The sequence below is a fragment of the Hippocampus zosterae genome, chromosome 13, assembly GCF_025434085.1.
Source record: "Hippocampus zosterae strain Florida chromosome 13, ASM2543408v3, whole genome shotgun sequence".
Classification (NCBI taxonomy): domain Eukaryota; kingdom Metazoa; phylum Chordata; class Actinopteri; order Syngnathiformes; family Syngnathidae; genus Hippocampus; species Hippocampus zosterae.
In genome coordinates, this window is record NC_067463.1 from 13,976,400 (window position 1) to 14,112,201 (window position 135,802).

Below are 135,802 nucleotides of genomic sequence, written 5' to 3' on the forward strand. Positions count from 1 at the left end.
AACATTTTACTTAAAATAAAAAAAATACTTATTCATTCGCTATATAAATACTTATTAAAATATGTATTCAACTATGTTTCTTAAAATTGCTTAAGATAACAAATAATCTTGAAAGATATGCCCTGTCATCTGATCAAAGTTCATGTCAGTGGTATACAGGTCAAAGAAATTCTTATCAAATGTATGTATCTCAATAACCAATCACCTGTGCTGTGTAACTTGTAGAAAGGAGTTACTCCTGTTCTCTGCAAAGTGCTTTGGTGACACAGAAAGACATCCATACATCCATCCACCCACCAACTCTATTATCTGAACCATTTATCCTCACGACTGTTGCTGGAGCCTATCCCAGCTGTCTTCGGGCAATAGCTGGGGGACACCCTGAATTTGTTGACAGCCAATCGCATGGAACACAGAGATGAACAACCATCTGCGTTCACACTCACACTTAGGGACAATTTAGAGTGTTTAGTCAGTCTGCCATGCATGTTTTTGGAACATGGGAAGAAACCGGAGTACCCGGAGAAAACCCACACAGGCAAACTCCACACAGGAATGCCAAAGCCGGAATCGAACCCTGCACTTCTGTACTGTGTGTTGGACGTGCAAACCATCCACCGTGACACCACAGAAAGATGTAGCAATGTAAATTTTTCCTCATAACGTTACGTTTTTAAATTTTTTTTTACATGATTTCATGGTGACTCCAAAATTGTTTACATTGCATTTAAAACGCTCATTTGAAAATAAGGACTAAATTCCACTGAGTTGCCTCAGTTTGCGCACTACAGTATTAAAACATAAAACATTAGTCATCATCTTAACCCACCCACCGCCCTAAAAAATGAAGTATGTGTATTTAATAACAGTATTTGGTTTTATTTCTTTAAAAAAAATCGGCCTTGATGGACAGTACCTAATTATCATTTCTGAAGGGCTCCTTGCTGTTCAAAATACTGTCACCTATATTTCAGTGATTTTTCCTTGAACATTACAAAACAATGTTATCTGTACTATGTTAGACAATTCGCGTATCATATGGCAGCCTTGCATTTCTCATCAGTATTTGCATTAAGTAATTGATTAATATGATCCAAAATTCCTCACAAATTGGTTATTTATGAGATTACAATCAAAGCAATGTTTATGCCATATCCGTTGTTCAATTAGCTTTGCTGTCTAACAAACCCGGTCGTCAAATTTCATTCTTTATTGAGCTTCGCAGTGTGAGCAGATTATTTGAAGATTTTAATCATTTTATCCACTAGATGCCAGTATTGGGCTGACTCAAAGCCTCTTCACCACTGGCCACTTCAAAATCGCAGATCAGAGGAGCAGCAATTACGTCATTCTGACGGAACGGACGTTCCGCGTAGATTTGATAACACGAAATTTGTGTGCGTCTTTTTCTTCTCTTTTGCCGTTGCCACTTCCATGTGCAGCTTTTCAATTATTAATTGCCAAATTAATGACATTTTACATTTTACAACTGTACTTCGATCATTCAAATTCTACATTTTTTTGGGTCTCACGTTCAACATTCCTTCCATTTTAATCAATTGCACAATTAGAGAAAAACACGCAAGCACGGGTAGAACATGCACACAACACAGAAAGGCCGAAGCTTCGAACTCCGAACGTCAGAACTGTGTGGCAGATGTGCAAACTACTGTGCTGACAAGGAGCTAGAAATTGACCAAAAAATTGGGAGTAGGAAAGAATGACAGTGTACAAAAGTTATATAAAGAACCACATTTATTCAGATATATTTACAACTTTCCACAACCCAGTTATTCACAAAAAAGAGAAAGAGGACAGAACAAAATTTAGGTAACAGTATTTTAACTTAGAGCCAGAAATATGCAGAAATTTACAATATATTTGGCACTGAGTGGTAAGAAAGAGTGTGATCAGTCAACAGCAACAATCATTTTATGTTTTGGGTGAGTCAAAACATGAGAGTGCAAAACACCGGAAAGCCTCGCAGTATTTAAATAATGCTGGTGATGGCGTGTGTGCCTTACTTTTAAATGCTATTTGTGTTTCAGATATAAATAAATTTCGAAGTGCAAAAATCAGCATATTACACAACACAAGCTTTAAAAAATATCCCAATTTCCTGCAAAAACTAATACGGTAAGCCCAATGAGCATTTTTTTTCTTATCAGTTACACACATTTGATCACAAACCAAAACACATGAAAAATAAATTAGCTATGGCAAAGAGAGCAGTTATGCATGGATGACGTCACTGGCTGACGAGAGCAGCAGAAGATGCTGCTGATAAAAAAGACCCAGTCCCTCTATCGAGATCCACAAATGAACTAAAATGAAGAAACAAAAACAGCAGTTGATCTGCCCAATACGCATCATTATTCCTCCTTGAGGATTAAAGTGCTTGAGATTTGACTTTTGATGATGAGCCATTTTTGTGCTTCTTTCAGAGGTTTTTTATTAAACAGCTCGAAAATGGTAGAGCCTTCATTATATATCTTTATCTACACACCTCAAAACTACTTAATAGGTCTCCAGACCGCCCCTGAACGGTGACATTTTGCCCCTAAAATTTATGAAGGCGTATGTCTCCCCCCCCGCCCCCCCCATCTACTTGTGCATGTGCAACCAGTAAAATTGCAGATTGATTTCTTTCATTCATTTTTTTTCGTTGGTGGCAAATATATGCCACTTCAGATCATTGATATTGTGAAAATGAGCGGAAATGGGAATATTTAAGTCATTTGACACCGTGTGCGCCTAAAATTTCTACTTCAGCCTTGTAGTGCTTAGAGTTAAAAATAACAAAACATCTTGAGCAAGATACCGAATGTCACAGTCTGAAAAGGTGTTGCCACAAATAAATCTCAAGTTCATTTTTGTTCATTTGACCACCCATCATTTCACAAAGTGCTAACCAGCCAAACGCACCATGAACTAGCCATTCATTTTACAAAAAAATGTGTAATACTTAAATGTTCTACGGATAGGCGAGCCAATGTCCCACCAGTAGACAAAAGGCATGCAGTGCTTGCTCAGAACAGACATACCTTTGTACACGAATCATTAAAAACTGCACAGCTATAAGGTTGTGTGTGTCCACTCCCAATACAAAGTCTTATTTATGAGAATGCAACATGGCAGCCTCCTCTGGTGTTGTTTGAAAACTACTGTACGTCACCAACATAATGGACGCCCACTGCATTGAACTGCTCGGCACAATGCACTCACAATACATTTCAGAGTTTGGGTGTCATCCAAAAATAGGTCCACAAATTGACTCTACATGTACTATTTACACAAAAATGAGTCCCTTCATATTGGACACCAAAGTTGATTAACGTGTCTCCCTTCATTGCTGGTGTACAGTCTGAAGAGTCCTGTAAGAGACACGTTTTTTTTCAAGATGCGGATGAAAAGCATTCAATTAGGGGAAGGGATGAGGCTCCAATTGCAAGGAAGGCCCACACTCAGCTGAATTGGACAATTGTGAAAAAACGCTGTTGTCAGTGGGGGAGGCTCTCCACGCTTTCCGATATACTGTATACCGGGCCCCAGTACTAATGTGGTCCTGTGGGAGAATTTTCAAAAACTGCAGTATCGATAGTCCCTACATCTAATCCTTTAACGGTTTTGGAGAAATTACTCAAATCAATTACATTAATTTTTGATTGATTTCGGCAATATGAACTTTATTTTTCACGCTCTATCTGATGTTGGTTCTGACAATAAATTTAACAGAGGTGGGAATTCTGTTAGTACTGACGGAAGGTCCATCAGTCCGTCACTGAAAAAAGCAGTGTGAGCTCTAGTATTTTTGTTTTGCCGTTTCTCAAAAAACAAACAAACAAAAAAATGCTGATAAGAATACCATCAAGCAGTCGGATAAGAATAAGCAGTCTCGTCAAGAGTAGTAGTATCGATAACATCTTGTAGATACTCATCTTTAGCCACAAGTTATTATGACAAATATAGTTAAGGATCGACTGGATCTTGGTTCATACCGCCAAACATTATTTTGAGCCGAAAATGTGGTATTTTTGATTGGCTGTTACACATCCTACATCCACTCGGGACTCGAATTTTGAATCACGAATGGTCAGTAACTCTTAAAAACTAAATGGAGAACCTCACCTACTGCGCCATAATTCAGTCACATTCGTGCATTTTGCTGAGTGTGCGGCGGCCCCAAGGCTTACCTGGTGCATCCTTCTTTCCTCTGGAGATTATATGGCAGCCTTAGGTGAACAAACTGCAAAAAATACTGCGCATTAGAAGCATTGCAAAACATATTCAGAAAAAAAAACCTTTGTGTACATCCCATCCCTCCGAAAATCAATGATTACAGATAAAAACAGCTACATTTTTAGTGTGATGAATGTAACATGAAGTAGTGTTCCAATGTTTTTTTCCACTGTCTGGCATACAAATTTTGTGTTTCCACAGTTTTCAGCAAGGCAGCAAAAGACGACTCCCCCAGCTTCCATCCCCTCCTTGATTTGGAAGGTTAAAGGGAAGAGCTGGCACACGACAGTATATGTTCTTCTGTTCACTAACTGAACCGAACCATGAGAGACAAAATACCATGCCACAGCAATACAATATGTATTAACCCATATAAGAGTAGTAGTCGTGGTCGTTTGACAGAAAATAAGTAAAGAAACATACCAACTTTCTCTGACTGCTTCAATGTCGCTCACCAGGTTCTGTGCCAGGCAGATGCCAAATATCTAAATATATATAAAATAAACACACACACAACATAATTGAAATGATTACAATTTTCCACCGCCACCTGCCCAAAGAAAAAAAAAGTTCAGTCATTCACTCTCACCTGTAATAATGCAATCCCAATAAATATGCCTGCCACCTCTGTCAAGTTGTCTTGAAGCCACTTCTCAAATTGGGGGACACACCCTTTAATGTAGATGAATGTCCTCTGCTCTGAGGCCTGAAAGGCGCAAAGTTTCAGGGGGAACCCAAGTTTACTGTCTGTTTCCGTTTGCATTAGGGTCACGGTGTATATTGCAGTTTCAGGGATGCACATTTGGAACTGCCGTATGAACATTGACTCTCTGAAGCTTTTCGAAATGAATTATTGTTGCACTATTGTCACTAGGTTTGTTTACGCCCACTGCATTCAGCATATTGTTGTCCAGCAAGAACCGGTTAATGGCGCCTTGTACAGGATTTTCTTCACGTTTAAAATGAAAGAAACCAAACCCAGCCTTTCCTCACATTATGATCCGAGTGAGGGAGAGAGGCCAAAGTTAATGATGGGGGAGGGGTTTCAAATCCCACCGCATTGCTGCAGCATGAGTAATACCACATCGGTACCGATGGGGACACAGCTGCTAGATTTTGAGGAGTGAACAGAAATGTCCTGAAAGGAGCACATTGTTCCCTGGGTGGAGAACCTAATGACCTCATGCATCAGTAGCAAAAGAAGTGAAACAACAGTCACAAATCAGATTGATACTGCTTTCATGTCAGAAAGCACCACTGTACTTTTAGACCACATTCTCCGAGGAGCTAAAGATTTTCTACGAGTTACTCACGGCTTTTGCTCGGATATCATATCCACATTGAGTGTTGATGACGTCCTCCTAAAATGAAGGAAAAAAGGTGAATTAACGACCAGTTTAAGTGTACATTGGCGTGTATTGCATTTTTTAACACATCTTGAATATGTAAAAATCACTGGGAGTGGAAACACTACAAAGCTGAAGGAAATTAATGTAATCAATAAATTAAAAAAAAAAAGTAAAAAAATATGATGCATGTGTCTGCATTTCATATTTCTACCACCAGAATTCCGTATTTTGTTTTCCGGTTAATGCAATTGTGCTCTATTTTCATGTAGTCAAAAGCGCATCTATGCCATTTGACTGACATAACGTTTGGTTTTGGACTCTTGCTGCAAAACTGACTTTCCCAATGAATGTTGAGTCATGTTATTGAACCTATGAAGCAATGTTGAACTCCACCACTTCTAATTGTTTAAAAATGTTTTCCATAACCTAATGTTAAGTGAATGTATTTGCTCCAGGGTCAAACTGTCGCATTACAAAGCTAATCAATACTCAGTAACTTTACGGACAGCGATTGAACAAACATGTTAACATTCCGAGTTTCTTTCTCAGAATGTTTTTCTCTCTCTTGCAACTAAATACAACAAGAATATAATCAATTGTAGTCATCCTTTAATAATTGCAGACAAAGGCATGGGGGGAAAAAAAGAAGGCATTTCGAGAAGAATACTGTCAACTGGTGCCATTGTAAAGGTAATGTTGGAACTAAGTGCCTGTCTGTCAGCAGGCAGCACACACACATCTTGTGCTTTGTGGTTGTTTTATCGGTCCGTGCGGTTTGAATAATTGTATATTCAACATGGTTAGTTGGGGAGGAAAATACATGTTTGTAGGCTTCTTAGTGGGAGTCTCACAAGATTGTTGGAAATCAAGCCAGACAGTACTGATGATGCTAAATCGGTGTCTGATTTTGTTCTGTTGAACTCCAAAGTGTACCAATTTTTGGATGTTCAACCTTGGACATTCATCTTAAAAGAAAAAACAAAAAAGCTGCCAATTCAACCTCATGTGCAGCAATATCTCCTGGAGCAGCAAGTCTTGTTTCTTTGCCAGCTGATAGCATCTGCAAAATTCCTTGAGGTTTCGAAATAAAATAAACATTGGTTGCCAAGTCTGTTTTACTAAAGTACTGTGCTCCTCAGCAACACATTGCAAAATGCCTTGAAAATTCCCTTCCGACTGTGCTGAGCCAGCACAGTGTTGAGTGACTAAACATAGAGAGGCCTGGATGTCCTGTTGGACGGCAGCCTGAATAGTTGACAACCACAGCCTGCTTCAGAAGGACACAGATAACCAAACTCTCGGTCACAGGGAGGAGCTTGACAATTTCCCCTTAAAAGTACTGTACAAGCAGTCTAAATATTTCTGCATGCCGGACCTTGACCTACGCAAGACTGTACTTCCAGCCCTGAATGTACGGAATGTATGCAAGATTGTTTTCGACTGAATGGGCAGGAACTGCGTGGGAAGGAGCAAGACACCGAGAGGGGGAAGACATACCGCCGGGTCTTTGGTGCAACAGGAAAAAGGCACACCACATTTCTCGCGGCTTGGGTTTGAATCAGTGCAGTTGAAATAGATGTTCAAATTCCAGTCGTCAGCTCCAAAAGCACCGCAACACTCCCACTGCAACAAGGTCAAATGGGCAACGTAACTTTCAGAGTTATTTTCAATAAATCCTGCAGTCCAGATTAAATCCAATACAAAATCTTCTTGGATTAAAAAGAAGCGCTGAAGCTCACATATTCTTGGGTGAAGTCTATTAGGTTCTGCAGATCAATGTCATCCCGGTAGGCCCGAATGTTATTGTTGATGAAAAAGTTGAGCTGGTCCTTGATCCAGTCTTTGAAGACAAAGGCCAGAACTCCTGCCGTCAGCTCCAGGAAGAAGATGATACCCAGAAACACTGAGAACTGAACACATATCATCACAATCAGAAAACAGTGTTATACAACAAGCTACACTTTAATACTTGTCCATGATTTGTTGCATGAAGACACCTACAAATTTGAGCAGGAAAGAGTTTTCTCGCAGTGCTCCGATGCAACCCGCAAATCCCAGAATGAACATTACACCACCAACCACGAGGAAGAGCCACACTGGATCGAAGCCCCCCAGGTCTGTGATAGATGAGATGTTGGAAAGAACACCCTGGTTTGGGAGTAAAAAAAAATGTGTGAGGAGATATTAGAACACAAAATTAAACAAGGAGAGAGAGAGAGAAAAGCACCGTCTGAGCTTGTTGTCAACACGCTACCAGTAATCAAAAGTTACTACAAGCAGAAAGTGACTCAGGCTCGGCGGGTTGACTGCTTCTGACCTGGGATCCTAGTTGCTAAAAGTGGGGTCAAGTATCATTCAGATCGAGAACAGAGTCTATATTCAAGGTCACCTAATACTGACACAATAAATTCTGGTCTAATCGGATTTGATCGAGATATGAGTACCGGTTTTTGAAGATATAATATTGGAAGACAATTGGTAACTAGTTGATGCAGAGTCTGATTTTTGACACAAAAACATTCTAATAACCAATTAAAAGAAAATGCCTACAGTAAGTCCTCGTGTTTCATGGTGAACGTGGACCAGAAACCCACGCGTTCATCTTTTCTTTTTCGTTGAAATAGGCTGAAGGTTTCTTTTTTACCAGACAGCTCTGTGAGGCTCCAGCACGCCTGCGACCCTCGTGAGGATGAGTGGTTCGGATAATCAATGGATGCATACAACTTCTTCTTTTGGCCCCTTCATACTTACAATATAAAAAAACTAGTAATAAAGATATGAATTACTAGAAGAATATTTTACTGTTTATTGTCTATGTTAAATTGCGCCATGTACAGCACTTTGTATGCAGCGATGGCTGTTTGAAAGTGCTCTATAAATACAGTAGAGATGAGTTGAGTTCTACAATACTTTGTCCTTTAGTATACGTTTATCTTTACAAAAAAAGAGAACAATCAGCAAGAATCTTGAATCTTTTTTGGGGCATTTTTATGGAGTGTTTGAACAGAATTATATTTGTCCTATGTTGTACTGCAATGTGTTTTTAAAAAATGCCCCCCCAAAAAATCCCCAGCCCAAAATTGGCCCAATAAAGCATCTAGATATTTTTTCCCCTGCTGAATTTTTAAATTCCAACACTAACTGAAAGTTCTCATAATTCAGACACTTTTTTTGTTGTGCAATAAGGTTGGTCTTTAGGTGGCCATAAACCAAAACTAGCGACTGAATCTTTCAATGTGAATAATAAGAAACTATTAATCCATAGAAACCAACCTTCTCACTCCATGCCCACAATCCGATGCCAAGGAATGCCACGCCAAGGAACTGGATGGGACAAGAGATAAGAAAAAGATTCTTCTTCTTCTGTGAAGAATCTTAAAACTTAAAAAAACTCATTTCAGTTTGCAGCATCAGCATGTGACTCCCACATTGGAAAATATCTTAAACAGCTCGAATGAATCATGATTGACTGACTAAGGGGAAGCATTAGCTCAAACTACCACTTAACAGCTTAAAAACCAAAGAACACTTTCCAGGACATGTAACTTGTGGCCAACAGAAACTAAAATACGTTCTGGTGGTAAATTCCAAAACTTCCAACGATCAGAAATTATGTAATTTATGTTAAACAGTATATTATGGTGGAAACCTTTTTCTCTGTTGTTGTTGACAGAACATTTTATAATGTTGTTCCTCAGTGTTATTTGATTAGGTGACATTTATTTAACTTAGTGACCAACACCAGTTACACATCTTTACAAGACATCATCGACAGTTTGTTGTCAAATTGTCAGACGTAGTATATCGCCATGAAATAACGTATGAAAGTGATTCACTTTTCTGTGTAGTTTTCAAGCCAACATCATCAATATGATCATACGGTACCTACACTATCATTATATATATTTATATATATACTGTATTTCATCTCATTATAACGACTGTATGGAATTTGATCAATCTAAGCCTCATGTCAAAGGGTTATGTGTCATTGTCACTAAAATGTGACGCAAACGGTGGCCTAATGGTGTTGCCTCCTTAGCAACAATTAATAGCGAGGACATTTAAATGACAACAAACTGCTATGTTGCCTAAACGGGCTGCCATCATATGCAAAACAGGAAGTAAATGTTCAAGTTTTGGAAATGGAAAATGACAATTCTCTTCTGAATCACTGCGCTGTAGTGAATATAAAATATGTATTACGAAAAAAATACAAAAGGCCAAATTAAGGGGGTAGGATGCAAGTCATCTGACATGAAAAAAAAGCCATACACCACTCTGTTTAACTACCATTGTCAATTTGTTGCAGAGTTAGGCACGTGTGTACTAAATGCCCAACCATATGGTTAAATTACGTAAGAGACCTATGACAAGGAAGATGAGTCTGGTGACATGAAAAAGGGTTGTGTTCAAGCCTCCAGCCATCTAATTTATGTTCTTCACATCACCTTCGTCAATAAGGGTCTCTTGAGTTTCTGGTTTTTATTTTCCTTTCCAAGCTAGATCACCTGGAAGGCTATAGAAAATTCTATAAATCCTTAGGAAAGGGAGAGAAAATGAGGATAAGCGGCACCATGGAAAAGCAAATTGCAACCGATAATCCCACAATATAATGACTAATCCTCGATATATGTAGAGAACAAAAATCTGCAGTGCAGTGAAGCTGTGAGAAGCAAAGCTTGATACATGCGACCGTCATAATATTAATAATAATAATAATAGTAAAGACAAAGACTAACCGAAATTTATTTCAGATGCTCTGGATTTTTTGCGATTTAAGAGGTCGGCTACATGTTAAAAAAAAACGTTTGTTGAATTTTTATTATCCATTGTCGTTTTTGACACCAAAACTTGAGAGGCTGCTTTCGGGCAGTGCAATTCGAACAAATCGGGAATCTTAAAAACTGTACTTTTTAATGAAACGAGGAGTCTGGCAGCTACGATAATTAATGAAAACAAGTGACCCTCGCAGAAAAATGAAACTACCCTTAACACGTAGTGTTAGTGGATGGATGTAAACATGGTCGTTGGCTGTCTCGCAACAGCGCATTAAAACAAAAGCCATCCGATGCCTGATGGAGGCAGCAAGTGCACCCAAGCAGGAAGCTTTGTTGCTGCGATGAACTCGCGACACTCATATCAAGAATGGCAGACTGCACGTCAAGTAAGAATGTGTTTCTAGGCCTGAAGACACATTGCAGCAAGCAGAGCACTTACCCAGAATATGATGTTGAATCCGAAAATGAAATACTTGATACAGCAGCTGACGTCGTGAGCCTTGAAATGCTTCCCCGACATCATTTTGGATGCTTTGTTCCGCCGTCTTTTCTCCCTAGAAATCACATCGATGGTCCTCCGGCAAAAAAAAAGTCGCTTAAGGAAACACCCGTTTATTTTGTTTTAACGTCGACGAGCACAGCTGTTCCAGCGTCTAATTCGAAACATCATCCCGTTAGCCGCTGACAGAACGCGCAGAGAGGAGCATTCACACCTCCGACTCTTGACACGTATCACTTATCACAAAAACGTGAGTCCCTGAAGGTTGGCGGCCAGGAAAATCCACAGGATTCAAGCAGATTAAATTTGACTGGTTTTCTATTTGACCAACTATCTGGACATGGGGAGTTTGATTGACGGGCGTGGAAACAAATGAGGCATCGCAATGTTCACTGGGGGCGGGACTTCCTAAACTTAGTCTCCTCGGTCAATTTTTCTTAGTGGATAATCCAGTACGTGACTCAAGGAGAAATAAGAGTTAAAACATTCACATCAAGCCACATGAAATAATTACCTCTATGAATCCAAATGAGTTTAAGAAATTTAAACAAAATGGTGATCGCAATCTGCGAACCACTTTCACGTTGGTTATTTTATTGTATTCTTGTGGGGCCAAAGAGTAACCTGTTTTCTTAAAATACATTTAATTACATTACATTTATACTATACTGTACCTGTATCAAGATGAGAAATCTGCACTAGAAAACAGTCCCCTGGCTGGGTTTGGTGATTTCGGAGAAATATTAATTGGGAAAACTCTGCCCCATAGTGGACAAAAGTGTCATTCAATAACGAATGACGATCCAAGCAGAGGCTGTAGCAGTCATTGACTCCATTTATTGGATAAAATAAAGTACCAATATTATAATCTATTACAAATATTTGTTTACAAAACAGGATAAATTATGAAAATAAATAAATCTGTGCTGCGGTCTGAAGAAGAGAAAAAAACAACATACACAAAAATTAATGTCAAATTACACAACTTACTGTGTCACGATTATATGAAAAACAGCTCTCCAATATTACTTAAATTATCTTCTTCACAATGTGCATTGCAATTCATTCAAAACTATATAATCATGTATTCTTCAGATCCACGATGTGACATTGCTCACATTGGCAGTCGTGTATATCTGGAGGATACGGCAAAAATACAGTTGTATTTGGCGATACAAATGTACTTGTACAATAACAAAACCGCTCATTTTTCACATTTTGGAGTTGAAACATCACTGTGTATTATCAAGATGACAGTTTCTGTGGCAATTCAAATGACCCTTCATGTGTGCATGTCAGCAATCTTGAGGCCATTTTCTTAGATGAAATACAATCATTTGAGGTGCTTTTTTTCTTAAACCTTTTTGGCACCCATGTTTCCCTTTTCAAATTTCTTACATCTTATTTTTGGTTTAAAAAACATTCAAGTTGGACATAAAAAACCTGCCCAATCATTTTATGAACTGTAATTTAATAACTAAATCAGTTGGTGCCTGAGAGCAATTTGCCAACTCTGCTTCCCTTAAGTGGAAACAAATACCCACAGCCTACATAGCACACAGTATATACTGCACCATGTTTACAGGAGAGTTTAGCACTTTCATTTTCTTCTGCAAAACATTATCCATCTTGATTTAGGCTTTGCACAGAATTCTCAAACATTTTCATAGCTTATAGTATAACATTTTGTTTCTGGACAGAATAAACAAACCTCAAAGAATAGGACATGTTAAATACAAAACACTTCCATCAAATACACTGTGAAACAGCAATAGAGCATTTGAAAGACACTTACTGATTAATTGAAATGAAATAGCGATACTTGACCTGAAATGTTGTGAGAGTGATTTGGTGTTTGTCCATTACTAAATGCGAACCATTTTGATGTCAATCTTCATTTTTTGGTTATATGGCTCTTCATTCGTTAATATACAAAGACATCATTGGTTTATTTTAGAGGAGGAGTATGTTTCCAGTCAAGCACATCATCATGCTGGTATTAAAGACATCATTGGAAGAGTTGCACTGAACTCTGAGCAGCTGGTTTTGTATGATGCAATTATCACAGTTGTTGCATCCAGTACGTTATTGTCTGAAATGCTGGTATCATAACAGCCAGCGGGGCACCTATTGATGCAGGAGGTTGTCAAGGCAATCTAATACTTTACATTGAGGGTTTCTGACTTATCATACATACCATGTGCAAAACATTTAATAAAGCAGAAAATGCATAACACTTCAAATAACATATCACATGCTCCTCTGGTCAAGCTTCGTGGCACGTTTAAAACACTGACATAATAAGCCACCGGGAATGTCCCCAAGTCACATTGCTTGTGGCACATTTTGTTCTTTTGACAGTGCTGCAGAGGTACTGCTGGTAATGACGACCACCTCTGTGATCCAATCCAAAAAGCTTCATGGAGGCCACCGGTCTGATGATGAATCTTGTTGGGACACGGCCCGGTGAGAAATGCCAAAGTGCAGCCCGCTGAGCAATCGTTGATCACCTTAAGTCACCTTGATAGCTGATTTCTTGTGCACAAAGAGGAATGAAACGTAGGGGACGCCAATGAAGGCCCATTTCTCGTTGGGCCAGAACATAATGACTGGACCTCGCTCCGGGGCCTCGCTCGCAACGTCAAAGTAGGCAAAGCAGACGCATCCCAAGTAGGAAGCCAGGCAAATGAGTATGTGCCTGCAAGAATGACATTTGTGAATGAACCAGAGAGAAGTACAAGAACAGACTCGCTTGTAAATTGAAGGGAATAAAAATCTCACTATTTTATCCTGTTTACGATTACAGGGAGGTAGCTTTGGGCAAGTAGTGGGGTATATCTCAAAATGTTTATCACAGAACTGAGGCACGGAGACAAGCAACGATTGAAGGATTATAATAGTTTGGGATTTTTCCAGTAGCAGTTTTTTTCCCCCTCATTTTGATTTTTGAATGTAACGTTTTAATTTTTGGAGCAAGTTTTGATCAGTTTTTCTTATTAAGAGGCTTCTTTTTTAAAATTAACTTTAATATTTTCGTTTCTTATTATCCTTTTTAAAAATCTGTGTTAAAGTTAAAATTGTTGTGTAATAAAATAAAGTACCATAAGCTACAACTCTCAAATGACTGTTTGACCCTTTATCTTCTGTAGTCAGAGAGAGGCTGCACAAGTAGAGCATGCAAACCCAGAACTGTTTTGCTTTGCTGCAACATTGAACAAGACATGGGTATACCCTGTACCGGACACCAGCTAATCGCAGGTCACGTGTACACAAACCAATTGCACACAGAGCGAGGTAGGTGACTCAAACATAACTGTAAGATAGTGCAAGGTGTGTGGCTACTAGTTTTCATAAGTGGGCCACCGGTTTTGCAGCAAATCAAATTTTTAATCACTAGTGCCTCGCATTGCAACAATGCAGATGTATGTAACAATCAATCAAAACTGGACCTTTTTTAACCTCCCAAGTGGACTACAGGACAGTGTATAGTATGTAATGCCTCAAAACCCAATACCGTGGTTGCAGTTTTTCTGTTGCGGTGTGTCAGTGGCATGTGCTGTGCTCATTTGCATGGGGTGCAGCGAAGAGTCACCACCTGTTATTTTATTGCGACAGTCTACTACGGTCGCTTTCATTGTGCAGTGGGTCTTAACATCCATGTTTATAGAAAATGAGAGGAGTACCGGTACTTGGAGAAAATATAGTACGGGTACAACATGCAAACTCCACACCAAAATTCTAATCAAAACGTCAGAACCATGATGCACACAAGACCACTATGACAGTGTGCTGCTTTTTTACAGACACATTTAGTCCAAAATCTATTCTACAGAATCAAGACAGTGTTTCAGTTAATTTACGTCCATCTCGAGTAACAAGCGCAAACAATATGGACCTGTTGTATATAAAAATGCTTTTATTGTGTGCAAAGAAAAAATGTTAGGATTAAATGTTTGATTACAGAATAGAGCTTGGATTTCGAAGCACCCAAATGCATAGAGTGCTACTTGTTTGGCTTTCTTGTGTGCTGTGATGTGAGCTTACCAAGCACAGTGTAGATAGGGAAAGTTGACAGATGACCACATTTCACAGAAAATCCTGTCACTGAGCCAGCAGAGCAGAGCTAGAGCCCACCAGATCCCTGAGATCAGACCCAGCTTGAACACACGTGGGTTTTCACACCTGTGACACATAAACAGTGTTGAGCAGCACAGCTACGACTGGTACTCGACATCAAAAACGGCTGTCACAAAGTCCCGCTTACATGAGTATAACAAAAAATAATTTGAATCAGAAAATTGGTTTGGATCTGACTGAATCGACTCATTCTATTTTAAAATGTACCATCCTTGGATTGTATTCCATCCTGTGTATCAAATAATATTTTATGAAAGATGCAAAACGGTTTGACGGTGCTTATGTTTTGTTTTGTTGTTTTTAAACTTTAATGCAATTGAGTAGTTCGGGCTTGGAAGAGCTTTTACGTGTTGTTAAATATGAAAAAAAAAAAAACGAGCTACGGTAGTTTCATATTAAATAAAATCCTAATCCCAATGAGTAGTTCCACTTGAAAATGTACCCGTCTTGATTCGTATTGATATGCGTATTGAATTGACTTTTATTGGAGAGATGCACAGCCCTAATCCCATCCTAATCTTTCAGCACTAGCATCTCTGATAGCATAATTCCTAAATATCCATTTCATTTTTGACTGCTCCAAATCTGTTATGGCTACAAAGTGACAAAATGTTCAAAAAAATAAATATTGCCATGTGTAACAAGGCAAAAGAATAATTATACATAAACATCATATTTAACAAAAATGTGATTTATTAATCAATGTGCGTTATCTTCTGGAAATCTGTGCTGGATGTGGCTGCTAAATATAGTGTGGGACGAATAAAGGATATCTTATCTTATCTTAAATATGATTACTTTATTATGCTAATTAGCTATGCTAGAGCTAAATTGTTGCTGTGCACTCAACATTCAAAACTGATATAGGTGACAGGTGTGGGTAGGTATATTGTATAGGGATACAATGATGGGCCCTAAATGAATAAGAATCGAGACTACTACTGTACGACATGCAGCAGTTTTATCAGAACAGGATAGCATTCCAAAAAAAAGAAGAGCAAAAAAAGTCGCAGAAGGCTTTTGTTGAAAGAATAATTTTCCTACACTAGAAAATGGCATTACAACGGCCTGTACGCTCACTAATAGGCCCCTACCTAATGGACAGAACATGAATGCAATCCCCGTTAAGTGTGCCTGCACTTTTCCAAAACATTTTCTGTGGGGTTCATACGACCTGCTAGGTTATTGCCCCAAATAAGTGCCTTGATTTTGACGTAAGCAGTCACTTGCACTTTGCAAATAAGATATCCTTTATTTGTCCCACACTGGGTAAATTTACAGCCTCCAGCAGCAAGAATGTAGGTAGAAAGAAGAAAGAAGAAAAAAACAACAACAAACACCGTTCAATTAAGTGCAATACTGTATAAACAAAAAATGGATAAATCGCAGTGCTATTTACAATTGTCTTATAATAGTGCCTCTTTTTCAATGCAAATCACAAGGTTTTGTTCAAACCAGTCAGATGTGGGTGGTGTGTTTCAGACAAAACTAAGCTTTGTGTTCCCGCTTGAAAAATCTCCCGGATGGTTCTCAGGCCTGTGTTACACGACTCCATAAATCGAGAGCAAAACTGCTAGCTAACGGCTCTCTTCTCAGATAGCATTTTTTATCTTCCATATTTAGAAGAGCAGCAAGCCAGATCCTTTGATCTATAGTTCTTTGTTTATTTTTCTTGCTCCCAATCAGTGACCCTGAGACGGATTAATCCACGATGCCGTTGATACAAAACTATTCTTAGTTGTGTCCTTAACTACGCACGCGCACACACGTAAGCACACTGCTGGCTGAACCGTGCAGTCACTAGCACACTTTCATGCTCACAGACAAGCACACACACACTTTTTTTTAAACACTCGGGGGTCAAACGTGCAACCACCACCAGCTGTGCCTTTCGTCGACTTGTTAACAAATTCCTAATTGCCACTGGCCAGCACTAAATATTTAATTGGGTGGCTCACTTGCACAAGATAGGACCACCCTTAAAAGAGATTAATTTCAGCGTCACAAAAAAAAAACAGGTGATATAAAGAGTCAATAACTCTTGAATCTGTAAGATCTTTTGGCAAAAGCTTACACTAGCACAGACATTTTATGAATACTCCTGTTTAAAATTGTGGGGGGGGGGGGGGAATTGCACGATTTGTCTGATCTCATACACTCTATTCTTTTTCTTTCATCCAAAATGTTTACGTTATTTGGACTGGCTATTTTTTAAAACAGATAACCACCTCCATATTTAGTTTTATCCAGTGACTGTCAATGAGACTAATCATGGATTTTGAACTTTTTACTGTGTATTTTGTGACTGCCTTGAGTTTTTATGCATACAGGCACCTTAAGCTGCACCAAACTCCTTTTACTCTATGTTGAAAAATGACAATGAATCTTGATTTTAAATGTGGTTTCAAATTCAGGAAATTACACACATTGCAACATGAAAAATATTTGAAAAAACTTTTTGACAAGGAGAGCATAAAGTATCAGATACAGTATGTCTTTTTCATAATTATAAATCAATCGATTATTTTAAGAGTTTTGGCAGATTGCAGAGGCTACTCCGGGGCAAGAGGAAATACTGAAAAATAGCTGGCTTGTGATACTTCCTCCCAAAGGGAAATGTCTTCTATTATGTCACAAGGACAACTTCTGCCAAAAGAGATGCTGCTGACTATCTTGGCTTTTAGGACATGTCAACCGCCGCAAGCACTTCCTTCCAAGAGAGCCAATGTGCCAGATGCATTAGTTCTTACTCGTGTGTCTGTAATATAGTGACTATCAGCTATGACAGAAGCATGCAAGATAAGAAATAGCAACAGGACTTGTTTGAAGGAGGGGGGCTGCTGGTGAAAGTCAAGAACGTGAGACAGTTGGACGCAAAGATAAGTGGTGAAAGGGCTGACATGTCTATCTTGGGTGGAGTTTCAATAAAAAGCCAGAGGGGGAAAAATGGGAAGTGACAGGGAGAGTTCACGAATGCTCCACTGACAACATATACAGTAGTCCTCAAAACCATCACAAACTTTCGCTCAGTGAGCATCTGACTGCTTGATTTAACATTTATGTGTGTGTGATGCCACCACAAAAAGGTAGTAGATGAAAATAACCGTAGACTCATTCATCCTTCATTCATCTTCCGAGCCGCTTGATCCTCACTAGGGTCGCGGGGGGTGCTGGAGCCTATCCCAGCTGTCTTCGGGCAGTAGGCGGGGGACACCCTGAATCGGTTGCCAGCCAATCGCAGGGCACACAGAAACAAACAACCATTCGCACTCACACTCACACCTAGGGACAATGTAGAGTGTTCAATCAGCCTGCCATGCATGTTTTTGGAATGTGGGAGGAAACCGGAGCACCCGGAGAAAACCCACGCAGGCCCGGGGAGAACATGCAAACTCCACACAGGGAGGCCGGAGCTGGAATCGAACCCGGTACCTCTGCACTGTGAAGCCGACGTGCTAACCACTGGACTACCGGGCCGCCTAACCGTAGACTGAATATGAATATTATATCACAGTGCCTATGGGCTCATCAAACCCAAAAAAAACAAGTGAGCCGTGAGTAACCTGGCAAGCCACGCCCACTAAGAAAGTGGGTCTAGTGACCAAGCCCTTCAACGTGGCTTTCCACGACTTCCACAAATCGCATTTATGACGTCACCTCGGATCTTTTCTGATTGGTTCCTCGGAACTGTTAGTTTTCTCAGGTTTGACCCAGCTCTGATGTGTGCTTGATGTGACTACCCACCAGACTCAATTGCTAGTAGAGTCCGGATATCCAGGCTAAGCCGTGGCGGCCGTTACCTGAGCGCTTCAGCACTGTGATGTCATTTTTTGTCGACGGCAAGTGGCACTGCAAGGTAACACGGCCGCTCTCTGACATGCACAAAAACAGGTGGATTTTTCTTTTGAAATCATATTGCACAAACGCAATATTAATCGGAATTCCATGGCTAGACTAGTGGGGGCGCATGGAACATATTATTGTAATAATTTTTTTGAGTTGACTTTCCCTTTAACGGTATCTTATTCTAAGACACAAAGCTCTACATCTTTGTCAAAGCAATTTTTGTTCTTTTAAATGTGATTTTAATTCTTCGTAGAATTATCATATGACTGAAGTTATTGCGGTCACAATTAGTCATTTTGCAGTGGAATGGAATGTTCTCTACATAAAATATTATGTTTATTGCCCTCACAGTTAGTCATGTCACAGTGGAATGGAATGTTGTTGACATAATGTTTTTTTTTTTTTTTTTGGTGTCCCTGTGGATGTGACGCAACTGAGGGGAAATTAGTCGTACTGAAAAAGGTAAGCAAACAACAACATATTACGAACTTAGCAAAGGCCAACGTCAGATGGAATAGGGCAACAGGAATTCTCCTCTAACAAAAACAAGCCACCTCCGTAGATGACTGGTACCGACAATAATGTCAAGAATTATCAGGTTGAACAATAGAAAACTTGGTGTCGTAAGAGTAGCCATGGTGAGTGAGGCCGACAGTGAAAGGAAACAACTCCAAATTGCAGTCCCAGTACAGAAGGTCCAAAGGGAGTAGTTAATGTACTGCTGACTGCATGCTGACATTTGCCCCTTGACAATACACAAACATACAGTACACATGCATACACGCACACACACACACACACACACTTTCTGATGGAACTACGGTCATTGGCAGAAATGTGTTGCATCTACAGCCTCCAAGTGTTTACAAGTTGGTCAAATTTTAAAATCAAGACAATTTATTTCTGCCACCACTTCAGGGTTATTGGGTGAAATTTTGTAATACTGTATATTGCTTTCACAGAGAACGAGTTTCAGTGTTCACGTTTGTTTTCAAAATCTTCCACTTCATAGGTTTGTGTTTTCAAAACCCAAATGATGTTGATGGTGTGTATACATACAAAAGAAAACACATGTTAAACTGTCCCACAGGGTGAGGGGTACACCCTCCACAGGTCACCAGTCAACCACAGACTGACAGCAGTGAGTGGGGGGTGTCAATTGGCAAAAGGCACCCTGGCAACTTCTCAGAAAAAAATGTCCTTTCATTAAGACTTTTCCACAGTAGATGTGAGGCAAGAGGCTGCACGAGGAACAGCCCTGCATGATTTCATTCAGGCTTCCTGAGGGAGGCAGGGTGTTCTTCTAAGTGGCCGTGAGAAAGTGCCAGCTGCCAGCAAAACTTCAATACGAATCAGTTGGGGACTCACAATAATTATCAATTTTGAACAGCTTGCACTGCAAAGTAAAAGTGTTCCAAATTATGTGTTTTTGTCTCCACCTATGTTGGGTATTTCTTTTTGTTGTGTTCTTGTTTTGGCAGGTTCACAATTCACATCACCTTCAAAGCATTTGCAGAAGTGTTACATGCACTCATTATTGCTTCAATGGAGAGATCCCAAAGGAAATTTCATTGGCTTTTTAATGAGGAAATATGATTCTGTAAAACTCTAGTTTGCAACCGAGCAATTAATTTTAGTCTGAAACACTTCCTTGAACTTTAGTTCACCTTCGGTATACACTGCACTATAAACAGGATGGCAAGCAGTGCTTGAGTTGTGCCAGTCATATTTATGACATTGTTCTTGTTTATTACGACGCAAGGGACCACTAGGGCAGTAATGCTTTTTTTTCATTTTTATTTTTTAAATGACACTAGAGTACTGGCTTTCCTCAGCTCAGTTTGACACCGCTTTGTTTGCTGCTTGGTTTTCAACGTCAAAATAATACAGCAAAAAACACGAGCAAATCAGTCAGAATGTGACGCTAACAAACAAAAACAATGGAGAAGGGCAAAAGGTCTGCTGTGTTGAACTTCTCAGCGTGTGGCTGTTGCACACGATAAGGAGACACGTTTTATTCGAGAGGAGATTCAGGTCAGTAAGTTGAGAAACTATTCTTGTGATGCGATGACATATAAAATCAATACAGGGTGAATCTGTATCACTACACCAGTGCCATACAGCTTCGAGGGCATGATAAGAGCATTGTTCTCTGAAAGCAATTCATGACTCAAATATGCATTTAACACTAGTATCTCAAAGACCAGTGGACAACTGACCTTTTAAGCTCGGTGATGAGCAGCACGGTGCATGGAATGCCCAGGGTCATAAGCGACAAGGAGTTTACAACCGGTTTAACAAAGGCCAACCCTGTCGTGATCCCTGACAGGATACCGATGACCACTTTGAACCTCGACCTAGGGCAAAGAGCAAATCAAATTTAGATAAACGAGCTTTTATCGCACTTGAGAAGTATACAGTTAAGCGTAGGATGTCAAGTGGCTCAAAATCTTTCTACAGCGAACTGAAATTCAATAAAATGGAGCTTCATGGCAAATAAGAGCAACCACAATGGCTGTGTGACAATGGAAAGAGAAGTGAGGACATGTGATGCAGCGTTTACTGGTGTCAGCTATCTTAGACCGGCCTATAATTAAACTGAAGGTGTGACAGCAGTGGACATGTCTTGTGACAGAATAGTGAGCATACGCCATAAACTGTTCTGCTCAATACGTATTTAAGATCTGGAATTCAATCTAAATTTTTCACAAAAAAACAGATCACTCATTTCATAACTTCGGGAGTAACAACACAACTAAATATCCCATTAAAGACTCAAGAAGTCATGAATGTATCATCATCCATAATGATTGTCATACCGATCTCTTCTGAACATCCTGGGCAAGTATCTTTTGGGGAACCACATGGCAATGGCGCACATGAGTACCCATAAGATGGCCAACTCATCCAGCATCTGGCCAAGGAAGCTCAGGGTAGCATGGAAGTATGTTGATCCAATACCTATTGTGGGAAATGTGAAGAGAGGTACTCATTGGAAACGTCAAAAGGTGCCGCTAAGATTGAATTTGGATGTGATGTGTATTGGAAGAACTGCCCCTGTCCAAACAGTCCCTATTGTCTCTTCTCGAGATAGATTGGAGATACCGACCATCTGATGTGTGAGGACCATTACAAAAAAAGATTGTATTTAATATACAAACCCAATTTCACTGAGGTTGGGACATTGTGTAAAATATAAATAAAACACAATACAATGATTTGCTAATCATGTTTATATTTCATTGAATACACGACAGAGAAAGTTATTTAATGCTCAAACTTTTTTTTGTAGCAAATAATATTAACTTAGAATTTTATTGCTCCAACATGTTCCAAAAAAGCTGGGACAGGTGGCAGAAAAGACTGACAAAACTGAGGAATGCTCATCAAACACCTTATTGGAACATTCCACAGGTGAACAGTCTAACTGGACACATGTGGGTGCCATGACTGCTTCCCTGAATTGCTCGGTTATTCACAAGCAAGGATGGGGCAAGGTTCCTCGAGGGATTCATCCATCCATTTACCAATCTACTTTATCCTCACAAGGGCCGAGGGGGTGCTGGGCAAGGGACACCCTGAACTGGTTGCAAGTCAATCGCAGGGCACACAGAGACGTACAACCATCCGCGCTCACACTCACACGTAGGGACAATTTTAGTGTGTTCAATCAGCCTGTTATGCATTATTTTGGAATGGGGGCAGAGGGAGGGAGTACCCGGAAATAACCTACGCAGGCCTGGGGAGAACATGCAAACTCCACACAGGAAGGCCGGAACCGGGATCAAACCCACAACCTCGGTACTGTCAGGTCAATGCGCTCACCACTGGACCACCGGGCCGCCCCTCCAGGAATTAATAATAATAATAATAATAATAGCATTTTCTATAGAACACACACACACACACACACACACACACACATGCATGCATGCATACAGTGTATACATGTGTGTAGATAGATAGATAGATAGAGAACGAATCCCTCGAGTGAAATAATAGAATATTCTTGGCAGACACAATCTGTTTGAAACATGAACCTGCTGTAGAATGCACACACAAATCTTTTTGGTTCACGCTACCACTTTCTGACCTGAGTGAAAATACCCTGAGGGAAATGCAAGGAGGGGGGGTTACTGTCGGTTAAAATCAACACTGAGGGAACAAGGCACCGTAATTCCTCTAGAGCCTTGTTAAATACAGAGGCACCATTTAAGACTGAAGACCATTGAGTCAAATCAAATGAAGTCGGAGCTGGCTTCATTCAACCAATAAATAAGCCTAGTCATTATATAAATGTTGAGGATAGCTTCAAGATACAGCTAATGAGACTATGAGGGTGATTATAGAACTGGATATTCAGAACTTATTCAGAGTACTTCTCAACCAATGTGCACACATCTCTGTCCAGGCTGCTCGGTGTCACGTGTTTAAAGAGGCAACAATTTTCTTTCCAATAATATGTTTTGTGCACCCCCAAAAGGCTAAACAGAGCATTCTGATTAATAGTGTGTTTGTGGAATCTGAATTAAGCAGATAAATCCACCTGTTTTTAGCCATCTCTGGGGGTGGCCACTTCGCCACTTGCCGTTGACTGAAAATGAATCACAGTGCCTCAAGGCTCAGCCAATGATCAATCATCGCTCATATATTTTCAGGGTTTGGTGATGTGACATTTGGAAGCTGAGCCATTAGGCACAAACACAATATCAATCATGATACTGTGTTTAGTCAAGTGGGGCTGCATTGAGTATTATTGTAAAGAAAACTTTTGACTTAACTTCCCCTTTAGGCAGCAAAAAGTAAGCAGCAACAATGTGTTTTTCATGCACCGTGTGGAGAACTCCATATTTTATTGGTTTTACATCTCATTTCCAATATGTGCTTCTTGACCTCTATGAATAATGTTGTAAAATTACGTTACTTTCAAATCAGATGTATATATTTGTATGACTTAAATATTTACCTTTACACACAATCGTTTCCTTTCACTTGGAATAAGCTTTTCGTATTTATTAAAAAACCATAGCAACCTAATAACTATTATACTTACACTATTGTGTAACCTTTTATAATGACTTCAAGTCTGAAAGTAAACTTTATATTTAACGTGCATATTTAAATTTAATTTCTATATTACAGAAGTACAGTAGGTTTATTTTACTGCAGTGACCGAGTTGACTGTTGGCACAGAAAATGGGTCATCATCACTCAGTAAAGATCACGTCACAGAAGCCAACTTACCCACCACGACCAAGAGGGTCCAAATGAGGTAAATCCCACTGTTGAAATGTGTTGCATATTGGCGAAACAAGCACATTAATATGGGCGGCAAAACAAAAAACAAAATGTTGCTGATCTGAAATGACAAACAAAAGGAAACCCATGAGAAAAAAAACACGCAGGCAGATGTTTTCCAACGTGCGAGGGCTCCACACTGACATGTAACTTGATGCTGCAGCCCAAACGGTAAACATCAAGTCTCGAAAGCCGCAGCAGTTCGATACAAAGAAAAAAACAAACTAGGAATATGACAGCTGCTCGTGGCAAGCCGCGCTGCGTTAATAAGGAAAATAATAAAAATAAAAACTTTCAAAAGAAACGTACGGTTATAACGAAAAGTGCACACTGACCGTGTTGTAAAATTCAGCGATGCCCGGGTAAATAAGGTAATTGCCTTCACACCAATCCACATCGGAACTCCCAGCCTGCAAGTGGTCCCAGAAAATCAGATTAACGTTACTCATGTCCGGACTAGTTGCGCTCGAGGGAGAGACAACGCTGTTGTCGTCCCGCCACGCAAAAACAAAAACGTGAGATGAATATGTAAGATCTCGTCTTTGGTATCAAGGAAATTCATACAAAACGGCGAGCACAAGGACATCAAATGATGCTAAGATTTTCTATACTGCCTCATATCTTGCGCCTGTACTGTGACTTGACAAAGATTACTGTTCTATTCAACGTCACGGTCAACGTCATCGCGCTGACGCTCTATTTTCAGCCGAAGAGTATTTGTTTTTGGTTAGAGGATTCAGTCCCAAACACTTTTTTTATATTTTCGGGAAGGGGAAACACCATTATCTGACAAATGCAAATAGTTACGAGAAGATCAACCGATCGTCAGATAACAATAATATTTAGTATGATGTTTACCATTCTATGCCGTTAAATATTATTAAAAATGAATATAAATACAGTAATAGGTCAATATTATTCATGACAATTGCGTTTGTTTGTACTGTAGTAGGCAATTTCATTGCAGATGAATAATACACGCACACATGCTGATGACTGTCTCCACCAGGGTTTCAACTATCAAACCAAAACGGAAAGGTGGTAAAGGTGAAAGTAACTTTCTTGGCTTTGCGCAACTCTATGGACAAACAAGCTCTGCTCAGGAAAGTTGAGTTGTTCCCGAAGCCTAGTTGAAACATCAATTATTGAATCGAATTAATTTACTGCTTTTCAGACACACTCCTAATGAGTGCATGCACCGCACATTTATATAGCAAACGATTTTTAGTTTTTTCATTTTGTGCCATAGGTTAGCACCAAGATGTTTATTCGTAAACTAGCGTAACGTGAGATATCGCGAGAACATTTCACAGCTATGTGAGATCCCGGAGCGGATATCCGGTCTCTTTTTCGTGGCGGACCGTCGTTGGGCCGGTTTGGCAAAATGAAGGTACATCGTTTAATCAAGCCTATACTTTTGTAGAAATCAAATTTTCCTGAAATACTGTCGTATATGTAAAGCAGTTATTTTAAAAAAGGAAGCGGTCCCCAAAGCTGTGGCAATAGTATGCTCTTCACTGAGGATGTGCTTTGATTGTAGCGTGAGCTGAAATAGTCGAGTGTTGAAACATGGCGGCTCACATACAGAAATGTACACGGAGTCGAAGTCACTCGGGCACTATGGCTATTCTTAAATGTGTGTATTGGCACGATGTATATGTTTTACATTAAGGTCCTCGCTGAAGTCTTGGTAAACGCAAGATTTTATGTCTAGAAAGTAATTTCGTGCATGACTAGCTTTAGCTTCATGACTTACTAGCTGCATCGCTAGTAATGGGCCTGCGTGGCCGTAGTTTCCTGAATAGAATGTTTATGGTCGCGACGTTAGCCAAGTGGCAACCAATGTATTTATTCTGGACCTAAACTTGGAATGTTCGTTTGTTGTTAATCTGACGTGGACACTCGCCAAGTTGTCATTGGCATGTAGAGCTAGACGTTAATGGCCACGCATGCTCTGTTTTGCAGCTAAACATCTCGTTCCCCGCCACTGGCTGCCAAAAGCTGATTGAAGTGGACGATGAACGCAAGCTGCGAACCTTCTATGAGAAGCGCATGGCCACAGAGGTGGCTGCTGACCCCCTTGGAGATGAATGGAAGGTAAATTGTGATTTTTTAGTTTGCCAAAATGTAATTTGGAAGTCTTACAGATGTCAATGTGGCACACTCGTGGAATCTTTCTGACTGACCTGTAGTCGTTAAGATGGGACAGGGTGATGCTAAAGGAACCGTGGAGAACTCACCGGATATGACCAGGCCTAAACAGTGGCTTGTTGCAACTGTCGTTCTCTCACATATCTTGTCTGCCAAATAAATGTATATGAACACAGTAATTTATTTTTATGATGGACATAGAATCTGAGGGGGTTACTGCTGTTTTTGTAAGCATCAAAAGCTGTGCACCTCATCACTTCATTACACTCACTTCTCTATTCTCAGGGTTACGTGGTGCGCATCAGTGGAGGCAATGACAAGCAGGGCTTCCCCATGAAACAAGGTGTTCTGACTCACGGCCGCGTGCGCCTGCTGCTCAGCAAAGGCCACTCCTGCTACCGTCCTCGCAGGACTGGCGAGCGCAAGCGCAAGTCTGTCCGCGGTTGCATTGTGGACGCCAACCTCAGTGTTCTCAACTTGGTTATTGTCAAGAAAGGTAAAATTTAAAGAGCGTGTCATCTTATGTTTGTGCACACCGTCTGAAAGCTCGAGGTTTAGTAGGAAGTCAAAGACAATATTTCTGAACGTTGCCTGCCACTCAGCCTTTTGGCCATCAGAAAAGAAATGAGTAGTTATCTCAGCTCATTGATGCTGTTCTTCCCATACGGACGAATGCCAATGTTTGAAGTCTCGTTAACCAAAAGAGTCGACGCAATTGAATCGGTTATCTTGAGTTGAAATTTGGCCTATAGTGATGAATGAGCATTTCAGAAGAATGTGACGTAATTTCGCCAGTGTTGTTCAACTCCCCATGTGACAAAGATGTCCAGCTCTGGAGTCCTCTCACTCTTCCTTATTTATGCCATTTCGCTACATTTCTCCAAAATTGTCATTCTGTTTTGTTTTAAACATTTACACTTTATCACTCATATCATACTGTGATGACATTGTTCACTATTATTCCAAGATGGGATTGGCCAAATAGAGGCTTGCCATCTGCTGCTGGGCAAGTACGGTCACTTGGTTGAGTCTTTGGAAGAATGCTCATGGCACACAAATGGATTCTTTTTTGACTGCACCGGTCATTAAGGTGGGACAGTGTGTTGCCAGAGGAATTGTTGAGGACTCACCGGATACGACCAGACCAAACTGTGGCTGGTTGAAACTGCAGTTCTCGCACATTCACTGCTATATTGTTCACAGAGAACACTATTCTTGAAGAACACAATTCACCAACGTATCTTTTTCCAACCGTCCTCAGGCGAGAAGGACATCCCTGGGCTGACCGACAGCACTGTCCCCCGCCGCCTTGGCCCCAAAAGGGCCAGCAAGATTCGCAAGCTCTTCAACCTGGCCAAGGAGGATGATGTCAGACAATATGTTGTGAGGAGACCCCTGAATAAGGAAGGTTAGTCTCCAGGTGTTGGTAGTAAATCTTACCTTGATCATTAAATGCGACGAGCTGTTCCTTCCAAATTGGTTCACATTGCTGGAAAGGGGTTCAGTGTTAATGAATACAGTGTGCAATTTTTTAATGTGTTGGAAAGTTGTTTGTCATTAACTTGGAATTAGAAGCACATATTTGTATTGGTGGGCAAGTGTCCGATCTAAATTGACACAATGCAATTTGTAATTGGGGATATAAATTAAGTGACTGGCTATGCTCATGTTTCTTCGTGTTCTCTATGTCATAGCATCAAAGGGCATGTTTCTTGAGCCCATTAACACTGTATTGTCCAATAAGCCATTTCAATCATTTGTTATAGAAAAACACAATGACTGACCATTTTAATTTTTTTGGGGTGGGGGCTGATATTTACCAAATGTGGCTATGGGCAGGTTTCAGCCCCCACGCCAGTAATATATTGCTTAGCTAAAATGGATTGTGTGCCTGTTTGCCAGTCTCATTTGCTGTAACATGCATGCTAAGGGCCAGTCAATGTTGTTTTCAGGGAAGAAGCAAAGATCGAAGGCCCCCAGGATCCAGAGACTGGTGACCCCTCGTGTGCTGCAGCACAAACGCCGCCGCATTTCCCTGAAGAGGAAGCGTACCCAGAAGAACAAGGAGGAGGCATCTGAGTATGCCAAGCTGTTGGCTAAGAGGATGAAGGTAATCTTGAGGGCATGTTTCATTTCGTTTTAGTTCAAATAAACATGCATTTAGTTGAGTGCAATGCTCCCACTAGACATTCATGCCAAATTCAACATTTCTGGCTGTTTTAGAGCGCACACACATCTCAATAAACCGCTCAGCCGGTAAGAACTGTGTGCTTAAATAGCCATTTACAGCCAGTGTCAATCATATGCACATGCTGTACTTTTATCTAGCCTGGCAAGCCACAACCACTAAGAAAGACCCACTTTCTTAGTGGAGACCAAGGCCGAGCCTCGTTTCAAAACTAGCCGTCCAATCAAATTTGTTCACGTGTCCTTCAAGAGCAATGTCACTTTTGGCAGTGGAAATCTATCCTCATATCATTCAAAATGGAGCCTGCGACAGTCTAATTGTTTTCTTCTACCATTCGACTCCGTTTTAAATGAGCAGAAACGCATAAATCATTACAACTGCAGCAGCTGATGGAACTGAAAGCATTTATTTCAAAAATTGTCTTGCCGACACAAGTTGCTTTTATTAAGTCACCGTGGCTCTTCGCTGGTAGGTTCCTTCAAACTTTGTTTGCCCGGTCTCAGAAATGCACTTTTGATGCAACTCCCACCAGACTCAGCGCTGTCTTGGCGATGAATCAGAATTTCCAGGCTAATTTTTATTGCTGAATTATAAGTGTCCTGTGATTAAGAGCTGTTTTAGTGCTTTACGTTGTAACACTTTGTATAAAATGTATTATTTTGAAACCTTGCACTGACATGAGTTTTCATCACCTTACCAGGAAGCCAAAGAGAAGCGCCAGGAACAGATCGCCAAGAGGCGCCGCCTTTCTTCTCTCAGGGCATCTACATCCAAGTCGGAGTCCAGCCAAAAGTGAACTCTAAGTCAAATAAAATAATGTTTGGTCTACATTCAGCTCTTTTGTCCATTTCAAACCACAGCCTCACTAGTAAAACTCATAGTTCCAACCAGTTGATGGAAATAAATGCTTACAACTTTTTGATGATAGAAGGCGGCCCGGTAGTCCAGTGGTTAGCACGTTGATTTCACAGTGCAGAGGTACCGGGTTCGATTCCAGCTCCGGCCTCCCTGTGTGGAGTTTGCATGTTCTCCCCGGGCCTGCGTGGGTTTTCTCCGGGTGCTCCGGTTTCCTCCCACATTCCAAAAACATGCATGGCAGGCTGTGATTGGACGCTCTAAATTGTCCCTAGGTGCGAGTGTGAGCGCGAATGGTTGTTCGTCTCTGTGTGCCCTGCGATTGGCTGGCAACCGATTCAGGGTGTCCCCCGCCTAGTGCCCGAAGACAGCTGGGATAGGCTCCAGCACCCCTAGTGAGGATCAAGCGGCTCGGAAGATGAATGAGTCCAGGATCTTGGCGCAGGTCCGTTGGCCATGGGACCTGTTAGGCTGCTCTCAACATCTGGCGCACACCCATTTTGAATTAAAGCCTAAATGTTTGCCGTTAATTTCATACAATTATGCACATCTGTAGTCGGGTCAAATTAAAGTGTGGTTTATTGGTGCAGCTCTGGAATACATTTGAATGAGTCGGCTTAATCTTCAAGTGCTTTTATTTACACGTACTAGTACACAGACCACTCAGTGAAACCCGTCAATGCTGCCCACTTCTTTCCCTAGTGGGGTTGATCAGCTCTCAAACACTAAGATACTGGCGGGTCTTCTTGCTCGCCAGTTGGAATTTGGTTGCGGAATATTCTTGATATCCTTGTGTGTAGAGTTGGATTTGTCTCTGATGCCACTCCACTGAGGCACACACTTGAATCCTGTTTGGAGCTGCTCTGTTGGATGACTCTAAAGTTGTACATTTGTGTAAAGTAGAAGAAGGCTGACACAATCTGCTGCTGTACATGTAGCGGGAGCTGCTCCAGGCTCCATGCTAAGGCCAGCCAGCTGCTATGCAGAATGCGAAGCTGACCTGAAGATGGTGAAAAAGCCTCCATGATCTGCAAATATAGGACAGTGGTGACAAATCCTGCATTTGTGTAAGAGCTAGATCGAAAAGGTTTTATTTAACTTTAATGTCAATGATCAAAGTAGTGTGCTGGTGGAGCCACAGTAAGGTGGTTCCCTCCTTCGCTGAAGAAGCATGCATTTCTGAAGTTAAATGTGAACAATATGCCTCCCGATGTGCTTGGCAGAAACACCGTTCAATTGAGGCTCAGCCGTTTGGAGAATGAATTGAGCAAACTAAAGGGACTAATGTATTTGAAGTTGGCAGTAGTGTAGAATTTACTGCCACATGCTGACATGTTTCTGAATACATTATTGATACTCAAGTTATGTAGATTTTTTTTTATAACTTGGATCAAGAACATGTTAAATTGACAAAAAGATGAAACTTTAAATAACATTAATTTAAGTAGGTATTATCCAAAGATGCGCATAAAATAATATAGGGCGTTTAACCATAAACATGGGCAAAAAGTTTCTCAAAGGGCCACAAATAGGTACATTTATTTGTGGGCTTTTGAGAAACTTTCTGCCCAGTAGCAGGCAGTGCTATTCTGCGCTACTACAACCGCAATACTGTACTTAGCATATACTGTTAAATTGTGACCAGCACTCAGACCACGGTGTTAGTGTTTATTGAGGCATAATTTTTGATTCACTTGTGCCAAATATGCCTCTCCATCAAGTCCTGTATGTTTTTTGACAGTAGACCAACTTGAGTAAAGACCTGAGAGGAGTGAATCTTGGCTGCAGCCAGCCGGATGGTTCTCCTGCACAGCGTAATGGAAAGTGTCACCAGTCGCACCGAGTACTTTCTCTCGAACGTGGCTACCTCAGAACCTTCTGCTAAACCATCCTCTTCTTCTATAAATTCGGCATAAATGTCATTTCTAGTTTAGAAACAAGCCATGATACAGTATATGTGCTTCCTCCCCCCCTCGGCCACCTACTTTTTTCTTCCTCTGTAGGCGGTAGCATGCGGTCCACCAGTGCCTCAGATACGTTCAGTGCAGAAGCTAGTCCCTTGGTGGACACGCTGACAGCCTTTCCCACCAGTGACTGGTCTTCTGGCTTCTGCACCCTCGCCATGACACATGTGACTGCGTGCTGCGCGCAGTCCACAGTTCCATGGGCCGCAATACTCACCACATCCTGAATCTCCTGCACCTTACTTCGGACACCAGCCACAAGCTAGGAGACAAGCATCAAAGCAGGAGAGCTGCTTTTGAACACATTCGTAAGAGGTGGGAGTAAGTTACATGGGACAATATCACTTAAGATGCTGTTGGTGTCCTCAGCAATAATGAAAATGTAGCATTGAATGCATAGCCAACATTAAGCCCATGTTTTGACCGGCTAGTGCTAAGATCAAGTGTGATGTTCATGTAGTCACCTGGTCTGCGGGTGTGTGCAGCACGGGGAACGTTTCTTCCAACCAGTCTAGACTTTTACACGCAATGCCATTGGCAAGGGAAACTGCGGAAATGCATGGAGCAGTGAGGTTAGTGAGAAAGCATCAACCACTTGCATAGATTTCCAATTTATCTTCCAACTGAAAACATAGACAAAACTTGTGTATTTACATCGTGCGTTCACAACAAGTGCAGCTGTAACAAAGTGCTTTCCAGAACACTTAATGTTCCTGGCTGAATTTGGTGTACAGTGAAGGTGGAAATATATATATTTTTCTTCTCCAAGTACTAATATGCACGTTTGTAAAAGAGGGGAACTATTTGTTAGTTTTTTGGTCTGTAAAAAATATTTTTATTTTTGTACGAAACGAATATACTTCAATTTGTACCATCTTTCCTTTTACTTATGGAAAAGATTTACACACCTTGAGGCTGCAGTTTAGTGATGACAGGTGACACTTTGTGAAAAGCCGCCGAACTCAACATGGTCACGCTGTTCTCCAGACCCTCACACACACACTTCAGGCTGGCATTTTTCCTTTTGGTGTCCCCGTAAAACACTGACAGGCTGGCGCAGGCAGAACGTACCAGGGGCAGCTGGGCCACTCTGGCAGCAGCGGTCTGCGGCACAAGAGATAATACATAACGCTTCAACTACAATTTAAAACAGCCACAGGGCCACTTATGTCCCATTTGGACCACGACAATCCCACAGGTGCGGCATACGAAGGGTTAATGTAGTAAATTGAGCTCACCTGCTTGGTTAGCGACATGTGGGCGAACTAAACACACAGAAAGAACATTAGAACATGACAGGACGTTTGGATTTTCAAGATTTAACAAAACGGAAATAGATCGCGAACTCGCCGTATTCGCAACACCATTTAAGGGAAAGTTTCGGGAGTCACGTTTCGGCGGCTGGCCAATTAACGCCAACTTGTGTCTCAGTGAACAAATCTCGCGAGATTTACACATAGCGGTTGTGATTTTGTGTCTGACCTCTCATGACCTCAGTTACACCTCGCTTTGTCAGAAAGTCGACATGTACAGTAAATGCGGGTCAATTGGAGACGATTTACAGCAGGGATGCACAAACCTTTTTGGTTTATTTTACTGTATTGATTTGCAATTAACCAATTACTTAATGAAATAAATGAAAAAATAAAAGTAGTTGAATAAATAAATATAATATAGTGAGCTAATCTGAAGAAAAACAACAAAATGAATGCAATAAATCTTACTTCTCAATGGAGTATTTGGTGGGGAGGATTAATAAAGGAAGCGGGCTGTATGATGCCTGCAACCACACATTACCCATTTTTAGTAAGATACTTTTTTACTTTTACTTTGCTTTCAAATCTAAACATTTTGTGCGTATATCTTTTAATTATGTGAAGCACATTGCATAACCTTGTGTACCTTGTGTTACCAATTGATTCAGTAATGACATCACATTAGTAAAAGATATTACAGAACAAGTAGTGCAACCTCACATTTATTATGTAACCCGTCAAAATTTCCATCAAAAATGAAAACACAAAAATGTATTCCTATTTAGAAAAATGGAGAGAGACATCTATTTACAAATGATGATGATGATGAATATCATTACTTCCACAATTCTCAAAAATCGTAGAAGAAAAAATATTTCCACATAGATTTAAGTGACAACCAATATGTCTAGAGAAAAATAGACCACCTCGCTGATTCAAAAAGCAAAGGACAATATATATATAAAACTTTGCCACTGTAATAATATATGTGTGTGTGTGTGGGGGGGGGGTGGCCTGTTTAGTTTTTGTTTTTCTTCAGGTACACTGTGTCCCGTGTGCATAAACAATACAGATGCACAAACCTCCATGCAGATTTAGTAATGGAAATCCATTTTGGATGGTAAAAACATCACGTTTTCCTTCTGAAGATATCTGTTTTGGCCCCCGTGCACACTCTGATCCACGTGCGTTGTACCCGCGTGGTGCTGATGCTGGAGTATGTTGATTGATGCGGCAGCATCATCGCAACGTGCTCGTTCAGAGGATGTTTCGATGTGTCGGTATGCGTCAGAGGGGAAGGCGGGGGTGCAGCTTCTTGCTCTTTTGTGTAGCATGCGGGGAGATCGTGGGGTGGGGTGTGGGGGCTAAGTCACAAGGTTTGGGACTGTTGCATGGAAGCCGAACCACACGCACGAGAAACACGTGCAGTGGGCGGGCCTCGGTGGACAAGCTGCACGTGGCTTTGACGAGCACACAGACTGACTTCAGTCTGTTGCCGCATCTGCAGGAGACAACGTCAGCATGGCTGTGGAGATGGAGCCCTCGGAGTAAGAACAATTTTGAACTCATACTTCATTGCTAAATGAAGCCACTTAATTAGTAACACATTTAAATTTTTAATGCATTATTCAGAAGTGTTATTAGCACTATGTTGATGTTCCATTTCAGCTGCAGCCACACATTTTCTTGATTCATGAATACCAGACTCATTTGGTTCATTAATTATACTGTATGTGGTGAATGATTTTGCATACTGAATGTATGTTATTTTACATGCATGTGCCTGTGGAACGAAAGCACCGTCCTCTTTAGATATGCGTTTGATGGACCATAATTACATTTCATTTGCTTCCTTTGGGGAAAAGTGCTCTTGCGGTTTTTCTTACGAGGGGTTAAAGCGGTTTAATGAGCACCGTTGGCTTCAGAGAGAACATCAGCATCACTAGCTGGCAACATGTGATCCACGTGTAAGAATGCACAGGGGGTGCAAGTCTCAAGATACAATCTATATTGCTCTTCCATTTATCATTTAAAAAGTATTATTATTATTATTATTATTATTATTATTATTATTATTATTATTATTGTTGTTGGTCTTGTTTTTGTTGTTTGACCACATGCACATCGAAAACAAGTTCTGTATTCAATATATCCTGCCTTGACATGTAACGATAAAAATGTTCGGCTATGATGGAGACAGTTGATACTATTTTAGCAATGTGCTTATTGTTGCGGATGGATGCAGCGGGAACTGATCGGTGGTGTTCTGTTTTTTGTTTTGTTTTAGATTTTTTCTTTTACATCAGTGAAACCTGAAAACCAAACTAATGAACATATTGTTAAATTAATAACATTAATAATGGACAACATTATCTTTTTAAAACGAGAATATTTGAATCAGCACATGTATTGAATATGATTTTATTGTGAACATAAATTAATGAACGTGAACATATCAACAACAAAACAAGCACAAAGTATGACTGAAAAACATGCAAGTATCAAGACTATATAATAATCACAATAATGACAATGTACCATACACTGAACACTCAAAGCGCACCCAATGGTGACTTCATTCATGCACTCGCACATTCACACTCTCCTGGTGGTCAAAGAGGTATGAAGCTACAGCTGCTCTGGGGCAGGCTGGAGGAAGCGTGGACGCTAGTGTACGCCTAAAGGCCCCTCTGACCAACACCAAACATTCACGCCGAATACCATTGTGAGCGGCGGTTGAAGTGTCTTGCCCAAGGACACAACGAGACATGACTCGACCAGAGCGAGATTCGAATAGTGGACCCTCGGGTTACTGGATGACACACTCTTACTCTGAATACGACGCGGCCCATGGGGTCAACTTGAAGTTTCGACATGGATTTTGTCTCTTCTTTTCTCTCTGCAGTGTCATTCGCCTGATAATGCAATACCTAAAGGAAAACAACCTCTACAGAACCTTGACCACGTTACAGGAAGAAACAACTGTCTCGCTCAACACTGTGGAGAGCATCGACAGCTTCATCGCAGACATCCAACAAGGCCACTGGGACTCGGTTTTGCTCGCAATTGAATCTCTCAAATTGCCCGACAACACACTTATTGACCTCTACGAACAGGTGACTTGGGCTTTTCCTTAGCCTTTTGTGATATCGATAGTCAGTCAAAAATAACAATTGAACCACAACCTTTCACTCTGTAACTCATTGATATCATGTCGAAATATAAGGTTTACGGTGCTAAATTGCATTGTGACATAAATGCAATGGATGTGTTAATGTTTGGTTTTAATATATATTATCCAAGATTTATTCACTTAATGATATGTTTAAATGATTGTGGTGTTTGCTGTTGAGAACTGTTTGGCATCAGTAATAGTCCCAACATGTTAAACGGCTCTCAATAGGATGCAGAGCAGTTCTACAGCATGGCAAATCAATCTTTTCTCCAATAATTAATATGATGCTAAATCAATCCATCTCCAGTAGTCTCCAATGAAGTACCTAGTTCTCAGTCCTGGATTTAAAAACAGGCAGGCAAGGGACATGGTGCAAGAATATCATGTGAGTTACTTTCTGGGGCTGCTGTAACTTCTTTGAAAATGTTGGTAGTAAAATTATTATTATTAGTATTATCCACAGCTATACTGATGACCTTGTAGCTAATTTGTTCGAAACTTTGACTCATTAGTAACAATAGTTTTTACCCTTTCGAATCCAAATTTTGACCCACCGTGCTGGGTCAAATCCTCAACCCAATGCTAGCTTAAGAGTGTGTAGTGATGATGTTGTATAATCTCCTACAAAAATTGCCCCAACAGGTTGTAATGGAGCTGATTGAAATGAGGGAGGTGGGCGCTGCCCGCTCACTCCTCAGACAAACCGACCCGATGATTATGTTGAAGCAAACTCAGCCTGAGAGGTACACCCACCTGGAACACCTGCTCACACTCTCCTACTTTGACCCACGTGAGGTGAGACGGAATCAAGATTCTTGCAATGAAACAGGTCAAAATTGTTTGGATAAAATGACACCATGGTCCCCCTTCCACTGCAGGCGTACCCAAAAGGCAGCAGCAAGGAAAAGCGACGTCGGGCCATCGCAGCGGAGCTGGTGAGGGAGGTCAGTGTGGTGCCTCCATCACGCCTCATGGGCCTCCTGGAACAAGTCGGTGTAAGTTTCCAAAATCATTATCTGACACTACGGTACAATTAATACACGCTATGTGCAAAAAGTTAGGCAAAGTTGGCTTATGGGTAACCTATCACGATGAGCCTCAAATGCACTATAATCTTTCCAGGAAAGCTTAATTTGACCTTGTCTTAACTTTTGAATGCACATTGTCAACTGTAATGAAACTTTTTGCGCAACTCTCAAATGGTAAAATTCACAGGTGCTTTTCCTTTCTGGACTCTTCCAGTCTCTATGCATTATTATTATTATGATGATTAGTATTTTTTGCCTGCTGCCGATGACATTTGATGACATGTGATGCCCTAATACATGGGTGGGAAAACTACGGCCCGCGTTGCGAAGTTGCAGAACAGTGGGGCGGGGGTCTTTTCGACCACCTAGGACCTCTGTATCACAACCCATCTGCAGCAATGCACAGACTAAAATAGGTCATCAACAACAATGTTGTCATTTTAAAAAAGTATATTAATACAGTACCCTCATGCTTTTGTTCTGTTGATGTTTGATATGGACTGTCAACAAATGCAGTTTTTTTTAATGTACCAAAGCTCGTGCTGACCCGGCCCTTCTGTCAAATTTTAAAAGTCAATGCGGCCCCCGAGCCAAAAAGTTTGCCCACCCATGCCCTAATATCAGTAGCCACTTCCCTCTAAGAACATCCTGTTTGAAGCCTCGCAATGTCGAGGTTCTGTTCAAAAATTCTTAGCGGTCATCTTGGTGTCATAATGTCAAACTCTGAACCGCATGACCCATTTCAGCCAGAAAAGGTATCAGTCTATTCATGGATCAAAGACCTTTTGTACATTTAGCCATTCGGCTCCTTGTTAGAGAACAGCAAGATTTGCAAAAAGTCCTGAAGCCTTTCATGCCCCCTCTTACCTGATGCCATGAGAAGCTGTCCGCTCTAGTAACTGCGGTCCCTGAAAGGGTTAAAAACTGAACAAGTAGAAATGTGCGTTGAAATATTTCAGTATTCAATTCAATATCCCTATTTTTTGTTTGCTTCACAATTTGAGCCTAACACAACCAATATTTCATTTGCTACACTCAACAATTGGATGATGTTGCTGTTTTTAGTCACTCAGGCTGAACTCCCCGGAGAGCCTCTCACCCGATATGACCATTGAGAGCCCAAGCCCAAAGGACACACATGCAGAGAAAGAGACTTATCCAACCCAACTGTACCGTCACATTAAGGTAAACAACATCGTACATACGTATACTCGACATGTCCATTCGATTCAGATACAGTAAAAATGGGTCTTCCAACTGTAAAGCCATGATGTGTACTTTGGAAATGAATATGCAGTTTGGACGTCGGTCCCACGTGGAATGTGCCCGTTTCTCGCCCGATGGCAAGTATTTAATCTCCGGCTCGGTGGATGGCCTCATTGAAGTATGGAACTTTCACACAGGCAACATAAGCAAGGTAAACGACAAGGTGACGCTGTAGGTTAGATGCTGTACATGAAAAACATATACACACAATCTTTCCTCTTTTCTGTGTGTGTGTTTGATTCAGGATTTAAAGTACCAGGCCCAAGACAGCTTCATGATGATGGATGACGCTGTGTTGTGTATGTGCTTCAGCCAGGATTCAGATCTACTCGCCACCGGGGCTCAGAATGGAAAAATAAAGGTACAGCCATCGATCAAGTATTGTCTAAAAATACAAAGTATAAAACGTCACAACTTAAAAGCAAATAAATCAATGACTAACCTTGAAGCTGAACCAAAGTATATCAGCAGAATTACTCAGATTTTTCTCACCCTGCTCACATCACACCACTTTTTGGCCGGGAGGAATGAGATCACAGTTGCCCCCGGTTACAACACAGTTGCAGAATTCGGACTCAATGTCCCCCCCTCAGTGTCATCTCGTGGTGCCATGGCCCCTACATTCTCCCGTGTTTCTCGTACCTTTAATTGTTCTTTGCTTCAATTACTGGATCCAATATATACTGCAATTTAGAATCTCGGTGCATACAAACAAGCAAACAAAAATGTCACAGATAGTCTATACTGTTCACGCAAATATTGATGATCTTGTCATAATTTACTGACCATTATACTTAGTGAGTTTGAAATCTGTGCTTGTTTCGGTAAACACAAAGCTAACACTGTATTCTGTTACGTGAATGATTGTAATGTGGAAATACAATTTGATTGTGCCTTCTGCCATCAAGTGGAGGAGCATTTATTTATTCTTTCTGTCACTATACGTCGCTGGCACGGATAGATAAAAAAAAACATACAATATTTGTTGTCAATAAATGTTGTCTGACCAAATCAGTGGAATTATATAATCGCACAACCTGATGATCTCTTATCGAACAGCAGTTGGGAGTCGCTGATTTATGTCATTGCTCAAGCAAGGTAAAAATGGAGCCATGTCAAAACATTTGAATTAACAGCGGAGCAATAGGTACATTATGTTTTGTGCTGTATATTGGATCATACGTGTATTGCAATCAGGGCAAAAACTACTTCGCAATCAGACACACAGCAGGTACCTCTTTAGTGTTTTACGGACTGCGTTTATGTAACCCTTTTGTGTGCGTGTTTGTGTGTGAGGTGTGGAAGATCCAGAGCGGCCTGTGCCTGCGCAGGTTTGAGCACGCGCACAACCAAGGTGTGACCTGTCTTGGTTTCTCCGAGGACAGCAACCAAATCCTAAGTGCATCTTTTGACCAAACCATCAGGTGGGTTACTTCATTTACTTTCAACCAAGAAAACTTGACCCAAATCATTTCCAAGCACTCCACAGTCTCACGAATAATATCAGCTCTATTTCAGTTTTTTTCATTTAGTTTTAAGCCCAGTTGTTGGCCAACAAAGTATTTTTCTCCCAGGTAGGTGGATATTCTGCCATATTTTCAGCAAAGCTCCTGGTCCCAAGGTGACGCTTAACTTCAGTTAACTTACTTTAATAGTTAGATCAGCCGATACAGACAGCTCTGCTTGACATAAAAATGACACCCGTTTTTTGCCACTTAATCGGAAGTCCCATTTAAGATTTTTTTTCGTTCAAAACAAAATAAAGACAATCTTTTTGACTGATTAAAATTATTTATATTAATTATTAAATTTAATTATTTTATTATTATTTTTAAAATTGGTGATTTTTTTCTGTAGTTCACATAACAAATATGTTCCTAAGTTTTATAATAGCACATCAAAACAGTCTTTCTAGACATCACTTACCAAAAAGAATTTTAAAAATAATTTCAAAAATAAAGGCAATCTTATTTATTTGACATATTTAATTCTTAATGTTGTGATGGCAAAATACAACACTTATAATGCACATTGTTTAAAAATACTGTATACCGATTACATTTGAGGATGTACTGCAGTCACGCACTGAAGTGGGACTTTGAATACGTACCGCCCTGCGATTGTTGTTTTTTTTTTTTAACATAGTGTTATTGAAGCTGTCTGGGTATAACTGTTGACAGCACAGAATGTGCAACACATCTTAATATTTTTGTTTTTAGCTGACACAAACCCAAAATTGCCCATGCTGTTTATGGAGACATGAGTCATCAATCCGTGCAAACGATGATGTCACCGTCTCAGATGGAAATGTTCATTTGAATACTCCACCAATGCATGTGTTCATGTTACATAACGACCAACATGTGCGCAGCTGTAGCGGAATCTCTACAGTGCCACCTGGTGGTCCCAAACCAAATCATGACATTTCCCTGTTCTATAATGTATACCGGTAGTTATTTTTTTGTGTGACTTTATTGAATACTGTACTAGTGTTAGGAATCAAGTGGACTCCTCTATTATAGATATATATTTTTGATCAATTAAGTCATTGATTATAATGGCTGAAAAGAGTGTGCTATTTAATTGAGCCTCATTTTTGTATTCACTGCTGCCTCTTGCACGTATAGTATAATTAATCACAGCAGCCTGTGGTAATAAATGGTACTTTTCTCTCAGACGCACGCACACACACACACACACACACACACACACACGCACACAAAGAAGCTCCATCACAATGTCATAATGAAGAAGTCGGATATTTCTAATTCGGTCTCCAGGCAGGGGATGTGGACTGAGCCTCACCCCTGTTGCCAGCACATGAGCCTGCGTGGGGGCAGCTGAGACTGCATGTGCTCAGGAACAACATTGCCACGTGCACCACCATGTGCTATTCCTTGAGTCGCAATTTTCTGTAAACATAGGCAGGACACAGTGAATCGATGTGCGCTTTTTGTCACCGCCCAATTCATCATTCTGCCAGAGCTAAAAATAACTCCCTGCTCAGCAACACGTTTTGTCTGCTCTTCAGAAAAACAAAATCCCTTCTTGAGTTCAAGAATCATCTTAGTTGTTCGTTGTTTCCTTTTGTTTGTTCATCGATGTGATTATGTCATCCTCAGGATCCATGAGCTGCGTTCGGGCCAAACACTGAAGGAGTTAAATGGACATCAATCTTTTGTAAATGATGCATCTTTCACTCAAGATGGATTTCACATTATCAGCGCATCATCGGATGGTACCGTTAAGGTACAGTGATCAACTGAGACACGATGGCAACTTGTAGTTTTGGACTGTGAAATGCAATGGTAAAAAAGAAAAAAACATTTTAAGTAGGCCTACAGAATAAAATTCAATGTTCTTTACTCCATTAGTCTGATGTAGTTTCATGTCAGCACAACTCGTGCTGCAGTTATTTCACACATCACACTTCTGCCCAGCCACCTATTTATGCCCACCCCACATCAAGCCCACTTTATGACAATAACTAATTCTGTGAATGGAAAACTATTATTTTATTGCAAACAGTATTATTAATGGGTAGCTATGGGACAAAAAAATGGATACAAATCAGTTGACACAACAGTTGAAATTGGCCAGCACAAAGTAGTGGTTAGTGCCTGTCTCAGAGTCAGAGTGTTTGCTGTTGCTGGCCCCTCTCTCTGACTTAGATTTGTTCTTGATTTTACTGCTTGGTGCTTTCTACCGCCTTTATTACCAATTCGTCTTACTGTTTATTGTGTATGTTAAATCGCTCCATGTACAGCACTTTGTATGCAGCGATGGCTGTTTGAAAGTGCTCTATAAATACTGTTGACTTGACTTGACTTGACTTCCGTGTTTTCTTGAGTGGAGTTTGCATGTTTTCCCTGTGCTTGTGTGGGTGTCACGTTCCTTCCAACAAATCCGTGACAAATGATCATTCTGATTGACAGTTACCGTAGCTAAAAAAGCTTTTTACTTAGATTTCTTCCTGCGGGGTGACTATCGGAAATTTCAGGAAAATAATAATTTTCCGGAACAGCTGGTGTATTTCTGGGCCGGCCCTGGGCTTGTACGTGTCTTTTTCTGGCTACCCCGTAGTGAGACTTAATTTCACTATGGCCACCCCACGAACAAAGTTTTGGCTTTGCCCCTGTAGACAGGAACTATTACCCACACCAAATTGTCTCCAACCCACGTTTTCTCCAACCTGTTAGAATAGAATGCAATTACTAATTTGTCAATGTGGCTCCAAAATCTGTTTCAAGTGCCTCCTTGTAATCTGGGATGTCGAGAATTATTGGATTGATGCCTCATTGTTAAAATGAATGACGATGCATCTGACAATAAAACGTCTTCTTGGCTGATTATTGTTCTGTGTGTGTGTTTTAGATTTGGAACAGCAAAACTTGTGAATGCATCCACACGTTTAAATCTGTGACACGGGCTCTGGATGTCCCAGTGAACAGCGTGATCGCTCTTCCCCAAAATCCACAGCTCTTTGTGGTTTGCAACCATTCCAGCACAGTTGTTGTCATGAACACGCAGGGTCAGGTGAGAGGGATCAAATGACAGGTACAAACGGTTCTCCACATTGAGTCAAGTCACCATGTCTACGTGTGGAGGGAAATTAAGTGGACATACAATGTAGCATCTGAAAATGTTCACAGTTAACACGTGACATACAGTAATATACACACATAAAATCCAGCTTTTCAATTGACACTGGTCAACAAATTATTTTTTTTAAATCAGAGGTGCAAGTAAACTTTAGATGATTTTTTTTTTTGCATTGATTCAGAATCTGCCCTTGTTTTTCTATAGCACTATTTCTATATCAGTTTTTCATAATAATAATCATCATCATCATATTAAAAATAATCATGAGTAATATAGCAACAAATATAGTGATACTTATGATTACGGTTTGAATCTAGCAATTGGTAGATTTTTTTTCCTGAAACGTCAGCACTACATACGGCAGCATGGTGAACGACTGGTTAGCAATTCCGCATCACAGTGCAGAAATGCACGGTTCGATTCCAGCTCCAGCCTTTCTGTGTGCACTTTGCATGTTCTCTCCGTGCCTGCTTGGGTACTCGGGTTTCCTCCCACATTCCAAAAACATGCATGGCGGGTTAATGGAACACTCGAAATTGTCCCTTGGTGTGAGTGTGAGCGCGAATGGTTGTTCGTCTATGTGTGCCCTGCAACGGACAGTTCAGGGTGTACCCCGCCTGCAGCCCAAAGACAGCTGGAATAGGCTCCACCACGCCCGCGACCCTCTTGAGGAGAAACGGATTAGAAAATTGATGGATGGATGGATGGATGGAGGGTGGACATCTCCAAATAAATTACAACTCACGGTCTTTCCTTGGAATTTTTCTTTTTTACGAAGAGTATTTGAGTTGTTTTGCTTGGTTTCTTTTCAGACTGTCAAGACATTTAGAGCAGATAGAAAGTCAGGAGCAAAGTTTGTGTGCAGCACAGTGTCCCCACGAGGCGAGTGGATTTACTGTGTCGGAGAGGACTTGGTGCTTTACTGCTTCAACTACATGACAGCAAGGCTGGAGAAAACTCTGACGGTAGGCTCTGCGGAGAATACTCGTTCATTATCAAAAGCCCGCAGGGAGATGTATGAAGAATGTAATTTGCTAGAATTTAGGTTGCCACCGTTATGTAAGAATTTGAGAAGTCTAACAAGAGTATAATGAAGGCGGCTCGAGGAGAATGCGCTGATGAGCTTTTGTCCCCACCGCAGGTTCACGAGAAAGATGTAATTGGCATCACTCACCACCCGCATGAGAATCTAATTGCTACTTACAGCGAGGACGGCCTCCTGAGGCTGTGGAAGCCTTAGATTGACGATCGACTTCGGGCGTGGAGCGCCTCACATCCCAATGTGTAATAAATACTGAATCAAGATACTACACAAACCAGATATGAACAACTTTTTCGCAATGAATTCTCGTCGAGCAAACTAAAGGTGTTTATACATATGCATTCTTTAGCAGACCACACACCAAACCATCGTGATGCACAGATATACTAGAATTCTTTAGAAACTGCATGTGAATGCCGAGAAATGGCGGCGTACTGGTTCACATAGCTGATTGTTAAGCTGCTGGTTTGGGCCTACCCAGTAACTGACTGGCCTTTCGGCTGAACGTGACAGCATACAGGAAATGGACGAGTGGATACAAATGAAGGCAAACAAACGGGAAAATAGAGAATATTTTAGGATTATAATGCTGGTTACCACATCACAGTATATCGTCGCAATTTCATGATAACATGTACAAGTCGATATGGCGCCAACATTCACATAAAATTGGGATTACCGGTAGATTGGATTGGATACAACTTTATTATCAAATATGCTGTATGTGTTATCCAACCATGACATTCAGGTCATCATGCAGTCAGTATTCAAACAATAATAGCGTTGTCAAAAGGAGTTTATCGTGAGCTGCAATATCAAATTAAAGGAACCTTGATTGGCAGCTGTCTAAAAATTTGTTTAATCCTCTGCACCTCTGTATGTGACAGAAAGGAGCAGGAGAAAGTTAAAATGAATATTCTGGGTGCAGGTTGCCAAGCTGACAACAAGCCAATGAAAATGGATTAAAGCCTTCGGTGAAAGCTCTTTCTAGTAATCAGGTCTTATTTTTTAAACAGATGGGGGTTTTTCCCCTACGTATTGACATTTTTGGTCGTATTGTGTACAGTATGTGAATGTCAATCTAGGTCCTTAAATACTGTAGCCTACTTCCATGTGGTTCCAACTTTACCAGCAAAGTTTAAGCTCCTTAATTTTCATCTCTTGTGTATTTATATATGAGAATGCATGATAGTGAACTGTTGTGAAAATACAGTATTCTTTTTACAAAACAATGCCGGTTCTTTGTTTGACCGTGAACAAACAGCATCAGGGGTATAGCATATATATCTGTCAACCTTTTTGTTTCTAACACACTTTTGTAAATGTTTTTTTTCTATCCGTTTTTCTTCAGTCTTGTCTGTTTCTGCATGCTACCTCAATGCCAAGTATCGCTCAAATAGAGCTATTTTAACATTTGCATGACAACAACACTAAAGTCTCAGTGAAGCTCCAGTGACGGACGTTGTATGAATTGTACCGTTAATATGACGTCACATTACTCTTGCGTGGTCCAAAGCGCTCTCAGCAATGTAAAGGTGCAAATTATATGAATGTTGTATGTCCCACGGTACTGCCAGTCACCCGTCACTGTTTTTCTGTATATATTATGTCATACAATGCGTGTACATGTACTACTGCTTGCCACCGTCAGAAATGATTCTCAGTAAAATTCCCAAAACCTTTATAGAGTTGTTCGTGTTTGTGTGCATAACTATTTACATGGTATTTTAATACAGAGGCAAATGAGACGAAGCAGGTATCATTCATTGCTCGGTATTTCTTCTATACATATATTTTTATACGCAACAGCTGTCAAGGTTTTTTTTAATCTCAGGTTTCACCCGAGCGAGCACATGCAGGAGTGTCTCATCTTTCATCGTGGCTTTAGTGCCATCTAGTGGTTAGATCATCACCGGTGTCACCAGGTAGCCATTTGACACTTCTAAAGATTTCTCTTTTTTATGTGCGTTGTTGGTGTTCTTTAAAAAAATAGAAAAAAGAGGTACACCTTTTGTTGCTATACATTATAAAAATCACTCCGAGACTGGTGTAAATTTGGTAATAATATTTGGGTCGGGGGGGGGGGGGGGGGGACAAATATAATAGGTCAAAAGTCAGCATTGGAGCATATGACCAAATGATGGCGTTCATGGGGAAAAGACATCGGGAGAAACCAGGATGAGGAGATTTTTTTTACCCCAACTAATTTGAGCAAACTGGTTGTCCTTCACATTATCAGCACCCAAGAAGTAATTAAGTCAGAGGTTGGTGACCCGATGCTCTAGCATTAATTTGTAGAGGCATCCGGCCACTCGGGGGCTTGAAATTGTACTGCTTTGGATTTGCTATATCATCGCATATTAAAAGGAAAACTTGCTGTTACGGAAATATATGACTCAAGAAAAGTTGAAAAAAATACAGAGCATGTCTTACATAACGTTAGATTTACTGTATTGTTTATTTTTGTTTTAATCAATAAATGAAAACATACAGGCATCTACCAGATGAAAAATGAACATATTTTTTTCCCAAATCAATGTCCTTTGTGAAAATAGATATTAAATGGCATGCCCATCTTCTTACTCGCCCAGTACATGTAAGTTTTGTATATGTAGTTCTGCTCATTATTGCTGGTATTAAACGCTCTTGAAAGTTGTGTAACTCTTAGCGTAGCACAAATCTAGAAAATTACATTACATCAAAGTATGAATCTCTATACTGACCAGCTTTTAAAATGCCCTCACCAGGACTTTTCAGAATTTTGAATTAGATCAGAATTAGTTTCAAAGCAAATTTCCCAAGTTTATTTCAAGACTTCTTCAAAACGATTTCCATTGGGGGCGGCCCGGTAGTCCAGTGGTTAGCGCGCCGGTTTCCTCCCACATTCCAAAAACATGCATGGCAGTGCAGAGGTACCGGATTCGATTCCATCTCTGGCCTACCTGTGTGGAGTTTGCATGTTCTCCCCGGGCCTGCATGGGTTTTCTCCGGGTGCTCCGGTTTCCTCCCACGTTCCAAAAACATGCGTGGCAGGCTGATTGAACACTCTAAATTGTCCCTAGGTGTGAGTGTGGATGGTTGTTTGTCTCTGTGTGCCCTGCGATTGGCTGGCAACTGATTCAGGGTGTCCCCCACCTACTGCCCGAAGACGGCTGGGATAGGCTCCAGCGCCCCCCGCGACCCTAGTGAGGATCAAGCGGTTCGGAAAATGGATGGATGGAATTCCATTGGATGGTTTGCTACAGGTGTGGAGTGTGCACGTCGCAAGATGACTCCTCTTTCTTCGATTTGTTTTGCAGCTGTTAAAGTGAAGGCCTCTCTTTGCCTCTAATGTTGTGACACATACGTTATGTTGTGCATGGATGCATTTAACTGCACAATTAAAACAATTGCAAAGTTCCTTAAGAGTATCTTTTATTGAGGTAAGAGGCGCACACCCGCAGCCCTACTTAACAACATGGCATTTTATACTCAACAACCAGTGCAACAACCACCATGACACGAGACGAAATTGTTAACTTGGAGGCCTTGAAGTCTTCTGTTGATTAAAACGTGTCACTTGAATTTCCGGATGTATTTTCGTTAAGTTTATAACATGCTAATGTTTCAGGGGTGGGGTGGGGGGATCCAGAGTAAACATTTAAGTAAGAACTAAACAAATGGGAGTTCCAAAAAGTTTTTATTTACACCTTCTACTCTACTGGAACAGCATTCTGGCTCGCGTTTTTATTTGTCCTTCTTTGCACCATAAAATCATCCCTTTATTTGACAATTACTAAAACAAATCAAAAACCATGATTGACGTGGCAGCTAATTATGGTTAAACCAGTTAAATATTGAAACTCCAACTGATAAATTAGTTTCAAAGCAAGGTTTAATTGCTTAGCTTTTTCAGTCACATTTTCAAGATCAAGAAAGGTTTATAAAATAGCCCTTTTAAAAGGGGAAAATATAATTGTGAAATCAAGACCGCATGCACACTGCATTTTAACACATACACGCGATGCGCACGTTGAATTGAACAAGTCATTGACATGATGGTTACAACAACAATTGACTCGGTAACACTCTAAAAGGTTATTCTACATGGTATTGGCATCATAGCTGTACGCCCCAGCACGAAAAAGCATTAAGGGGACACACAGAAGACTTACGTTGCCCTCACCTTTTCTCACAATGTCATTACAGCAGCAACAACAACAACAAAGTCCTTCAAACCTCCATCCAAGAATGATCAATGATCATATTGAACACAGTTTTGTGGTTCATAACGACAACTGAGAAAAGTAACACACACACACACGCACACACACAAAAAAACTAACTAAAACAAACAAAAGGTGCATGAGATTTTCAAAAAAGGCGCTTAATTTTCAAAGATGAAGGTTTTGGAATGCAAGGTGGTTGGTTCCTTTAAGACGTCTGGCACTGAACACCTCCGGTGCTGGCATAGTCATCTTCATCCATGTAGTAGTTTTGATGCCTGTGTCGTTTTCTGTTCTCCAGGTCACACTCCTCAAGGTCGGCATAGATGTAGAGGTCATCGTCCATGCTCTCCGGCTGCTCCGCGTCCACCTTCAGCGGAAGGTAGCTTTCGAGCTCCTTCAGTTTGTTCTTTGGGAGGAAGTTGGCTTTCGGGAACGCCACCTTGAGGGAAAAGTGTCATCATTCCAATTGAGGTCACGTCATTGCATGGATGACATTGTGTGTCGTCGGTTGCTTGCAGGTGCAAAACACGGCTGTCTTACGGAAAAGTGAATAATGAGTCTGCCCGTCTCAAACGGCCGGCGATACATCGGCATCCCCTCGTTGGAGACATACTTTGTGTCACCGGGTTTGATCAGTTCTCCTGTGGAAAAGGACAGTTTGAGATGTATCATCTGATTTTTGCCAAAACCTTTCCAAGAAGAGTTTGAGACAGTCTGGTGGTTACCTGGATGGGATGTAACGAGGAGAGTTCGGTTGTCAAGTGTCTGGACGGGCTTCTGGAAACCGCACAAAGCTTCTACCAGCTGCAACTCCATCGACATGGTCAAATCCTCTCCTTTCCTGTAAGTACATTCCAAAATTAGAACTGCAGTAATGACGACATGATGGTAACAATAATGACATTTATGCTCTGTTGAAAGAATTCTAAAATGAAGACTTCTTGTGCTTTCACATATGACGTGAAATGCTCCTGTTTTGTGTGTGTCATTTGTACAATAAACCTCAACTGAATCACACAAATGAACTGCTGGAAAGGAAAAAACTCTTTGCCTCTTATTTGAAGAACCGTTTGCTATCTGATGAACTAAACACTGCACGTTCAGTAAGAGCAGAATTAAGAACACAGAGATTTTTAAAAAAGTGACTACAGTGAGAATTCTTCTTGTCCTCTTCATGAACAAAATGGGACAGAGTCATTCGAAAGATTTAAGTGCGAGAAGTTTGGCATCATGACGTGGAGATGGTGAAGGAAAACGTGCAATTGGGTTAGCCGATGCGGCTTTAACAGCTCTCGCTCTTCTTGGCAAGACTTGCTCAAGGACTTTGAAGTGCGTGTGCAAGCCAAGCAGTGACCATGTTACCGAGTGAAAAGTGGATGTTCTTGTAGGTCCAGGACAAAGATGATGTCGCCTGGCTCAAGACCTGGTTCCTGGTCTCCCTCTCCGTGGAACACAATCTTCTGCCCATCTCGCATTCCTGTGCAGTGTAACGTTTGGCTTTAGTTTGGGGATGACCTTCTCCAAGTAATGAAGATATTACATTCTGACTGGTTCTTCTTTTGCTCTCACCCTTTTCAATGAAGACCTCTAGAATCTTCTTCTGTCTCAGAATCTTCCGCCCTCCACACCCTTTGCAGCGGTCCCTCTGACTGATTCGCTGTCCTTGGCCCTGACAGCTGTGACACACTGTGGACACCTGCTGGACCATACCCGGCACTAGTTGGTGGACACGTACCTGCATGCCCGTACCGTGGCAGGACATGCACATCTGGGCCGCCCCTTTGCGACTGCCACGACCTGCCAATAGAATATTCAACAAGCTGTCAAGTTTCAGTTTCTGTGCGATGACTGTTGCTTATCACAAAGGCCTTGTCAAAAGAAAAAGTTCCTTTTTAATCTCATTTCCAAATATTCTGGACTTTTGTCTGTAGTCAAATCGCTTTTAAAGACATTGTAATTTGACTTTTGGGAAAATGCCAAAGAAAGGAAGTGTGTAGGTGGAAAAAAAAATACACGCACACACCCTGAGGAATAGTCTATGAATGAAGATCTTTTTTTTTTGAGTAATTACCTCTGTCATCAAAAAAAGTGGAAAGTAGACTGAAACTGTTTATTTGAAATGACCGCCTTGAATAACAAATGATGTCACAAGGCTGTTTTAGCTATGACACGTCAGTTGGCAAAGGATAAAAGCAGCTATTCTTACATACTGTAGCCATCGAAGTCATCAGTTAATCGCAAGAGAAGTCAAAATCTATGGATAAACTTTAGAAATAAACAGAAGAAACTTGGAGACACCACTGGTATGTGACGATCATTATAATGGGGCGGCTGTGGCTCACTTGGGAGAGCTTGTCACCCAGTTAATTATTTTTTTTTTTGACAATCCCAGCTCCGACTGTCCACTTGCCCAAGTATCCTTGGGTTAGAGACTGAACCCAAATTTGTTCGCAGTGGGCCTGGCAGCCTATTGGATGGAAGCAGCCGACCACTGCTGTGAGCGTAATGAATTAATGTGAGCGTCTTGTTAAACACTTTGAGCAACAGAGGGTGTGGATAAGGCATATCAAATAGTACACTCCAGTTACACCATCTTTATTGACTCTTTGGACATACCTTCACATTTCTCACAAATTGTATTCTTCTGGACAGAAAGTTTCCTTGTTGCTCCATTATAAAGATCTTCCAGTGTTACTGATATCTGGTGCACTATGTTCTTCCCTGCCATGAGAGGGGAAAAAAGCAATTTAATATATATAAAATGCAACACAAGTTTTCATAAGTCTTGTCACTTTAGAAAAAACACATTTCTTAGGAACTTTCAAAGGTAGCAAGATAAAACTGTTTAGTTGAAAGGTGAAATCTTCAAGTTTTTGCTCCAGTGCTCGTGTCAGGCCATTTTGATGTGACCTTTGCGTCACAATCAGTGTTTTTACGTTTTGTGTAAAACGTGGCTTGCGCGGACTTCAATGCTCTTTATTGAACATGCCCGTTCACTGGAAAGGAGAAGGCGTTTTCTGTCTTAAGAGTTTGATAAGAATGAGTCTGTTCAATGCAGATTCCGGATAGAATTTGCAAAGCAGCCATCAGACAGACGTACCATACAAAAATGGCATTCAACATTTAAGGTGTGATGTGCCCCTGAAAAAGAACTGGAGGGCCACCGCCTGCAACTGAAACAATTGAACAAGTGTGAAACACCTGCCAGCAGAGCCCCAGACGGTGAAGGCTGATATAAGAGTCATTGACAGTTATCTATCCCTTTTTGCAATTATCATTTCGATGTAACTAAGGGCTCGCTTTTAATTTCCGTAGATTTGTGCGTTCAATTTTTTGCAACAAAATTGGATGATCAACAGCTTTCAGGAAATATGTTGTGTTTCAGTTCCAGTTATTGAGATATAAGGTAACATTAAGTGACAGACTTGTGAAGCAGCCTGTATTCATTAGTACATTTCAGTAAAATAAATACTACCGTATTGTCCGGAATATAAGACGGTGTTTTTTGTATTAAAATAAGACTGAAAAAGTGGGGGTTGTCTTATATTCGGGGTCTAGACATTATACCCATTCGCGACGCTAGATGGCGCCAGATATCTAATGAAGCGAATACAGAACTTGACTCCCCAGGCCAAAGTGAAACCCTGCCACGAAAAATAAAAACAAAAAGAACGGGACCACGAAGAAGAAAAGTAAAAAATAGCGGCAATAAGGGAAAGAGAAGAAAATAATAGAAGAGATAACAGAAAATGGAGAAACGCAGTGGCAATCTAGAGAAAAGTGGGTCGAAGATCGGCCAGGTTAACCGGCAGCTGAGAAGTTATGATGTAATTTACATTTCAAAAACCAGAAGCCATTCATTACATACATTTACGAATGTGATTGCACTTTAGGTATTTATGAGGCAAAATAACATCCTTTTTCTCTCAAATATATTGTTATAATCATTTGTTTCAGATGTACTGTAATTATTTTCTGTATAAAAATAATTTGGTCTTCAAAAAGTATTTTTTCAAACTTGAGTCTTGAAAAAGAGAGTGTCGTCTTATAATCAGGGCCGTCTAATATTCGAGCCAATACAGTAATACAACTCAGTGTCAGAAAATCAAGTGATATACTGTATTTTCATCCACACCTTTTCTTTCTCTGTGCATCCGCCTCCCGCCACCGAAAAACAAGTCGAAGATGTCCATCGGTGATGCAAATGTTCCTCCTCCACCACCAGCACTGGGTCCACCTTCCTTTATGGCCTTTTCTCCTCCACGGTCATAAATCTCTCTTTTCTTGGCATCTGACAACACTTCATATGCTTGTGAGATTTGTTTGAACTACAAAGAATCCAAAAAATACTTATTAGATCGGGGACTACATGGTCGATGGTATCAATCTCTGTAACGTGTCAGACATAATTTTTGACAAATCGTCCACTTATTACCTTCTCTCCTTCAGTCGGATTCTTGTCAGGATGATATTTCAAAGCAAGTTTGCGATACGCCCTTTTTAGTTCATCGGGAGTTGCATTCGGTTTCACACCCAAAGTGTCATAGAAACCAGTTTCCTTCACCATGTTTGCCTTGGGATGATAACCTTGGAAAACAGCGATAATGAAAAGACATTTACAATTAAGTCCCCATATGTAGTTATAGGACATGCTACAAACTTGAACTATAGCATAATGTGTTTTAGAATTGACACATTCATTGTCTTTCGGGGCATAGAAGACAAGACATATCATGTCGACTAGTTATTCAATTCATTGACAACATGTAACCAATTCTAACTAAAGGCAATACAGTTATACAGTAAATGTTTCGGTTCACATAATATGTTTAAATGATCGATGATGACGTTTTGACTATGCGTCCATGACAAAACGAAAATGACATTAGGGCTATTAAAATACTGTCACGTGAAAAATCACAGTTGTTTGAGAAAAAAATGGAAAGACGCAACTAACTCAAGCATCAACTTTAATTCTATTTTACTTGTCAAACAAAATGTAATAGTGGGTATAAAAGAGAAAGAAACTTAGGACCACGTAGCATTGGCAAAGGGTTCACAAGGTTTCGTTTCTCCGGCCCTGCTTTCGTTAACCTCGTAGCATGATCATTGTAGAGCTAATGCTAACATGCTACCTTAAGATATGCTGGTAATATTTCTTAACACTGGTCCATTAACGGAACAGATACGATAACATTCATTCGCAAGTTTGTAACAAAGAGTTCCAACCTTATTGGAAGCAATACGTTGACACCGCCAATGAGTCAAGCAAGGGCTTCAAATTCCAGAATTTTCTCTGCCATGGGGCAAGCACTGCTGTGACGTCATCAGCAAGCGTCGCCAGGAGTCAACAAAGCAAGCGTGGGCAGGTTTGCTAAATTGACAGTAATATATTCGGTACATTTAAAATGGTAAGATGTCTATTTGTCAGCTTGTTAGTCAAGATGAAACGCACAAACCCATTCTGCTGCCTCACCTTGAGTCAGTTATCCTGGGTCGTGGGCCACAAACCACAATTAAAGACAAAAAATGCTCCAGGGAACAAGGTAATACTGTACGAGCTTTTCACCTGTGTGTATTCATAGCGTGTGCGTTTGTTCCAAATTATTTTATCTCAAGGTTTTGTTTTGGAGTCTTAAATGTCAACATTTCGATTTGCACACACGCAAACTGGGTGACATTTTACTGTCGTAGCATACTGAATACTTTTCAGACTTTTATCACTTATTTTCTCAGGGTCATTTAAAATGTCATGTATTCAATTTACTCGTTACGAATTTTACTCAAGCTATCCCTTCTTCATCAGTTGAATTGAAAGCAGACTGCAGCAAAGGTTTTGTGAAAGTTAAACAGGTAAGAGAAACTGCAAAAATGTCTAACAAACACAGCAGAATGCATACTCAGAATCAACAGTTTTTTTGTAGGGGCGCTGATTACTGAATTTCTTTCCCATTTTTATTCCACAGCTGGGTGCAAACCCCACCTCTGTAGACTCTGTGGTTGTGGGTCATGGGAAAGAGGTCAAACTGATGCCAGGCCAGTTACTCCACATTGTCAATGACTTGTACCCATACACTGTACAGTTCAAGGAAGATCCTGGTAGTTGTAAAAGACCATTAGATGTTTCCTCAAAGGATGAAGAAGGCTGTTCTGAGACTCCCAGTCTAAAAGCGGCCAAAAAACACGAACACCTGCCTGAGTCTGTCAGAGCTGAAGAGTCAAGGGAGATCAATGTAAGACATTTACAACTGAGGATGTTGTAATGATATAAACTTTTTTTTAAACTTGGCTTTTAACAATTAAAGTATAATTGTGATTTAGTTGCATGATGGAACTATCTTTGACATATCCCATTGACGTCATGATGATCAGTCACTTACAATAAGTCAAAGATAATAATGGTTACAATTTTTGCTAATGTAGTGCTTGGTTCTGGATGTACATAGGGTAAAGTTTTTTTGGGTCATGGAAAGTGCTTTGTGTCGTACTGAATTAAGTTATAATTATATATTTGTTTTGTACTATGGCCTCCTACACTTGGGGTGCATTCTTGTCATATAACATCAGATCTCAAGTTTCTTCCATTCCCGAATTCTTTTCTGGTCACTGTACTGTGCTGCATACATACAGCAGAATATTCTATTTGAGGTGTGGCCTTTATTTATTTCAGTGGACAATTCACCCTATGATTGAATGAGGAGCTAGGTCTATTTGAGGAACTGTGGTAAGTCACAGCCAAAAGCTAAAGTCCAATTTAATGTGTTGCAGCAAAATGTTGGACATTGGAGCCATGGGCTGAAGGCTTCGATGCAAGACCCTAATATGCAGGTCCTTTAAAAATAACATCACCAATAAATTACAGTTATGATTGTATGATTAATGTGTATTCTCTGAATTCTTCTTGTAGGTGTTTAAGGATGATAAAGTAGTTGTAATCAAGGACAAATACCCCAAAGCACGTTACCATTGGCTGGTCCTCCCATGGATATCCATCCACAGCCTGAAGGCCCTGCGGGATGAGCACTGCAGCCTGCTCAAGCACATGCAGAAAGTAGCTGACCATATGGTTCAACAGTGCCCTCATGCAAGTTCCTTGGACTTTCGCAGTGGCTACCACGCCATCCCAAGTATGAGGTAACCGCCCGGGGCTTTTGGTAAACCCACTGAGCTGTTGTGCTGTGTGCTTGGTCCAGCAACTGCTTTCATCCGCATCAGATGTCTCGGCCACTAGTTTTGCGGGCCATTCAAATTTTGAATCGCATTTGCACAATGTGCCAAACTTGCAAATTACAGCCAAGCTTTCACACATGGTAAAAATACATTTCTGGGTTTTACGCTAGTGAGACACGGCTAACTGCTGCTGAGCCTTAAAAATGCAGAAAAGAGTACCGTATCTGTGTTGTTTTACAACAAATCTTGACCATATTTAATTTCATATGTTCCCGCAGATGAAATAGTAGCTTATGGTAAAAATGTGAGTGAGCGGTACATGCCATGCCAGGTACATTCAAATAAATTGGAGCGAGCTCCATCTCTCAATACGTCTTTATTACCTCCCACATCCATTCTCTGTAGCAACTCTGTGAGTCTTCCTTTAACTCTTGTCTTCTTGTGGATTAAGAAAAAAAAGGCACGGTATTGCATAAACTGAATGCTACCTATACAAGCCCGTGTCCATAAAACAAATTAACCAATGTGCAGGGGTGAGTGGCCGAACTGTCATTTTTTTCGTGATGGTCCGGCCCTATTCGGGTTCGCAAGCATCACGTAGTGTGTAGTGGCCCTAAATTGGATGTCTAACAGTGATTCCATCTTGCTTATAGAAAGACGTGCGTTTTAAGAGGTAGCCATTTTAATTGTCATATACCCTGGTATAATCTTCACACATGCACATGCACTACATACTGTACATTTTGTGTTTTTTCTCCAACAGTCATGTGCACCTCCACGTGATCAGCCAAGACTTTGATTCTCCTTACCTTAAGAACAAAAAGCACTGGAACTCATTCACAACAGACTATTTCATCGAGTCTCAAGGTGAGATAAATACAGTATTTTGTTCTTTGTAGGGCTGCAACTAACGATTATCGACCAATCTGTCAATTATTTTGTTGATGAATTGGACAAAAAAAAAACACGTTTTAAATGCCATTTCTTTCTTCAAAAACAGGATGCTATTTCAAATTGGAAATCCACTGTAAATTAATTACAGTATGATTCACTTCCTGATTTGGTCTGTAACGTCAAATAATTGGCAAAAATGTTATCATTTTGACTTTCACCTTGTCATTTAACTAGGTTTATAAGTATTAGTAAAAGCAGATATTGGCAAATGTGGTGTTTAAAAAAAATGAGAGTGCAATATCTTAAAAAATATAATTCTCGCGATAATAGCCTATGCAATATGCATAGCCCAAAGACCTGCAATGTTTCCTATGGAATTGTACGATTTTATTTAATTTTGACCAACCATAAATGTAAATCACCATCCAATATATGAACAGTATCAAGGGGAATTATAATTATAAAATTAAGTGTTTTTTCGTGTATCCAGGGAATATTCTGATGATACCGATAGCCTGCTAATTTTGTGATATCGTACCTAAATACTTTTTCATACCCACTAGTCTTGCAAATAAGTTAGTTGGCTTTACCGTAAGGATGTTTTTCCTTATTTAGATTTGTCTTTTTGTTGCTAACAAATTGGAAAAATAGATTATTTTGTGCTCTTTGTTGTGATTTCTCTGCAGATGTCATCCATATGCTTGAAACGGATGGAAAGGTCACAGTCAAAGAAGGCACCAGTGAGTTGTTGAAGCTGCCTCTGCGTTGCCACTTGTGCCGCAAAGAACTTCCCACAATACCAGCTCTGAAACAGCACCTCAAGTCCCATTTCTTGGCTGAGAGTAGAACCTCAAATGCATCATAGTACCTCAGATGTTTATAGCTTCTTTGTGAGACATCTGTGATTGGCCCGTGAGCAATCCCCCATCCTTTTAGCCAACGTTGGATGGTATTATAGACACCATCTCACCAGCGATTTGTGAGGATAAGTGGTCTAGAACAGGGGTCCCCAACCTTTTTTGCCCCACGGACCGGTTTATGCCAGACAATATTTTCAGGGACCGGCATTTAAGATGTGGCGGCTTAATACAACAAAATAATATGGTATGAGCTACATGAAAACTGTGGTTTTCATTCAAAATCTTTTTGTTTTGTACTTTCAATGTAGATTAAATATTAAATATGTACAATTTCTGTTCTACTTTGTAAATGCTTGACTCAATAATTTTAATGTTTATATGTGTGTTTTGAAAAGTGATCATTATGTAATAACATTAGTCCATTAGAGTCTTATAAACAGTGGTCTACACACATCAACGTTTCACAGTTGTTTAAACATTTGGTGCGCATTATAACCTACTGACTATAAAGAACCAACACCATAAAATACTAGAGTAGGGTATGTTTAGACAATTTTTAGAAGACAAAAAAATCGGTTTGAAAAGCTCTTTGGGTCTAAATTACAGTTGTGATTGAAATTTTTCAGCACTACTACCTTTAGTCACAACCAAAGTTGAGTAAAATGCAATAGCATTTGGAAATAACTATTTAGCATGCTTTTTTTGTTTTTACTCTCACTAAAAAGACTAAATTCATCGTCAATAGAAAAAGCTGCAAACTATTATTGTACTTTCAATTTGACAAAACTCGGCAATAGAAAATATTTTGAACGTCCGTAGAAAAAAAAATTTAAAAAAAGAAACACAAAAATAGAAAAGATCATGTGGCCCGTACGGGGATCGAACCCGCGACCTTGGCGTTATTAGCACCACGCTCTAACCAACTGAGCTAACCGGCCACTGTAAGAGTACCGTGTACAGGATCTTTTTGATAGATCAACTATGCATAGCTGCAAATTCACTGAATAGAGGCGCGCTCAAATTTTTATGGAGTCGGAGAGTATCGATTTATGGCCAAAGCCCAAGTTTATCACTGGACTACGTTTTAACCATGGCAAAAAAAAAAAAAAGTCAAGTCAAGCGTCCGCTGAACGCCTTTCAGCACTGCATTTGTCATATGTGTGTTAGCACACCCTACCGGTAAAAAAGGTCATACAATGCGCAGAACAACAGTAAGTTTTTTTCATCGGTTGTGTAACAATTGCGTGCTTTCTTCTGAGGTGCATAAATTACGCCAGGATATATTAAATTCTACATTTTTGCAACTTGTATTGCCTATATATTACAGTTGGTTGTTAAGGCTTTTTACATGTCAAAGAAGCAGGTGTAGGATTATTATTAATGGTAATGTGTATTTTAAAACACTGATGTACTGTATTGCTTAAAGAACTCGCTTTAGAAAACCTACCCATTGAGTTGCATTAGCTTGCTACACCAAGTTAGCATTTGCCTATATTGCCTAATGGGTGAAGTGGGTGTGGAATTTAATGATATTGTGTTTACTATACAATAATTATACCTTTTTTAATAATCGGCAAGACACACCTAAACACAACAGTCTGTCACAGCAATCCTGCCCCTACGTGTTACTGAGAAACAGCGCAGGACGTTTAAGGATGACACAAGCAAATAAAAACTTAAAGATTTATTTTCATAAGACACACACAAATTGTAGTAACCTGTATAGATCCACTCTGCTGCCACGTGATGACAGGAGTACAAAATAATTTCAGTAAACACACATGGTACCATTATGATGCCAATATCAACATTCAGGAGTAGAAACGAAATAGCTTATGGTCCACCTGATTCCATTAGACAGCTTCTTCAACAGTTTTAAAGTTAACATGGATGAGTTGCTTTCGGTGAGGTTCATCTTCTCCGCAGACGTAACTCCATGTCACCTTCCTCTGGCACCAAGAGTTGGTCCACTGAGTATTGGGTGTCGTCACCTATGTCCTGGAAGAAATACTCTTCACTCTCACAGCTCTCATCCCCATCCTTGCAGTCGTCGCCTTTGCTTGGGTGCACCTCAGTGCTTTCATGACTGTTGCTGTCTTTGGCCTCACTGCTTTCGTGGCTGGTGCTGTCGCTGTCCTTGCTGCTTTCGTTGCTTTCCTCACTGGTGCTGCTGCTGGATGCATTGCTTTCACTTCTAGTGGAGTCATCATCTTTCGTGGTATCACTGGACTCACTGCTTCCATGACTTGTCGAGTCACTGCCCTTAGTGGTTCTGCTGCTTTCCTGACTAGTAGTGTCACTGGATTCACTGCTTTTGTGGCTTTTGCCGTCGTTGGACTCACCGCTTTTATGCCCCGTGATGTCGCTGGCCTTCACGGTTCCGCTGTTTTGACGAGTGACAATTTCACTGGACTCGCTGCTTTCATGACTGCTAGTGTCACTGGATGCACTGGATTCACTGCTGTTACTTGTGACGTAGCTGGTTTTGTTGGTCTGAATGGTTTCTTCACTGGCGCTCTCACTGCTGTCAATCACACTAACCAGCGAGGTCTTGAAGTCGTAGTTCATTTTACTGAGCTTGACTGCATCACGAGTTTTACCGCTCGGGTTAATCGGGGCTTTGATGGCATAACTTTTGTCATCCGTTTGACTTGACACACTGCTGGTGCTCTCATTGGACTCACTGCTGTCATTTATGTCGCTGGTCACTTTTCCATTGCTGTCAGCGCTGGCGGTTTCAGTGGTCACGCTGGTCTGAGCTGTTTCTTCACTGCTGCTCTCACTGCTGTCGGTCACATCACTTCCCAATGAGCTCTTGGTGGAATAGGTTACTTCGCTGACCTTCAATGTCTGATGGGCTTCACTACTGGAGTTGTGACGAGCCTTACCAGACTCGATGCTTTCATCACTGGCACTCTGGCTGCTGTTGTCTGCCTCAGTGCTTTCTTGACTTGTGCTGTCATGAATGCCACTTGATTCGCTGCTTTCACTACTCGTGTCGTTGCTGCCCTTACTGGTCTCGCTACCTTCATTGCTGGTTCTATCACTATCCTTGCCGGTCTGACCAGTTTGCCCACTGATACTCCCACTTTTAAAGTAAATAACTTGAGTCACCGATGGGTTCTTGATGATAGAACTTTTGTTGCTGGTTTGACTTGATTCATTGCTGTCACTGATGTTCTCATTGGACTTGCTGCTATGACTGGTCTTAATATTATCTCTGATGTCACGAGTCACACTTTCATTGCTGTCATCACGAATGATATCACTGGTCACGTTGGTCTGAGTGGTTTCTTCACTGGTGCTCTCACTGCTGTCAATCACATTACTTACCAAAGAGCTCTTGATGGCATGCCTTACTTCACTGACCCCAACTGCCTGATGGGCTTTACGACTGGGGCTGGGAGTAGCTTGACTGGACTTGCTGCTTTCACCAGTGGCACTCTCATTGCGTTCATGACTTGTAGGGTCATGGGTGTCACTTGTTTCACTGCTCTCACTACTGGTGTCATCGCCGGCCTCGCTGGTCTCATTGCTTTCACTGTTGGTTCCGTAAACACCCTTGGTCTGACCAGGTTTTCCATCGCCGCTCCCACGTCTGTAAATAACTTTGTTCACCAAAGGGCTCTTGATGGTATAACCTTCGTGATCAGTTTGACTCGGCCCATTATTGTCACTTCTGGTGGTCTCATTGGACTCGTTGCTGTCACTACTGGTGGCCTCATTGATATTCCTGCTCCTGGTGCTTTCTTTATTTGAGCCGTTGACGCTCTGATTGCTTTCACTGCTGGTGCTGTCGCTGCTGTCAGTCTGATCACTCGCTCCCTGGCCCTTGATGTCATGGCTCATGTCACTGGCTTCATGGCTTTCGCTACTGACACTCTCATCACTGTCACCAGTGTCAGCTGTGTTCCCGGTATTGTTTCCTGTGTCCTCTTCTTCGCTGGTGGTGTCACTGATGTCAGCTGTGTGCAGCTCTGACTGACTTAGGACGTGGTTGTCAGTACTCACAGAAGCTGGATTCCAACTCTGAAACAGAGAAAAAAAAAACAAGCCTTTGTGTTACTTGAGACATTTATATATCGTAGGTTACAATTCAGTATGCCACAATGTGGCTTTCATGGCCACTTTCAGATGTGCAGGACCCAGAGGCATCCATTCATTTCCTATGCCCTATATGGTATCCTTATTAAAAGTTTTGCAGAAGCTGGATTTTACTCAAGCAGGGTGAGAGGTACGGTACACCCTGGACTGGTTGCCAGCCAAACGCAGGGCACATATAATAATAATAATAATAATAATATCACATTTTATTTGTGGGCGCCTTTCTAAGCAAGCCAAACAACTATTCAAACTCACATTCAAACCGAAACACAATCTAGAATCTTCAATGAACCAAATACACTTTTTTGTAACAGGAACACAGAGAATACTCATGTACACACGGGGGAGCGTGCACACGCCCACAGGAAGGCCGGCTCAGTGATTTCAACCCTGAACCTCAAAAATGTGAGGCAGACTTGCTAATTAGTTGACCAATGTGCTGTCTGCAAGATGGATTAGCTCCATAAATAAACTTGCATTATGACAGCGCAGCAAGAAAACACAAATTACTTTTTGCCCGAATGTCCAGTATTTTGTTAACACAGCATTAAATGTTCTTATTACCATTGCTGCATGGAATTTATTTTACAAGAAGACACTTTTGGATGTAAAGGATTTTATGAGAAAATCGTTTTGAAAAACTGTTTTAAAAAACCTGTAATGATCCAAGGCAAAGTCAACTTCGGTCACATTGTAGAATGTCTCTATAATTAATTTTCCAGAGATTCTAATTGTGAGTGCTGAGCAATATAAAAACAACAGTTGCCGTTACAAAAGTCTTAAAACTAACATTTGACGTTTGGCTTAAGCGGAATCACAAAAGAAAACAATGCGAGCGTAATCTTTTAATCTCTAAATAACCTCAAGAAGTGAAAACAATGGAACTCAAAATTATGCCTGAACAAGTCCTATTGAAGTTAATCACCTGTTGGTACTGTTGAATGTAATATTGATTAGATTGTGGATCATTGTAACCTCCACTCTGAGCCTGTAAGAAAAAACAGAGCGGCAATTGATGAAACTCTTTATAATCAACATCATTATTGATATATTCTTTGAAAAAAATGTGATTAAACATCTCAAAATTGTATCCTCAATAGCAGAAAATCATTACTGAGTAATTACCTGCTGGTAGTACTGGTACAGGTACTGCTGATAAGACTGTTGATCATACGAGCCTGCAGTTTGAGACTGGAAGAAATGAACAGAGACTGAAACAGTTAATTATACTCTTGAAGATTGCCACCGTTCAAGACTCACTACTGGCAGCTCAGGAGAAACACTTGGAGTATATTTGGAGTAAATTACCTGCTGGGGGTACTGGTAGGGGTAATGTTGGTCGGACTGTGGATCATAGGCACCTCGAGTTTGAGACTAAAAGAAATTAAAAGGGACATTTCATGAAACTCTTCAAGCATTTTTGGAAGGTTCACGACTGTAATAATACCCAAAAACACTCACTTGTTGATGTTGGCGATTTTCTTCAGAGCTCTGAAACCAAAAAGAAGAGGAAACCTCAAAATAGTGCCTTCAAAAGAAGAAAATCCTCATTTAAAAAGACATTCATTAATCTACCTGCTGATGGTACTGGTAGGGGTTATGTTGATACGATTGTGGATCATATGAACCTCCATTCTGCGACTGGGTGAAATTAAGACAGAAAGAGAGGGACTTTAAATGATACTCTTCAACATGAACAATTTCTGCTGTGTTCTTCTCAGGTAGACACACAATGCGAGTTTTTTCCCCCCAGATATCTGACACCCCCCCCCCCCCCCCCAAAAAAAAAAGAAGAGAAGACATCTCAATGATCCCAGTAAATTACCTGCTGATGGTAGGTGGAATGTTGATAGAATTGTGGAACATATGAGCCTCCATTTTGAGACTGGAAGAACGGGGAGAGAGTGAGACATTCAATGCTACTCTTCATCAACTCTGCTACATTCTGTGAATATCTCTTCCTATAAGCTGCAGACGTGGTTGTAAGAATACAGAGTGCAAACAATATAATCACCACACCATTAATCTAACGAGATGCTGTATTTCCAGTCTTAAACGAACCCCACCCCCCAAAAAAAGAAAAAGCAAAAAGCACTCACCGATTCACTTGATTCACTGGACTCCGCCACGCCATTAAATGAAATCTGCCAGAAAAAGCAATAACATGACAATCGTTTACACTGTCCTTGAGACCCACTTAACATATAGCCCCGCGTTTAACACCTCATATTGAAAACAGGTAAGCACCGACTTCATTATTTTTGTACAAAAATAGTAACAAATTGACAGCTGACTTGAAACTAACCATTGTAGTTGTTTTCCCAAAATATGTACTTACAGGTTTGGCAAATATCGCCCCAATAAGGCAAAATGTTAGTCCGATGACCCTCATCCTGCAAGACACGTGTATAAATCGCATTAAGATGGATCGTACTCAACAGAATGAGAAAGCAGTGAGTGAGTACTGTATCATCATTATCACTAGATGGCATTTTTATGATTGTTAGAGAGCGATAACTCAGGCTAAAAATAGACAAAGCAGATGATTGCATGCAAATTGCAACTACGTAAAGAATAGAAACTTCCACATGGTCAAGCAAATTCAATGTCAAGAAAAATGCAGATACATTTAACTGACTGAAAATATACAAAGTCAATATTCAATCTTACCTGAGTAAGCTTGATGGATAATCTTTTAACAGTCAGACGCCAAGTGAAAAGCTGTCAGAGATTCGGCTTATGTGTGACAGCGAGCAAGAGAAGCCTATTCTGAGCTGCAAGCTGGTAGTTGGGACAAGCTGAAGGAAACCCCAACAGCGGCTGTATATATGCGAACCAAATGATGTTTCAGTTACATCACTTCCTTCCGGATTTCTCCTCTGTGGACACGCCAAGGTGTATTTGTGCCAGAGAGCCAACTCAAAACACATTTTGGCGGGATGGATGATGGCGAGTGCGTACACAAACCACAGACAGACACCACAAACATGCGCGTGCGCAGGCACACACACACACACACACACACACGCACACACGCACGCACACACACACACACACACACACACACACACACACACACACACACACACACACACACACACACACACACACACATTTTCCTTGAAGCAAAATCCAATTCTTACACTTCAAACCAAGTGTCATAAAGTATGAAATAACATGATGTTGTCAAGTACATTTTTACAAGTCCAAAACCATAAATTACAGACACTGTAACTACAGTCCTAGAGCTAGAGGATAGATAGATCGAGACTTGAATTTTATTCAGACTCTACGCCCCAGATGCACACTTAAATTTTAGTCATACTCTGCCCCCTCCCTTGTCAAATGTGAAATATGAGCAAACTATTGGGCTTGTTTTTCCTTTGGAGAGAAAATAAGAACCTCACCTACTCGGAGCGGAAGCATGGCATAGGCGAGGTTGTGTTTGTTTCCTGTTAACTTACATCTTCACCACTTTAGCCAAAAACTGCCATCTTGTCTATGATGACGAAGTCCAGCAGACAGTCTAATTCCTTTTTACTTACTCTTCTATATTATAAATATATTTGACATGATTGTGTATTTTATTTTGCTGTATCTGCAGGCTACAGCCCAGCCTACAATTTTCGTCCCTTCTGGCTTACTAAAAAAGTGTTTAACTAACGTTCATTTCTTACATTGCAAAAATGATAACAGTAACAATGGAAATTAGAACTGCAGCTACCAAATATTTTGACATTTTCCCCCTAAATGTAAACTGTGCATATCAGCAAATTGTATTTTCTTTTCTAGAAACATTAAGAAGTGATATGTTGGGAAAATGATCCTCAATCTGAACGACAGTAGCGATTTTGCCGGCAAAAGTAGCACATTTGGGTAAACCTGATTAAAAAAAAAAGCTCAGTAAGAACTGCAACCATGTCAGGCTGTCAGCATCAAAGTGTGTAGAGTCCATCCATCCATCCACTATCCAAATCGCTTATCATATTTACCTCTTTTACTGCTTTTGAAATGAAGTCCGACGGCATTTGCCAGACTACATAAGGCACTTGCTTACTAGCTCACTCACTCACTCACTAGCTAGCTGCTAGTGAGCTAGCTGCTAGTATAGTCGGCGCATTCTACAATGTAAGCGTAATAAATTATTTAGCATCCTTAAATACAGTTATATGTCTACCAACTAGTGGCGAATGGTGATAGATACAGTTAGGCTCATAAATTTATAGGCATGTCTCGCTCCGGTTCTCGAGGGCCGCTCGTGATGAGCTTATTCAAATGGTCAGCTCATCAGCAAGCTCTGAAGGAGACTGATAACGATTCTGATCATTTGAGGGAAACATGTAAAACGTGCGGGACGGCAGCCTTGTAGGATCGGGTGTGGACACCCTTGCCTTAGGGCATTTAAACTAATGAGCACAACTGTCGGTACTGAACATGATTTCTGGATGATATTTGTGTTGATGTTGGCGGCAACAGTTTGTAATGGCAAATTAAACTTAGACTGGGTTCCAACTATCCAAGTCAAGTCAAACTTCCAAATATGAGCGCATCAAGGCACCGACATCCGTGCGTTATTGTATTTACTAAGATTTTATTTCGAAGTTGCCCTTCTCACCATGTTGGTGGTGTGTTACCGTCATGCATGGTATGAAGAATTGTTGTCTGACTTGTCTTTCTGACAGAGGACATCAAATAAATTTGTTTGAATCAAGGTAATTACTCGAGGACTGAAAGTGGTTACAAGACAAATCATGGTTTCACAATAACAACACGCCTGCTTACAATGCCCTGAGCATCTGGCATCCAAGAAGAACATCACCCTATTCAACCGATTTGGCGCAAAGTGATTTTTTTTCCCCTCTCTCCCAGGCTTAAGATGGTCATGAAGGGGACTCATTCTGAAGATGTGGGCAACATCAAAATGGCCGCGATCATGTCGCTCATTTTAATGTAGTGCTTTTCTAGATAACACAAAGACACCAATCATTATTTTACATTTTTTAACCCTTTCAGGGACAGCGGATACTGCAGTGGACAGTGTCATGATTCTGTTTGTGACCAACAGGTGGCACTGTAGTGCTGCCCCTGCAGCTGCACACCTGTTGGTCGTTATGTAATTAGTAGTATAAAACTACTCCTGCCTCCCCACGCATTGTTGGGTCATTGTTTCTGTCAGTTTTGTTTCAGTCATGTTTCAGTCACTGTTATGTTTTAGCTTCAGTCATGATTTTTGTTTTGATACTTTGGACTTTGTTTGTTTTGGATTAGTTTTCTGAGAAAAGTAAAATGTTTTAATATAATTTGTCAAGTACACCCTGCTCCTCCCTCTTGCCTGCTTTTTGGGTCCACCACCACCTCGCAACGTGACGGACAGCTTTTCATGTTGTCACCTTATAGCATAGGTGTCAAACTCTGGTCCTGGAGGGCCGCTGCCCTGCATGTTTTCCAAGTCTCCCTGTTCCAACACACCTAAATCAAATGATCAGATCATCGGCAAGCTCTGCAAGCCTGACATTGAACCTGTTCATTTGAATCAGGTGTGTTGCAACAGGGAGACTTGGAAAACATGTGGGCAGCAGCCCTCCAGGACCTGAGTTTGACACCTATGCCTTGTAGGGTGCATGAAAGGGTTCAAGTTGTATGGATTGTTGATTGATGTTTAAAGAATTAAATATGAGACTAAATCGTAATTTTATTCTAACCGATTGTGCGCGCATTGAGAACCCATTGTGAAAATGATATAGGTTTGTTACGATGTAACTGAACCCTGTTTCTGGGACTATGGAATTTGTCTGTGGAAAAAAAAGATATGTACAGTAGGATACCTAAATAAAGAGGTTGATGCTTCCTGCCTGAGGCTTGTAAACGTTTCCTGGCTGTCCATATATGGTCCGTCTTTAAATAAAACAAAATCATTCCTTGTTTAAAACCTCCTTGGAGTTTGGCTATGTACAAGAAACATGTAATTAGGCTGGGGATGTTAACTGAAGTCTGGAGCATTCTGCAAACCACAGCCACCACTCGGTGTCCTGCTTTAGAAAGGGGCGGAGTGAGTCCAGGTTGATTGATGCTTGTTGTGGCACGCAGACATGCGGTTTACTATGTCTGCGTGTTTGCCGTGTGGTTATGTTAAGTCGTGTGATGCGTTGCTCTCCGCAGTCAAGGATACTGTGAATTTACGTAACTTGATGCAAGTGAACATTTGCCACACACTTGATTTTCTCTATATCACCTGTTGGATCAGAGAGAAGAATTACAAATCCGCAGAAGTGTGGAATTCCAACTACTGCATCGATATAAAGCAAGTCATATATTAGGCAGGAATGAGTTCTGAACACTAAAGAAAAACCAAAGAAAACCCCAAGTAAATGAATGACACATGACCTCAGATACTGCAAACATCCTGGGTGCAAAAGGGTCACAGCCGGTTGCATTGAGAGAGATGAATACATTCCTTGAATATGGAAGAGTATACGAGGAAGCGGATTAAAAAAAGTGAAGTAACAACCAGTGTTCACACAAACATTGTTCCTCTAGCGCACGCTCCAAATGTTTATCCTTCCTCTCTGATCCAAATCCGCTCTTATTTTAACAATACACTACTCTTCTTGAAGTAGACTCAGGTTGAGAACTTGAACTTTGTGTTATGAAGCCATGGTCGGTGATGACCTTTTCTTGAGCAAATGTTCTGCAAAAAGGTTGAATCTCTGCCCACGGACCTCAATTTGACCTAGCAAGTAGCACATCATGTTTTCAGTGACGTGCGTTTTTCAGTCACTTCAACTGGTTTTAGAGCGATCGTATTGGGGAACGAAAGAACACATTTAACCTCCGTTGAAGCTGTTGGAGGAAGGTGGCCTTTGTCTTCCTTTGCGTGTTCGTTAATTTCGGGTGATGAGGATGTTGGTTATCCAAATACAGGCTGGAGACGATGAACGGTCTCTTCAAAGCATTTATTTGCAGAATATTCTGGGCACCAATGATTTACAGACAATGGCTGCTGGATCACTAGCGCACCCACACAAAGGACACACAACATATTTATTTCCTCAGAAGGGTGGTACCGAGACTATAGTGCGACCTCAAGACGTCTTCTAAACAGTTTCTAAGCTTGTATCAACCCGTCTCCACAAGGTATCCAGTAAGCAATGTATCAAGGCTAACAGATGGCTCCAAGGACGCACCTGGTTTACTGCGGGCATGAAAATGTTATACAGGCTAGACTAAATATGGCGGAAGACACGCGTCATTGCTCTATTTTAATCGATCATTGTTGAAAAACACAAAAGACCACGGCGGAGCTTTCACTATACTAAATATGAGTAGAGGTCATCCATCAAAGCGCATTTTTTGAACAGGCTCATGGCTGCTGAACTTGATGTTTTGGGGCAATCCTAGAGGTCTACTTTTCTGAGCAGGATGAATGCATTTCTGCTTTGCACAGGTGTGATCCATTTTGGTTTCACGTTCGGACATTTTGTGATTACGGTATTATATTTGTCACTTACTATGTTCCGTAAAACGTGTTCTCTGCACTGAACCCATTCTTAAAGAGCAGTTGGCAGCTGCGAACTGAATGGGGAACCAGATCCAGACCTTGTGTCAGCATCTTGGTCAAGGGAACTGGCCGGAACTGAACTTTCATGTTTTTGGAATGTGGGAGTATAGACTGGGGCACCCAGAGAAAATCCACAGAGGCGTGAATAGAGCATGACACTAAAAAGGGCAAAGAGTAAGGTGTTAAGAGCCGTTGGAAAGCTAGAATTGAACCAACCACTCTCCCACCACACTGCCATATCGTGAAAGAGTTGTGATGAATTCTCAGCGTGGTCACTGATTTACTTTGGCAAGGCTGACTTTGTTATATATTCCATTTCTTATATGATCAGTGTTTAGAGTGTCTCTTGAATCTTAACATGCAGAATCACAATTTACTGGCCACAGAAAGGTGAGCCTTGCAGCAGAGTAATGCGAACTTTCAATTTTCCGTCCAACGCATGCATTCGAGATGTCACGGATTCGAATCCTAGCTTGAGACTTAATGTGGAGTTTTGTTTGGGAGGAGAATGTGAGTGTGAAAGGTTGTTTTTCTTTTGTACCCCATCTCTTGCTCAAAGTGATTCAAATATGTAAAGATAGAAAAGTAAATGGATGCTGCACAGGAGTTTGGTCTCTCTTTTTTGTGAGCCCCAAACCATTTGTTATCAGTGTGTTGGTGCAACAGACCCATCTGGTGTGTGTGTGTGTGTGTGTGTGTGTGTGTGCTGTTTGTAGAGTAAGATCCCCGATTGGGATACAAAAGGACTTCTTCCCAGGTTGAGCGGAGGCACACGCTAATGCCTGTGCAGGATTCCCATTCTTCTTCCAGCAAATTTCAGGTATTATTTCACTACGCATCAATGTTTTCTACTCACATCAATAATTTATCTCGCTCGCCAATTTGCTCACGCGTTGTAGCAGTTGCTGGTATGCTTGTACTGTGGCGTCTTTTAGCTGAGGTTGACTATTTTTTTTTGTCTAATGGTTTGGGATTTCTGTGTATCACCAATAGGGAATGAATACTGCTGTTATGTAAACTACAGATTGTCGAGACTCACTGTGAAAATGTGCATGTTGATATATGAGTGTGTCTGACCAAGAGTCAAGCATGTACTAGTCAGTAGTGAAGACCCCTCCTCACCAATACATAGTTCATGCCATTTATGTAGCCCATATATCAATGTGACAGACGTCTCAGATAAACATTTTCCTGTAATTGCAACTTGAAGAATTTGCATTTCTCACCAGAGTCAATCAGAAGATTTAAAGATTCTGTCAATGTCATCATGCCACAAATGATAGCTCTAAATTACCCTGTCTGTCTAGACTAGGGGTTGGTAAAGTACGGCTGTGGGAGGCAAACGGCTCGCTTTGTACTTTAATCTGTACTATGATCAAGATTCCCGTCATATTTTTTGTGTCAAAGCCGTTTCATCCTAAAATCCGTTAACTAGATCACATTTGTTCATTTTAAACGATTTTGAACAGGTGGCTCATTTGTATTTTTTTTAAATAATGAAAATTGGGGAAAAAAAGTGTTTCACCGATACAGTAAAGGTAAATTTTTTTTAAACAAGGGGTTTTTTTGTAAATAATACAAGTTTTTTTTTGTTGAATATTATTGACCAATCTAAAGTGTCTCCTGAAAAGTGATGGTTTTATAGCTGTAAGGATAAACCATTCATTTTATTCAATAACAGGCCCATCTGCCTGTTTTGAAAATGTAATGTAGCTCTTCAGCAGAAAGGTGTACTCACGCTTCAACCTCCTTTCATCTTTTAATTTTTTTTTAAAAAGAAGAAATGGGATGACGAGATTACAAACACATTTTCAAGGAAAGGATATTCACTTTTACGGTACTAATAAAATTTTTGAACACAATTGTCCAAGCTATAAATAACAAGGTGCATGCACGCAGTATAGATTACAAGTATTGCAAACCTTCCATGTATTGGAATAAGAGTTCCTCCATCTGTAGAGACATAATATTCAAATCACGTATTGTGATCGAATATTTGCACACTTCATAGCCATGCTTTGACTTGATCTGCTTGGGTTAACTGGATCAGACCAGATTCTTTTGTTCCCATGAACAGACCAGCCAACGTCTGCTCTGCTTCTGCTCTGCAACAACAACAAAAAGGGACTGTGGACTTAGTCTACTTTTTTCCAGTCTGGTAGCTGCGTCTTGTTGACTTTAGCTACGAAAGGAATTGAGGTGAAGCCCAGGCTCGCTACCATGATGATGGGGGGGGGGGGGGGGGCGGCTTTGCACACAAATCAAATGTGTGGAAGTCCAAATATTTGTGGCAATTATGGAGTCTGTCTATATGGTTTATTGGGTTAATTTGTCCTTTAAAGCATTTTGATTCTCTTTTTGTCAGGAGTAATTGATGGAAATTTGACATGTGTATTTTCTTTTTTTTCTTTTGGTTTATCCTTCCAGGCATGAGGGCCTGCATAATATTTCTTTGCCTTCTGGCTGCAGCATTCCCTTTATCTGTGAGTGGAAAAGTAATTATTTCAGACGATTTAATGAAGTTGCAAAATACACAGGCACAATGATTCACATTTCAAATGTTTATATACAGGTAGAAAATAATCGTCATGAAAAGCAGAGAACTTCCCACACGGCCAACGAAAAGGTAAAGCCAACTCCTCCAGAATTGTTTTGTTGAAAACATCATTTAAAATGGCTTTTTAAAAATTTCCTCGCTCAATTCAGGACATTGCCATTGAGGAGTCCAACCAGGCACCGGTCCTGCCCACTTTAGTGGCTGTTGAAGCCAGTAACCAGAAGCAGGAAGAAGAGGAAGCGAGCGCGGAAGATAACGCTACCGTTGAGAAAAAGAGCGGCGCATTTGAGATGACGAAGGATGAAAGCGAGGCCTTCCTCCTGAGTGAGGACGATCTGGTGGACCTCCTGAAAAAGGAAGAAGCAGAAGAGGAAGAAGCAGAAAAACCAGAGATGGGTGAGGAGGTGGACACAAGCGTTGATGAAGAGAAGTTCAGACTAACAGAAGAAGTGCAAAAGAAATTGTTAACGATGCAAGCTGAGCAGGTCAAAAATGAGAGTGTGGGAAGTGGTGAAATGTTTGTGAAAGAAAGCAAAGAGTCAGAAGTGGAGATGAAAAACAAGAAAAATGGGCATGAATCCTTAGGAGAAGAAAATGTTGCGTTTTTGGAAGAATCTGAAGACAGCACAGAGTCCAAGATACTGTCCACTCTTGACTACGCTGGCGATAGTGCAATAGTGCCACCTCTACGGCTAATTCCAGCCAAAGATGACATCAAGCCTTTTTCTACATTAGCTACAAAAGAGGACACATATGCTGGTGGAGCCGTAGATGTCCAAGTCATGCAAAACAGTGAAGGGACAGGACATCAAGGAGGGTCAAGTAAGGATCAAATTCAAGACAACAAGCCCAAAGACTCACAGGCACAGCTGGCTGGGAAAGACGAGGTGAAAAGTAACGCTGAGAGTGGGGACAACGGCAGTGGAAAGACACGGAGACCAAAGAAGCAGCAAAGAACAAGGAAGCACTCGCCACAAAAGGAGGAAAAACAAAATGATCCGGAACAAAGCCACAAAGCGCCTCAAGAGATGGGAGGAGGACCCAATAACAGCACAGTCCAGAAGGCAAAACGGAGAAGAGCAGGACAATGGGTATGGCACACATAGTGTAGCATCCAAAGTTGAACACAATCACTTCTGCGATGCCCTCATGTCAAAACTTCCAAAATATCATCAGCAATGTTAAGTAAATGAATTCATTTGCTGCACTCAAAATGTCGCCATCACAAAACGTTGACTTCCAAGTTAAGTAACACATTTGTAACCATTATACCAGTGATTCTAAAAAATGTGGGAAGAGTACCACTAATAGTACTGCACAAAATATCCAGCGGCGTGTGTGTTTGAATATTCGCTTGAGGAATTATTAAGATCATAATAAATGAGAACATATACCATGGATATTAATCATAAACCTTCTGGATCATGTCTTTGGCCTCTAGGCTCGCATTATTTTACTCTTTAGTAGTCATAATCATAACCATTTCAGTGAAAATGCTTAATCCACATAGTTATGGCACAGAACTGAATAAAATGTTTTTGTGCTGCCTTTCGCAAATGGAGAAAGTTTCCTGATTAGATTGCACTTCATCCATGTGAACAAGCGGTTGTTAAATTGCCACAAGAGTGGCACTGGCTAAAGCCGGCGCACAAATAGTCCATAGAACTGTTTAAAAAAATACATAATTTGAACAGTTTAAACAACATTGAAACAATGAAGTGGCATTTTAGAAAAATTGAGGTTATTCAAGTAAATAATAGATACACAGAGAGAATATAAAATACACAACAGGAAAATTCATTCTATCCATTTCAAGGTTGTTTTTTTATAGGGGTTCCGCAGATAAGGCAGCAAAGGGGCCCCTTGACATTCTGGTTAGTCGTGTTTTACAGTACAGTACAGTATACCTTTTACTGCTGCCCTCAAGTGGGAAAAAAAGTTACGACATGTGCCTTTCAAGGATGTCCTGCACTAAAAGAAAATTGTTTACTTTGCCTACACTGAATCGGATTGAATTTGAAGCAGATTAAACCTCTAAATTGTTTGCATGCATTTGAATGTTTGCCTGTGTTACATCCTGCAGGGCCCTTTAGTAGGTGTCAACCCAGTGCAGATAAGGGCCAAAGTGGATCTCTACCCGAGTGCCAGGTCTTCTTCTCCCCCAGACGCCCCTCCTGGTTGGTGTCTGCCTAATACCGCAGCATTCTCTACATTGACTCAATCACTCCACCAACAGTCTCGCAATCTGCTGAATGGCACATTGAACCAAAACTTCAGCATGAGCAGAGTCATTCTTGCTTCATGGCTGCAAGCAAAACACAGCTCCAGCAGCTTTAGGAGTGAATGCGGAGAGATCAGGTTGAATTTCATCACTGTACGAGCTTGAAGGCAGATGGAATGCAGAGGATGGTGTGCTTTAGTGACAGCTCACTGGTTTTTCCAGCAATCACATTGTTTTATGTTTCAGATCCATGCGATGACTTCCGCTGCAAGCGTGGAAAAATGTGCAAACTTGATCAAGATAAGAAGCCAAGTTGTGTCTGCCAGGAACCCACAGAATGCCCCCCCAGTTTGAATGAGTTTGATCACGTAAGTCTGAATCCCAACGCATTAAAAATGTTTGTCTTTGTTTGTTTGCCCAATCACATGAGCAGCAATTTATTCAGGCGACAGTATACGTAGGCTCCGATATGAGGAGGCCGAAAATAGCAATCTTTTGGGGGACGTTAATTGTACCCTAAATGGCTACAGAGAAAATCTATCCATTTCTAAAAGAGTTTGGCACACATGACATTTGCTATGTGTGCCAAACTCTTTTTTTTGTTGTTGTTACGAGCCACATCATGGTTATTGTGTGCCAGGGAAGGCCATAATGACCCGTACAAAAAACACCGTATATTATCACATAATACACAAAAAATTGATGGATACATAGTATAAAAATTAGAAGCCAGTTTAAAAAAAAAGCGTCCATTCATTCGCACTCACATTCACAACTACAGCATGGACAATTGAGTACTTTTTGCATTCATGTTTTTGATCATTGAGGAAACGCCGCAGAAAGGCCTGAGTTGAGATTTTGAACCTTCTCAACTGTGAGACAGAAGCGCGAAGCCCTACCATGCTATGTCGCCTAATGAGAAAATCTGTTAAATAATGCATTTGTATTCGTATCAGTACTTCATAGCCATGGGTTCCCCGTCACCCTTCTACAGTCAAACAAACAGCCAACGAAATAACACCTTCACCTTCATAATCAGACAACCGCATTGCCATTTATTTTTTCTGAAGGTTTGTGGAACAGACAACAAGACATACAGCACTTCGTGTGAACTTTTCGCCACAAAATGCAATCTGGAAGGCACCAAAAAGGGGCACAGACTTCATCTGGACTACACAGGGCCGTGCAAATGTGAGCACGTACGAACATTTCGCTTAAATGCAGCTGCGTCACAAATGAATATGACCTTGAGCTCTCTTCTTCTGTCTTGCTTAGTGATACCTCCATGTGTGGACACAGAGCTGGTCCAGTTCCCGCTGCGAATGAGAGACTGGCTCAAAAATGTGCTGCTGCAGCTTTATGAACACGACTCGATGTCCGCCGGCTACCTCACCTCCAAGCAGCGATTCAGAGTGTGTTTTGTGCTCCAAATAATAAGGAACATTCACAAATTTTAACAATGCTGCATTTTCTATCCTTCTTAAATTCTCTTTCTATCGAAAATAAGTTACCATCGCCATGAAGTTGTTTGGACTGTGTTTTTATAGGTGAAGAAAATCTTTGAGAGTGAAAGACGTCTTCATGCTGGTAATCACTCTGACGAGCTCCTGGCTCAAGACTTTGAGAAGAACTACAACATGTACATCTACCCAGTGCACTGGCAATTTGCTCAGCTGGACCAGCACCCCTCTGACAGGTCAGTTTTACCGCACGGGTGACATTGACAACTGAGCAAGTCCACAATGGGAGCGTCGTCAGGTTATTTGTTTCGCACCATCCTGCGTGTAGCATTTAACTTTAGTACATTCAATACAGATATGGAAAACATTTACTTTTCAATATCAATAGGTTTTAGGTAACGTTTCAGGAGGAGTAAGTAAGCTGAAGTACGTTTTGAGGGGCTGTCTAATCAATTTCTATTCCCAACGACATTATGTGAAGTACAACAAATGACATTACTGCATTTTGAATTTGGCGAACAGCTTTGAGGTTCTTGGTTTAAATCTCTGCTCTGAGCTTCATGTGAAGTTTGCATATTCTCACCGTGCACGCTGGGCTTTATGCTCACACTTCGCTTAACTTACTGCAGCGAGTCATGCGCTCACACGGAAATCAGAATATGCCTTTTTTTTGTGCTCAGCCTTAGATCCCCCGCCTATGAAAACAGAGTGTGGATGTGAATGATTACTTATCTTGATTGACTTGCGACCAGTCCTGGGTGTATTCCTCCTCTAGCTCCGCGGAAGTCATTTGGGATAGATTTCAGCCCACCTGCAACCCAAATGAAGTCAAGCAATATAGAAAATGGATGGATGGATGGACTTGAGTTATGATCAGTGGGCGTGCCTCCCCATCTAAAGAGTTGATATTACTCTCTCCCGTGCAGAGTGCTATCCCATTCAGAACTGGCTCCACTCAGGGTCCCTCTGGTACCTATGGAGCACTGTACCTCTCGCTTCTTTCAAGAGTGTGATGCCGACAAGGACAAGCATGTGTCCCTTACAGAGTGGACTTCCTGTTTTGGCATCAAGAGCAGTAAGATCACCCAACACACGCCATGTTCAATCTGAAATTTGTAAACAAGGTCATTATAAACAATATATCAATTTTAACAAAATAATTGCAAAAAAACAAAAAAACCCACTTAATTGGATCCGTTATTTAGCACTCCATATACTGATTAATTGTAATTTATTTCTTGTTTGGATTGCCTACTTCTGACTTAATGCATGTTATTTGTAATTTTCAAACCATTCCTGCAAATGATTTTGTCCCTCCACAGATGACGTCGATGTCAACCTTCTCTTTTAAGGACACACTGTAGCTCACCAACAGTTGTCTCGACATGGCAGATGCTCCAACAGTTCCATTCTGAGCAACGCCCCCCAGTTGTGCTCTTTATGAGCAAAGGTATTGAGACTTTAATTAATGAATCAGGGGTTGGGCTTGACCTCTTTTCCTATAATTTTCTATAAATTTTCTATAAATTTCCTATAATTCAAGTATTCTACCTTAATAAAGACATTTTGGGCAAATCAGGCTATCAGCTGTGTGGGCAAAGTTTTGGGAAGATCATTTTCTGTTCCAGCATGACTCTGCTTAAGTGCAGAACAGAGATTGGAAAACAATTCTGGGCGCTAGCCTTTCAAGTGTTTAAATTAACAGAGCACAAATTCCAACATCTTGTAGAAATCTGTTAGAGCTGCAAACTGCACTCCATATTTTCTTTACTTGCATATTTTCTTTATTTGTCTATGTAATAATGACCTGACATCCTAACACCTTACATCTGAGAACAACATGCTTAATTTTATTTTTTACATTTCATACTATTCTATATTTTAGACACTGCCGCTACAATTACTTTTTTTTTTTTAATGAAAGGTTAGAATTAAATCCCTTTTTTATGCATTCCAAGCTGGGTAAACCTTTAGTGGAGAGTGTGTTGCACGGAGCACTGCCTGCCGCAGGCTTCCTGATTCCTGTAATTGTTGTTGAATAGATTCTTTTACAGCCTCAGTCAGATTGGAAAATTGCTTCTGAACTATGTGTGACTTACTTTGCCTTAGAAGGTGTTTGTATTTGCACCCTGTATCATTAAAAGCTGAAAGGAACAAACATTGTGTTGTTTGATCATATTTGGTGGATCCCTGTTGACTCCCATACACACATAAAAGTGAACAGTCGATGTGGTTTTACACGGCCGTGGTTTTTGGGGTTGAGCACCGATGAGAAGATTCGGAGTCAAAAAGAAAATGTGCAAATGCTATTAGTTTGTGTTTGGATGGTTGAGGGCATGAAGGGGGAACCTCCGTGTCCCAGCACTCTCCCCTCACAGGACATGCAACAAGGCTAACACTAAATTAGCTTGAGTGCTCACACAAACACTTTGGCATCACAAAACGTCCCCGGGGTGTAGGAGGGTGTGTTTGCAAATTTCGGGGATCCGATCAATGAAGCAAGACTGGGTCCTTTGAGATCTTCAAAGGCTCCTCCTCAAGTAGCCTCGTGGACCACATAAACCATGAAGGATTTGTACAGGCTTAATGTGAATTTGGACAGCACGTGCGGCCGAGTTCTGTCGAAAATGCGGCCCTTGTTTCTGGACAGCCTGTGAATTGGACACAGCCAGTGAGCAAAAGCAAACATGTGCACTGTTTATTGTATGTCGGAAGATGTCACGATGCATTATTTTGCAAAATATTGCTCACTGTAGCCAGGGAGCAAGCCTCAAGTCAAGTCAAGTCAACAGTATTTATAGAGCACTTTCAAACAGCCATCGCTGCATACAAAATGCTGTACATGGAGCAATTTAACATATACAATAAACAGTAAAACAAATCAGTAATAAAGACGGTAGAAAACACTAAACTCCACACATTTTTTTTTAACACAAGATGATTTCTTGCAAAGCTAAACATCTTTGTGCGGTGGTATAACACATTTTATATGTCCCTCTGTGTTACTTGCTTTTTTTCAAGCATTCTTCTCGCCATGATAACATTTAATAAATCTTAATCTAAACTGATTCTCATGATGTTACTCTGAATTGTGAGATTTATTTGAAATTGAGGAATGAAAACTATTTGTTTTGTTTCTCTAAAACCAATGAACCAAACCTTATATCCATTGATTGCTTCCTACGAAGCGCAGAACCACAATGAACATCCATCAGGAATTGTGAGCAAAATTAAATGAACCTGAATTTATCTCGCTTTTCCCAACAATTGTCTTGATCATCCTTTCCACTCATTAATCACCAATCCATGTGTAAATCATATAGTACGCCATCTGCATCTTCACTATACATTATTTGAACACACCTGCCAAAGTATCATCATTACGAATGTTGCAGAAGCCCATTCTCGATGAACAAGTTGGGCCCTAGTTTCATGTCCAGCAAAGTGCAGTGCAACTGGACATTTGGGAGGAATTTTCTTTGTTTGGATATTATCGTAGATGGGAGCAGCTCCAAACAGGTGTTTGCGCCATTGTGGGAGTGAACACAGCCAACTTGATTCACAGCCAATTGAAGTGGCTCCTCTCATTCCCTTTAAATTGAGCGCAGTAAAGGCGCGCTGTGTACACGGCGGAAGCGTAACAGACTTGCTCACTAGAGTCCATACAGGAGATTTATTTTACATGATCAAGTTTCAGTAATAAAAGAGTGTTGAATTTGTATTCAATGAAACAGTGTAGTAATAAATAGTACACACTCACTTCATTTGAATGTGTTCATGTTCTCATCGACATTGAAACAATTATTTATTTATTCTGAATCAGAAAACTTTACTTTTGTGGGCCAAATATAACCCAAGTTTACAATAAATACTTACATGCATACAGTTGAGCTCATAAGTTTACATACCCCTAGGGTAGACTATGTAAATTTATGAGCCCAATTGTACATCAATAAATAAACAAACAAATAGAAATAAGTATAACTATAGGTCAGAGTTCTGAGGGCTCTGGAAAACGTTGCGACTCCACCAGGGGGGGCAAGTTGATATTAAAGTGCATTTACAAAAGCCAGTGGCTCAAACCTCAGGGGAAACTTTGCAAAAAGCCCCAAAACTAGTTAGTATTACGTAAATATAAATAGTGTTTCTAAATTTGACACACCACATAAAAATGTCAACCAAGCTGCCAAATATGAACATGTTTGCATGCAAATTTACACTGAGGATTGAGAGGAATACATTTCATCTATGCTGCATGACATACGTAAGCATATTTGACAATACGCAATCCTGAAAAATCAAGCCACACTCAAATGCTGTGGACATGTCCGTTGAATGTGCAGAAACCACGCCCTTCTTACTTGTCAATCAAATACTACAGCTAGCATCGTTTTTATGCTGACACATCCCTACATGTTTGAGCCGTGAAAACCTGCAGTTCGGTGGCTGAAATATATCCCACAGGGTCGTCGCGGGACTTTCCATACCACAAAAAGAGGCGCCAGCCACACCCATCGGCTAGTTTGCAAGCTAATTGCGGCTGCTCTCAGCCAACAGCCAACATCATTTCTTATGGGGAAGTTCTTTTGAAATCAGAACAACTTTTTAATCAATTAGCAATTCAGAAACTACTGACTGGTTGCTCTGCTGGAGTTCAAACTGACACAATTCATAGTTTAATAATCGACGAAGTTGAAGCTTAACCTGTGCGTTATGCAAAATGGATCATGTTTCCCCATTTTTAGAGGCAGCCCTGTAGTACTCTGTATTGCAGATACTGTATTCTGCACAAATCTATTGTGTGAATGTGGTAAAACAAAATGAACCGATGCCATGGGAAACATCATCCAGGTCTTATTGCCCGAGCACAGTCTTTTCTAAAATGGAGTAGCTTCATCGAAATTGAACAGGGATACATTGTGGCCCATGTTGAGAGCTCAAGTTCCTAATAAAACTGCAGTTGGCTCGCATCTGTGAGCTGTGTTCTGGAGAAAGGCACAAACAGGCACCCTCTACAGAGAAATAATACAGAATTCAATTTATCCAATTGTTCATTCATTCATTCATCTTCCGAACCACCTCACTAGGGCCACGGGGGGTGCTGGAGCCTTTCCCAGCTGTCTCCGGGCAGTAGACGGTGGACACCCTGAATCGGTTGCCAGCCAATCACAGGACACATGTCTTTGTACATCTCAGTAATATATGTTTTGTGTTAATATACACTGCACACTAATAATCTTATCAGTCTCATTTTCACAAAAAAATATTTTAAAAATTAAATAAAACAGGTAAACGTTAAATTTACAGTGGCGCGTGATTACATCATCGGAAGTTGTTAGTGCTCAGCAGTTTGCAATTGCAGCTTGTGATCAGAGCTGTTGCGCTCTATCTTTTATCGTCATGATTCTCATTCAGAGTTTGCTTCGTGTACAATTCACCGAGGGCACGAGCGAAGAATAGGAATCTAGGAGGGCTCAGGGAAGCACTTTAAAACGGTATGTGTGAGCTACGATAGTTAACAGGCTGCAAAAGTGCGTCGCATGCCTCCATTTCAGGCTGTTTCTCATCATGGCATGCGCGTGTGTGTGTGCGGGTGTGCGGGTGTGCGCATGCGCGCGGCGGTAAGGGTTGATCCCGGGAGGTTAGTTGATCGAAAAGTAGATTAATATCACCTATTAACTTAATATTTATGCACCTTGTTCACAATTTAAAACAGTTCCCAGGTGTTTCAATAAAGCACGACTGACAAAGTTGCATCAAAATAAAATCATTCTGTATTGTGGGTGGGGTGGGTGGACGATGCTGTCTCATGCAAGTGCAGGATATAGCTTTGGTTTCCATGAATACCAGGAGGCAGAGCTTGGGCATTCGATATGCGAGCGACAACACAGCTTTATATCTAACGACATATCCAATGCACCCAGTGAATGAGAAACAGTAAAGTCATCGTAAAGCGATTAGAAACAAATTTAGTGACTTGTATGTGACATTATTGTAGACTTTTGGAGACTGTGTCCACAGCATGTTCCCCTCTCTGCGTCCACAGTGCAAATAAATGACACTTGCGTGGAGCCACCATCGACTAATTTATCAATTGTGCCCACACCCTCCTGCTAGCAAGCAACAGCCAAGATTTCACTGCATTATTACCAGAAATGTGCTCTTCAGTGTCATTAAATATTGGCAAACACAAATATTTCCCAACCCAAGGTCAACCATTTAAACAAACATTCCAGTGTGTGGTGGATATGTGATATTTGCTATTGATGATCTTTTCCAACACAGCAGCTCTGCTTACCTACTGGCATTGACATGGTAGTGCTGTCGAATAGTCTAGGATCAGGTCGTTGCTGCCCAATTGTGGAAATGGAAACCTGATGTGGGGTTCAGTCATTATTTAAATGCCAATTTGTATATGCCAACTTGTGATGCCACAATCCAGCAAGACATTGGACAGCTCACTTGTACATTATTTAGAAATAGGCAGATCAACCAAAAAAATGACATTGCTGGTCCCTCTCTTTGGAATGACCTCCCACTGAACATTCGGCAAGCCTCCTCGCTGCCCATCTTCAAAACCCTCCTCAAAACTCACTTGTATTCTTTGGCGTTCGACTCAGCATGACTTAGATTTGTTCTTGATGTTACTGTTTGGTGCTTTCTACCGCCTTTATTACCGATTTGTCTTACTGTTTATTGTGTATGTTAAATTGCTCCATGTACAGCACTTCGTATGCAGCGATGGCTGTTTGAAAGTGCTCTATAAATACTGTTGACTTGACTTGACTTGATTAGTTTCTGACTTGATGAGTGGGAAATCACTCTAGACCAGAGCCTATTTCAATATAAACAATTAAAAAGTCAATTTCCCGATGTCTATCCCCTGAAATCCAGACAAGCAAGCAATGTCACAGTAACCTTGCAGCTTTTGTATTGAGTTGACCTTTTTGCGTCGAAAAAAAAAAGCCCAGAATGTACATGCGTTCCTCTTCAAAACTCTTTGTATGAACACGTACCAATGGCCACAGAGTACAAAAAGATGCCAGATTCAGAAAAAGGAAATGACTGAAAAATTCGGTGATTCGTCTTCATGTCATTACAACCTGATAAAAGGCTTTTATTCAATCAGAAAAACAGCCGCGTTTCAAATCAGAAAGGTTGTTCCAGGAAAAGCGTGCATAATGATCCAGCCTCCTTCTGACTGTAGGAAATCAACATCTGTGTTTTTTGTCCCAAAGGATCCACATTTGTGCATGGTTGTTTTCCTGAATGTGGAGAAAACATTTTTATTATTACCACAGGCAACAAATGCGGGCAGACGTCAGCTATTGATGCTCATTCATTCTTGTACTTTAGAGATAAGAAGAGTTATGTTTCAGTGAAAGGAGAAACTAAACCGCACATACCAAAGCATCCAGAAAACTGTGTTTGCTCATGAACACAAAATTTCGAATCTAGAGAGATGTCTTTGGAAGCTATGGGATTTCCATTATCCTGAAAAAATAAGCACCATGACTATGATGATCAAAGTTATTTGTCATCTTTTAGCAACAAGGCTAACATATCGTAAGATGAACTGCTGGTGCCAGGTAGCTTGCCAGAAGGCTGTACTTTCAACTTTGAGCCCCAGTGAATACAACGAGGTCCTGACAGGAATGTTAAGATACATTTAAGGTGGAAGAACTTTCGAGCCATCACCTCAACCCAATCAAAGACATTGTCAGGTGACAAGAGTGATATTTGACCACACAAATGTTCTTCTGAATGAATGAATAACACTCCCTCAGACACAACGCAAAATTTTAGGGACCGCCCCAACCCCCAATAAAGTGGAAGCTGTTATAGCAGCCAATCGTAGACCAACTTTGCTCAAAATATGCCCAATTTGTCCTTCTTTCTTGAGTCAACCACATGTCTGATGAAATGTAGTATGTATTCCATGTACACCCGCTGAAGCTATTGAAAAGCGCCTTGAGTTTCAGAGAGGTCTGACTTCAAGGCTGAACCTAGTCAGTCGTCCTTCCATTCATTTTTTTTACCACTTTTCAAAATCCTTCTGGTTGCTTTGGCGGTCTGAATTAAAGCTTCTGGGCCAACATGAAGTTTCTTATTTTATTCCTCATCTTGAGCCACTCGTCTGTCACCGTGAGGACTAAAACCCCTCTGATCCGTCTTGCTTTTTGTTGCCTTTCTGTGGCTTTAAATGTCGCTGATACAACACTACAATGGCGGTGTCATCACCAAAGCGGCAGGGAGTCTGATAGTGATGCCTCTCACAGTCATCAGGTAAGGCCGACATTCTGGACACAGATGGCAATCAAATGATCTTTTATGAGTACTTGGACGTGTTTATTTTTCCTGTTTTTGTCATTCAGACAGGCAGCAAAGGCTTTCAACCGTGGCCTGCGCTCCCCCGCTGGCCTCTATTTCCCAATTTGTGGCCGACACCTGCACCTGCTCCACCTCCACAGCCACCTCCACCTCCAGTCACGACCCCGAGTACAGGCTCGCATCGCCCACAAACGGATTTAGTCATTGCGCAGGGGTACCTAAGGAGGTGTCCATTGTAATTTAAGCACAATTTCATGTGAAAAATATCTGCACGGCATGGAATGTTCTAATTGCCATATTTGGTTTCTGAAAGGATCATGTTTGATCCTTTAAACGGCATAATCTTTGCTTCATCCATCTCTGCACTCAGCATTTCATTTTTCATGACTCAGCATCACATGCGACTGTCCTAAACCATGCACTACATTGAGCCACAGCAACGTTTCACAACCTTTACAGGGAGTTGTGAAAGAACAACCCATCTCATAAAGAAACGTGCAAAGAGATGCAGTCTGTAGTCGAGCTCACGACTCATGACTGTACATGTCTAAATGACATCACTGCAATGCGCTTCAGGCAGTTGCAGCGGTGTCATTAAATGTGGTTTGTTAGCATAGTACCATTTGTTTTTTCCAAAAGTCCCTTCACTGCAGTTCAAACTTTGAAACACAAGTCTATGCTCGCTGTCGTGTCCATCATACACTTTGGCTTTTTTAATATTAAGTGATACGTTTGCATTACGACTGACACTGCCCCTCTCATCTTACATTTATTATATTATAAATATGTGCTGTCTACTAAATTCCTCACTCATTGAATTGTGGTTGTATATGATTGAGGATGATTAATTGAATAAATATCAAAACTTATGGCAAGATAAGAACACTGCTCAGTGCTTTTTTTTTTTTTTTTTTAAATGGTATTCTTTGAGATCGGTGCAGTTTGCCGTTTCATCCCAGCCAGTGAGTTAAGCTTCCCGCATTATTTTGACACCGCTAGTGAGACAATGAAACATCGGCTGCACCCATGGGTTACTCACGTGATGTCGATTGAACTGCAGCCGTATAAGGGTGGAAAATAAGCAGATGGGGGTATTTACTGGATTTTCTCCTGGTTTCCACCTCATTGCTTCACCCTGATGGAGATATAAGTGGCAATTTGTCTTGTGATGCCTGATTGGTTGTTTCACTCCATGAGCAGTGCATAAGATAGCATGCCTGCCGCTACTTTAATTGAATTTACTCTAAAGTGCTCCAAGAGGACATCCTTTGAGAGCCCGCATTGATCCAGAGGGAACTAATCTCCACTCTATCGATTTTCATCAGTTTCTCCCAATGATGCTTGTATTCCTGACATGTTTTACAATAACATTGGGAGGACTGGGTTCTCGTTAGTCTACAAATTCACAAACAGCTCACAGGCACTAATATCTTTATTCGACTTGCTTAATCATTTCCGGTTTGTCTTAAAGTAACCACTGCATCCTGAGGCAGGCATTGTCAGAACTCAGGTTGTTTAACATGTCGATACCATGAAGCAGAAACTCAAGTTTTAGTCGCGGATCACCGAGTCACTAACAAGCTGCTGCAAAATTCTCCCTTTCTGCCTCAGAAATCGTATCGTATCGTAATACTTACTCTCCGCTTGGGGAGAGTCTGCTTATTGTGCCCCCGGAAACCGTGTGGATTTTACCATACAGACCTGGTTCTGTTCAGGTTTAATTGAACTTTGAATTGAATATTTGGAGTACACTATCGTATATTAGTGCCATAATTTAAGTGGATAGAATTTGAAAAATCATAGCATTAGTCAACAAATTGTGAGTAAATATTTTACTTAAAAACAAAAAAAATGAAAGTACCTTAAAACCTTGACATGTTAGAAAAAAAACAGATATTTGAAATCAGCGTCAAAAATACTTTTAGGGACACATGAAGCCATGTCTGATCGAGATTTGCTGTTGAACAGTATCATTTACGAGGTGACTTGTTTCACAGCATTTTGGTTCATCATAGCAATAGCACGCTCTGATGCCGCCAAGGCGTGACGTTTGTTTGCATTATACATAATAGGTGTACCGTACTTCTTTTGTCTCACTTCCCGCTGCACAGGGTGTGCTTGAGGCTATCCGAGGTGTCTTTGGGCAGTGGATGAGGTACACCCTGAACTGGTTGCTCAGTCCACTCAAAACACCTCTTTGTACTGCACAGTAGTTTCAGTCTAGTAGCTGGAGAATAGTCTGCTGTTGTTTAATGGTGCTAGGACGCATTCCACAGAGACTGTTATAGGCTAAGCATCCGAGTTAGCCATCAACTGGTAGAAAAGATGACTACCTGAATAAATTACCTCTTGTATCTCATCAATCTTCTTTTGCTTCCCCGGCATCACCAAATTGTGCTCATGCTCCAGCAGTCAATGGCGACCTCGTATATCAAATTGGACTGTCAATCATCTGATGTATTGTCTGATTTCATGGTTTATTTTTATTCACTTCTGTGTACAGCATCCCCCCACTTTCAGCCAGTCCGAGTTTAGAAAAGCTCGAGGTGAGATTTTTTTTTTTCCCTCACTCACTCAATATGCTCACTCAATCAGCTCAGTGAAATCCGTGGTTTATTCTTTATCCTCACTTGGCTCCGACTACATCTGTGGCCTGCTCCGTGCTCCAGATGGTGGCTCAAAGCAGCCAAATGGGTGCCTACCTGCCTGCAGGAGCTGTTCAGTATGTAAGACGGATTGCAGGCTTGACTTATCGAGGGCATGCAAACAGGGACCAGAGGGTATCACAGAACAAAGACCATTCCAAACCACACAAGGGTACACAATGGTTGTGTGCCGCCATAAATAGGTTCCATTTATATTTGTTCTTGTTGTCATGTGCTGTAAATGCATACATGCTGTCTGTATTGAACATATCCCAGATGGGAATAGCAAGCACACTAATGGCTCAACACAACAGGAGAGGGCATCAATATCACTATTCCGATGTGCCTTTGATGTCGTGGTGCACTAGGTGCTGTCTGGAATAAAACTCAGTTGAATTCTCTTGATGCAGGTTTTTATATTATCATTATAGTTCTGTAAATAACAACAACAAAATAACTTGTGCATAAAAAGACTAATTTGTGTCCATTGCTCATATTGTTGATTTCTTTCAGATAGGATTTGAAATTGAAAACAGATAAAACGCCACCATCACACTTTGTAACAGCTCGTCATTGGACCCACTTCAGGACCAACCTCAACCCAACGCCTGTAATCCATAGACTGAATGTTGTTTGTTTTTAAATCTGCTGCTTGAACTATGTCCCTTTAATTCATAAGAAAAAAAAAATCATTGTCTATTACACTTGTTTATTTCTCTTATTTATTTTTTCAAACACTATACTTTGTGCAGTGTGTTGCTTTAATTTGCACTAGTATAACACTTGAATTTTCCTTCTTGGGCCCAACGAAGGATCTTCTTAATAAACAATGCAAGTAAAATTTAAACAACTAAAAAAACAAAACAAAAAAGTACCCCATCCCATCCAATCAACATATAGTAGTAAAATAATTACAATATTCCAAAAAATATATAATAAACTCCTACATTATTAATTTTTTCTATGTAACAGTTGTACATTGCAATTAATTATGATAAGAACAAATTAAAATACTACAAATGTTTGAAATAATAACATTGCACTAAAATGCAATTATTGTACTTTGGCTTATTTTTTGGGAATAATTATTTTGCTGTGAGTGTTTGTTACTTGATGTTTCAGTTGCTATGCAGTTGCTATGCAGTTGCTATGCAGTTCTTGATATGCCTTAATTCTTTTATATCACCTTTATTCAGCCATATGCGATCAGTACAAAAGCTGGAGTTACTCTGTGATTGTCATGATTCTGTTTAGGGACCAACAGGTGGCACTGTAGGGCTCACCCGGCAGCTGCACACCTGTTGGTCATTTGGTAATTAGTTGTATAAAAGGACTCCTGCCCAAACACTCAGTGTAGGGTCATTGTTGTGTCTTGCTACTGTCATGTGTGTTGCTGTATGTTTGCTCTTGTTTTCTGTCATGTTTAGTTCATTGTTATGTTTTAGATTTTGTCATGGTTTTTGTTTGATACTTTGGACTTTGTGTGTTTTGGATTTACACCCTGCACCTCCCTCCTGCCTGCTTTTTGGGGTCCATCACCACCTCGCAACGTGACAGTGATTTTTGTTATGAAATTGCCTCAGAGGTAAAGTCAACGTGTTCAAACTGTGGCTTTTAAATGACTACACTGAAAGATCTTTGTAGTGGCACCGGCAGAGGACGCATTAGCCACCAGATGATTATGCTTGGGCTGTTTCTTTTATGTACAGGATTTTCTATCAAGTGCTTCAAATTTAAATGTGCTTTGACAGAATGTATTTGGATGAGAGATTTTCCAACTGAACCTTTGCAAATCTTTCTCCAATCTTACTGACGTTCACCTATTGTTCAAACCGCCTCTGAATTCATCCGTCCTGCACACAATCTGAGAAACAATATTAATTTGTGCTGAGAGCTTTTCAAGATTCTTGAACAAGACTTGGTTACCAGCAACTGGCAAACGCGTGATTACATTGATTTAATGGTGCAATAATACCTGTAAACCACTTGTATGCAAACTGAAATGTAATTTTGGAGCTGGTGTGTTCAATTTTAACTTAAAATTTTAAAGTAACAGTCCACCATAGAGTTGATGAAAAAGGCTGACTCATCAACGGATGCAAACTGATAATACCAATCATTTGCTAGCTGTGAAAAGGCTAATCATGGCTCTGGCGGACAATTTAACATCCCTTCATCCATCCATTCTCTACCACTCATTTGGGGTCGAGTCGCAGGCGCAACAGCTTTAGCAGGGAAGCCCTGACTTTCGTCTCCCCAGCCACTTCTTCCGGGGGATCCCAAGGTGTTCCCAGGCTAGCCGGGAAAGCTAGTCTCTTCTGCATGTCCTTGGTCGTCCACGGGACCTCCTGCCGGTGGGACATGCCTGGAACACCTCACCAGGGAGGTGTCCAAAAGGCATCCTAATCAGATGCCCGAGCCATCTCATCTGGCTCCTCTTGATGTGGAGGAGAAGCAGCTCGACCCTGAGCACCTCCTGGATGACCGAGCTTCTCACCTTATCTCGAAGGGAGAGCATGTACACTCTGTGGAGGAAACTCACCCGCCCCCACGCACACACATGCGCACGCACACCTTGCTTATTTGACTTTGAAAATTACACAATTTACACTTGCACAATTACAGTATTTATCACCCCCCCCCCCCCCCCCCCAGTGGAAATGGAGTTCTCAGGCAGCATAAAAATTTGAATGATTGGGGAAGGGTAAAGGTGTGTGTTCAGACACTGTAATCAAGCAAAGTGTGCTGTTCAACTTGAAGTTAACGGCAATTTGGTAAAACCCAAATTACACAGGTTTTTGTTTTTTTTTGGTTTATTTTTTTTTAATGTGATGTCTGCGCACTGTGATTAGCTTGATTATGCTATAATATATATATAAAGGCACAGTGCATCATTATCAATCTTTCCGTTCATTCCTACAGAAGGTGAGAGAAGTTTCTATTCATTCTTTATTCATTCAAAAGGTTCTTTTATTTCATTGGATTTAAGTTGATGCATTTTGGAGAAGGTGACGTCTGGAGCATTGGGACTCGCTGCCAACATGAAAGTGGTCCTTGAGCATCCCTGCCTGGCTAGCCTTGCCTCTGCTGCACCTGTATGTTTTACATTACTTTTAAGTGCTACTTTCTCATTTATGTTCCAGCAACACTCCTGCATTATGCGAACTAATTGGGTTTTTTTGTTTGTTTCTTTGTAGTCTGTGTTCCATTATCCGCCCCACTTTGGAAGCTGCAGACAACTGATGCCACCTCCACAGAGGTAGAGTGCCCAGAAAGAAAGAATCATACAAATAATCCAGCATTGAGGTTGTGTTTTCACACCATTTAGGGAAAATACATTAAAAGGAGGTCCGTCTGTGCTGGAAACTGGGGCATACACTGTGGAAAGCGTATACCATTGTATTTTTGTTTATTTATTTTTTACTCTTAATACTTTCTACAACAGTCTGATATGTCACATTCTTGTTCGTTACCATCCACCGTTTTTGTAGCTCTATCCACAGAATTTCGCTGGAGGTGCAGGTGGAGTAAAGCCTGCACAAGTGAGTACTTCTTTAGATATATTTCATGAATGAGAAAAGTATCTTTTTTTATCAGTCACGGCTGCCACAGAAGTGTGCTAGAGATGGATGAAGACCAGAGTACTGGAAAAACAAATCGGCACACTCTGGTACTCTGCTGTGTCTTTGCAGCTCAATACAATACAATACAATACATACTGATTTATATAGTGCTTTCACAACAGCGGCAGCTGTAACAAAGCGCTTAACAAAACAGTTACCATAAAGTAAAATAATAAACACAACACATAACATAAAACACGGACAGTCGTGCAGTCCTAACCACTTCTCCGTCACACGCGTTGTTGTTTGAAGCAGTTTGAGATGAAAGAGGAGAGAACAAGCTGGTAAAGAGCTCAGAACAATATTTCCAAAAAAAGGAACACCTGAAGAGTTTTTGAATAAACTGCTGTTTGGAAGTTACTGATGTCATTATTCTGTTTGTGACCAACAAGTGGCACTGTAGGGCTCTCCTGCAGCTAAACACCTGTTGGTCGTTATCTAATTATTGCGCTTTAAAAGGACTCCCTGCACGACCAGTCAGTGTTTGGTTACTGTTGCTTGTTTCTTTGTTGCTGTTTGCTACTTTCATGTTTAGGTTATGTTTGCTGATGTCATGTTTGTTCTGTTGTTGATTTTTTTTTTTTTGCTTCAGTCGTGGTTTTGTTTGATACTTTGGAGTTTGTTTGTTTAGGATTTAGTTTTCTGTTTATCATCAATTCACTTCTTCAAATACACCTTGCTCCTCCCTCCTGCCTGCTTTTTGGGGTCCACCACCACCTTGCTACGTGATAATTGAAGGCTGCGCCATGATAAGTTTCACATTATCATCAGTGGTTGACTAGCATTTAAGCTTGCATGTCAGTAAGGATTGTTTGAACACATTTTAAGCATTTCCATTAAATCATGGAAATACAGTTACCTTAATGTAGTTCAAGCCCACCTCAACCCCCCGCCCCCTTTTTTTTCTTACACCCATTCCCCTCGTGGTTTCATCAAATACTGTCTGCCACAGCCACCTGGCAGGCAGAGTGTGGAAGTGGAAAATACACTCATTCAGTATAGTCCCCATTGGGTCCAAAGTTACTGAATGACTGCAATAATGTTTAGCACAATAAGCTCTAACTTTATAAACCCTTTTTCATTTTTGCCATTCACAGCACTACCTGTATGACTTCTCCCAGCAGCAGGTAAACGGGCCAAATTTACAAAATTCAATAGAGAATAGTCAAAGATTGCATTTCAGTGGCACTAAATGCATAAAGAACAATTATCTTTTATTTTTGCTTCAGAGGCTTACAGTTGCTACCATTTGTATTTTCACCTCACGACGCCCACCCCCCAGCAAACTGTGAATGCGAAAGAACACAAAGATGTTATTGTGATGCTTCAATGTTTTTCTTCCTCTTTTTTTTCAGATTTGTACATTGGACGCCAACCCTCTGCCATCGCAAGAACCACAGAAACTTTCAGGAACAAACCTCACTGGGAAGAAAAATGGCGGAGTAGTTAGAGCAAAATGGTAATGGACACATGGTTTGAAAATGGATAAATATTGAAAGCTCTCCCAGCAATCACGGCCGTGGTGAAGATTGCGCCAAATGGATGGATGAATTTGCTGACAGAAAATAGAGTGCGCTCTTGGACTGAAACAGATGTGCTATTCATTTGTGTTAACTTGTCTGCTTGAGAGAGAAAGAGAGAACTACACAGATAGATAGATATACAGATATTGTTCATGATGATAGTAAAATTCCAATTTTCTCAGATATAAGAGTTACTATATTTCAAAATCAACAATGAATATTTTCACTGATTGTAAATTTTCACCTCAGTCGATGAAGGGAATTTAGTCAATGCCCACCCCTATAGTTAAGATGGATATTGTGTTTCATACTCTTATCACTGTTTGTTCCAATTAAATATACATACGTGGACAAAAGTGTTGGTACTGTTCTGTTAATGAAAGAAAAAAAACCCCTGACAGAGCGACAAAAGAAAACAAAGAAAAAAAACTTGAATCCAACAAAATTAAGACACAACAAAAATGTATTGAAAATAAACCATAAAAATAATCAGAAACTGCTTTTGAAATGTGTTTCAACAGAATTCTTTTACAAAACAATAACATGAAACAGTCCTGGAAAAAAGTAAAAGTACCCTTAACTTAATATTTTGAGATAAGCACTGAAATCAAATGATTTGGGTAACTTTCGATGAGATTTTTGCACCTTTCGGCTGGTATTTTAGCCCACTCTTCATGAGCAAAGCACTTAGTTTATCTCAATTTTGAACGGTCCTTTCTTTTAGCTCTTTCCACCAATATGATTTAGATCAGATTGAGAGACAAAAATAGAACAATGAAAACAAAACAAAACAAAACAAAAAATGAACCCATTGCACTTTCTTTCTCACTTCAAATACATTTGGGCTTTTGTGATTGGAGACCTCTTTTTCAGACTTGCATTTCCCATTATGATCGTAACCATGACAACCAACCCCAAGTGCTCGAAGTGCCTTTTATGCATAGATATTGGAAGGAACACGCTGAGCGTGTGGGAAACCGAGTCCTTTGTCATCAAGATTCTCATTGCTCCTGTTAAATTCACATATAGAAAAGTCGAGGTACACCATGAGTCTTCGAGTGCTTTGCCTCAAGGATGTTCGCAAAGTGAACTGGCATATTAATCAGAAAGCTACATGAGAATATGAATGCACTTCATGTACAGGCGGAATTTTTCACTGATAACGGGTCACGTTAATCTGGACAATCTAGAGGTTCCCAACACACCAGCAATGTGCTACATTCACTCTGTTACATTTGCTAAAGTAAGGTCTTGGATAAATTGTAATTGTCAGAGTGGTTTTCATGCAACCTACTTTTTATTTTTACTGGAGTATTTTTCTTAAGAAAGAAACATTACTTTTACTCCATTACATTGGGCGGCATTCGGCTCTCTACTTTGTTTTCTTCAACACGTCCCCAGCGCAAGTGAAAATTTGCTGGCGAAAAGTAGGCTAGAATTTAGACCGGATCAAATTTGAGTGCAGGTGGTATGAAGCAATTCTGGTGGACTTGATCAAGGTGCAGGCAGGGAGATGTTCAGCTCCGTGGACGTGATGGCGGCGCAATTATGGGTGGATGGGAGTACAGCTGTTCACACACAGACACGCGTGTTTGAAGGCGGTGTCCAAGTGTCCACTCCACAGCAGCCAACTTTACATGGAACTGCATTCCTTTCCTGCTCTGGGAATGGAGGGAGCCGCTTCCAGTGGATGGCAAACAAGTTAGCATGTGTTCCCTCGCACAATAGCGCACAACGTTGCAAACGTCCCTTGCTACCAGCCCCCGTCGACCAAAATACCAAAAGAAAGAAAACCATCAGTTAGACTGGCCTTGGCACTAGATTTGTGTTGGGCATGAAAGTGACCAATCTAAAAAACACCAGTCTACAAGTACAGTTACCGTGGAGAAGAACTTCTGACACTTTTTGCCACTCAGGACTACTTGGAAAAGCACTTAGATGTCGAGGCACTTTGGTAGGTAGAGCTGCCATTTATCATAATGACACCCACTGATGCCATGGAATGAAAAGTGCAAATCCAAAAACAGATACAAAGAAAGGCGAGAGGATGGTTTCAATGTGATACTCCCTCCGAGGGGCAAACACTTGTCACAACAGGTTCTCTCACATTTTCAGGGCACAGGCGTCTTTCCCTCAAGTCATGACTGTCTCTCTGACACCAGCTCACAAAACCTGGAAGTTCTCCTTCAGAGTATGTCCAGTCATGTCCTGCAATGTGTTTGTCACACTCAGCTACTCATAAATGCAATAAATCAATCAAAACATCTTCTCTTAACCGTTGGCCTCAATGGATCTAATTATTGTGCATCTGTAATTATTATGTCAGAGAAAAAGATGTGTGAAGAAGTGAAGAAGGTGTGTGTGTGTGTGTGTGTGTGTCTGTGTGTGTGTGTGCGTGTGTGTAAGTGCTCCTTACACAGCATGTAATTAAAGATAAGAAGAGCCTTGACCCCATGCACCTCTTTTTTTTCGTATGTGAAACATATTTATCTCTTCAAACACATTCTTCTTTGCGCATGGTGGGATTTGATTGGCTATGGTAGCACGCTCAGGTACTGTATATAAATGGTCTCCAAGGGGGAAAAAAAAACTGCAGATACTTTCCACCCCTCCAGAGACACATCATTTTCAAATTCTCCACACCACAAGGAAGGTGAGACTTTAAATGGATGACTTCTATTTGACGCAAAACCAATAGAATTACATTTCTTATCTAGAGTCTAAATGGAGCGAGCTGTCATGATGATGTGCATGTTTGTCGCATGCTCGACTGCTCCCGTAAGTCTGTCTTCAATTTAAAAGATTCCAAATGTAACGTGTATTCACGATGATGTGACTTCATTTATAGTTTGCGTAACTTCTCCCGCTGTAGATTCAGGAGAGTCAAAGCAATGAGGTAAGTTGGTCTAATCGCTGTGCTTTCTGTCATACGATATGTCGTATTTATGATGTCAGGCCAGCGGGCATCACGGGATGATGGATGTCTGAAACGGCAGTTGTAATCGTTTCTATTGCGCTTGCGAGTTTGGAAATGTCTGGTATTTTTCCAGCAGATCGCGGCGCATGCCAGTGAGGCCCTGAGGTTGATGGAGATGTACAGGTTATACCAGCAGCAGGTTTGTAATTGATCATTTCATTTGGATGCAAAAGAAAATTGAAATCTGTATGCCCGATTTGTTATTTTCTATTCAGGGGATGGTGGCAAACCCTTTCCTTCCTGCATCGCAAACGTCCGGAGCAGGAACTGCCGGTGAAGCTCCTCCAGTAAGATTCCAAACTACTGTATTGGCCCGAATATAAGACAGTGTTTTTTGCATTGAAATAAAAAAAAGTGGGGGTCGTCTTATATTGGGGGTCTTGACGTTATACCCATTCACGACGCTAGATTGCGCCATATATCATTGAAGCAAATGCGGAAGTGACCTCCCAGGCCAAAGTGAACCCCTGTCACGAAGAATAAAATAGCGCTATGAAAGAAAAGACAATAAAATATAGAAGAGATAACAGAAAATGGAGAAACGTAGTGGCAATCTGGAGAAAAGTGGGCCGAAGATCGGCCAGGTTAACCGGCAGCTGAGGAGAATGATGATGTAATTTACATTTCAAAAACCAGAAGCCATTCATTTACGAATGCAATTGCACTTTAGCTTACATATTTAAATGTTCAGATATTAAGATTTGAATGAGGCAAAATAATATGCTTTTTCTCTCAAATATATTGTTATAATCATTTGTTTCAGATGTACTGTAATTATTTTCTGTATAAAAATTAATTTGGTGTTCAAAAAGTCTTATTTCAAATTTGAGTCTTGAAAAAGAGGCGGTCGTCTTATAATCAGGGCCGTCTTATATTCAAGCCAATACGAATTTAGAAAACTGAACTCATTTTGCTTGGTGCATATGCTACACCTTGAATTCAAAAGGCTTCTTCAGTTCTACCTTTTAGGCATCTCTATTTATCTCTTGGGATTTTGATTGCCATGGTCTGCTTTATTGAAATGTTAAAGGAAATGAGCCATTCTTTCGGGAGGGATATCACTTGTTTTTGAAAGCCGATGATAGGTGGTAAGTCAAAATGATTAGACATTCAAAATAGAGACATGTTCCCCTTTTACAGTAAAATAAAGGCCACTTTACACGGAAATGTAGCATTTGAATGCACTGTGACTTTAATACACAATTTCTGAATAATACGATATATCATATGAAACGAATTATTTCTGAAGTCGGTTTGTGTTTATACAAATATTGTGTCCATGCTGAGCAGACTGAGGCAGTACCCACTGCGTTTAATGCACTCAAATGCAAACGCCCATGTTTCGTTCTTCTTTAGCGGATGGATGCTGCACCAGCTCAGGCAACCACTGTGGGTCCTCCTCCTCCTCCTGCAGCTGCTCGGTTGGTTGGAGACGGATCAGAGGAGGAAGAGGAGGAGGTGACAAGCTTGACATTTAGTTGAATATCGATTGATCACCACTGTGTGCGCTCCCTCTAATTGGTGCAAATGATAAAGCATTAAGACTTTCGGCATGCAGAAATAAGTCTTAATAAAACAACACTTCAGATTCAGATATTCTGTTGAGAAAAAGGGGCAATTAAAAAAACAACAATGGATAAATTCACATACACACACAAAAACAGCGAATAAATACTGTTGTCATTTCTCCGGAACACAGGATGGCAATCCTCCCTCAAAAGCTGCTGCTCCTGTTGCCCCCGTAAACTCTGACGAAGCAGAAGAGGCCGAGGAAGCGGAAGAGGCCGAGGAGGCGACTGCGGTCGAGGCAGAAGCGCCTGCAGCGGGACCTGCAGCAGACCCCGCAGCTCCTGCTGATGTGCCATCAGTTGTTGATGCCCCCGCAGAGATTGCAGCAGTTGATGCGGCAGCTGTGGATGCTCCCCCTATATCCCCCGAAGCGACATTTGGTGAAGTCGCCGCAGAAGCTGCCGCTGCACCACCAGCATAGGCCGACGTTGCCGTAATATGATTGTACCGTGCATATTTCTGGCAGCTAAAAATGTCACCGTGTAGGTTCAGTTGCAAAAGGTGCAAAGGCACGAATATAGATGGAAGAATACGCTTTGCTGGGTGCATGTTGACATTGTACAACAGTCGCTATAGTGCTCGTGCAAAACAAACACGATATTGCGTCTCTCTTCGTGTGTTCATGTTTTATTATTGTTACCACATACCATCCTCTTAAATAAAGGTCAGATATCCTAAACAGCCGTTTCTATAGCTTTTTTATTTTTTTACATCACAGCATAAACACAAGGCAAAGGACAAAAAAAGCGTGTGACACGGGGTTAATGCCATTTGGGATCTGTCATGATTGTGTTTTTTGTCTAGATTACGTTTTGGTTTTGTTTCCTCATGTGCTTTTGTCTTCCTGTTTGGTTTTGTGTCCACCTGGTGTCAACCAATCAGCTTCCTCAACCCTTTGGGTCTTGTCCATGTGTTCCTTGTTGTCTCGTCAGTTTGCTTGCATTTAGTTTCCCGGGTTCCGTCTGTCTGATCATTGTGTTACTGTCTTGTGTTTTTGGTTCTGTTGCTGTGCCGTTGCTTTGTTTAACTGTCATGGGTTTTTGTTTGTTTGTTATTTCGGTTTATTGTAGTTTTTCACGACTGTGTCTATTGGGTGCAGTTTTTTTCCCCACAGAATACCCCTGCAAGTGTTTTTTGTCAATACATTTTGTTCAGTACTCCCTGTTCTCCTGCCTCCCTGCTTTTTGGTTCTCTACCATCACGCACAAATGACAGGATCAAGACATGATTCGACATCATTATAGATAACCTGCTTTAGTTCCATGCATTATTTATTGAGGATATTAGGAAAATGGGATGTCGTGATGGCAGCACGTGCCTAAAAGAGATTCTGATTCATATCTCATCGAAGTGTGAAGTTTGCATGTTCTCCCCGTGCTTGTGGCGTTTCTGTGGGTATGCCAGCTCTTTCCCATAACAAGCAGACGTGCCCTGCCACGTAATTGTTTTTGCTTCTCACCGAAGGAAATAAGGTGCAGTTATTTCATGATTCTAGCAAAATACTGTAACTCTTTTTCTTATGGAAAAAAAAATCTGTATCAAAAGTGCATATTGAACTTAAACCGGCAATGATTTCATCGGACCATTTCCCTGCTTAACATAAATAAAAATTATAATTGTATACTTTAATATTTACCATACCATATTTTCCATGACTTACGATTCTGAATCCAATTTGATGGAGAAACTATTCAACAATAAAAATCTAATTCTGAGACGATACTTTGTATATGTATGCGATTGGCCGCTGACCCATACAGGGTGTACCACGCCTTCTGCCTGAAGGCAGCTGAGGTAGGCTGCAGTATACCCGTGACCTTGACAAGGATAAGCAGTACAGAAAATCGATAATGTGTATGGCATATGATGAGGCAACGGTACATTTATATGGTTTTCCTAGTCAAAAAGGCCCTTTAAAGCAGTGTTTCCCAACCTTTATTGAGCCAAGGCACATATTTAACATCATAAAAAAATTAAACCACAGCATACCACTGAGCAAAATTCACAAAATGTGGATACATAAGTTCATGATGTACCTTTGGTCATGTAGCGGAAGAGCATTTGATTGTTATGACTGTTACTATTTGTGGTTGGTAACTTGGCATAGATCAAGATTTTTTTAAATATAGAAGGTATTTTTTTGTCGAAATACAGAAATAAAATTGTCATTGGACATGTTACCGTGGCACACCTGATGATCTCTCATGGCACACTAATGTGCCACGGCACAGTGTAAAAAAAAAGTTGGGTGAACTCAAAATTTCAAGGCAACAAATTGATAACATTTTAAATTTGACAAATCAACAAAATATGTATATAATGTTGCTGCTGTAAAAATTGTCTTTCTCATATTTCACTCAAAAGAAATAAATGCCCATTTTATTGTCCCCTGAACTTAAAGATATCAGTAAAAACAAGTCAGCAAATCATTTTAGAGTAAACAACTTGCTTGTTATGTTGTGCTAACATTGCTGTCAAAAATTTCTATAATTTATATTTAAAAGTTTTTCAATACAATTTTAGCACCCCAAAATATAACTTGTTGTTGTTGGTTTTTTTACAGTGTTGTAATGTATACAGATTTGTGATTACTGGTACATTGGTGACACCATAAGCAGCAGCAGCTGGTATGAGATCCAAAATACTGGACAGGCAAGATTTTGATTCAAGACAGAGGAGTGAGGAAGTAAGCCTGGGGTGTTATACTTCACACCCTGCAGCTGCAGGTGGCTTTCCCGTTTTTCCTTACACCAGTGCATCTCAATTACTTTCTGTCAGCCTCTCCCCACAGGAACAAGACACAAAGACAAAACAACAATAATGAAAAAAAATTGAAGTGCATCAATTTCTCTAAAATAAAAATCTAATAAACTAAATGACAGCACCACCGCCATCTACTGTAGTGGATGTGCAGTTGCACGTTTTTCTCATACAGAAATAAAAAGGATATTTCCCAGGGTCACAGCAATCCTCCTGGCATCCCACCATGCCCCCTTGGAGGCCCAATCCATTATTTGAGAAGAACTGCTATACAAACAACTGCTTTTCCACCTTTCTTTGCTTTATTGTTTTTAACTGCATTGACAAAAAGACTGCAGATTTGTAAACCAGTTGTCACTGGCTTCAATATCAGGTATGACTCACTATTGTGATTAATAAATACAATCATGATCATAAACCCAACAGCTCAACAGCTATTAACTTACCATGCGGCCATTAAATTTGAAGATTTAAAAGGTTAGAAAAACAAAGAAGGTAGCAATTATTTGTGAACATTAGCGATTAAAAAGTAGGAGGAGAACATGTCCTAGCGCAGCCAACAGGGAGAGCCGCTGAGCCAACATACCGCCGTTGCCTAAAAAGGAAGATTAAAAAAAGTGAAAAAATCCATTGCATTGCTCAACACTGCCAGGGGTTCAGACACCACTTCTATCTTTATTCTTTAATTAAGGCACGGGGGAAGGTCTGCTCTACCTGATGTGAATCATCCACGAGTCGCATGTAATCGGATCAGAGTTGGATATGGCTCAGATTGCTGACAGAGCACAAGTATGTGTGTGTGTGTGTGTGTGTGTGTGTGTGTGTGTGTGTGTGTGTGTGTGTGTGTGACAACAACAGTTTTCTAATGTCGCATCTCTAAACAGAAAATACACAGAGAATAATAGAAGCTTCATCACTAAATGGGCATCAGTACTGTCTGTGGCCGTACACTCTCTGAAGGTATCAATCACTGCATGGCAGCGACAAGGTGGGGACTTTGCCTCCTCTCCTTTCAGCCACCTCTAATCCCCCTTATCCTTATCGGGGTCAGTAAATCTGTGTGACATTATTAATTTAGCCCCTATGCTTTATCCATGTCAGTGTTGCCTGTAAGTACATTTTTTGGGGTCCAAATAGCTTCTGAGGAACTTGCACAACCCTCTGCAGCTGTCAGTGCTTTTTGCTGACAAGAAAATGGACTTGCTAGCTGGAGGCCAAGGTAGGTTCAAAATAACAATACTTTTTTTTTCGCAAGACCTGTCAAAAAGGGATTCTGTTCGTTTTGTTTTCACATTGTCGGCTGATGGGAAAGACAAGGCTCTCATTTTGCTTGACTTCATCTCAGGTGTACAGTAGTAGGCTATTTTCCGGTTTCTAAATATCAATGGACACTAATGCAATTCTTTGGCCTAATTACAGAATCCAAATGTATTTTTTGAAGGACTAAAAACATATACACCTAATGAAGCAATGGTTGATTTTCTTTTCAGATAGTTTTACCCATTTACCCAGACTTTATGAAGATATTGAGACACTGGTAATGAGATCTACTGAGGGCTGATTATAAGGGAAGCCAAACTATGATGGAAGCCAGGTTATTTTAGACATTATCTGGTACTAGCTCATTTAGAACAATACTGCAAATAACTACTGGATGGAGTAATTATCCCTTACTGCTGTAATACAGTATTGTCAGAAAGAAATGACTAATTCCATTTTAGTTATTGTTGTGAATCTTACAATTTATGCCTGATGTATTGATTGATTGCTAACTCTGCAGATCTGCTGATATGACTTCATCTTCCGCCACTTGACTCAGGACAAAAAGTTGTACCAAACAAGCGAGTCAAAATGTAAGTGGACTTTTAAATACATGTCGATTGAAGTAGGCGAAATTGGCTTTTTTATTTCTTATGAGTGTACTTACTCACCTTCTGCAAACTATATTTGCTGCAGGATTGCACCTCAGCCAGTCCCAAATCGTCTGCTCAACACAAACAACAGCAATAACAATGATGAGTACGTACAGTTCTTTCGTCATTAGTTGATAGAATAGGTGAAGAGCTTGTTTTGAAGACCGTAGAAGCTAATTTGATGCCTTACGTCATCGTGCTCTCTTGAGAGAAGGTGGAGAAAAGTGATTACATTTCATCGAAGAAACAATTCACTGCTAACTGTGTCAACTTGTATTCTAATGCGCAGAAAGAAGGAAAAACAAGAACAAGCAGCAAATGAAAAGGAAAAAGACAAGGATGTAGATAAGTAAGTGTATCATCCATCACAACTGGCGTAATGGACGACGAATGAGGACGAAAAGTGATTTGATTTTTTTCATCATTCTGTTCTGTTTTCTTTTTTTCTGTCTGCTTTTTTTCCCTTTCTTTTTTTAACAGGCCCAAGGATATATTTGTCATTAACCCTGCAGGAAATCTTTATTACAACTGGCTTTTCATCGTTACATTACCAGTCATGTACAACTGGACCATGATTATCGCGAGGTGACTACTTTCTCAACCTTTTTATTGGCATGGTGGCTTAGTACCATTTTATAAAATGTGAATTCAGTATGTGATGAATTCTTGACCCAAAGGTAATTTGGCACTACGAATTTATATTCTTTTAAATGTAAGTGAATGCAAAATGTCATCATTTTGAAGTTGAAGTCGTTTTTTTTTTTTTTTTTTTTAATGCGCTGAAATTTAAAGCTGCATGCCCCTGAGGTATTATAAATTTGTCAGTCCACTTAAAGGGGACATGTAAAAAAAATACTTGCAAATAGTTGGGTCTTTATAGCACCTACAAAGTCTGAAATTGAACACCCAAATAAATCTATTGTTGTTAGCTGGCTATTTCCAAAAATGTGTTTCCACTACGCGGAGCCCTTTCTTGTCACAACGTCATAGCTCGATTTTCAGTCATTATGGTTACAAAAGCCGTATGCAGAGACAGAAAAGTACAGGGTGGGTGGGGTGAGCAGAGGCTCATTTGTATGAGACAGGACCGCCCCAAAACAGGGTCATCTCAACCTGCAGGTTACAAGTACTGTATATGTTGCGTCGTAATTAGTTATGTATTTAACTGTTTTAGTCCTATGATAAAACTTGTTTCATAACAGGGGCAAATTGGAATTTAAGTTGTCTTCCAAAACTGATTTTGTTCTACCTCAAAGTAGATGTATGGGTATGTACAGTTATGTGTATGTTCAGACAAGAGCTGGTCATGGCATTTTTTTTTTTAAATTAAATGCACACCAACCTGTCGTTATTAGTCAACTGTGTTTCTGGTGGCGTTTTCCCGCAAACAGGGCGTGCTTTGAGGAGCTGCAGTACAACTACATCCTTTACTGGGTTTTATTTGACTACACCTCAGACCTCATCTATCTGGCTGATATGCTCGTCAGGACCAGAACAGGTGAAAAAAAAAGATATAAAAGATATACGATGGGTGATGTTTTAAAGGGGAATTTATAGGGGAAGTCCAACTGAAAAAATGTAGTATGTTCTATTCACCATCACTGCATTCTGATTCATACTGCATTTGTGGGATGTGAGTTGAGGAGCAAAATCCACCCGTTTTTAGCCGTCTGAGGGGTACGGCCATTTTGCCACTTATCTGTGGACTGAAAATGATCCCACAGTTGCTCAGGTCACGACCAATCACAGCTCACCTGTTTTCTGAAGCTGAGCTATGATTGGTTGTTAGCTGAGCTCTTAGCAATTGGGAACTCTTTTTTCTTTTTTCGACATCAAGTGGCAAAATGGCTGCCCCCGAGATAGACAAAAAAGGCTGGATTTTACTGCTTAACTGATATTTCACGTACGCAATATTAATTACTGCTGTGTTTAGACTTGTAGGGGTACACAGAACATATTGTTGTCAAGACATTTATTGGGTTGAGTTCCCTTTTAATCCTAAAATGTCAAAAATGTCTGTTATATTTAAAATTTGCATATCTTCTCTATCTGCAGCTGTTTACTCAAATCTACCAAGTATTTATATCCGCTCGCTTGCAGAGGCCGACACATTAACACACTGACTTTGTACCTTTGAAGGTTACCTTGAGCAAGGCTTGATGGTCAAAGATGAAAAGCTACTCCGCGACCGCTACATCAAAAGCTTCCAGTTCCGGCTGGATGTTATCTCCATGTTGCCCACTGATGTCCTGTATCTCTTTCTGGGTCTGGACTACCCAGAGATTCGAGTCAACAAGCTTCTGAGGATTGGTCGCATGATGGAGTTCTTCACAAGGACGGAGACTAAAACCAACTACCCCAACATCTTCCGCATTGCAAACTTGATCATGTACATCCTCATCATTATCCACTGGAACGCCTGCTTCTACTTCTCATTCTCCAAGTCGATTGGTTTTGGGTCAGACGAATGGGTTTACCCAGCTGTTGATGATCCGGAGGAGCCTGCTTTTGGCCAGCCCATGCGGAAGTATGCCTTCAGCCTCTACTGGTCCACATTAACCTTGACCACAATTGGAGAAACGCCACCACCGGCCCTCGATTCTGAATTTATCTTCCATGTGGTTGACTTCTTAGTTGGGGTTCTCATCTTTGCCACGATTGTGGGAAATATCGCTACCATGATCTCCAACATGAATGCTGCCCAAGCCCAGTTTCAGGCTCGGATTGACAACATTAAACAGTACATGCAGGTAGAGTATCTTCTGATTTTTGAGGAATGCAAGATTGACTTCAGTGTATCATTGTTTGATTGAAATTGATTGCGTGACACTCTGTCAATTGCAGGTTCGGAAGGTCAGCAAGGAGCTGGAATTGCGTGTCATTAAATGGTTTGACTACCTGTGGAACAATGGCAGGGCACAGGATGAGCGTGAGGTGTTGCGGTATCTTCCAGATAAATTGAAAGCTGAGATCGCCATCCAAGTTCACATGGAGACACTCAAGAAGGTTCGCATTTTTGCAGACTGTGAGGCAGGCTTGCTGATCGAACTAGTGCTCAAGCTCCGACCTCAGGTGTTCAGCCCCGGAGACTACATCTGCAAGAAGGGCGATATTGGCCGTGAGATGTATATCATCAAAGATGGGAAACTGGCCGTGGTCGCAGATGACGGCGTTACTCAGTTTGTGGTGCTGGGAAGCGGAAGTTATTTTGGTGAGATCAGTATCCTTAATATCAAGGGCAGCAAAGCGGGCAACAGGCGGACAGCCAACATCCGCAGCATCGGATACTCAGACCTCTTCTGCCTGTCCAAGGATGACCTCATGGAGTCACTCATGGAGTACCCGGATGCTAAAGGCATGCTGGAGGAGAAGGGCCGACAGATCCTGTTGAAAGATGGCCTGATTGACTTGGACCCAGCGAACATCAAGCCGGAGGCCAAGGAGCTGGAAGAGAAAGTCAACAGGTTATACAGTACGATGGATTTGATGCAGATCAAACTGAAGAAGATTCTGGAGAAATACAAGAAAAACGATAAGACTCTGTGGCATCGCATCAATGACTTGGAGCGCCTGACAGGGGAGGAAATAGAGGACGATGGTGAGGTGGAGGAGGATATGAAAAGGGAGGAGGTTCAAGTGGGAGAGGAGAAAACTGAAGACATGGGTGGGCTGGATGAGACAAGGGAAGACGTGAGAGAAGAGCAAGAGAAGCTCGAAACAAAGGACGTTGAAGAAAAAGACAAATACGTGAAGAAAGATGACGAGCACAAAGACAAAAAATAACTGAAATCCGACATTTACACAAATCATTCTTCTTTGTGGATAGAACTTTCAACACGAGTCTATTTTCTGTATTCAGATCCAACCGAACAAAAATAGCTGAACATGACCAAGTCACGATGGAAACTACAGTATATACAGTCAAATGCAAATGGGTAAATATAATTTCATAAGTAAAAACAATGAAAGGATTGAAATTTGGATACATATGTCACATGTATTGTTGTATTTCTATTTTTGAGGTACAGTTTTTTTTATTTAACTTGTACATGTCATTTAATCACTAAAATAGTACAATTTGATATTTTCTCATGTTTAGGCATTGTACTCATATTCAAACTACAGAATGTTACAGTGGCACAAGATAAAATTAAATAAACATTTTTAAGAATACAACCTATGGCTTGCTTTCCATGAACACTTGGGCTTACTGTGCTACTGTAATTTAGATTTGGTCATGGTGTAATTGGAAAAAGCAAAGTAATTTTTAACTGGTATTTGATGCTTAAGAGTTTGAAAGTTAGAGAACCAGTGGGACACAAAAATAAAAACAAATATTTTGATTAAGAATTTTATACGCCCGTGACCATTGTGAGAAGGTGTGCTTCTGAGAATGGATAATTGCATAAATCCAAGTAGAATTAACATCTTCACCTGACATCACCAGGCACTTGGAAGCAAGACACAGTACTTTAAACTGCTTTTACGGCAAATTCAGAAACGCGTTCTGTCTAAAAGAAGACACCCTAGCAGACACGCTACATTCAAGATGATCCAGCAAGTGGTCATATGGTTGAAGTCAAATCTCTTGTCAAGATCCTCCATTCTTATTTTTTTCCAAATTATGGAAGTAGTCTCCACCGCCCCCGGATGCAAGTGCTGGGGGACGGAATTCAGTCCTGCATTGTGGAGCATCTTTTGTGTTGGTCCCTGGGTTCTAATAACTAAGTTCCATTAAAACGTCTTATCACAAGCTCTCATCAAATGATCGAGAAAAGAAAGCCTAGATGAAAATAAAGCAGCTTGGCGAGCTGGTGAGAATGAGTGTAACTTTTAGTGTGGTGGCTTCATGCAAAGCAGATTTGTGTCATCTTTTTATTCATTCATTCATTCATTCATCTTCCGAGCCGCTTGATCCTCACTAGGGTCGCGGGGGGGGGGGGGGGGGGGGGGTGCTGGAGCCTATCCCAGCTGTCTCCAGGCAGTAGGCGGGGGACACCCTGAATCGGTTGCCAGCCAATCGCAGGGCACACAGAGACGAACAACCAACCACGCTCACACTCACACCTAGGGACAATTTAGAGTGTTCAATCAGCCTGCCACGCATGTTTTTGGAATGTGGGAGGTAACCGGAGCACCCGGAGAAAACCCACGCAGGCCCGGGGAGAACATGCAAACTCCACACAGGGAGGCCGGAGCTGGAATCGAACCCGGTACCTCTGCACTGTGAAGCCGACGTGCTAACCACTGGACTACCGGGCCGCCCCGTCATCTTTTTAATTCTTGTCATTTGTCCTACTTTGTAACAGACTGCGTGTCTATTTGACAAAAGATAGTGGCAGACAGATGTTCAATTAAATTCTACTGTGGGTGGTGAATTAAAACAATGAAGCATATAAGGGGGTAAATAAGTGAGTAATACTTAAGATTTTTTTTTTTTGCTCATAGGCTTCCCTTTAGTTGAGAAGTTTGAAATCTTAGATACTGTCATAGGTTCAATTTAAATAAAAAAATGAATATTGAAGACAGATGTTTACTATCTTTTGAAGAAAACGTCAGAATTATTTTCACGATAATTAATGCCACTGTGTGTTGTAGTGAAGCTAAACACCAGACACACACCCTGGCTGCAGTGCAGAGATGGCATCTGTGAAGCTGAAATTCAAAGGGCCACAGTGGTCAAAATGGGCTATTCTTCTCTATGAAGCTCATATGAACTATATTTGTGAGTCCTTGCAACCATAAACAGTATTGTAAGCTGACAACTTTAAGTTACAGACAGTGTATACATACGGTAGATGTGGCAGGGCGGTCGGGTGGATTGCGGGACATTTCAGCCTCAGGTGCACCAGATGGGGATGTGAGCATTGCTGGGGCACTCGCTTGAAGCCTCCTTGGCACTGGAAAGTGAGTCACAAGCTGGACGAGCGACTGGTTAGCATACCTCACCTCACAGTGCAGGATTCCATTCTGGCTCTGGCCTTCCTGTGTGGAGTTTGCATGCTCTCCCTATGCCTGTGTGGGTTTTCTCTGGGTACTCCAGTTTCCTCCCACTTTGAAAAACATTCATGGTAAGTTAATGGGACACTATAAGTTGTCCCAAGGTGTGATTGTGATACGAATGGTTGTTCGTCTATGTGTGTTCTGCGATTGGCTGGCAACCAGGTAAGGGTGTACCCCGCGTACTGCCGAAGACAGCCGGGATAGGCTGTCTTCGCCCACAAGCACGCCCACAACCCTCGTTATAAAATCACAAAACTCGGATGCAAAAGTAATAAAATTCTGACCACTATTCCAATAAATGTTTTGACTCATTAAATGTATGGGTCTGTCATGCACTTGACGCGACGAAAATAAATTCTCCTCAGGGGGTCGGGGGGCGGGGGGAAAGAGTATTATAAGTATATACTACAACTCATTCCACCATAAAATTATCATCACTAATGAGCATGTGAGTTTATAGGCACATGTTACTGTTCACTCACAGACATCATACTTGATATAGTATATCCAATTTTTCACATTATGGTAGGTGCACAGTGTTCATCTATTTTCTGAGAGTGACACCGGTCCTGAACACATTTTTGTGAATAATACTAATTTTCTACATCTCAAACGTGACAATTTTTCTTTTCAGCGTTCCAAGTGAGGTGCGGCCGGGTGGTCGGCTGTTTAGCGCATCTGCTTCATAGGTTTCGATTCCGGCTTTGGCTTCCCTGTGTGGAGTTTTACAGATTCTCCCTGTGCCCGTGTGGCTGGGTACTCCAGGTACCTCCCACATTCCAAAAAAATATGTGGCAGGTTAATGGAACACTCAATCTAAATTATCCCAAGGTGTGAGTGTGGATAGTTGTTCATCTACAGTATGTCTGCCCTTCGATGGGCTGGCAACCAGTTCAGGGTGTCCCCCACCCACTGCCTGAAGACAGCTGGGATAGGCTCCAGCACTCCTTGCGACAACCTTGTGACGATAAGCTGATCCAAAAATGGATGACTGGATGGTTACACTCATACCAAATTCCTCTTTTGCGTTTCTTCTTTGCCCTTTGATACGTATGGCCCTTTTTGTGGCATACTTAATTCCTCTTTTCTATTTATTTAAAACAGTTACTGCAACAGCTGCAATGGTTATGACTTATATCTGCCACTGCAGTCATGTAGCACACAATATTTCATCTTGTCATACGACTGGATACATCTCTCTGTAATGTATGATCTCAACAAACTCTGTTGTGGTTCATTTGTATCAGTAAGAGTCGCGTGCGGGGGTATATGTGTGCGCGCGTGTGTGTGTGTGTGTTTCGCATGAAATAATATAATGACTAAATTTCCCATGTTTAAACTGACATGTAATCAAGCCTTCCCTGCTCGAGCTATGCTTGCATGACTCAAATTCCCTGAGGTGAATGGAAACCCCTACGCAACTTGACATCGTGTCAGTATGACTATATAAAAAACAAACTTCTCCTCCGTAACACTGCACTCAAGTATCTAGCTGGTACTTTCTGTAGTTGAGTAAATAAACGCTCCTAGCCTCTATGTGTGGAAAAACGGTATACTTCATTGATTTCACAGATGAGTTGCTGCTCTGTGTGAAATGTGAAATGATTAGCAAAAAGTGTAGAGGGAGCAGTTCCGTCTCTCCCGCCTTTCCCATTCGCAGCTGCCATCCTTTGACTAAACTTCCATACATGCCACATGTGTGTGCAGCGCGGCGTACATTGCAGTGATATTCACAGCACGTGCTCCATGTTGTCATGAAGTCAATTTTGAGAAGCCTATGAGAATTTTCTGGCAGAGCAGGAAAGGCGCCGTGATCGAATACATGCCATTTATCCTGGGACATTTGCTGCTGATTTCCCAGAAGAGACATTTCTTGGGAATTCATTGCCCAAAGGAGTGTGACTCGATTTTAAAAAAACAACAATCATCAAAAGTGGAACACAAAGTTGTGTACAAGAAAAAAAAATATTACATAATTGTGCATATTGCATTTTCTGTTTCTAATTTTAGATGCTGGATACGTCCCCCCCCCCCCCGACACACAATTCACACTTACATGTAAATTAATTATTGTAACGTCATAAAGGGCTGAAAGGAATATACTCATGCTCTCCTGAAACATCAAGTATCAAGTACAACTTCATTATTTTTATATGTGCTGCATGTGCAACATACATCACAGATGACATTTCTTCCATCTCAAGACAACATACAACAAGAGGAGCTGCTGCCGCCATCAAAAGAAAGTTAACATAAAATGACAAAATAATACAAGACACCACATGAGACACAGACAATCGTGGATATAACTCCATTCTCTTAGTAATCAGAGCTCCTGTTTGTGTTTTGTGGCTGGGACAAAAACAGAAAGAACTAGAGCTTCGAGCACGTATGAGGGGCCCTCACAGCCCGAGCCACATTGGGATACCGGCACGTTGGGGTACTGACTGAATTAAATTACATTTTTAGTGAAAAGGGCACAATAAACCTCTAACATGGATTTTCTTTCTTTCTTTGTTTTCAGAGGAGCAACGATATCTATGAAGCAATTTCTCAGGGAATTATTGTTTTACAGATGTAGAATTATTATTAAAGCACATTTTCAGTCAACTACAAAAATATGACAGGAATGCAATCAAAGAGGGGGCAAAATCCAAAAGCAAAACATGCTCTTCTGACAGCAACCATTGCAGTATTAATCAGTGCTGGCACTTCACTCTGAATCACAAATGATCTTGATTGGCACTCTTAAAAGTCCAGTTTCCTCTCTTAATGGTTCACAAAAACACATCTGTGGCGGTTTGTAAGATTCACAAATCACTGTTAATAGCAAGACCTTAAGACAAATGGTTGCACAGCACAGCAAACTCCAGCTGGAATAATTGAAGTTGAATTCTGAGGGAGTCAAACATTTTTCATGCAAATATATCCGAAATTTGATATTTTCAAAAATCCTGTTGCCATGGCAGTTCAACGTGAACAAGAACAGGCAACAGCATGTCATATCAAAGATGTGGTTGACATCACATTACTGACATGAGTTTATATTTAATACTAGAAAAACAACAACATGCAATAGCGCTGAACACACTCAAGTACAACCGGCAATTTACAGAGAAGATGCCTGGGTTATTGCTTGGATAAACACAGCTCTTTCAAAGAGTGGCTTCATTTGCCTGTGAGCAAAAAAAGAAATTACATGCATGGCAGTTCAATTCGGAAGACAGTGATGAAACACAAGAATACACAATATGTGGCTACCCTGTTCCACTACCCCCCCTCTCCTCCCCTATTCTACTCGTGGTAGTGAACACAGATGTGCCAAAAAGTAAAAAAAGTACTTAGGTTTACATCATATAGCGCATTTCCAGCAATCCGAGCTCACTGACCAATTTATCATGGGGTTAATATAGAAATAAACCCTACTGTGTGTGTGTGTGTGTGTGTGTGTGTGTGTGTGTGTGTGTGCGTGTGTGTGTGTGTGCGTGTGTGTGCGTGTGTGTGCGTGTGTGTGTGTATGCGTGTGCATGTTATTCAATGCATGCATTGGAGAATGGATGGTGCTCAAAAATATATTAAAAATACATACACACAAACACACTAACACACACAGACACACACACACACACACAGGCAGTCGAATGATTTACATTGGACATGCCTTTCCCCATCATTTAAGAGTAAATAAGTATAGACTCAAGTTACATCCACATAATTAACTGGCTCAGTAATTGACTCACGTGATATGAAGTGATCACCACACGGGCAATAAAGAGAACAATCCCACTTCTCCGTCTCGTTCTTGATCAATTTTTATGGCAGCTATTCGTTAACTACACCTTGGCTCTTCTTTGGTAGCCTAACAAAATGCCCATCTCTTGTTTTGTCGCCGCCGCTTGCTATTGTCTACAATTGTCAAAAGCGTGCCGTTTAGATTGACTCAAAGTAGCCGCTCATTTTCTCTTCTGACATCGTGGCTTTGTTTACATTTCGGTCAGTACACTGTGGGATGCGTGACGACCTATGGACCATTTGGAGTTAATATTTTCCTCCCTTTCCAAGCAATCGCCAAATTTCACAGCTTGCAATTTTGCAGACATACAGCAAAGACAAAATAAACAACTTGACTCCGATTTTTGTTTTCCTTTCTGTGTGAGAATGCATTTTGGGGTCCAGTTTTATTGGTAACGCACGTTCAATAAAATACGGTTGATCGATGGATGATTTCACGCTAGTTGCACGCACTAATTCTTTCGTGCATTCTTGTGCGTAAGTCATTCGAATTTGAAAGTGGAATAGTGTAACGTCACAGCCATTGTTCACCATTTAGAGTTAATTTTCTTCATGTGATGGTTCATTGACAAAAGCTTTTCGACCGAACAATGCCTTAGCTGCTTTCCTGCCCTTGGGTTCGCCTGCCTTTGTCGCCAGGCCACCACACGGATTCGAGCACTCTGTGCTGGCAACGAACTAATTGTTAATTTGCATATTGCGCTCACGTTGGGGGGGGGGGGGGGGGGGGGCAAAGTTACTGTGCAATACAGTGTTTGCGCTCCATATCTGTGGAAATGCATTCGGCACAGGGTAAACCGATGAAATTACCTGTTTCATTAAACGCTCGGTCCGAGTTTTTCCTGCGGAGTGGTCTTCAATTATTTCTCAACCTCACACTCACACGGAAATACAAAGACATCACGTCTTAGCAAAAAAAAACATCCCACTGCAATCTGAAGTGAAAGACGAGTACTGTTACAATATGCCTTTACATGCCACCTTAAGAGGAACATAATCTTCGGATGTTAATGTCCACTGTCCTGACTAATTGGGAAATAATTGAGAGGAATTTCTCTTTGGTTGGCCAATCAGTGGCGGTCTCTAGTACAGCTGCAATCGTCAAGGACAATTGCTCCCTAGGTTGTGACGCATGACACAAAAGCTTCTGGGAAATGAGCTGAGGACTGCTCTGACATTTCGTACTGCGATGAGGCGACATTTCAATGAGAAAACAACAGTACCGGTAATTACCTGATGGAGATTAGGCCTTTCACCAGACTCAGGAAACAGGTAAGTGCAGCCTCTAGGAACAGCTGGTTTCACACTATAAGGGGAAAGAATTTCAAACTTGTTTCAGCTCTTAAATGTAACTTGAGTATTTTTGAACCATCATGTTTAAAGCATTATGTGTTTCTTTCAGTTTAGATTTGCGGGAAGAAAAAAAAATGTTCCACTAGTCTTCAGTCATTTGGAATTGGGACCTCCACATGCCCATAGTCCAAACAGGTGGAGAGTGTTTGCATTGCAGGATTCCAAAAAGAGTATACGGGTTGGCAGTTCGAAAGTGTGCGATATTAATCATCCTTTGAATCTATTATGCATTGTGAGCAGGTGTCTGTGTTTGCCACTCTCATTTTGTACATTTTGAATTGAGTGTATCATCTTATATTGAAGTCTGTATTCCGGTGTGCTATTGGGATTGTTATGAAGTGGTCTGAGGACATTAAAAAAAAAAAAAATCATTGGTTTAATTTTCAATTCAGATAATGGAAGGATACATTTGTCATGTGTATCATATTTGCTGGATCCAGTGCAGTGTTAACCTTTGCTTTATTAATTGATTGAATTCGAAAATATTCTAATTTTTTTGTTGGGGATTTCAAGGTAAGTGTCTTTTTTTTTTAAATTTCAAATGTTATACACACACACACACACAATTTTTCAAATGTCAATTTTTCAAAACAGCCGTAAATGACTGATGCGGGAGATTTCCTGCAAACAGCCTGTTGAAGTTAGTATGCTAATGTGGCCCTCAAAAAGCTCCATTTTCATACATGGCAACTTTCGAAAATGAATTGCCCGCCCCTGTCCCTGGGGAATTAACTCCAATAATGACGCTGTGGTATATGAAAACAAAAAAAAAAAAACGATTTGGAGGCTAAAATAAAACTGCCATCCACTGAATCACTTGGGGAACTGATCCACCCTGCTCACCCTTGTGACAAGATTATTGAACCCCGGGGTTGGTGGTGGTGGTGGGGGGAGGGGGGTAGTTATATTTTTTGATCCATAGTATACATACGATGTTGAAGCTACACACACACACACACACACACATACACATAGAGTTTTGGAATATTTCAATATCCTTTATTTGGCTGCTCCCACACGAGATTAGGTGGGTTGAAAACAAAATAAAGGCAGCACTATGCGCTCTGGGTGATAACGCGCAGTCCTACTTGCATTTGTTATTCATGAAGTTTAAAACGGCAGCCACAAGTGTCGATCAATCTCCTCCGGTTTGTGTGCCCACTCCACTCGTGCGTCAGCGAGTGCGCACGGCGTCCAGCGAATGCCGCTGCTGCTCTCAGAACCTCACTCAACAGGCATTTACGCACACTTGCACGTCGGGATCAGTCACGTGCCGACAAGAAATTATCCGGGAGACATCATTCGGATGGGATGGCTATGTTTAGTTATGATTGTGGTCCTGTTGCGCACCGTGGTACCTAAATCTCCGCAGTCCCATTTTGTCCCGCGTCTGTCTTGGTAGCTCCATATTTTTTGTTTCTTTTTGGAAAGGAGACGAGAATGGCAGCTTCCCACAACGGATCGAACCTTACCTCAAACTACACGAACCAGTTTGTGCAGCCGCCGTGGCGCGTCGCCCTCTGGTCCGTCGCCTACAGCCTAGTGCTGGCCGTGGCCGTGTTCGGCAATCTTATCGTCATTTGGATCATTTTGGCTCATAAACGCATGAGGACGGTGACCAACTATTTTCTCCTCAACTTGGCCTTCTCGGACGCCTCCATGGCCGCCTTCAACACTTTGATCAACTTCGTCTACGCGACCCACGGGGAGTGGTACTTTGGGGAGGCTTACTGCAAATTCCACAACTTCTTTCCGGTCACGTCCGTGTTCGCCAGCATTTACTCCATGACTGCAATCGCCGTGGACAGGTGGGTTCATCCACGTCGCCGACTGCCTGTGGCCCTCGTTCACAACAATCAAAACAACATCAGTCTCATACACGAGTATAAGCTATATATAAGAGCTATTCTTAATATCATGTATAGTTTACAGTTGTAGTTTCAGATTGCTCACACTGGAGGAGGGGGTTATTAGAATTGGCCCCTCACACAGTATAGAGTAATAACTAATTAGGCGGCTGAAAGATTGCAAAACGCCTTATGTGGGTTGTTTTAATTGCACTACATCACGCTGGGAGCTCTTCCCAATACCCTTTCATGTTAGGGAACTCGTATTAATTTTAATCCTTGTCGGTGTTGGGGGAGAGGGCCTTTCTCTTCCTCTGTGTGTTTGTTAATTTCGGATGATGAGCATGTTGGTTATCCAAATCCAGGCTGGAGACGATGAACAGTACCTTCGAAGGTTTTATTTTTCTTTTCTGCATTTTACGAATCGATTCGAGCTCCTGAGAGTTTCAGATTTCGTCCGGAAGCCCAGAGAACATACAGTCATGAGAAGATATAAAGACAATATGATAATGAGAGGCGGGGAGCTACGCCTCCATGCAAATCCTGGAAACAAAGAAATGTCGATGCGATTCGATCTTGGCATGTTTGGAAAGTCCAGACCTCTTCCGCTGTGGGTAAATTTTGAGATAAGAGTCCCTCGCCGGGGTAACTTGACGGCCTTCAGGGACTCTCCCGAAGTGGGGAGGGGAGGGGGGCTCAAGGGGCACTAAAGGTGATTGTAATCACTGTAAGCAGGAAATACTGTACCTTAAACAGCATTCTACATTCTTTGTTTCAAGTGTTTGAACAGAACCAACAACAGAGAGGGGATAAAAAAAAATCACAGTAAGGAATAAATTCCTTAACATCAGCTATAATAAAGACTCCAAAGAATTGTTAACTGTACCCCAATTGACTCTCTGAAGAGCTTTGTGCCATCAATTTGTGCACGTGTTTCTAATATTGTGACTGTGGAGGAATTCTGTTGTCCACATGAAATTGAGCCTCTTCCAGGCACGATCACAACAGCACATAAATATTTCAAGCTCCAAAACATGTCAAATGGGAGAAAAAAGAAAGGGAGGAAAAAAACAAATTATGCTAACTTCAATCTCGGCATGAATTCTCAATGTCTTCCACACCCATTCTTCCTCTGGTCTGTGCCACTTTTCATCAACAGAGGTTTAAAATGAAATCTTGAGCTGAAAAGAACTCAAATTGCATGGAAACCGCTGTTTGGAGGGAATCTGGGAAATGTGTTGCAGAATTTGTGTGCAGTGGACTGATAGGGTGGGGTTGGTCTTGCCTGTAATGACCGATGTGTTAGCTCACTATAGGTGCGCTATAGGTGCGTTAAAGGCGCGTGGGGGAGGCAGTTTCAAATGTGACTGACCGCTTTCTCGCTCCCACTATGTCGCCATCCATCACATTTATTTCGCTTGCACTAATTCATAGTTGGCACTGAGTGACTGCGTGTGTACAAGGGATGGGCATTTCACTCAATTTCCATGATTAACTTAGGGGTAGGCGGCACATAGAATGAGTGATTATCAAATCCACTTCACAGTTGAGAGCCCGGGCTTCTTGTGGGGGGGTTTGCAAGTTCTCCACATGCCTGCGTGGGTTTTGTCAGGGTACACCAGTTTCCTCTCACATTCTAAAAACATGCGCAATCGGTTAATTGAAGACTACAGTTGCCTCGGTGAAGATCCACTGAATGTAGTTTAACTTCCAATAGTCTTCCTTTTTTTTATCTTTAGATCGAATCAACAGCACCTCAGCTGCTGCCCAGTCATGCACTCCCTTTTGCCACCAATTGCACAATCGATCACTCTATTAGTCAATTATTATGCCCATCCGCAGTGTGTCTCTTGCCCATGTGACTTCAGGTAATGTGGTGATCGCTATCAGATTGGCTTTGCACTCCTCATGGCAGCATCGTCTGTCATGGCAGTGGCTTGATCATAATTGCACATGCATGTGCGTGCGTCACTGTTGGAATATGGCGTGAGGCATCGTCCTCGCTGGCGCACACTGAGGGAACGATCTGTTTCCTACAGGCAAAGCCCACTTCGTTTTCTGTAACCTCCAGCTATATGGTCTCTTTTGTCCTTTCGATTTCATCAATAAAGTATTTTTTTTCTCATGAAAAAGAACAGCGTGACCCGAGTGATGCAAAGTAACCCCATGTTATGCTTATTTTTGTACTTTGCTCTTCGCTCTCTTGAAATGGCACAAGGCCACAGTTCACATTCAGACACGAGTGTCCTTCTTTTCACCTCAATGTGCCTGACGAGTGTGTTTGAGGAGCCAGAGCAAAAAAATGAAAGATGCTGTGTAAAAGGGAGATGAAGTTGCGAACCCCCCCCCCCCCCCCAAAAAAAAACCCAGCTTGTGTTCCATTATGCCTACTTATTTGTCTTGTTTAATTTGAATGTGTTGTGTTAGTGCCTGAGTCCGTAACATTAACTCAACAGCAATTTCTCTCTCTCTCCTTTCCGCATTGCATCAAACAGGCTTTTCAACGTTGATAACATTATTTCTAAAAAGTGATGAATGAACCAACCGGCTCGTGGTTGCAGAGATGCTAGTTTGGATACTGTTGATGTGACCTTGATCAAGATGCCGAAGCCCACCCAAACTTAGCTCACGGGTGCAGTCACCTTTTCTGAGCCCAATTGCTCAGACAGCTCTCATAGCAAGCCTGGATGTGTTAAGCCTATTTCCCTCTTTGTTGTGCAATAAATATATGCAGCTCTCTCTCTCTCTCTCTATATATATATATATCTATATATATATATATATAGATATATATATATATCATTTGTAGCTTTTCATAAACATTATGAAAAGCTAATGCTTTTGCTCATGGCTACCCCGATAGTGGTGCCCCAGCATGAATGTCATCTTGGTGTTCTTTACACCGTGTAACTCCTAGACATAAAAAAAAGTGCATTCTGCGTTGCCTAAATTCAACATAAGACATACAATTCAAAAGCTATTATTCAAGTGATGACCCAAGTATTAGGCCAGTCCCTAAATTAAAGCATTCATATTCATGGTTGTGAGGACTGACATTTTTGCTCTGTGTTGAGATAATCATCATATGTGCCTTGCGTTTTTATCCTATTGTCTTGAGGGAAAAAAGAGAGCATAAAAGAGGTGAAAATGGCTTATTTTACAACTGTTGATAATGTTGTATACATCCTTGACATTCTTTATGTTTGAAAATCATAAGCAGACAAAAGTATCTCTTCAAGTCTATGATGTTGTAAAGCAGGGCTAACTTGGGAATGACCATCTTCCCTCTCCATTCAAGGGAAGGACAATTTGACGTTGAGTGTGCTCGCAGATACGTTTGCCTAGCAACGTAACTCCTTCTAGTTAAACACCGGGCAATGATAAAGCGCTTGTGAGTCATTTCTGTCACTGTGCTTAGAAAAGCTTTCAGATGTGACGGTTTCCGAAAGCATGCTGTCACTTCAGGCATGACGAGATGTCGGGTTGAGATTTAAAGATGACAGGGGTCATTAATCTGCCTCTGGGATGTCTTTTGGAATGATTGTGTTCCAACATTTCCTGACCTCTTGATTGTGTGAGTGCATCTGCTTCTTGTTGTGGGTTTAAAAAAATACTCCTTAACCTTAAAGTAGTACACTTGGTGTGCAACAGAAGTACTGTATCTCATAGTGCTTTAATATGCAAGGACCGGTGAGACTCTTTAATTACGGGTAAATAGATAGATTGTATCTGTGTTCTAGACACTGAGGTGAAAGCAGGTCAGTGGCCTGTGATGAAGACTCAATTAACAAATGTCAGCTCTGGGAACTGGAAATCAAATATAAACCTCGCGGGTCATTCGTAAAGACACAAGGCCGAATGAACTGAGGGATTGTGTGTGTGCCTTCGTGTGGTGTCACCTGGTAAAAAAAATGGAGCAAACGGATAGCGTTTCATTCACAAAGCACACGCAGTTGGTGAAATGCGTCACTTACCGAGATACCAAGCAGAATGCATCTCGGTTTGCCGGTGGTATTTGTGCGTATTTAAATGGGGTAATATACATCCATCCATTAACAGTAAATGTTAATTTCCATCCATCCATCCATCCATTTTCCGAACCGCTTAATCCTCACAAGGGTCACGGGGCGTGCTGGAGCCTATAATAGCTGTCTTTGGGTAGTAGACGGGGTACACCCTGAACCGGGAGCCAGCCAATCGCAGGGCACAAAGAGACGAGCAAACATCCGCGCTCACACTCACACCTAGAGACAATTTGGAGTGTTCAATCAGATGTGGGAGGAAAGCGGAGTAACCGGAGAAAACCCACACCGGGAGGCCGGAGCTGGTATTGAACCTCTGCACTGTGAGGTCGACGCGCTAACCACTGGACCACCGAGCTGCTACTTTTCGCAGGGAATTTGCTTACCCTATATGCAAATGAGCCTCGTTAAGAAACAACATGTAATTCACCAAAACAGCAACACTAAGAGCCACACGCAGTTTGAGTGACACAAATAACGCCTATGGCTGGTGTGGGGACACATTACAATCTATGACATATGAGCAATGTGAGGGAACACTCCGACATATCCAAGACACGTCGTCATAAATTACGCTCTAAGAACGCCCACGGTTCCCTACTTCCCCTACTATGACAAAATAATTTTGGGTCGGTCCAATATGCTGTTGACATGTCCAAATTTCCAGTGTGTCAAACTTATCACACTTTGTGTGACTGTGGCTAAAGCAAGCACCGTGAAGGGAAGTTTTTCGTGAGGAAGGTTTGATCACAGCCTATCTTAGGTACAACTTCAATGACCTCTCAAGTGTTCTTGTCATGGCTCGAGAGTCCCACATAAAGATCACTTAATGAAGCAATGCACTGACTTGCACATTAAGTATTAATTCGCCTAAGAGTCACTAAAGCATCTGACCATTGACCCCATAGGTACATGGCCATTATCCACCCACTAAAGCCTCGTTTGTCAGCCAAGGCCACCACCGGAGTCATTGCCTGCATCTGGAGTCTGGCCGTGGTTCTGGCCTTTCCTCTCTGCTACTTCTCCAGAATTCGAGTTCTGCCTCGCAGGACCTTGTGCTTTGTGGCGTGGCCCCGTGTGGAAGACGACCCTGTCATGTGAGCAATCTTTTATTCAGTCTGTTTCAGCCTTGGACATAAAATGGTGACATTCATTTCCAGTGGGTTTATTTATTAATTTTTTTAAAGAGATGTAAGAGCCGTGTCCCCCCCCCCCCCCCCATCTACAAAATATTCACAGCAAACCATCTATGAAATGTAGATACTAACATTATTATTTTTGGTTATGAATCTTCCTCAAGGTACCACATCATAGTGACAGTGCTGGTCTATGTGCTGCCTTTGGTGGTGATGGGCATCACCTATTCTATTGTGGGAGTCACATTGTGGGGAGGGGAGATACCTGGAGATTCGTCTGACAACTATCACGGACAACTGCGAGCTAAGAGAAAGGTGAGCATGCTATTCATACAGTCAGACATACATCGTGACACACTAGGTTGCAGGATAACTGGAGATTGGTGATTTCATCATGACAATGACTGGGAGTCGCTTATTTGAAACGCTGACAAACTTAATTGTAAACGGCACCAAAAAGCAATTCGCATATATCCTATAAACTGAACGAAAGGTTGCGCTTCCTTACATTCTCTGTACCATTCAACTTGATAGCAACTAGTGCAGGGGTGCCCAATACCGGTTATCAAGAGTCCCTGTCCAGCCTGTTTTAGATGTCTCCTTCGTCCAACACACCTGATTGGATTAATCACATCATCAGGAAGCTAGGAAGCTTATTAATAACATTATTTCCATGCAGAGGGGCTGTGTGTGCTTGCTTGCTGTTGGAACAACCGGGTAAAGTTTACACAACTTAGCCAAAGAGGGAAGCCCGTCTTCACTCTGGGCCCACCACAGCAGCCGCTTCTGCATGGTGGCCATTTGCAGCGTTTACAAGTCATTACAGACCTCTTTTTGTGCTTTGGAATATTTCCCTGCTCTCCTTCAACTTTTGCTACTGTAGTGTGTTTAAAATCCTCTTTGAGTGTGTCTCATGCACCAACGCTGTACATTGAACCGGTTTTCCAGCCAATCGCAGACAACTTCAAATAGCAACCTCTAAATCAGTCGATTGGATCAGTAACTGAATGTCATAATATCCAAATGTCACACACGCAGTTCCTTTGACTAGCAAGGAGTTGTGAAATCATCTTCCGCTTTGGAAAATGTCATCTCGCCTGGTCATTATATATATTGTTTGCATTTTACCCATTTGTCAAATTTTGTTCCCACTCAGATTTAGGAAAAGCCCAACCAAAGACAGTTCAGTTGAAATGGCCCATACTCCCTCGGAGTGTCAGATTAACTCTCGGGTGTGTTAATTCAATTTCTCTGTTAAAATATTGATCTCCTCATGAGGGGAATGCCAGACTCCTACGAGATGTGACTAACAAGTCTGGGCCACGTTAATGTGAATTAAGATGAATCTGTTTTTTAAGTCTCCCGATTGACAACCTGGTGATAACACGAGGTAAAACACAAGTCGATATTAAGGAGGTACTTTGTAGCGATGGCATTTCAGCACGTGGTAGCTCTCAATCTTTAAAGTGGCCAAGTAAATCTATCCACGCAAGCAACAGAGAGAACATGCAAACTCCATATAGATGGTCAATATTCAAGGTTCAAATTATTATTTATTAACATTATTCTCTCATCAGAAAACAAACCGTCTTGAAATGTCATCATTGCATTATTTTAGATTGTGTGGCAAATTTGATCAAAGCATCAAAACCATTTCTTAACAGGAACAGCTCATTTTAAACCGAACCCAACATTAGAGGTGTCTGACTGGTCTTCCAATATTTGATATTATTTAATTTTTACATGAAAGTCAGTGAGCCACATCAAGGGCAAAGATGGTATTCATGTCATTCCATTTCCATTCATTTTAAGATACTTATAGTTGCTCCAGCTTACCCGTGACCCAGAACAGGGAAGGCAGCAGAAATATGATGAATGCATGGATCGTTTACAAAATATGACTCTTGGAGAAATGCACAAAAGTAGCTCAATTGCATTGTACTATTATTTTGGTATCTATTCCATTCTATTCCCATCTACACTGTTTTTGTTCCAGATTTTTCTCTGCTCATCATTTTTTTTTCAAGTATTTCTACTATTTTGGCTAGCATTATACATACATAAAGACAGACATGCCAAATTATTGTTACCTTTCTAAATGTGTCAAGTAAAACCTTGGAAAGCCGTATTAGACCGTACTGCATTGTACATGTAGCCCCTAATCCTCTCAGACTATCAATCAAAAGAGATTCAATTGGATTAATCACATAAACCGCAAATCATTTCTGCAACAAAACGGCAAAGATATTCATTTATTATTTAGTGGGAACAGCAGTGCAATAGTTCAACTGGAATGTTGGATTTCAACAAAAGTCTTTGGGATTTCAGTGCAGGTCACCGCATATGGGCATTTTTATCCTGATGTCGAGTAGAACATTTTCTGCTGTGTGTGTGTGTGTGTAGCGTTTTGTTTTGGCCAAAAGTCAGGTGTGCATTTGCTTTCGGTCAGCTGTTTTTTGTTATGCTTGAGAGTCTTGCCTGAGGCTACTCACTTTTGTTACCAAGTCTGACTGCGGCCTGCAGGCCTAAAAAAGATCTCTGCCAACATGACATCCGTGACAAAGAAAAGCGACACTGTGCACAATGACCACAAATGTGGGGAAGACATGGCTTAAAAGATGCCACAAGACAAGATAAGGCAAATAAAGATCACCCTGACTGTCATATACCAGCAGTGGGTGGATGAAAAACGGAATCCTTAAAGATAATTCTTATCAATTATCGAAGATACATGATAAATGTATTGTTGATTGTTGTCAAAACAAGAAATATTTTGAAAGCTTTTGCTGATCCAAGTTGACGGACACATGCTGATTTTCTTCGGGATGATATCTATTTATTCAAATTGATACAACTTGACCAACACAGGATGTTTTTCCATCAGCAAAAGTAACCAACTACTTATTTTTTGGGATTCTAACAACTTTTAAAAATATGACTAGAAAGAAGAATCACGCATGCACACCCGTTGCTATGGGTAGAGTATAGCATTTACTGTATATCTCATATATATTTTATGTCTCATCAGAATAATTTTGCAAGCACGAAAACCACAAAACATTGGTCAAATCACAGTAAAGTCATGTAGGAAATCAAACGTTTGTGGTTATGTGGTTATGATCAGCTATATTTGTTCAAAATCCAAATCATAGTAGTATTGAACAGAAAATCTGGACTCCAATCAAATTATTTGGTCAAAATTCCAACTTTAAAATATATATCTCCTCAATTTATATTTGAAAATACAGAATGTTATTGTAAATCACGTAATATGTTTATTATGTTTTTGATTGCTTGGTTAATGAAATACATAAAATTGGGGTGGGCACGTCGGCTTCACAGTGCAGAGGTTCAATGATCCTGCTGATTGAATAGAGCTGGTCCACTGTCCCACGACCCGGACGAAAACCCGATTGCTTCTCCTGAATCCGAGATTGTGTCAACCACTCACACTACGCGAAGTAATTCAGTTGACAAGATGATTACGGATGCAGAGGTCACTTCGATGAAGTGGATGGGAGGGATGTATTGAAGCAAAAAGTGCTCCTGTTTCACCAACGCAGTCTGTAAAAATAGGAATCCTCCATTTTGCCTCAATCCCGCATTTCTTGGGAGAACATGGCAGGTCAGCGAGGTGGCCAGTCACTGATTCTTTGCTTGTTGTAATTTCTCATCATCTTCAATGACAGACAGACTGAACACAACAGGTTCCCTATTTTCAGCCCATGCCCAGGGCTTGGTATTTCAAATGTCAACCCTGGGTGCAGCACTAATAATGTTATAAGTCTGCCATGACTCTTCCAGACAGGGACTGCTTGTTGTCGGCAGCTGACCTTTCCCCTTAGGGATATTTGATTGTGAGGAAGAAGACAACTCAGTCAATTTCCTTGGCTAGCTTTTGATTGTGTGTTGATGGTGTATTGGACGGTGGTAGTAATGCCATGCACCCCTCAAGCATTTTCGGGCATGCTGCACCGGAGATGCTCTAATCATGACGAAACCAAGATTCCTGTCCAAAGAGCAGGTGGTCATGGGCAATCATTTTGTGATGAAAATCATTGAAGAAACAACTGTAACCCTTTCATGCACCCTGCAACCTGATAACATGATCAGCTGTCCACTGCAGTAACCGCTGTCCCTGAAAGGCTTCAGCAGCATCAGCCAGTGCTCCACTGGATAGTTTTTTCTCATTTGCGACAGTTTTCTCACTGTTGAGACTCTTTTGCTTTAACCTTTAGAGACAAATAATGGGGATTCTCGAAAAATATGAGTAAGTTACATCGGAGACGATTGCAGACTTTTTCAGATTTTTCCTATTGACGAGTCACTTTCCATCCATTCTCTTGGTCACTCGGGTCATGGGGGACGGAGTCTATCCCAGCTGACCTTGGACAAGTTTATCGAAAAGGGATGCATGCATGTTGTAATACATTTCCCGATTATTTGGACAACTGGTTAACATAATGAAACTATATGAATGCTTTATTATGATTATTATTATTAATTATTGGTAGTTGCACTTTTTTATTGTTTCAGAAGGTTTCAAAATACAAGGGATCAAGCACAATGCAAAAAAAAAAAGTAGTACTATAGTAGGATCATGAATTGTGTTAACCAATGGCATTTTCAACATGTATTTGGTAACATCAATCATGGCATACTTTCAATCATGACACTTCATGGATTTTTCCATTGTTGCATAAAATACTACCTGGCAGAAACCAATCTCGTGGATTTATGCTATCCTGTGCTGAGAGCTAATCATTTTACCGAAGGCAATCACATCTGTAAACCACTCACAACATGCAGCAGCTCAGTTGGCAAGATGATTACGGAAGCAAAGGTCGCTTAGATAAAGTAGATGGAAGGGACATATTGAGGCAGAAAGTACTCCTGTATCAGCAATGTAGTCGAGGAAAATAGAGTTGCTGCATTTTGCATCAATCACACACTTCTTGAGAGAACGTGGCAGGTCGGTGAGGTGGCCGGTCACCGATTCATTGCTTTTTGTGATTTCTCATCATCTTTGTAGGGACAGAGCCAGACACCGACCCCCGCCCTGTGTGAGACTCGATCGAAGGCTTTCATACGTGCTGAGCGGAACAAAGCTAGATCCTATTGATAATAGGAGCCACTGTCTATCATGTCAGTAGTCAATCTATTAACCCGTTACATACACTTACAAACAATTTAGAAAAGGGTCAGACAATTATTTGGCTGGCTGTTTCAATAGGCCGATAAGGGTAATTGGCCATTTGGCCGATGCTTGCAGATCGTATTTAATTTTATGAACTCTAAACATTTACGGCAGATTTACACAAGTAACAGTGGAGCATTTCTTCCTTTTTTTACAACACTGAAATCAATATCATAATTTTGTTTCCGTATTTATGTATGATGAGTTTAATTGATAAGTTCATTCTTTAGTCTCGACGTTTAACATAATGTGAGGCTTATTTTTTTTTTTTTACAAGCAACAGTTGGGCGAGCAGTGTAAGTTGAGGAATGAATTCCCCTGAATGCCACTACTTTACAGACAACCTGAAGTCACGCCAAAATAAATACATGAACAAAACAAAGTGAAAGATAAATCAAACAGCTATCCATCTGTTATTTAAGCCGCAAATCCTCACGAGTGTTGCGGGCGTGCTGGAGCCTATCCCAGCTGACTTCGTGCAGGAGGTGAGGTGCACCCTGAACTGGTTGCCAGCCAATCGCGGGGCACCTGTAGACAAACGAACTTCGTAGCAAGCTCACCTCAATGTACCCTACAGCAGTCGAACAACACTTTGAAATGTTTTATGCATGATGGGAAATAAAGACAATTTAGTCCATCCAGTACAACTAAGGCATTCATTGAAATGTGCATTAAAATCCTCACACACTATGAATTCAAATTGAACTGTGTGGGTGAGGTTTATTTAATAAAGGACAAGTGACCATAATCTCACTACCCAAAGGATGATAACAACAGTGTTTTAAAATTCTCTAATTTTTATGACCCCCGTTTTTCTCCACCCACTTAGGTATCATTATAACAGTCTCCGCTCGCTGTATCACGTTGCAAACGGACTGTAGATGGCGATGCTCATTCTGACTGCAAGATAATTGATGGGTTGTCATTTATTGGTATAATGAACGAACATAAATCTAGCAGTGGAGAAAGCCCCAAGACTGTTTTGGTCAATTACGTAGCTACTCTGGAACGTTTTTCTGCATTAAAAAGCTCATTAGCATTGACTTTCATTAGTTTTGTTCAACAACGCAAAGCAAATCAGCATGATTGTAGAATGTTTTCCCCTCAGCTAATTTCAATTGAATGCCATAAACAGTAAAAAGGACATGATAAGATATTTTGGAATAATGTGTCGTGTATTCATGTCAGCTACAGTGTAAGACACTTCTCCGAGTGATAACATGATGTGCATCATAGAATGTACTTTTAAAGGACAAATAACAAAGCTTCTGTGCTTGTTACTTTGTTACTAGGTTTGACTCTGGTGTGTGAATGGTTGTTTACAGTGCCTTGAAAAAGCATTCATATTATTCACATTGTGTGACCTTACAATCACAAACTTGAGTGTATTTCGTTGAGATATTGTGTGAGAGACCAACACGACCTTCACAAGAACAAAGTACATAGTTGTCAAGTGGAACAAAAAATGCTTTTTAGGTGACTATAAAGCTGAAGTGTGGTGTGCATTTCTATTCAGCCGCTGTCCTGTGACACCTCTAAATACAACCCAGTTGCAATCAATTACCTTGAAAGTCACCTAATTAAAAACTACAGGCCTCTTCGCCATAAAGTCTCTGCGGTTCTCTGTGAGGGTCTCAGCGGTTTGTTAGAGAACATTCGTAAACAACCGCATCATGAATACCAAAGAGAACTCATCAGACAGGTCAGGGATACGGTTGCGGACAAAAAAGTATGGTTGGATTATTATTGCAGACAATGTTATTTCTTCCGTCATTGTCTGGAAAAGAAAAAAAAAAGAACACATCATAACTCCAACAGATCCAAATCCATCCACCCATCATCTGAACCATGAGGGTCAAAGACGTGCTGGAGCTTATCCCAGCTGCATTCGGCGATGTACACACTGAACTGCTAGCCAATTACAGGGCACACAAAGACAAATAACCATTCGCACCCTCAATCACATCTAGGGACAATTTAGAGGAACTTAAAGTGCATGTTTTTGGCATGTTTTTGAAATATGGGAAGAAACCGGAGTAACCAGAGAAAACCCACGCAGTCACGGGCGAGCATGCAAACGTGCAGGATATTTATTTCGAGATGTCACACCCTGTGCTGAATTCTTTGCTGTGGTTCTTAAGTAAAAATTTTTTGTTTTTGTTTTCGTGACACAGGGCTCATTTGAGATTAACAGTGTCAGTAATGGAATCGACAACAGATTAAATAATGCTTGAAGAAAGGCAATCAAAGATGCTGTCCAAAATTTAGGGGAGGAAAATGGCCATCACTTCACAGCGTTATGGATAGCTGGCGTTTCTTTATAGCGCCTGGAGGATATAACTATTTATTGTGCACTTTTTCATGTGCAGTTTGTAAATGATTAATTGTACTTATCGGCTCCGTGCGAAAGTGTGACTACTCAGAAAAAATATTGAATGATAATAACAAATGCAAGCTGTGTGAAATAAGCTTTTCCGCCTCATTTCCACTAATCCCTATCAGAAGTGATTGACATTTGGAAGTACATGTGCAGAATTTGTCCATGCTCCAGTGTGTGAAAATACACACTTGAATGGTGCGGCGACTAAATGTCAGATATTTGAGACATACGAAATGGTCAACGATTTGAAAAATTAGATGTCTTTTTTTTTTGTAATTAACTCTTGGGGGACAAACAAGTCGGAGTGCAGTGTACTGTATATTTTTGCGCGGACACCCGCAGGTGCTCCTCTTGTTTCTTATTTTATGTTTAGAGGGAAGAAATTTCATCTGTGCTCTATGTACTGTACATTTGACAATAAAGTTGTATCCAATCCAATCCAATACTGAAAGACAAACAGTGCACCTCTGAAGTCCCCCCTTCAAGTGGCCATTGGTTTTCAATGTTAATCATAGTAGCATAACCATGTGGCAGCAAATACGTTGATCATCGAACTGCAGCCTCGGATGTCCTGGTATCAAGTGCACGTATGGACACTCTTGTGTTTGAACATGGTGGTTGTTATGGACAATCCATGACAAGCACAGAAGTCCAAGAAAAGAACATTGCTCAGGTTCTGATCAGGGAAGCCGTTCCTCCAAATCACGCCCTTCCATGTCTCACTGTCATTGCCATGTGAGGATTGATTTAACCCATTGAAACGGTGAGTCCCCAGGAGGAGGCTCTTCCTTCGAGATAGGGTGAGCAGCTCAGTCATCCGGGAGAAGTTTAGAGTAGCGCTGCTGCTCCTCTGCATTAAGAGGAGCCAAAAGGGCTGGTACGGATGTGCCCCCCGAGATGCCACCCAGGTGAGGTGTTCTGGGTTAGTCCCATCAAGAGGAGGCCACAAGGATGACCCTGGAAAAACTGGAGAGAGAAAACTTTGGCCAATGAGCTGGCAATTTGGCTGAAATGACACTATCACCATTTATTGCAGTCTGCAGATAACACCATCAATATCTGCCTACTTTTTAAAATCAATCAATCAATCAATCTAAATTGCAGTGTCTAAAAGTGCTGTCATCACTGTCTACCTTAAGGTACCTCCACATGTTTGACATGGCTGCTACTTCACCCACACGGAAGGACTATATCAGGCTGATAAAGTAGTATTGGAGCATTTTTGGGAGTACAATCATGGGGATTATATCCGCATCCCTCATTAAATTGTTCAGAGTTGACTAATTTTAAGTTCTTCTTATTACATTGTTTAGTCGAGGAGGAAACATTTACCAGTGTCTTTTCTTCTCCCATCTCAGAATTCACAACCTTAATGCCATGAATATTTGAATAATACGCAGATGTGTTCGTTTCTGCATGAGTTTACATTTCAGGAGGAACACACCGATGTCTGTTTTGTCTCCATATGTTTGTTTCTGAGCAGACGCACGGTATTCACCAAGGGTGTTTTGCCAAACAGTTGCGAGGGACTTGTTGAAAGTAAGTTGTCAGAACACCGGCCCCATGATTGAATGTTGGAGCAGACAACATGGCCTTGTTAACATTTAGATCATTGGTGGTGATCTGGACCCAATATGGATTGTAGGGCGATGCTAAACACAAATACAATGAATACAAACAAGATTCATGTCACACATAAATGCAAAAAATCTAGTCTTAAATAATCACAGGTTAGAGAGTTTAACAGCACGCCGCCTTTTGCTGACCTTGTTGAGAATTTACATTGGAACAGTAAATGTTAATTTCCATTCATCCATCCATTTTCCGAACCGCTTAATCCTCACTAGGGTCGGGGGAGGTGCTGGAGCCTATCACAGCCGTCTTCGGGCAGTAGGCGGGGGACACCCTGAACCGGTTGCCAGACAATCGCAGGGCACACACATAGACGAACAACCAAGCGCACTCACACTCACACCTAGGGACAATTTAGTGTGTTCAATCAGCCTGCCACGCATGTTTTTGGAACGTGGGAGGAAACCGGAGTACCTGGAGAAAACCCACGCAGGGCCGGGGAGATCATGCAAACTCCACACAGGGAGGCCGGAGCTGGAATTGAACGGTACCTCTGCACTGTGAAGTCGACGTGCTAACCACTGGACTACCGGGCCGCCCTAAATGTTAATGTTCGCATACTAATTTTAATTCCCTAAGTACATTTTCTTTGCCTTTTTCTGCAATATGGTGCCGTAATTTAGGTGACCACATAGGTTGGATTTTGATTTGTTATTTGTTTATTTTTAGTCATTGACATTCCGCCAGTGTTTAACTACATCTCTCTCTTGTCTGCATCTGAGACACTGGCTTGTAAATTCAAGGCCCGGGGGCCAGATTCGACCCGCCACATCATTCTATGTAGCCCGCCAAGGCAAATTATATGTTTCATATTCATGTTTCTTGCTAAATACCAAAAATGCTAACACTTTTTAAATCATTGACATATTGCAAGCATTTCTTTGATTCCAATCCCTCTTTTGAAATAAATGTAGCGTTACAAAACTAGTCATTCATAGATTTGTTGTGTGTATGGAATCTGAGACAACCATACATTTATTTGAAGTCACGCTGTGAACTTGTCATAACAGCCCTCCGTAGGACCATGACAAAAGTGAGTTGGACACCGGTGATCGAAGAGAAAAATCATTAAATTATTATTCTTTGACTCCATCATGTGCATATTTTCATTTTACACATACTGAAGCTTCTTGAAAAATGCGCCTGCACAAAATATGTTACTGCGAGTGCCAACCTGTTTCTCCATGGTGCATTCGTGCTTACTACATCCAAGAATTGTCTTGTGGAGATCAATCATCGTCTCCCTTCACTTTTTTTTATTTTTTTAAACCAGGTGGTGAAGATGATGATCATCGTCCTGGTGACCTTTGCACTCTGCTGGCTGCCCTATCATATCTACTTCATTGTAACGGGCCTCAACAAGCATCTGGTCAAGTGGAAGTCCATCCAGCAAGTTTACCTGTCTGTGCTGTGGTTGGCCATGAGCTCCACCATGTACAATCCTATTATCTATTGTTGCCTGAACAGCAGGTGAGTTACAGTGCAAAGTTGCAAGTTACGTTTTTATTGCCATCACATTCAGAGTTGTTTACAATTTTACTGTATTTTACTTTTTATTCACATTTCACATTTCACATTTAGAACATTTTTGTTAAGGAATTCAAAGTTTGATAAAACTGTCAGCAAAATTTGTTGTGAAATCCATGACAAAATCCGAGGAGGAAACTGGGAATGCATTGTGCTTGTCTACAACCATGCATATTCATTTTGTTACACGGGAGCTAATGCAAGAAATAAGATCACATGCTTCGTGAAAAGATTGTTATGTATGGCTTCATACGTCCTTTGAAGATAAATTAGGGGTTTTAATCATTGCATGCTAATGAAAAGCGAAAGGGCTAAGTGTATTATATCTGGTTGGATTGTCTGGGTGTAGTGACTTGGAAAGAAGAAGGGCACTCAGCAAAGCTAGACCACCGACAAAGCCAATAATTTACCCTTCTCTCTTTATACGTCATTATTGTCAGAATGTATTTCCATACGTGCCACACGAGTGGCAGATTTATTCATTTTTGCCACACCGGTCCTTGAAAGTCATTCTGAGAAATGAATCATTAACCCTGAATTAATGTTCATGTAACCTTAAGATTTTATTATGGTAAGATAGTCTGAAAAACTGTACAGTAACTGTCTATGTTAAAAAAAAACGCATAACTGCAAATCTTTTCAGGGGACACAATAAAACAATCTCAGCCACGTTAGTTCGGCATCTCGGTTGAAATCTTGCCACAGCCCCGCTCAATAGTCAATGACCGCAGAATACATTATCATACATAACAGCCACGCATGAGGCTTGATTGATTTATCTTGGCGCTGTCATTTTTTCCCCGCTCTCTGATCATCCCCCCACCCCATTAAGACAGTTCTTGTGCTCTCTGCTCTCTTATGCGGCGTCAGGTTTCGTGCTGGCTTCAAGCGAGCTTTTCGCTGGTGCCCTTTCATCAAGGTGTCCAGCTACGACGAGTTGGAACTTCGCGCGACCCGGCAGCACCCAATGCGGCAGAGCAGCATGTACACGCTCTCCAGAATGGACACCACCATGGTCGTGGTTTACGACTCTGCCGATGGTGATGCCGGTGGCTCCGGAAGGAAGTGGTCACTGTCCTCCAGGAAGAAAAGCTACATCACGTCTCGCCACACAACTGCCTCGTGTAGCATTGGAAGCATAAAAACCCCAAATGGCAGCACCGCAACTCCTCAAAGTGAGCAATTCTCTTGAGTAGTACTGTAATTTCTTGAGAATACCACGCGCTTGTATTAATAGTGTACACAAGTGTGTTATTCCCCCGCCCGCTCCAAATTGTCCCATCAAAAGCTGATTGTCCTTTGTACTATGTAACTATCAGCTGCTCCACCGATTTGATGGGAATTCTCTTACCTTGCTAACAGTTTTGGGAAGACTCGAGCCTTCGTCTGAGTTGTGGCCATTCCTGGTGTGAGATGAAAGACCTCGTATGTCACAGAAACAACCCCCCACCCCGTCGCCTCCCCCAGAAATCCCACATATGTGGCAAGTTATGGGCAGGCGGGGTGGTTGTTTTTGCACAAAATGTGTGTTATTCTCGAGAAATTACAGATTGACATGAAGAAACACTGACAGGCTTGTGAAAATGTTGCACACTTGCATGATTTATTATCCGGACAACCAAAAGTGTTTGTGTTTTACATTTTACCCACAACTCATAGCACAAATGTAACTGCACATGAGTGCATAAAATTTGCCTCTTATCGGATTGAGTGCCTGCCGCAACGTTGAACTCCTGCTCAGCAAAAACCTTGGTCACTAATTACCATCAAAATGTTAATTATGCCGCTATTTTGGGAACGTCCCAGCCCCGTGATTCCAATTATTTGTTTGTTCTGCTTGAATTTACACAATCAAAACACTTTGCATGCTTGACTGACATGATATTCTCAGCGGGTTGAATCCGACAATAGGTCATGGCGATTGTAAATACTTTATGTAGGTATGTCCGAGTTTATTTTCCAGCCGTACTAAACTGTGAACTTTATTTGACATGTGGAACTACTGTGTTTTTCGTAAGAAATGAATGTCGAGTCACAACTGTTGAATTCATGAGCAGGTTTCTTTCCATGGAAATGAAGGAGAAAAAGACGAAGAATATGTGGAACTTTTAAACTGCTGTGTTTGTGGAAAAATAACCGGACCTTCACACAAACATCATTCTACTGTGCTGTGTGTACGCTGTGATGCCATTTTGAACCCATCAATTCTGAAGGTTTACAATCAAATGAAAAGAATCAAGAATGAAACCGTGCCATGCAATTTGATACACGTTATGCTCAGTCTCTGCACAAAGTAAGAAAGGAAAGCCTCTATGTGCTGTACTGCTTTTATTCTGTGATAGATTAAATTCACGTTAAAATAAAGAAATGCGTTACCAGTAGTGTTAGAGTCATTGTTTTAAACCCTTTAATATACTAGATGCACACTGCAAAAGGAGTTAAGAGAAAAAACAGTCTATTGTTCTTGCTGTTGTCAAGCCCTTCATTTGCATTCTGAATGTTATGAGACTTCTTGAAAGTATAGGCACCAGAATGTGAAGTCAAATGTATTTATGTTTCTTGTTTTCTTTTTGTTTGTATTTTCTTTTAATGTGATTTGATGTTTTGTTTGAATGTTGACGTATACCGTGTGTCTTTTTGTGGCAATTGTTTTTTTTATCCTGTATGATATTGTGTTTTATACGTTGCAATAATTGATTTTTAAAAATCATGGTATTTTGGAATTTTACTTTACAGCAAGCACTGCCTTCACTTTTGCTTTTTTAAAAATCAATTTTTCATTTTAATGACTAAATAATATCATAGATTCATAATAATTGGTCATAATTTTTAATTAGTGCTGGTACCCAGAGAGAACAGTGAATACTCTTCGATATACTGTAAACCACACAATGCATTATATTTTCAATATTATGACTTCAAATAACATCCACATTCTTTAGTCGTTTTGCCTGAAATATATTTCTCAGCATTTCATCATTGTACATTCTTCATGGCACTCAAGGCAAAAATTAAAAGTGTAAGACCCCCAAATTGTTTTTGTGTATTTATTACAAAGTGATGCTATGGAAAGGCAGCACTGTGCTCATACATCACTACATCTGACAAAGTATGTGTTTACTCAGTCATATATGGTGATGAAAGTAGACATCGAAGACTTTTTAGGGACTGTTGATATTTGAATGGATGGATAAGATTTCAATGATGTGCTGAGAGGATGATTCCAAGCTGAAGTATTTCCGTCAATCCTAAGGAAGACAAAATATAATAATAAAAAAATTGATACTCTTCTTTGAAAATGTTCTACATGGTCAGGGCTCTTATGATCTTCCACAAATACCTTGATGGGAATTGCTATGTACATGCTGTAACAGAAAAGGGAACACCTTGATCACGCCGAGTTGAGGCCATGAGCACCTAACACATTGGCCATCGAACACCCATTTTCATTTGTGTTGAAAAGCATCTGCTGCCGTTGCGCCCACATGGCCACACATCAAATTTATCTTCATGCATGAAGCAGCAATGGCTGTGTGAAGATACAGTACTCTTCAGACACAACAAAGTTCCACTTCAGCAAGTTCTCACTGAGTGAGAGAAAAGGCAAATATTGGCTTTATGATTAAACACCATGTGAAAATACATTGAATTATTCAAAATGTTTTGGGGCTCCGTTGGTATGTGAAGGGTCCGGTCTTTCCTTTCAGCAACTGCAAATGAATTTACGAGTGTAGAATTTACACATATAATTTCATATATTTCTTATTATTATTTGTGTAGTTCTTATTTTGACAGATGGATATTACAGTAATATTATTATATACAGTACAGAAAAAAAATAATTTATCGACTTGCAAAATGGTGATGATGAAAATCTGGAAACACAGAGTTGAATCCAATGTAGAGGGTGTCAAGCAGTCGGTAACCATCTGTCGTTTTATATCTACTTGCACCTAAGCCTGACACAACGGCGTGGGCAACTCTTTGAAGTAGATTAAAGCATTCTCTTGGGTAGTTCTTTCCCCAAAGGTATCAACACAGTGCACTCAACCTAATGCAATATAAACATGACATCTTAAATGAAGAAGCCTCTGCATCCAGACTGACATGCAATCACAACAAGAAGCAATGGAGAGAGGCTGTGCTTGAAATAATTTCCCCAGCAAAGCTCTCCTTCGATTTTTGTTCTTTTAGTCCCCTCGTTCTTTTGTTATTTGTGAAGGGCCTTCAAAATAATGATCCATACAGTGCCACTTTCCAGGAAGCTGTTCACTGCAAGAGTCATGACTCGCAAATTCTGTTGCACAACTACATGCATTTATCCCTGGCTTGAATTCTAACCTCATCTTTTACAAAAGGACCAGGCGGTGAGAAAAATAGTGGAGCAATATTGTGAATTTGAGAAAGCAAACATTTTCCATCATACTCGGTTCTTTATTGTTGCAGCAATAATAGACAACAGACACTGTCCACTGTGGAATCATGTGTTATTGTATTATTTGTCTAATCTCGTAGTCTCCTAAATTTATTGTTTGCTTTTCACAAAGAAATTGTCAAATATTGGACAAACATTTTTGATACGGCACAATATAAATTAGATGGGAGGGCTACTCATCTATCACACATGAACATATTATAAAACAACTCAAAGTATGATATTATACACAGCCAAAATGTTATTAGTCCAGCATTACCTCTATTGTGCTTTGCCATCGTCTGCTGATTGAAGTGTTTCCCCCAGAGAGGTGCAGCACAAAGGCTCCCAAGAGACTCATCTGTGATGTTGACAATAATGAGGTGTCTTGACTTTTTCTCTCGCTGATTCAAATACAAGCTGCTGCGCTAGTCACAGCTAAAGGGCAAACAGCTCATGCATATTACATTGGGCTGACCTGTTCAGGTCAGATTTGACACTCCTAACTCGAAAGTGATAAGTGAGCATGATCTCCAATGGCTTTTGCAGTGTTACTGTGTTTTTTTTTTCTTGTTATTTTTCCCCGAGAAATGCTTCAAACACCTCTGCAAGTAAGCGGCATGGATAGAACTGTCATACAGTCTATAAATCCATGGTCTTACCCCAATGCATAGAGTCCATTATGTTGGCCATAAGTGTAGGTAAACATCTCAACTAGATGTGAAAGGATTCTTCAATTAAAGTCATGAGCTTATTAATCTCCACATTTCTTTAGATTGGATTGTTGCTTGTGTTTTCCAAACCACACACACGAACACACAATGAAATAATGTATTTTTCCTCGAGCTATGCCTTACCACTGTCTGCAGGCAAAACACTTCCACAACAAACAAGAATGCAGATACCAGAGGTGAGATTCACTCATGTAAAGACACTCTGCAGAAGGGGTGCCCATCCTTTTTTGACCGAACATCTACTTTTTACATCTACTTTCGCGATCGACCATCAATGCATGTGCACACATACACACACGTGTAATAATGAGCACCAACCATAACACCCTCTAACATAAATGAAACAAAATAATACAGTAGATTCAAAAGTGTGTGAGTTTATTAAAAGTAAATAACTGCCCACCTTAGTGGGAGAACTGACGTGGAGGCATGGGACACACTTTTGCAGCGAGTTAGATGCATGAACATCGCTATCGTAGCTTACGTGTACCTTTTCAAAATGCTTCATAGGCACTCCATATTCCCATTCATTGCCAGTGCCATCGGTGAATTGCAGATGAAACAAACTGAATGAGAACAATTTTAAAATAGATATATGGCAACAGCTCTGAATATATAGCAACAGCTCTGATTGCAAGCTGCAATTACAGATTGCTGACCGCTAACCACTTTGGTGATGGAGGTCACACATCACCGTAGGTTAAAGGTGCCCTGCTTTTTCATTTAATTTTATTTTTTAAATACATTTTTTAAAGTTAAACTGAAAGGATGCTACGGGTGCAGTGTACACTAGCACAAAAATATATAATCTGAATAAAATGCACACGATGGATAGATGGATAGATGGATAGATGGATGGATGGATGGATGGATGGATGGATAGATAGATAGATAGATAGATAGATAGATAGATAGATAGATAGATAGATAGATAGATAGATAGATAGATAGATAGATAGATAGATAGATAGATAGATAGATAGATAGATAGATAGATAGATAGATAGATAAGTCTTATATGGCCTTCCTTCGGGTTACGGTTCACTGCGAGTACTTCCGGGTTAATAGCCAATAGCTTATAACGGCGTCACGTTTATATTGCGTCTCTGTAAAAATTGTTGGACCGATTCTGCAGACGAGGTGAGTTTTCAACACCGAATTCCTAAAACTAGTTCCCAATATTGGACTATGTTGTCTTTGGTTTACTCGCTTGTACTGGGTGAAACTTTCACAATGTACTCCTTTTAAGTTACGAACTGCCACATGAACAATCACTTTGGGAACAAATGGAACCATGCTATATCCTTCATGTTGGTGTTGTGTGAATAATGTGACAGCTTTTGAAAGTGGGGTGGAAATTATACCCAAATTTGCATTAATATCTAATTATATTGCCGTCGAATACAGACTGTAATCCGATTTGTTTGTACTTTGCACTTTATGTCTTGTAGGCTCTAAAGTCGAGTAACCCAAGTTTTCATATCAGCGATTTAAACACAAATTACATATAAATACAATTATATCCATACGTAAATAACACCATGAACACCCTAATCCTGCGTAATCACTGTGCAAGTGTTGCATAATTTAACATGCGCTATTTGAGTCAGTCCTGACTAGGTGAATGTAACTGCTAGATGATATATTAAGTTTAACAAATTATAGTACCTGTACAGTACATGTAAAGTTATTCATACGTGCACATGAACGCCCAAT

At 40.8% G+C, this 135,802-nt stretch overlaps 12 protein-coding genes, 1 long non-coding RNA gene and 1 other non-coding gene across 21 annotated transcripts; 7 read left to right on the forward strand and 7 right to left on the reverse strand.

The window, feature by feature from the left end:
* Positions 1–2,596: 2,596 nt before the first annotated feature.
* On the reverse strand, positions 2,597–11,229 carry LOC127613807 (tetraspanin-5). The gene is made up of 10 exons (XM_052085062.1): positions 10,809–11,229; positions 8,862–8,912; positions 7,590–7,736; positions 7,328–7,498; positions 7,086–7,211; positions 5,553–5,600; positions 4,829–4,945; positions 4,663–4,724; positions 4,194–4,246; positions 2,597–3,374 (listed from the first exon to the last, which is right to left on the reverse strand). The coding sequence occupies exons 1-9, from the start codon at positions 10,890–10,892 to the stop codon at positions 4,234–4,236; spliced, it is 819 nt and encodes a 272-aa protein (XP_051941022.1). The 5' UTR covers positions 10,893–11,229; the 3' UTR covers positions 2,597–3,374; positions 4,194–4,233.
* A 458-nt stretch (positions 11,230–11,687) lies between these two features.
* Positions 11,688–24,828, reverse strand: acer2 (alkaline ceramidase 2). The gene is made up of 6 exons (XM_052085061.1): positions 24,485–24,828; positions 24,096–24,210; positions 21,671–21,812; positions 21,071–21,208; positions 14,913–15,050; positions 11,688–13,566 (listed from the first exon to the last, which is right to left on the reverse strand). The coding sequence occupies exons 1-6, from the start codon at positions 24,596–24,598 to the stop codon at positions 13,380–13,382; spliced, it is 834 nt and encodes a 277-aa protein (XP_051941021.1). The 5' UTR covers positions 24,599–24,828; the 3' UTR covers positions 11,688–13,379.
* Positions 24,829–25,379: 551 nt separating this feature from the next.
* rps6 (ribosomal protein S6) lies at positions 25,380–29,318 on the forward strand. The gene is made up of 6 exons (XM_052085067.1): positions 25,380–25,539; positions 26,115–26,246; positions 26,586–26,796; positions 27,562–27,708; positions 28,253–28,410; positions 29,189–29,318. Exons 1-6 carry the CDS (start codon positions 25,534–25,536, stop codon positions 29,282–29,284), a joined length of 750 nt encoding a protein of 249 aa, XP_051941027.1. The 5' UTR covers positions 25,380–25,533; the 3' UTR covers positions 29,285–29,318.
* Positions 29,319–29,988: 670 nt separating this feature from the next.
* On the reverse strand, positions 29,989–32,856 carry LOC127613797 (perilipin-2-like). 2 transcript variants are annotated; one of them, XM_052085050.1, is made up of 6 exons: positions 32,546–32,856; positions 32,216–32,411; positions 31,772–31,854; positions 31,329–31,569; positions 31,106–31,242; positions 29,989–30,371 (listed from the first exon to the last, which is right to left on the reverse strand). In XM_052085050.1, the coding sequence occupies exons 1-6, from the start codon at positions 32,561–32,563 to the stop codon at positions 30,069–30,071; spliced, it is 978 nt and encodes a 325-aa protein (XP_051941010.1). In that variant the 5' UTR covers positions 32,564–32,856; the 3' UTR covers positions 29,989–30,068. The 2 variants fall into 2 exon arrangements, with proteins under 2 accessions (XP_051941010.1, XP_051941011.1); XM_052085051.1 differs by having other exon boundaries at positions 30,193–30,371; positions 31,106–31,148; positions 32,546–32,855.
* Positions 32,857–33,956: 1,100 nt separating this feature from the next.
* Positions 33,957–45,360, forward strand: LOC127613749 (WD40 repeat-containing protein SMU1-like). Its single transcript, XM_052084979.1, has 12 exons — positions 33,957–34,110; positions 35,469–35,679; positions 36,381–36,533; positions 36,617–36,733; positions 37,832–37,951; positions 38,064–38,183; positions 38,277–38,393; positions 39,329–39,456; positions 41,155–41,281; positions 42,407–42,568; positions 43,447–43,599; positions 43,776–45,360. The coding sequence occupies exons 1-12, from the start codon at positions 34,085–34,087 to the stop codon at positions 43,872–43,874; spliced, it is 1,533 nt and encodes a 510-aa protein (XP_051940939.1). The 5' UTR covers positions 33,957–34,084; the 3' UTR covers positions 43,875–45,360.
* A 1,713-nt stretch (positions 45,361–47,073) lies between these two features.
* On the reverse strand, positions 47,074–53,253 carry dnaja1 (DnaJ heat shock protein family (Hsp40) member A1). The gene is made up of 9 exons (XM_052085006.1): positions 53,114–53,253; positions 52,320–52,471; positions 52,020–52,212; positions 50,501–50,605; positions 49,454–49,681; positions 49,247–49,361; positions 48,610–48,725; positions 48,425–48,525; positions 47,074–48,323 (listed from the first exon to the last, which is right to left on the reverse strand). Exons 2-9 carry the CDS (start codon positions 52,449–52,451, stop codon positions 48,090–48,092), a joined length of 1,224 nt encoding a protein of 407 aa, XP_051940966.1. The 5' UTR covers positions 52,452–52,471; positions 53,114–53,253; the 3' UTR covers positions 47,074–48,089.
* Positions 53,254–53,276: 23 nt separating this feature from the next.
* aptx (aprataxin) lies at positions 53,277–57,270 on the forward strand. 2 transcript variants are annotated; one of them, XM_052085036.1, is made up of 7 exons: positions 53,277–53,430; positions 53,691–53,737; positions 53,851–54,117; positions 54,653–54,712; positions 54,792–55,018; positions 55,818–55,921; positions 56,635–57,270. In XM_052085036.1, the coding sequence occupies exons 1-7, from the start codon at positions 53,301–53,303 to the stop codon at positions 56,811–56,813; spliced, it is 1,014 nt and encodes a 337-aa protein (XP_051940996.1). In that variant the 5' UTR covers positions 53,277–53,300; the 3' UTR covers positions 56,814–57,270. The 2 variants fall into 2 exon arrangements, with proteins under 2 accessions (XP_051940996.1, XP_051940997.1); XM_052085037.1 differs by lacking the exon at positions 53,691–53,737 and having other exon boundaries at positions 53,303–53,430; positions 53,968–54,117.
* Positions 57,271–57,672: 402 nt separating this feature from the next.
* trnai-aau (transfer RNA isoleucine (anticodon AAU)) lies at positions 57,673–57,746 on the reverse strand. The gene has a single exon. It is a non-coding gene; the product is annotated as a tRNA-Ile (tRNA).
* A 731-nt stretch (positions 57,747–58,477) lies between these two features.
* On the reverse strand, positions 58,478–63,860 carry LOC127613702 (dentin sialophosphoprotein-like). Of its 4 annotated transcripts, none has more exons than XM_052084858.1 (10): positions 63,583–63,860; positions 63,251–63,305; positions 63,012–63,056; positions 62,738–62,797; positions 62,488–62,553; positions 62,374–62,403; positions 62,221–62,286; positions 62,038–62,103; positions 61,838–61,900; positions 58,478–60,837 (listed from the first exon to the last, which is right to left on the reverse strand). In XM_052084858.1, the coding sequence occupies exons 2-10, from the start codon at positions 63,302–63,304 to the stop codon at positions 58,720–58,722; spliced, it is 2,568 nt and encodes an 855-aa protein (XP_051940818.1). In that variant the 5' UTR covers position 63,305; positions 63,583–63,860; the 3' UTR covers positions 58,478–58,719. The 4 variants fall into 4 exon arrangements, with proteins under 4 accessions (XP_051940818.1, XP_051940819.1, XP_051940820.1 ...); XM_052084859.1 differs by having other exon boundaries at positions 61,838–61,894; positions 63,583–63,858; XM_052084860.1 differs by lacking the exon at positions 61,838–61,900 and having other exon boundaries at positions 63,583–63,858.
* Positions 63,861–68,911: 5,051 nt separating this feature from the next.
* On the forward strand, positions 68,912–76,198 carry sparcl1 (SPARC-like 1). Its single transcript, XM_052084949.1, has 11 exons — positions 68,912–69,290; positions 70,898–70,953; positions 71,043–71,096; positions 71,177–72,118; positions 73,111–73,204; positions 73,495–73,616; positions 74,319–74,439; positions 74,524–74,660; positions 74,796–74,944; positions 75,635–75,783; positions 76,031–76,198. The coding sequence occupies exons 2-11, from the start codon at positions 70,900–70,902 to the stop codon at positions 76,057–76,059; spliced, it is 1,851 nt and encodes a 616-aa protein (XP_051940909.1). The 5' UTR covers positions 68,912–69,290; positions 70,898–70,899; the 3' UTR covers positions 76,060–76,198.
* Positions 76,199–93,425: 17,227 nt separating this feature from the next.
* enam (enamelin) lies at positions 93,426–96,533 on the forward strand. Of its 2 annotated transcripts, none has more exons than XM_052085082.1 (7): positions 93,426–93,483; positions 93,548–93,608; positions 93,703–93,726; positions 93,881–93,946; positions 94,023–94,094; positions 95,164–95,265; positions 95,507–96,533. In XM_052085082.1, the coding sequence occupies exons 2-7, from the start codon at positions 93,555–93,557 to the stop codon at positions 95,795–95,797; spliced, it is 609 nt and encodes a 202-aa protein (XP_051941042.1). In that variant the 5' UTR covers positions 93,426–93,483; positions 93,548–93,554; the 3' UTR covers positions 95,798–96,533. The 2 variants fall into 2 exon arrangements, with proteins under 2 accessions (XP_051941042.1, XP_051941043.1); XM_052085083.1 differs by having other exon boundaries at positions 93,884–93,946.
* Positions 96,534–99,086: 2,553 nt separating this feature from the next.
* cnga1a (cyclic nucleotide gated channel subunit alpha 1a) lies at positions 99,087–104,047 on the forward strand. Its single transcript, XM_052084937.1, has 8 exons — positions 99,087–99,355; positions 99,917–99,989; positions 100,093–100,155; positions 100,339–100,398; positions 100,530–100,634; positions 101,441–101,547; positions 102,189–102,799; positions 102,894–104,047. Coding segments are annotated over exons 2-8 (1,887 nt in total). The 5' UTR covers positions 99,087–99,355; positions 99,917–99,987; the 3' UTR covers positions 103,833–104,047.
* Positions 104,048–108,312: 4,265 nt separating this feature from the next.
* LOC127613859 (uncharacterized) lies at positions 108,313–112,802 on the reverse strand. The gene is made up of 3 exons (XR_007966345.1): positions 112,670–112,802; positions 111,078–111,150; positions 108,313–109,228 (listed from the first exon to the last, which is right to left on the reverse strand). It is a non-coding gene; the product is annotated as an uncharacterized LOC127613859 (long non-coding RNA).
* Positions 112,356–130,357, forward strand: tacr3a (tachykinin receptor 3a). Of its 2 annotated transcripts, XM_052085004.1 has the most exons (5): positions 112,356–113,005; positions 117,975–118,163; positions 118,367–118,517; positions 128,685–128,881; positions 129,809–130,357. In XM_052085004.1, exons 1-5 carry the CDS (start codon positions 112,638–112,640, stop codon positions 130,128–130,130), a joined length of 1,227 nt encoding a protein of 408 aa, XP_051940964.1. In that variant the 5' UTR covers positions 112,356–112,637; the 3' UTR covers positions 130,131–130,357. The 2 variants fall into 2 exon arrangements, with proteins under 2 accessions (XP_051940964.1, XP_051940965.1); XM_052085005.1 differs by lacking the exon at positions 129,809–130,357 and having other exon boundaries at positions 128,685–128,885.
* Positions 130,358–135,802: the final 5,445 nt, after the last annotated feature.

What these genes read in the sequence shown, in the direction of transcription:
- rps6 (XM_052085067.1), top strand. An exon ending in GAGACCCCTGAATAAGGAAG is followed by an intron (nt 27,709 to 28,252) that starts GTTAGTCTCCAG and finishes TGTTGTTTTCAG; the next exon opens with GGAAGAAGCAAAGATCGAAG. An exon ending in TGTTGGCTAAGAGGATGAAG is followed by an intron (nt 28,411 to 29,188) that starts GTAATCTTGAGG and finishes TCACCTTACCAG; the next exon opens with GAAGCCAAAGAGAAGCGCCA.
- LOC127613807 (XM_052085062.1), bottom strand. Translation starts at nt 10,892, where the DNA reads ATGATGTCGGGGAAGCATTTCAAGGCTCACGACGTCAGCTGCTGTATC. An exon ending in TAGACTTCACCCAAGAATAT is followed by an intron (nt 7,212 to 7,327) that starts GTGAGCTTCAGC and finishes ACCTTGTTGCAG; the next exon opens with TGGGAGTGTTGCGGTGCTTT. An exon ending in TTGGGATTGCATTATTACAG is followed by an intron (nt 4,725 to 4,828) that starts GTGAGAGTGAAT and finishes ATATATATTTAG; the next exon opens with ATATTTGGCATCTGCCTGGC.
- acer2 (XM_052085061.1), bottom strand. Translation starts at nt 24,598, where the DNA reads ATGAGTAACGTTAATCTGATTTTCTGGGACCACTTGCAGGCTGGGAGT. An exon ending in AGGATGTTCAGAAGAGATCG is followed by an intron (nt 21,209 to 21,670) that starts GTATGACAATCA and finishes TCTTTGCCCTAG; the next exon opens with GTCGAGGTTCAAAGTGGTCA. An exon ending in CCCTATCTACACTGTGCTTG is followed by an intron (nt 13,567 to 14,912) that starts GTAAGCTCACAT and finishes TCATTCTTGCAG; the next exon opens with GCACATACTCATTTGCCTGG.
- enam (XM_052085082.1), top strand. Translation starts at nt 93,555, where the DNA reads ATGGAGCGAGCTGTCATGATGATGTGCATGTTTGTCGCATGCTCGACT. An exon ending in AGGAGAGTCAAAGCAATGAG is followed by an intron (nt 93,727 to 93,880) that starts GTAAGTTGGTCT and finishes GTATTTTTCCAG; the next exon opens with CAGATCGCGGCGCATGCCAG. An exon ending in CTGCCGGTGAAGCTCCTCCA is followed by an intron (nt 94,095 to 95,163) that starts GTAAGATTCCAA and finishes GTTCTTCTTTAG; the next exon opens with CGGATGGATGCTGCACCAGC.
- LOC127613702 (XM_052084858.1), bottom strand. Translation starts at nt 63,304, where the DNA reads ATGAGGGTCATCGGACTAACATTTTGCCTTATTGGGGCGATATTTGCC. An exon ending in CCAGTGAATCAAGTGAATCG is followed by an intron (nt 62,798 to 63,011) that starts GTGAGTGCTTTT and finishes CCGTTCTTCCAG; the next exon opens with TCTCAAAATGGAGGCTCATA. An exon ending in CCTACCAGTACCCCCAGCAG is followed by an intron (nt 62,104 to 62,220) that starts GTAATTTACTCC and finishes CATTTCTTCCAG; the next exon opens with TCTCAAACTGCAGGCTCGTA.
- dnaja1 (XM_052085006.1), bottom strand. Translation starts at nt 52,451, where the DNA reads ATGGTGAAGGAAACTGGTTTCTATGACACTTTGGGTGTGAAACCGAAT. An exon ending in GATGCACAGAGAAAGAAAAG is followed by an intron (nt 50,606 to 52,019) that starts GTGTGGATGAAA and finishes CTCTCATGGCAG; the next exon opens with GGAAGAACATAGTGCACCAG. An exon ending in AATTTGTGAGAAATGTGAAG is followed by an intron (nt 49,682 to 50,500) that starts GTATGTCCAAAG and finishes TTCTATTGGCAG; the next exon opens with GTCGTGGCAGTCGCAAAGGG.
- LOC127613797 (XM_052085050.1), bottom strand. An exon ending in TGCACACACCCGCAGACCAG is followed by an intron (nt 31,570 to 31,771) that starts GTGACTACATGA and finishes CTTGTCTCCTAG; the next exon opens with CTTGTGGCTGGTGTCCGAAG. An exon ending in GCCTACAGAGGAAGAAAAAA is followed by an intron (nt 31,243 to 31,328) that starts GTAGGTGGCCGA and finishes CCGAATTTATAG; the next exon opens with AAGAAGAGGATGGTTTAGCA.
- aptx (XM_052085036.1), top strand. Translation starts at nt 53,301, where the DNA reads ATGTCTATTTGTCAGCTTGTTAGTCAAGATGAAACGCACAAACCCATT. An exon ending in AAAATGCTCCAGGGAACAAG is followed by an intron (nt 53,431 to 53,690) that starts GTAATACTGTAC and finishes CTTCTTCATCAG; the next exon opens with TTGAATTGAAAGCAGACTGC. An exon ending in CTATTTCATCGAGTCTCAAG is followed by an intron (nt 55,922 to 56,634) that starts GTGAGATAAATA and finishes ATTTCTCTGCAG; the next exon opens with ATGTCATCCATATGCTTGAA.
- LOC127613749 (XM_052084979.1), top strand. Translation starts at nt 34,085, where the DNA reads ATGGCTGTGGAGATGGAGCCCTCGGA. An exon ending in TCTTTTGACCAAACCATCAG is followed by an intron (nt 39,457 to 41,154) that starts GTGGGTTACTTC and finishes TGTCATCCTCAG; the next exon opens with GATCCATGAGCTGCGTTCGG. An exon ending in GGCTGGAGAAAACTCTGACG is followed by an intron (nt 43,600 to 43,775) that starts GTAGGCTCTGCG and finishes TCCCCACCGCAG; the next exon opens with GTTCACGAGAAAGATGTAAT.
- tacr3a (XM_052085004.1), top strand. Translation starts at nt 112,638, where the DNA reads ATGGCAGCTTCCCACAACGGATCGAACCTTACCTCAAACTACACGAAC. An exon ending in GTGGAAGACGACCCTGTCAT is followed by an intron (nt 118,164 to 118,366) that starts GTGAGCAATCTT and finishes ATCTTCCTCAAG; the next exon opens with GTACCACATCATAGTGACAG. An exon ending in TATTGTTGCCTGAACAGCAG is followed by an intron (nt 128,882 to 129,808) that starts GTGAGTTACAGT and finishes ATGCGGCGTCAG; the next exon opens with GTTTCGTGCTGGCTTCAAGC.
- cnga1a (XM_052084937.1), top strand. An exon ending in TGGACCATGATTATCGCGAG is followed by an intron (nt 100,635 to 101,440) that starts GTGACTACTTTC and finishes TCCCGCAAACAG; the next exon opens with GGCGTGCTTTGAGGAGCTGC. An exon ending in ACATTAAACAGTACATGCAG is followed by an intron (nt 102,800 to 102,893) that starts GTAGAGTATCTT and finishes TGTCAATTGCAG; the next exon opens with GTTCGGAAGGTCAGCAAGGA.
- sparcl1 (XM_052084949.1), top strand. Translation starts at nt 70,900, where the DNA reads ATGAGGGCCTGCATAATATTTCTTTGCCTTCTGGCTGCAGCATTCCCT. An exon ending in CCCACACGGCCAACGAAAAG is followed by an intron (nt 71,097 to 71,176) that starts GTAAAGCCAACT and finishes CGCTCAATTCAG; the next exon opens with GACATTGCCATTGAGGAGTC. An exon ending in GTTTGAATGAGTTTGATCAC is followed by an intron (nt 73,617 to 74,318) that starts GTAAGTCTGAAT and finishes TTTTTTCTGAAG; the next exon opens with GTTTGTGGAACAGACAACAA.